The 144179-nt window shown below is 37.6% G+C and overlaps 2 protein-coding genes across 6 annotated transcripts; both read left to right on the top strand.

Moving 5' to 3' along the window:
* The first annotated feature begins 30792 nt into the window (after nucleotides 1-30792).
* NR1H4 (nuclear receptor subfamily 1 group H member 4) lies at nucleotides 30793-101848 on the top strand. Of its 4 annotated transcripts, none has more exons than XM_046646539.1 (11): nucleotides 30793-30916; nucleotides 46530-46673; nucleotides 47327-47461; nucleotides 61681-62046; nucleotides 76407-76547; nucleotides 78477-78610; nucleotides 80007-80105; nucleotides 80443-80542; nucleotides 83686-83832; nucleotides 97827-97940; nucleotides 100721-101848. In XM_046646539.1, exons 3-11 carry the CDS (start codon nucleotides 47383-47385, stop codon nucleotides 100957-100959), a joined length of 1419 nt encoding a protein of 472 aa, XP_046502495.1. In that variant the 5' UTR covers nucleotides 30793-30916; nucleotides 46530-46673; nucleotides 47327-47382; the 3' UTR covers nucleotides 100960-101848. The 4 variants fall into 4 exon arrangements, with proteins under 4 accessions (XP_046502495.1, XP_046502494.1, XP_046502493.1 ...); XM_046646538.1 differs by having other exon boundaries at nucleotides 76407-76559; XM_046646537.1 differs by lacking the exons at nucleotides 30793-30916; nucleotides 46530-46673; nucleotides 47327-47461 and adding an exon at nucleotides 54675-54783.
* A 4641-nt stretch (nucleotides 101849-106489) lies between these two features.
* Nucleotides 106490-142014, top strand: GAS2L3 (growth arrest specific 2 like 3). Of its 2 annotated transcripts, none has more exons than XM_046646364.1 (9): nucleotides 106490-106585; nucleotides 117688-117735; nucleotides 123460-123628; nucleotides 124774-124889; nucleotides 126642-126783; nucleotides 131766-131829; nucleotides 132499-132637; nucleotides 136443-136550; nucleotides 138730-142014. In XM_046646364.1, the coding sequence occupies exons 2-9, from the start codon at nucleotides 117712-117714 to the stop codon at nucleotides 140062-140064; spliced, it is 2097 nt and encodes a 698-aa protein (XP_046502320.1). In that variant the 5' UTR covers nucleotides 106490-106585; nucleotides 117688-117711; the 3' UTR covers nucleotides 140065-142014. The 2 variants fall into 2 exon arrangements, with proteins under 2 accessions (XP_046502320.1, XP_046502321.1); XM_046646365.1 differs by lacking the exon at nucleotides 106490-106585 and adding an exon at nucleotides 116714-116762.
* The last annotated feature ends 2165 nt before the right edge of the window (nucleotides 142015-144179 follow it).

Below are 144179 nucleotides of genomic sequence, written 5' to 3'. Positions count from 1 at the left end.
GGTCTTCTGTTCAAAGGTTCCTGTTGCAACTCATTTTGGCAGCACTTGTATAAAACTGAGGCAGCAGTAAGTGACAAAGGTTTTATTTATCTCCTGTTGTTATCTGTTGACTTTTAAAGGGCTCAGTAACGAACAGCAGCAGATTAGCTAACCATACATCAGACAAGCTGAAGCAACGTCTTGTGGGGCCCCTGGTTCCCACCAGCCCTCTTGGAACTCTCCAAGCTGGTGGGGGTCATAGGCCCCTACTGAGAGAGAACATCTCAAGGAACGCTTTCATTATGTGGCAGTGTGAACTGAGGCTCCAAAAGAGGAAGTAACATGTTCAAAGTCACGCTGTTAAATAAGAATCTGGCCAAAGTAAAATGAAAAGCCTAATCTGAGAAAGTTAACATTAATTATACTGATTGCACCAGACACTGTCTATTCGTTGCATCACTTCATCAGTCCTGCCACCTCGTGAGATAAGTATTATTTTTCCCATTTTTACGTTCAAGAGACTTGAGACTCACAAAGGCTGAGTAACTTGCCCAAGGTCCCAAGTAAATGGCAAAACTAGGATTCAAACCTAGTTATCTTTGACTATGAAAATCTTCGATCTCTTTCTCTGAAGTCTGATGTCTCCAAGTGGGAAAATTTCCTTCCCTAAAGGCTCATAATTCCTACCTCTTGACATTCACAAATAATAATGATGAGGAGCCTTCGAGTATATACCAGGCATTATTCTAGTTTCTGGGAATACATAAGTAAATAAAAGGAAGAGAAATTTCTTCCCTAATAGAAGAAGAAAGACAATGAGTATATTATAGAAACAATTCATATAGTTTTTAAAGAGGTGATAAGTGTGATGAATAAAATAAGAGGGTATTTGCAGGGTAGGTGGATTGGAAGTATCTAAGAGTTTGGCAAGTTCAAATAGAGTGGTCAGGACAGCCTTCACTAAGATGGTAATACTTGAGCAAAGACTTGAAGGACATGAAGATGCAGATATCGGGGATGAAACATTTGAGGCAGAGAGATGAGCCAGTGCAAAAACCCATGCCATGTAGATTTGAAGAACAGTAAGAAGGTCAAGGTGACGAGAATGGTGAGAGTGAATGAAGAAAGAAGACAGTGGAGGAGATGCAGTCAGGTGAAATTGAAGCCAGACTGGCCTTTACTCTCAGTGAAATGGGGGAGTCTTTGTAAGGTTTTGGGCAGAAGAATGACAAGATCTGACTTACATACTAAAAAAGATCCCTCTGGCTGTTGTGTTGAGGAAAGCGAAGGGTGAGATCAGACGGAAGTCTACTTCAGTAATCTAAACAGAGATGATGACAGCCTAGACCAGAGTAGTAGCAACGGAGGTAAAGGGAAGCGGTTGGGCTCTGGATAAGATTTGCTGAGGGATTTGAGAGAAAGAGAGGAATCAAGGATGCCAGCAGCTTTCTTACTAGAGTCCCCACCAAATCCTCTGCCACAGGGGAATGGAGGGTTCAAGAACCTTCACAATGTGTGTCTGACACATGGCAAAATATTTTACAGTCTGACGAGAAACCAAGATACTGTAAACACATTCATCAAAATAATCACTCTATACAAGTTACAGTGTTTTGAATTCTCAGTAGCGAGAATTTAGAATGTACAGCCATTATCTCTCTGTTTTATCATGATCAGAGTCACTTAAGCTCTCTGAGCCTCAACTTCTTTTCCTATAAAATGGGGATTACTATTCTGCTGTCTCAATTGTGAGGCAATATGAACCCCTTGGAGTAGTGACTTTGTTTGGATTACTGCTGTACCCAGGCCTTTAGAATGGTGCCTGGCACATAGTAGGTGCTCAATAAATACTTTTTGGATAACTAAATGAAAGAGAATGTACTCAAAGACCTCTGGGAAAAATATATAAATCTACATTAGCTTTATAATTAGTGAACTAAGACAACTGCCAAGACAAGCAGCTTTTGGGGAGGCCTGAATTAACAAAATAATTACTTTGCTTTGACTCAGCCTGTCATTTCTAGTTGTTCGTATAATGGAATAATGAGGACATCCCCTCAGAGTTTCTAGCTTCTGGTGTTCATACACATTTTCATAAGCCAATAGCACCTGGACAACTTATGTAAGAACAGCTTTAATGAGCATCCTCTTTTTAATTAAGGACATCTGCTCTTATTTATCAGTCTCATTAGAGTGTTTCTTTGCACCATGAATCTGATCACTGGTGAAGCTCATAATGAAAATAGAAAGCCAGAGGGAATTAAATTCTAATCTCAAGTCACTGAGTTAATACGTGAAAGCACTTAGAACAGTACCTGGTATAGTAAATGCTGCAGAAGCACTAGCCATTTTTATTGTTATCTGTAAATTCATCCATTTATTCCTTTGTCCTGCTTTCTCCCTCTCTTCCTTCCTTCCCATCCTCCTTTCTTCTTCCTTCTGTACTCTCTTCCTCCCTCCCTCCTTCCTTCCTCAGTCACTAATCTATTCATTCTATGACTGTTTCCTGACACCTGTTTTGTGGCAGATGCTGTGGTAGGTGTCGGGCATACGAAGAGGAATGAGACATTGCTTATGCTCATGAGATAGTCACATGAAGTCAGTTAGAAAGCAATATGGAAATAGCATTTGTCCAACCCATCTTTTCCTGACATTATGTCAATGTAAGATAAGCGCCTGAGTGGATGTCCTTAAGTTCTCCGGACTTTTGAGGTTACCTTTTCTCTTCATGTGGGAATAAAACGGCTCAAGCCTCTGTCACATGTACTGTGGGAAATTCAGGGCCCTATCCTAAGCTTTCTGAGCATTCACGTTGGACACTTCTTACTCCAGTTTCTTCCCAGCTCCTCATTTGTCATCTTGTCTACTACTTTCTCTGTGCTGGATCTGAATGAATTTACCACAAGCAACCCAAAGCACTATTAACTCAAGGTTACTATTTATAAGAGATTTTTACTGGATGTTGTGTGTGGATAATGGGACATGAGGTGTGTAATTTAAGCACAGAGTAGGAACATATCTTTATGTACAACGTCAGACTTTAGTATTCCTTGAAATGTATCAGCCATTTCCTGCAATTCTCCCATTAGAAATGCTTCTCTTTAGACTTCGGCTTGTTGCTCTCTAAATGGGACTGTTTTACTCCCCATAATTTTCTGTTATAACCCCTCCTTCTGGACCTTCTAGACACTGGGGTTGCGCTAGTGGGTAAGTATGGAAACAGGAAGACCAGGAAGAAGGCTGTGGCAGAAATCCAGGCACCGATGACGGTGATTTGGACCATCACGAGGGGAAGTGGTGAGAACTGGGCAAATAGATTCAGTACTTTTTTGAAGGTAGGGTTGACAGGTTTGCTGATGGATTAGATACAGGGTTTTAGAGAAAGAAAGAAGATGAAGGTGGCTTCAAGATTTTTGGCTTGTGCAAGGAAGAATAGAATTAGTAAAAGTAACTCATGCTAAATGCAGAACAACTGGAAAATAAGAATGAAAAATATAATTACCCATAGTTCCTATTACCTAAAGATAATTATTGTTAATATTTTGGTGTGTTTTCATGTAGTCATTTTTTTTCTTGTTTGTTGATTGTTCTAGGCTTTTTCTGTGTGTGTGTATATATACTTAGGTATAAAAATATATATAAATACATATATGGAGTAATATATGCATATGCAAATGCAAATATATATACATATATGTTGCTTTAACTGTAAAGAATGCATTTATCCTTTAAAAAACGTAACGTAATGAAAATACTTCTGAGCTATTGATATCCAACATTTTTCTGTTCACAGCCAGCTTAATGCAGGCAAACTTCTCTGTAGCATTATTTTTTAATATTTTGAGTATTTCCTCATGTCATTAAATGGTTTTGGAAAACACTTTTAATAGATGCATAATATACCACAGTATAGCCGTAATATAATGTCTTTAGCCATTTCTCTATTGTGGACATTTAGCTACTCTCTATTTTTGTGCTATGAAAAATAATGCTGCAATCTTTGTACATAAATATTTGTATGTCTCTGTTGATTTCCTCCTGAGAAGCTGCTAAACATGAAATCAGCAGGTCAATATTTTTAAAGGCAAAAAAATGACTTCTTGATTATTGATCATTTCTCAGCATCATACCTAACACATCATGATGATAAGCTGAGAGTTTCAGGTCCCCAACAGCGAGTCATTTAAGCACTCACTTATTCAGTTTCTCACCAGGCTTTTAAAACCAGTGCCTACTTCTCTTCCAACTTTGATTAAACTGAAAAGGCTAACTATAATTAGTCTGTGTTAATGAGCATGAAAAGCACTTGAAAGTCATGTAGAAACTGGTGATTATGAAATCTTCTCATCCAACATGGCATGCTTTATTTCATAAGAGAAGAATTTCCTTTTCCACCAACCTTACGCCAGTCTGTTTCATTCGCTGCCTCCTGTTGGACAGAGCCTTGTCCTGGGCCCAATAGCATGTATTTCAAAAACGAAGAACCAAATCTAAAAATAATGAATGTTTTCCTAAACTTATGGCTTCTCCAACTGCCAACTAAGGATGTCACTTAGGATGATGGCAAATCACTGAATCCCAGTAAAACATTTGGAGGGCTCCAGGTGCACAGGCATGGAAAAGCATGAGAGCAGAGTTAGATGTCTGGCTATAAGGCAATCTTAGGCTTGCACAGTGACTCCTTGCTGTATGGCTTAGACTCTGATTTGGCTTTGCAGGGGTGCAGGAAGTGTGGCTCTGTTATTCACCTGTAATACAGTTAGGTTCATCTGTTACTGTTTGTATTCTATTTTGGGTCCCCCCTCTTTCCTGTCCCATGTAGACACTCATCTTAGTTGACATTAACTGATTATTTATTTTTTGGCATATGAGACATTACCATGATTCCAAGAGTCAAGGCTATCCAAAATGTCTATTCAGAGAACCGTCACTACCCACCTCATCCCTACTACCTCATCCTCCTTCCCCTGTTCTTTCCATTTCATTCCCACTCGTTCCTTGCAGGTAACAATCTCATTAGTCTCTGGCTTATCCTTCTTGTATTTCTTTTGCACAAATGAGCAGAAAAACATATATTCTTTTATATACCCTTCTTTCTTACAGCAATGATAGCATACTATATACACTCTTTTGCACTTTTTTTTTTCAGTTGGCAATATATCCTGGAGATTACTCCCTATCAGCTCACAGAAATCTTCCTCATTCTTTTTTATAGCAGCATAATACTCTGTAGTGTAGGTATATCATAATCTAACCACCTGATCTCCTACATATGGGCATTTAGGTTGTTCAATATTTTGCCGTTTTAAACACTGATGCAATGAATGGATATGTATAGATAGCTGCTGAAGGTATATCTTCAAGGTAGATTTCAGAAGTGAGATTGCTGGTTCAAAAGGTAACTGCGTATGTGGTTTTTGTAACGTATTGCCAAATTTACTTCCAGAAGAGTTCTACCAGTTTACATTCCCACAAGCATGTGTGAGGGTGCTTGTTTCCCCACAGTCTTGTCAACAGAAAATGTGGTCATAATTTTTAATTTTTATTAATCTGAAATTTGAGCAATGGTACCTCACCAAACTCTGACAACTATCTCCTCAGCTCAGCAAGATTGCAAAGTGAGTCCTCTTTAGCTGCATCCTCCTCGCACTATGGCTTGGAAACTGCCTCCTGACAGTAATCTGGGCCAATCATAAATCTCACCTCATTTGTTTCATTTTTCTCAAGGATGATAGTCCTAAATTCTGTTATACAATGTCTAGCAACCATCATTTCATATATTGCCCTATTTCCTAATTTAAGGCAAGAACATAAATTCAGTTCCTATTCCTATTACTCCATCATGGGTGGAAATGGAAGCTGGTCCAACATTCATCTGATTAGATTTCCAGACAAAAGGAATAATCAAAGGTTATCAAAGCAATAGAAAAAAATTTCTAGAACCGAATAGACACATGTTCTTACATTGAAAGGTCCTGGAGAGTTACAAATAGAGTGAATGCAACAAAATCCACCTGGTGAAAATTCTTAACTGTAAAAAAATAAATTAAAAAACTAGAAAAATTCTACAAAAGGAGGAAAAAGAAAAGGGAAGGGAAGCTTTCTCTACAAAGAAAGAGAAGCTGAGTATAACAGACTTCCAGCCTCGGCAGAATGCTACAAGACAGTGGACCAAATTTTCAGATGCCTGAAAGAATTTTATTTTTGAATCTAAAATTCTGTAACCAAGCAAATTAGATTATGAGTGATAATAAAATTTTAAGAGAATACTGCAAACAGCTTAATAGGAACAAATTTAAAAACAAAGTTGAAATGGATGATTTTTTTGGAAAATATAAATTACCAAAATTGCCTCAAGAAGATAGAGAAAAATTGAAGAGACCAATATTCATAGAAGAAATTGAAAATTAACTTCAATATGTACCTATTAAAAGGCATCAGGCCCAGAAGTGTCTATAGGAGAGTTTTGTTGCATTTCAAAGAACAGATGAAAAAATATGGAAAGCTTTCTAACTCATTCAAAGAGGCTACTAGACCTTGTTACCAAAGCCAGACAAGGACAGTGGACCAGTGAAGGTCCAGTCAGGAGAGAGCAATCTTGCCAGTGATTGAAAAATGATAAAGCAATGGAAAGAACTGATAACTAGATGTAAATTTGTTACCCAGGAAACTGAAAGTATAGAAAGAGAATTCTAAGGTGTCACAAGTGTAGCAGCTGCAGAAAGCAGCTTCCACCCTAGGGCATGAAGGAATAGAGGTAAGAAATGAGATTTATTAAAATAAAGAAGTTTGGAGGAGGGTCTCCATGAACTGAAACTCAGATCTCTGAAGAGAGGCTGCTGCCCTCCCTGTGCTGGTGTCTCTGAGTGGAGGATGTGGAGCATCCTGAGGCTGGTTCTGCAAGTGTTGTAAAAATGACAAACTCGGTTCAGCTGTTGCTATGGGAAGGCACTGCTGCTGCCTGGGTGAAGAAGTGTTGCCAGGATACTGCACACAGGAAGAGGAAGCAGACAGGACGATCATAGCAAGCTATCAGGAAGGAGCAAATCTCTTCTTCCTCTTCTAGCCCTGCTGTCTCCTTGGTTAGTCAGAGACTAATGAGAAGCCAACTGGCAAAGCAGAAATGTGGTTTGCAGGGTTCCAGCCCCAGCATCACAAATCAAAGTATAGAAAAATGGGCTTGGAGCTTAGAGACAATAACCTAACAACTGGCACAGAGACCTCACTCAAAAGAAAATTGATGCCCACTCCAATTATAAATGGATGAAAAAAATCTAAATAAAGCATCAATATATTAAATCTAGCAATGTAGAACAAATACATCACAGCAAAGTAGGGTTTATTCCAGGAATACAAGGACGCATCAACATTCAGAAAGTTATTTATTAACAGATGGATGTAGATAGATACTGAAAAAGCATTTGATGAAATCCAATGCCTGTTTCTGATAAAAATCTCTTCGCAAAACTAGAGTTATAAAAAGAGTCATTATACTTAATGGTGAAAGATCAGAAAACTTTCCAGTAATGTCAGAAAACAAGACAAGCAGGCCTGTTATTACTGCTACTATGTGATATCATACTGGAGAGCTTAAAAATACAATTTAATGAGAAAAAGAAGGAAGTATAAATATTTGAGTGGAAGAGATAAAATTATCATTTTTAATAAAAATCTGATGTCCTATTTTTAAAAATCTAAGGAAAACAATGGAAAAACTAGTAAGACTAATATGAAAATTTGGAAGATCATGACAGGATCATACAAGAAGTTAGAAACTAGAGCGTTTCTATATATCAATGGTGACCAATTAGAAAATATAAAATAAAACTTCTTCTTCATGTTGTCCTTGTCTGGTTTTGGTATCAGGGTAATGTTGGCCTCATAGAATGTGTTAGGAAGTGTTCCATCTTCTTCAGTTTTTCAGAATAGTTTGAGAAGGATAGGAACTAACTCTTCTTTGAACGTTCAGTAGAATTCACCAGAGCAGCCATCTGGTCCTGGACTTTTGTTTCTTGGGAGGTTTTTGATTACTGTTTCAGTCTCTGTACTTGTGATAGGCCTATTCAGATTCTCTATTTCTTCTTCATTCAGTTTTGGGAGGTTGTATGAGTCTAGAAAGTCACCCATTTCTTCTAGGTTATCAAATTTGTGGGCATATGGGTTTTCATAGTATTCTCTTATAATCCTTTTAATTTCTGCAGTATCTGTTGTAATTTCTCCTCTTTCATTTCTAAGTTTATTTATTTGAGCCTTCTCTCTTTTTTTTCTTAGTGAGTCTAGCTAAGGGTTTGTCAATTTGGTTTATCTTCTCAAAGAACCACCTCTTTCTTAGTTTCATTAATCCTCTCTACTGCTTTTTTAGTCTCTATTTCATTTATTTCTGCTCTGATTTTTATCATTTCCCTCCTTCTGCTGACTTTGGACTTTGTCTGTTCTTCTTTTTCTAGCTCTGTTAGGTGCATTTTAAGATTACTTATTTGAGATTTTTCTTGTTTGTTGAGGTGGTCCCGTATTGCTATGAATTTCCCTCTTATGATTGCTTTTGCTGCATTCCATAAAATCCCAATGACATTCTTCACAGAAATAGAACGAAAAGCCCAAAAATTCATATGGAACAACAAAAGACCCTGAATAGCCAAAGAAATCCTGAGAGGAAAAAAAAAAAAAAAAACAAAGTTGGAGGTATCACAATCCCTGACTTTAAAACATATGACAAAGCTATAGTAATCAAAACAGCATGGGACTGGCACAAAAACAGACAAACAGTTGAATGGATCAGAATTGAAAGCCCAGAAATACAACCACACATCAATGGACAGTTAATCTTTGACAAAGAAGCCAAGAACATACAATGGAGAAAGGAAAGTATCTTCAATAAATGGTGTTGGGAAAATTGGGCAGCCACATGCAAAAGAATGAAAGTAGACCATTATCTTGCACCATACACAAAAATTAACTCTAAATAGATTAATTTGAATGTAAGAACCAAAACTATAAAAACCCTAGAAGAAAATTTAGGCAGTACACTCTTTGACATTGGTCTTAGCCACATCTTTTCGAATACCATGTCTACTAGGGTAAGGGAAACAAAAGAAAAAGTTAACAAATGGGACTACATCAGACTAAAACCTTCTGCAAAGCAAAGGAAACTACAAACAAAATGGAAAGACAACCCACTAACTGGGAAAAAATATTTGCAAATCATTTAACAGACAAGAGGTTGATCTCCAAAGTATACAAAGAACTCACACAACTTAACAATACAAGAACAAAAAAAACCCAATCAAAAAATGGGCAGAGGATATGAACAGACATTTTTCCAAGGAAGATATATGGATGGCCAATAGACACATGAAAAGGTGCTCAATATCACTAATTATTAGGGAAATGCAAATCAAAACTACAATAAGATATTGTCTTACACCAGTCAGAATGGCTATAAATATCAAGACAAAAAGCAACAAATGTTGGAGAGGATATGGCAAAAAGGGAACACTTGTACACTGCTGGTGGGCATGCAAACTGGTACAGCCACTGTGGAAAACACTATGGAGATTCCTCAACAAACTAAAAATGGAAATACCATATGACCCAGCTATCCCACTATTGTGTATCTACCCAAACAACTTGACATTAACAATCCAAAGTAACATACGTACCCTCTATGTTCACTGCAGCACTATTCACAATAGCCAAGACATGGAAACAATCCAAGTGCCCATTGTCCGACAATTGGATAAAGAAGATGTGGTATATAAATACAATGGAATACTACTCAGCCGTAAAAAAAGACAAAATCATCCCATTTGCAACAACATGGATGGATCTGGAGGATATTATGCTAAGCGAAGTAAGTCAGACCGAGAAAGACAAACACCATACGGTTTCACTCATATGTGGAATATAAACAAACACATGGACAAAGAAAACAGTTCAGTGATTACCAGGGAGATGGTTGTGGGGGGTGGGTACAGAGGGTGAAGGGGAGCACTTGTGTGGTGACAGACAAGAAATACAACTGAAATTTCACAATGATTTAAACTATTATGAACAATAAAAAACCCTTCTATTTATTTTAGCAATAAAACTAAAATGTGTATCAAAAAATCTAACAAGAATCATATAGAGCAATAAAAACCATAAAATCTGTAAGAATAAACCTAGAAATATCCAGGAAGAAATGTATGGAAAGTCCTTTTAAAGAACACAAAAGAAGTTTTGAACAAGTAGATCTGAATGGGAAGACTGACTTCCACAAAAATATCAATTCAATCCAATCTCCATAATGATGCAGCTAGATTTTTTTGAAAGGCAACCTAATAAATTGATTCTAAAGTTCATCTGATTGAAAAAATTGGGATAGAATTAAAAAAACATTTTAAGAAAGAAGAATATTGAGAGTCTTGCCTTAACAGATATCAGAACATTTTATAAGGCCATATTAATTAAAATAATGTGATACTCATGGAAATAGGTAAATTGATCAATGAAACAGAGGATAAGGTTTAGAAACAGAGGCATGCTTTTATGGAATTTAGTTTAGGGTAAAGTTGTCATTCCAATAGAATGTTGGAAAAGAGAGATTATTGGATATTAGTTTGAAAAAAATAAAGTTAGGTCATAATCTAATTCTGTCTCAGATTAATTGCATATATTTAACTAAGAAGGTATTAGGAAAAAATACAAGACAGCATATCTAAATCTTGAAAATGAGAATGACTTTCCTGAGTGTGACATAAACACAGAAGCCACAAAGAGAAAAAACAGACCTGACCGCATAAAAATGGAAATTCTTTGCCCAAAGAAAGACACCAGATATGAAGTTAAGAAATGTATGACTGTTTTGGAGACTGTTTTTGCAACATAGTTAACAGATATTTAGCCTCAATAACCTTTTCCAATATTAAAAGGAATCTATAAATATATTTATTTAGAACTTTTGGTTATTTGTCAAAAATATGCTATAAACCAGGCACCACGTTGGCTCATTGCAGACACGATTAAGTCCTCACGACAAGAGGACTAATTGGAGTTGATATTATTATCCCCATCTGGCAGAAAAGAAACTGAGATTCGGAAAGTATGAGCAACTTGCTTAGTTTCTCAGTTTCTAAGTGGTGGGGCCAAAATTCAATACGAACTCTGTCTAACTTCAAAACTCTTTCCCATGGCCTTTCCTCTTCCTAGTGCTAAATTAGTTTACCTTGAACATTTGTAAAATTGCACTATCATCTCACACGAGTATTCCCTGACCTCATCTCTTATGCTATGGTCCAACAGAGCATTAGTCCCTTAAATCACCAACAGCACAATAAAAGAATAAATGCATTACATGGACAGTGAAATGTCAGTGAGTCTACAAATATTTATTCTAAGTAAAGGCAGAGGGATAACCTTATCATGTCCATTCACAATTAAGAACTTGGCAAAAACAGTAGCTAGTAGAGAAATTTGACGTTGGCCAGTTCACTAATTTGGTGTGTGATGTTGTCAAAATTATTCATCAGCCTAGCTTCATGCTGACAAGCAATTATTTCTCCAGGGCCAAGTGAATTTCATGACCCAAATCCATAGGAAACTCTTAAGCATGGGCTTTGAAGATATTCCCCTTTACCTATCAATGAATGGCTCTGAACTAATTCTTTATCAGGATAATGGGACAAAAAAGGGAATGAAGTTCCTAGAATCTTAAAAAATCTTTCTTTAGACAGAAACCTGTGATTCCTCCTCTCCATCTTATCTTTGGCCAAATATTTAACAGATTTGCAATTAAACAGCTAAATCGACAGTTTTCAGTTACATTGCTTTTAATGTATTTCGTGGTGGTGCTGCTAGATTATGACTACTGTTGCCTTTGTTATATGGGATTATTAACATCTCTTGGGCCAGTCCTTCTCACACCCTTTGGCAGATTCCTCCCTCCTCTGTCCTTTTAACACTGACATTTTCAGAGCTCTACTCAAGGCCTTCTCTGCTGGTCTCATCTACTCTTATGGCTCCAATATCTGGGGTTCTGCAGATGATATCTGTATTATTTAGCAAGACTTTGTCTGCAACTAGCCACTAATGGCCTAACAATTATGAAACTTAGCTATCTCACAAAACAGGAAGTCTGCAGATAATCTGTTCCACGGTTGGCTCAGGGGCTCAGAGATGTCCAGGCACCTAGGCTCTTTCTACCTTTCAGCTCTTGCCTCTGCAGAGCCATCTCACCAGTTTCAGGATGGCAGCTGAAACTCCAAACCTCAGGTTCTCACGTAACACATTTAAAGTGGGAAGGAAGGGGGTTTTGAAGGCAGAAGAGAGCTTCTTGTGCTGCCCTGTTTTACCAGGGAGGCAAATCTTTCCTAGAAGTTCCCCCGTAGACTTCCCTTGCCTCAGAAGTGAGTCATATATGCAACTTCAACCAGTGACAAACAGAAATGTGGCTTCCACAGCTGACTTAACCAGTTTTCATTTGTCTCTTAAACTGGATACATCACTGCCTGGACAAAACGGGAGTTCTGTTAGCAAGGAAAATGAGACGAATGGTTGTTGGATGGTCAACCAGCAGTGTTAATCATAGCACTCAAAAATCAACATCTCCAACCCAGGTCTACTTTATGAAGTATTTGTGCAAACACCTACCAAATTTCTCAGACTCCTCAGATTCCATGCACTTATCATCTTCCCTGAGAGAACTCTGCCTAAACCGCTGGACTCTGCCCCACCACACACACAGACCTCCTCCTTCAGCTTTAATGAAGTGAATGGCATTGCTGTTCATTCAGCTGCCGAAATAGAAACCTATGTGTAGTCCTTAACATCAGGCAACCCTTAACCCTTGCATTTAGTCAATAATAAATCCCTATCCAATGTATCTTCTAAATATGTCTCAAATCTTTGTACTTCTCTTTATCTCCCCTTCCACAGAAGCAAGCCAAATCACCAAGTGATTGATGTGCCAATGAATCAACTCATTATACAATATTTACAAAACTTACTGATTATAGTTTTAACATTTTTCATAGAATTGTTTACAAGTTTTAATAAAAATTTTGAATTTTAGTCACTGATTGATGACATGTTTTTTGATTTTAAATGAACTCTCTTAGCCTAGGATTCCTAGAAAAGAGAGTATAAAGCAACATTTACATGCCAGTGATTATTGGAGAAGAGGATGCAATCCTGAAGATGCAAGAAAGAAGGAAAAATGGAGCTAAGGAAGAGAAGGAGAGAAAGCAATATAAGTTGGTGTGTTGCCATGCTCAGGCACATGTCAAAAAAACATTGCTAGCTAACAAGGGACATCTCTTGAGTGGTCATGTGTTTTCACTGCTTCTCAGGACAACCCACTGTGGAAGAAGAATAAGGGTATGCGGTTTATCTGCAAACATGTTTCCATCTTCTGGCTCCTTGGTAAAAGCCTACCCTACAGGGCATTGAGTCTCCCTCACTTGGCAGTTGTATCACTCAGCCCTTTTGACCAAACACTGGCTGGGAAAACCAGAGGTTCCATGGGGTTCAGTCAGATTGGATCTGTGCACTGGATCTACTGCAGCTCCCACGTAGCTGGCACAGAAGAGAACGTGCCTAAGCCCAGTCCTCACGCCAGGGGAGGCAGAGAAAATTGGGCATGTTAGGATATGAGGCGATGATGGCAGCAGCTGGGATGTGAGCCATCTCTGGGATTGCTCTAGCCTGGGAAGAAAGGAAAGTGGCCAAGGCTGGAGAGTATATGAGGATGAGCTGATCTGGAGTGGTACATAAACTAAGGCTCTTATGCTACATGAGAAATGGTTGAAAGAATGCTAGAAGTACTTAAAAAGTGATAAAAAAGAAAAAAGTACATAAGACAGAATTTTTTCAGCTACCGCTGATATTTTTTGGATACTTTTGGATGTCATTTCTACTTTTTCAAAATGTGATCACATTTTTTTCTTTCACAAACCTCTCAAATGTCATAAAAGCCATAATTTGGTATTCCCAGAATTAAAAAGTTTAAATTTAAATTTACCTCTCCATGTATTAAAGACTTATATTTGAAAAGCAAAACTTTAAATTATTGGAATAAAATATTGAAGAATATTTTTATGATTTCAAGTAGGAAAGAATTTCTTTCTTTTTTTTTTAAAGGCCCCCAGTACATAGTTGTATATTCCAATTGTGAATGTCTCTGGTTGTGCTGTGTGGGATGCCGCCACAGCATGGCTTGATGAGCGGTGCCATGTCCACATCTGGGATCCGAACCTGCAAAACCCTGGGTCACTGAAGCAGAGCACGCGAACTTAACCGCTTGGCCATGGGGCCGGCCCCAGAATTTCTTAATCAGAAGAGAAAAACACAATTCATAGAGAATAAGAATTGACATTAAAATGTTCAAATTCTGTACATTAAAATTAAGACAGCCCATAGACTGGGAGAAGGTATTTCTAATACATATAACCAGAAAGATTTAAGATCTTAAATATATAAAGAACAGCTACAAATCAACAAAAAATCCAGACAACTCAGTAGTAAAATGGGCAAAGAATATAAAGAGGCAAGTCATAGAATAGGAAAACTAAATGGCAAATAAACCTAGCCAGTAAGCCTAGAAATGCAAATTAAAATGAATTACCATTGCATACCCATCATATTGCCAAAAAAGTAAAAAACATGTTAATACATATGCTAGTGAAGCCCTAGAGAAATGAGAGTATAAATTGGCAGGGAAAGTTTGGAGAGCAATTCAGCAAAGTCTATTGACGTTGAAAGTGTGCATACACTACCGTTTCATTTCTAGGCACATATCCCGGAAAACATTTGAACTGTGCCTCTGGAGTTAGATGTGAGAATGCTCACTACAGCATTGATTGAAATAGTGAAAAATTGAAAACCACCTTAATGTTCATTAATGGGAGAATGGATACACTGCTGAATAATTGCAAAATAGAATTAAAACAAATGAACCAGAGCCTAATGTTGAATGAAAAACGGTTGCTTAATAATATGCATAAATTTTAAGTGAACAAATACAACAAAATCTTAAGATTTCTTGAATATGATTGGTTAATGATTTCTTGGGGTTTAAAAAAAGATATTCTGTTTTTCTGTGTGGTTGAAAACTTCATATTAAAAACATTTATAAAAGAAAAAGAATCTGAAGGAAATCAAAATTGTAGGCTTAATGAAATTTAAATAGAAAATTTAAATTTAGCTTAGATGTAAACTAAAGTTAAATTCAGAGGCATGCAGTATTAATTGGAAATGGTTGAAAAAATCCCATTGCATATAAAATGCTAAAATTTTTATTCATAACCCAAAACAGTACAGATCTGTCGACTTGATAAGTCTGCAGAAGGATTCTACATGAAAAAGGAAAACAAAAAAGCAATGAAAAGGAAATGAGCAGGGCTTACTCTAATGGGTAATCTGATTAGAATGCCTGTCACAGTATTTATTGATCCTGCTGATGTTTGCCAATATCTGTGTAAAGAGGTATATTAGGCAGGATACGATTTTAATGGCTGTCACAAAGAACCATAATAAAAGTAGCTTAAACAAGTAAAAAGTCTATTTCTCTCTCACATTGTAGTCTGAGTGTAAGGACTGAAATAGCAACTCCACAGCAGCAGGGACCCGGACTTCCATCATGTTGCTCTGTCATTCTCAACATACACCCCTCCGTTATGGTCCAAGATGGCTGTTCCAGCTTTCACCATCATGTCCATATTTCATGCAATTGGAAGGAGGAACAAAGAAAGTAGAGGGCATGCTCTTCCTTGTAAGGACATGACTAGAAGTTGCTTACATCAATTCTGCTCATATTCCATGGCCATGCCTGGCAGCAAGGAGGCTGAGAAAGATAATCTTTATTCTGAGCGTCCATGTACCCAGCTAATACTCAGGAGTTCTAATTCTAAGCACATAAAGGGAGAATGGATATTAGGAAACAATTAGGAATTTCAGCTCAAGTGGCAAAATTCATTCTTTAATAACTGGTACGAAATTCTTCTTAAGGAGGGAAGTGCCTTCTTTAGGGAAGTATCTTTATGAGTCATTTGAGTGTGAAAATATAAGCTAGGCAAAGACTAAAAAGAAAAGGTAAAATAAGCAGAGTTTGGATGTCTGTCTGCATAGGTAAATGAAGGGATTTTGGTTTTTTTTCCTACAAAGAAGAGAGAGGAAGGGGTACCAAGTTACTTGACAGAAGTCTGGACTCCTCAAACTTTTATCAAGTTTCCCACTCAAAGAAAGGCTCTGTGAGGCTGGGTTTTATGTGTGGGTGTGTGTAGAAATCCAGGAAGGGGCTGAGTTTCGTGTGTGACAGGGAGACCGCTTAAAAAAGCGAACAGTTCACGAATAGAATACGAGAATCACCCCTCAGCTTCCGCTGGCTTGTTGCCCTTGAACCCAATTTTGGAAGAGTCATTTCCCAAGAGTCTCCTGGGTCTTCATAGCAAATGAATCCCTGGCAGGCCTCTCTCGTGTCTTCCAGAATTCTAGGAACAACACAACCCAAGTGCTAGCTGCAGGCCTTGCTAAACTCAGTCTGATCTTGGGGGAGTCCACTCACCCCTCTCTGCTCAAGTCTCCCCCATCATTAAGAGAGAAAGTGCAATACCAAGACCCCACACTAGAATACTGTGGGAACTTAATAAGATTTGTTTGAGAATTTTGTGAGAATTTCACAAAGAAGTCCAAACTCTTAAATGCTGGGCATGGCATTGAAAGTTCTCTAAAAATTGACTGCAGGATTCTAAAAAGTTATTATTTTGTGGCTTAAGCTAGAAAATTATGTTTAAATTATTACTAAAAAAATTCTTTGAATCTAAAATGGACTCAGCTAAATGATATTCATTCATTCCCTCATTCATTATGATAGGGGCTATGGAAGAATGCATAAAGCATTAGACATGGTTCTTGCCCTCATGTAGCTTTTCATTAATTGATTGGTTCATTCATTGATTCAACATATATTTATTGAGAGCTACTATCTGTCTGCCACTGGGGTAGGAACAGGGTATGAATGGGGAATGAGATATAGTGCTAGCCATCAAGGAGTTTACTATGGGTGAGGCAGAAGTGGAAATGAACAAGTACAAGACAGTGTGATGCCTGCTGTCGAAGAGGAAAGCTTAAGGTGCTGTGCCTATTGATAGCAAATACACTACCTTTAAAGCCAGAGTCATCTGTGGGGTCTTTAAGATTAAAAAAATTGCAGACTGGGAGAGCCCTCCCAGTGTTCAAAGCATCTGTGATTTCTCTGGTATTGTTTACAGAACAGAGCCTGAGAAAATCTTTCCTGCTAACAAGCCAGAATTTAGTTTATAATTAGACAAGAGGGCTCAACAACCAAGGGTGATGGAACACTGCCGAGAATCTGGGAGAGGACCAAGGGAAACAGTTTAAAATTAATTTAAATTTTGAGGTTTAAAAATGTCCATTTATTTTCCACGGAAACCAACCTCAACTGACATCAGTTACTGGGTAGTTATAGGTAGAATTATTTCTTGTATATTTGCCTGCTTTAACCCTAAGTAATGACTATTAAACACTTACTATGTGCCAGGTAGTGCTAGATACTTTGTATACATTATCTTATTTCATCTTTATAAACATCTTGTGTGGGAATTCTTAATCCCGTTTTACAGATGGGGAAACTGAGGCTCAGAAAGCATAATTTGCCTCAGTTTATACTTCAAGTGAGGCAGAACTGACATTTAAACCCAGAGTGTGACATTCCAAGCCCTGTGCTCTTACTCCCTATGACACAATATATCCCAGATTCTACCATTTTTACAATAATACCATTTTAGTGTCTATTTATCACCTACACTTTATACTGTCTTGACTACTTCCAGAAAACACATTTAATAAAATACATTATAATAAACATATAATAGAAAAGCAGTTACAATAAAGATGAAAAGGAAATCAAAAGCTCTATGAGGCAAGGACAAGATAATCCCACTAAACTCATCATTTTCCATAAGTGTTGTTGAATGAACAAATGAATGAATTAAACTAAAATCAGAGATTTTAAGGTTGGAAGTTTCCAGAAGGTAGAGCAAAAAGAGAAGCATGATGAATTCTATGTCTAACACAAGAAAACATAGAAACTTAGTGAAACAAGTTGTGTGGACTTGCATAATGGGTAACATGGGTAACATGAATGATGGTATCATCTACTGCAGTATTTCAGAAGAAACAGAAGTGATCTTTATACAAAAGGCAGTCTTCTAATGGCCTTTAAAAAAAGATGATAAATCCTTGTGACACATTTCTAGGAGGAGCTAAGCAAATATGCTCTAGGAAGGTCTCTTTCCATTTGCTAATAAGATGATTCTGGTTCTTAGTTGGGGAAAGCCCTCTGCCCAGAGAAGGGGTTCCTGTACAGGGAAGGAATGTGGTGTCAGAAGGCTGATGGGTCTGATTCAAATCCCACTACTTGAACTTTCTAGCCCTTGGCCTTAGGCAGTCCCTTAGCTTCCTCAACTGTAAAGAAGGGAACAGGATCTACTTTGGAAAGTTTTTGTAAGTATTAGAGTAATTATATGCAAAACTGCAGGTCAGGACATAAGAAACGTGATGATCATTATCCAGTTTTCTTTGGTTCATCTATTTGCAGCCATGGAGGTCTAAATTAAGATTTACTTCAATTCTCTTCAGTTGTTTTTTGCTTTTATATGTATTTTTTCATTTTATTCTGTTCGTGTGAAGTAGGTTTGGAGTTTACTAGATAACATGCTTCGTGAAGACAGGAAATGCATCAGTCTTGTGCACTGTTGTACACCCAGAGACTGGCCCAGAGCAGAGGTTCAATTAATATGTATTAAATGAATGATTGAATGAATGCATGAGTGAATGAATGAATTAGGTGAAGTAGGGAGGGCTTGTGCATTCTTGTACCTTCTTCCTCATCACAGCATGCATCAAGGTTTCTGATTTGGAAATGTTAGAAGGGTGACTTATACCTGAGGATACAATGTAATATTACATTGTAATATATTCTTCTAACATCACATTGTACCTGAGGATGAGGTCTTCTGTTTTTGAAGAAGCCCAGGGGTCTGAACCCTCCCCACACGCTCACTCGTCTGATTGATATTCATAGGCTCTTTTTTCTGCTAATGCTGAAGATGTGTTTGATTTTCATTAATTCCCTCCTCCATCTTACTTCCTTTTACATTTCAGGAGGGAGAAGATGAACTCGGGGCATGATTATAACTTTAGACTTCAGGTGTGGCCGCTCTAGACACATTTCGCTCATTTTACCTTGTAGATAGTAGCTTTGCTTTTTCAATATACTGCACTAAGCAGTTAACCCCAGGGAAGTCCACATTTGCAGGTAGATGGTTTAGTATTATGCTAAAGAGGAATACTTTAACAAACCACCCATTAATAAAAAAGCCCACAATTAGTTGTATTTGGTCATTGGTGATGGATTCACAAAGAAGATATTACCAAAGTAATCTATAGAGACTGGTGTTTACAACTGAATTTTTAAAATCGATTAAAAAATGTTAATAAACCAAGCATTTAGTACTCATAGATAGGGAATAATAAAATCAGAAAGGATGGGAGAAATTTCCAAGAATTTTCTTCAGAGGAAGAAAATGAAAGGAGGTGGCACAGACAAAATTAAAGCCAGTAATTAAAACCCAGTGAGTAATGATCTTGCTTTCTTTATAAAATAATGCTGGGCCTTGCTCTGATGATAATCTGATTCTCTTTGATAAATACAGTAGCAGGGAGGGGCCACGTTTTGAAAATGGACTTTGTTAAAATAACAAAGCATTCATTCTTTTCAGCTCCATCCATGATATCTGATCCCTAGATCTGATACGGACATACTCCCTTCCTTTGCTTAGAGACAGGAAAGAGGGGGCTGGGCTGGCAATATCTTATGTCTGAAATAATTCATCATTCTACAGTGAGCCATGTCTCCCCAAAGTGTCACCTTGTCTTGTATCGTCCCCAAATAATGGATGATGATGAATCTTTGTAGTAGGAGCATGAATTTATTTCTGAAACGTACGTTGGTATGGCTGTTCAGCCCACCTTTTGCCTATTGCCCCAGTCCTGCTTGTAAGACACTAAGCTGAAGGCTTGTACCCAAGGGGTAAAGTCTCATTGGCTGAGCTTGATGAGGGGAGAAAATTGCCTGATGTGGTAGAAGCAATGCTCTCAAAGGCCATCGGCGGCATGGTCCAGGGAGGAAGATTTCAGCCACAACTGCAAAGGTGCCGCCGAGGCGTCGGGTGCAGGAGTGAGCAGGTTTAAATCTCAGGCCAGAAACTCAAGTGTATAAAAAATAATCCTATTTTCCACTCTGCCAAGCTGGCAAGAAAGTAAATCTTGGTCATTACTGAGACTCTGCTCCAGTGTTGTGTCAAGCTCTTACACATAGGCAAAGCTTCGCCAACCGTGGGACACCGCTACAGTGCTCACCATCAGGCTGCCCATTGCCCCAGCCTGCAGGGGCCTTCCCTGCCGCTCAGTGGTTTCTGTACCTAAATCTTTGGCAAAGTTTGGAACCCCTAGGCCTAGAGCCCAAACTTTCAAGAAACCCCTTGGAGCCATTCCCTCAGAAATCCTCCCCACTACCCAAGGCAGAGTGGGGCGTGCCTGTGGTGGAGGTTCTCACCAGCCTTCTTCCACTTTCCACTCTTGGGAATATCTTCCCTCTCAAGCACTAAATGCTACATGAACCCAAAGGCAAAATAAATAGTCAACTAGGACGCTAGCAATGCAGAGGCTCAGGCACACACACACACACACACACAGACTTTTAAAAGAACTTTTATTACAAAATAATTTTATTGATGAAAAGGAGAAATCTAAATTTAATTGGATTTCTTTTTACTGATGCTTTGGATTAGATTTCTGTTTTGATCTGTGTTCGGAGGACAGTGTGTTGGCACAAAATTTCTCTCGGTCAGGGTCTTTAAAATTCTTAATCTCACCCAGAAGGCACTTCTGTTCTCCTACTTGCAGGTTGCCAGTAAAATTTCTTTGAAGAGGGCTATCTTCCAGTAGCTTCTGCTTTCTTCTCAGTGGGATGTGTGTGAGTGTGCGGTGTTGGGGGGGGAGGGCGGGGAAGAAGGGGGAGGGGTCAAAGAAAAGGAAATACACAGGATCTATCTACCCGCATAGAGTGGTGGCTTTTTCAGAGGGAGACTGGAGGGCAGAGGGACAGCACACACAAATGATCATTCCATTAATATCCGGCTTCACTGGTTATGGCAAGAAGTTATAAACATGATAAACAGAAGCAAAAATTTGAAAACCGTTTGTATTTAGTCCTTTCTGGACCAAGGCAAGGAATTATAACTGCCAAGTTAAAGAGGGGTCTGTGGGATGCATGTTTATGGATGAAATGTCCATCTGTTTTTCTGCCAATTAATTTCAAACAACAGTGATATTTATTTCATTTATCTTAGTTGGAGAAAGAGCTCTTTCACATTAATTTTTAAACACACATCTTGGGTGTGTAACAAAATATTTAGTTATATTTTGTATTTTTCCTACTTAGAACAGAATGTTTTTCCTAAAATATGTCATTCTACTCTGCCTTTTTTTTTTCTGGTGACGAAGATTGGCCCTGAGCTAACATCTGTTGCTGATCTTCCTCTTTTTGCTTGAAGAAGATTGTCCCTGAGCTAACATCTGTGCTGATCCTGCTCTATTTTTTGTATGTGGGACACCACTTCAGCATGGCTTGATGAGCGGTGTAGGTCCATGCCAGGATTGGAACCACAAACCCTGGGAGCCAAAGTGGATCACTGGAACTTAACCACTATGCCAAGGGCTGGCCCCTACCCTGCCTTTTAAATGGAGGATCAGGACATAATTTACCTCTTTCAGCAGCTCTTGAACACTCCTTCTCATCCGGGCTTTAATATTAAGTATGATGTTGGGGGAAGTGCTTTGGTCTGTTGCGTTGCTACCACCCCTCACACTGCTCTTAAGGTTCTTTTCTGGTTTGCTGATGAGTGGGGAAACCAAGCACGACAACTACAGAGGATACCTATGAAATAACAGCAAATAAAGCTCTGGACTGGGACCTACGCCCAGCTTTAGTGCAGGGCTTTGTGGCAGCCATTTTAGTCACATGATCAACTTTTATTGAGGAGGGGCCACTAAATAAATATTAGGTACAGTGTACTTGGCATCCTAAATTAAACTTTGCAAGACACTAAGATATAGATAATTTAATCCGCTTTTTACAGATGAGCAAGTAGACCCCAGAGCAGTTAAGGAACTTGCCCAATGCTGCCCAGTGTAGTCAGAAGTTTGAAGTTACGTAAGTTTTTCAAACTATGGGTCGCAATCTATTGGTGGGTCATGAAATCAATCCAGTGGACCAAGACCAGTGTTTTAAAAAAAATTAGAGTAAAATAAAATAGAAAATACCAGAATAGATGACACATAGAAAGCCTAAGCATTTTTTGGCAAACTTTTATTTCAGTTACACATATATGAATATGTAATATAGTTACACATACATGAATACCTGTACTGTGTTGGGGTGATATGAAATTCACTTATCACTGTGGATCACAGTCCAAAATATTTGAAAACCTGTGCTCTGCACAGCACTACTCCAGAGGGTGAGGTTGTTAGAAATGTGACTTCTGGGAATATGGCTGATACCAGAACTCCTTACAACCAAAACAGATGAGTTGAATGGTCTAATATTTATTCCAGAAATGTTAGAATTGATTATAAAATGGTGGACATAAAACTGCTGATGAAGTACTTTGGAAATTTGCTTGAATCAAAGAGACCTTCAGGGATCATCCCAAGTAACCATCTGAATCACTTAAGACCTTTGTGGTTAATGAACACTGTCTATTTTACCCTAAAGGAGAATAGCTGCTATTTATTCAGAATTTTCTGTATGTTAGGTTCTGTTTTAAATGCTTTACACACAGGATCTCTTTTAATTTTTATAACACTTTATAGGGTTGGTATTATTATCCACAGCTTAAGATGAAGACACTGGGATACAGAAAAGATGACTGATTCGACCCCAGGTTGATTTCTGCATCCTCAGATCTGATTTAGAGAGAGGGATAGTGATACACTATCTTCTTCCCTCAGAATCTGTTCCCTCAGTGTTTAACAACTTCATTTTTTTCTGATGGAAAGATTTTCTCTGAATCTAATTTAAATTGTTCATGCTGCAGTTGAAGCCCTTTCCCTCTTTGTCTCCTTTGTGGCAGCAGAGAACAGCTGGTCACCATCCCACTGACAATGATGCGTTGTCAAGTCGGGGACAGTAATTGTCCTCCTTCAGAAGCAACAATCTCAGCTCCTGAACCATTTTTCCTTGGCCTTATTTTCCCCCAACCCTTCAATTACTTCTTTGTTTCTTGTCTGGTCCTTTGAGGATGGCTCCACAGCTTAACTCCTTATCAGCCCAGGATGTGGGACAGGATGAGGATCAGCCACTTCTGGTTTCTGTTCCTCTGAATTTCCCTAAGATGGGCACCAATGGGCAGATTCTAATCTGCATTTGGTCTCAGGGGGTCCTTACAGCCTCGCCTGGATTCCTCCTCCAGATCATAGCTTCCTGTGCGTCTACTCAAAACTGTAGAGGGCACACGGACCTCCAGTGACCTTCACCTCATTTTGTGTTAAAATTTGTCATGATCTCCTTACCTCTGCCCCGCCCCTTGGAATGCCCTTCCCCCACTCTCCAAATATCCTCACAACCTCCCCATCTTTAAAGACTCTGCTCAAAGGCTCAGCTATTCCTGATGACCAGGAGGATGGAATCTCACTCACCTCTGACCAGCTGCATACCTTTCTGTTTCTCTCTAAGCTCTTTTGACTTTCTGCCTCAGAGTCTTTGTGCACATATCATATCATTCTTTTTAAAAAATTAATTTGCAGTTTAATTTTTAAAATAGGCAGTACATGCACATTGTATACAATCCAAAAGTCACACAAGGCACATACAGCAAACGTTTTTCCTAACACCTTGTCCCCCAGGGCAGGTAACCAGTGTTACCAGTTTCTTATATATCGTTCCAGACTTATCCTACATATCCAATTTGTGATTTTATGTATATGTATATATACATATATACATGTGTGTGTGCATATCCACAAATTGGATAACTACTATGCACATTTTCTGTACTTTCTTTTAGGTTAGTAGTTCAGCTTGGACACTATTCCATTACGAGTTCATAAAGAGCTTCCTCATCTTCTTTAAGGCTGTATAATATTACATTCCATGGATATACTCTAATTGATTTCACCAATCCCTACTGTTTTAAGAGTTTAGTTTTAAGAGCACAGGCTTTGGAACCAGGCTAACTTCATAGAATTCTGGCCCATCAGTTATTAGCTATATGACCTTGGGCAACTTGCTTAACTTTTCTTTGTCTCAGTTTTCTCATCTGTAAAATGAGAATTGCAATAGTATCTCCTTCCTAGGGATGTCGTGAGGATTAAATATGTTAATCAATGGAAAGTACTTAGAACAGTGCATGGCACAGAGTGAGCTCTCAATAAATGTTAGTTTTTGATTATGTTGTTTCCCAAGTTTTGCTATTGAATTCTATGTTGCACTGAATAACCTTGAACATAGGAGTGATATCCAAATATTTAACAATCCTTAACAACACAAGCACTGGCCAATTGGAATGAGGCTGGCCATAGCGTTGAGGCGTGGTTCTGGAGTGCTGGAGGCCCCTGCAGGACCAGGCATTACCTCTTGAGTTGCCAGGTTGCAACAAAGTCTGGGGATTTGGGGAAGGGGGTTGGATGACAGAGTAGCCATAGGGTACTGGTTGAGCTCAGAGCAGCAGTATTTACCAATCAATAACCAAGAATTTCAATACTTTAACAATCAGTATAGCAGTTCTGGAGCACACCAGATGAATTTAGCTCTGTGTCAAACATTTCACACATCTGTGCATATATCCTTTAGCATAAATTCCTGGAAGTGGAGTTGCTGGGTAAAAGGTTATGTACACTTGCAATATGTCCTCTTTAGAGGTTTTACCAAATTACATCCCCACCAGCAATACATGAAAGTGCTTGTTTCTTCACCCTTACTGGCATAATATATTAGTGAACTTCTTTTTATCTTTGCCTATCTGATAAGGTGAAAAATGATACCTCACCGTGGTTTTAATTTGTATTTCTCTTATAATGATTGAGTTTGAATATCTTTTTTTATGTGTTTAACAGCCATTTTTACTTTTTCTGTCTTTTACTATGGTTCTTTTTATAATTGAGCTTGAACAGCGTCTTTTTGTCTGTTTAATGGTCATTTGTACTTACTTTTCTGTGTGCTAGCTTTTCATATGCTTTACCCATTTTTCTTTGTGTTTTTGATCCTTTTCTTATCGATTTGTAGGAGATCCTTATATATCATATGCCACTCAATCTTTTACTTACCTGTGGAGATTTATTGAGTACTTAGAGCAGGCATGGTGCTGTGCTTGGACTAGGGATGCAGAGGTTAAAACACCAACACCACACTACTTGTCTTCAAGGAGCTCACACACTAGTGAAGGAGACAGAGAAGGAAATAAGCATTGCAACAAAGAATAAAAAAATGCTTTGAGAGGTGTGAGCATGGGGTGCTTTGAGGGCCCAGAGGAGAGATAACATGCATGTGGATCATGTCTGATCAGGGAATTCTGTAAAGGGTGTACAAAACATTTGAGTAGTGGCTTAAAGTATGCTTGTTTTATGTGTAAAGACTGATGTTTCAAGTATCTGATTGACTCCTCTAATTCAGACTCATTTCTAAGGAGACCAGCATCATGATTTTTATCATATCTGATTCTGCTCCGTGGTCACGACCTATATGCAGCCCCTGAAACAAACAAAAGGGATAGTGTAGATACATCATCACCACCGCTGGAAAGCTCTTAAAATATACTTTGTTGATGATAAGTAGCTTTGTCTTCATTGAAGAGGGATGGCTCACCATTGAGCTATCAGTTAAATTTCCCAAACAGATCGGGGTCTTTCCAAATATGAAATGGTCCCTAAATGTGGTCCTTTGTTCCACCTATTAATAATCTTTTTAGCAACCTTTGGGTTTTAAATGCAGGTTGGACATAATATAGCACTCACACCCAGCACAGACCTTCATCTTTCTATTGTATCTTTTATTGAGAACCTGCTGTGAATGTTTCACATCCAATTAACCCATATAGCAGCACATGGTATTAAATGGGTCGTCGTATTTTCAGACTATTTTTCACCAGAGTTGAATGCAGTTTGGACAATCCATTCCAGCTGGGGCTGGAACAATTGAACACAAGCCTTGGGCAGAACAAAAGTTCTAAACAGCTTTCCTTACGTGTTGTTCTAGTGCACAGCAGACTCTTGAAATGCTGTATGTCATAAACCCTCTAAGCAGCTCGTATTTTATCCACCAAGGTTGAGAGCCACTGCTTCAGCTCTCAGCAATGCCAAAGAAAAGAATTCCACTTTCCTGTCCGGAAGACTTTATGGTGTCTGAATTAATGACTGGACCAGCTACATAATTTATGGGGTTCAATGGAAAATGAAAATATAAGGATCTTTGTTGAAAAATTGAGAATTTCAAAAAAATGATATCAGAGCATTAAATCCAACATAGGGCCTTCTAAGTGAGGGACCCTGTGTGATTGAACAGATTAATGCTCATGAAGCAGCCCTGTTACTGGATTGCTAGAAACTACAATGGATCTGCACAACATGGCTGATCTCTGCATCAGACTCTTGGGACCACAGCGTGGAAGGAACCGTGGCTATCATCTGATTGAAATTCTCAGTTTACAGGTGGGGAAACTGAGGCTCACAGAGAATAAGTGAGGTGATTAAGTTCCAAAACATGGCTGGAGAGAGGCAGAGCTGGATCTATAACCACAGACATAATGTGACTAAAATATGTGAAGAGAGGTACAGATTCCCTGCCACATCCTGAAATTTATAGTTCCCCCTATTATGAAACTATGGCTTATGTTACACTTTTTTTAGTAGCTAATTTTTCCCCCTGAGAATTCTATCACATTTCCATCAACATTTTTCCAGGTAAACAGGATGTATATTCTTTCTCTTTTTCCTTGGCTTCCTTCTTCACCAAGTTATGCCCAGAATCCAAGTCTCATGGTCCCCAATTCAATGATCTTCTGACTGGCCAGTGGTTTTCAAATTTTCTAAACTGTGACCTTATAAGTTGTTATGTTGAAATCTACATCTCATTAACACACAAATATATAAGTGAAACAAAATCTCCATTAATGGGTACTTATCTTTCTACTTGCAATGCAAATATTTGATATGCCATTTTTTCGAAATACTATTTCATTGAAAACAAACAAATGCTGGCCATGACCCACTCAGTTGATTTTATGAGCCACTAATTAGTCATATCACACAGGTCAAAAAACACTGCTTGAATGCCCATGTTACTTCTCTACTGGGAGGGGTAGGTGAGGACTGCAAATATTCCACAGGAATGTTCCTCTGGAAAAAAGAAGAACCATCAAGGCCCCCATGTGCTGGCAAAATGGCAAGAAATAGACAGATTTGGATCCTATGGGGGAACATAAGTTGGTACAGTATTTCTGAAAGCAGTTTGCTCAGATTACTGTAGAGTCTTAAAAATGTGTTCACTCTGACCCGGTGATTCAACCTCTAGAAAATCAGCCAAGGAATTATCATAGTTATAGGCAAAGATTTAGCTACAAAGGATGTGCAGCCACGTCGTGCTTAATGACGGGGACATGTTCTGAGAAATGCATTGTCAGGTGGTTTTCTCATTGTGCAAACATCATAGAGTGCACTTACACAAACCTAGATGGTATAGCGACTATATACCTACGCTATAAGGAGATAATCCTACAGGACCACTATCTTATATGTAGTCCATCATTGACTGAAATGTTATATGGCGCACGACTATTTGATTCAGCAAAGAAACCATTCATGTCACTGATGAATAAGTGGATTTCCAAAGTATGTAGTGTTGGAACACATATTCCATTTAAGGAATATGACTTGTATGAGAGTATAACAGTATATCATATCAAAATCTCCATTAATGGGTACTTATCTTTCTACTTGCAATGCAAATATTTGCTATGCCATTTTTTCGAAATACTATTTCATTCATTCATTCATATGTGTGATTTCTTGACAATAAACATATTGAGAAAAGAATTAGTGGACTGGGATGTAGTTCCATTTGTCAAATCATGATTGAACTGCAACCATACATTGGCTACCAATACAAGAGTTCAGCAAAATTCAATGAAAGTATTTTGTGAGGATCAATTGGTTACATGGAATTTACAATACACAAAAATTATATGGTTTATCATTATTTATAAAACGTGTATTACACATACGTTATATCAGAAAAATTTTAAATAAGCATGTGAGTGTACGTGTGTGTGTGTGTGTGTGTATGTACCCCCTTATCCAAGAGCTGGTTGTTGACCATTTCCCAGCATACCATTGCCCCAGATATCCTATCCCTATTTCTTTGTGCCTCCTCCATACTCTTAGTTGAAAAACGCTGGGCTTCTCTTTATTTCACAGGATTCTCCAAGCTACCTCCTGTCTCAGAGCCTTTGCTGCTGCCTTTCCTTATCCTGAAATGCTCCCTTTTTTCCTCCTCAATACCTTTAACTCTCGACACACCTGAGATCCTTCAGATCTAGTCTATTTGGGGAAATATGAAGTTAGTGTGAAATGCCCAGAGAAAACAATAACAGCTAATTCTTATATAGCATTTCTGTGTATCAGACACTCTATATGTATCAGCCCTTTGCATATATTAATTCATTTAATCCTTACAATACCCCATGAAATAGGTAGTGATTATATTTCCATTTCACAGATGAGGAAACTGAGACATAGAGATGTTAAGTGAAAGACTAAGGTCTAAGGTCACACAGCTCATAGGTAGTAGAGCTGAGATTCGAACCCAGATGATAGGCTCCAGAGTCCATGTCTTCAACCATCTCCTTCCACTGCTGCTGGAAAGAATGAAATCACAACATAGACTCTTGCCACCCAAGAAGAATTGGTCTGGAGGTCATGCAGGAGTCCCTTGGCCAGCCCAGAGCTGCAGATCATGGTGAGTTTCATCACCAAAACTCTTCAAATGGGCAAGGGAGAATTTACAAGTCTGGGCTCCCCCTCTTCCTAGTGATAAAGTGTGTGGGTGTGCCTTAGTATATTGGGAACCTACAGGGGTAGGGAGTGTGAGCCTGTAGGACCTACAGATGCTGTTTAATAAGAGAAGTATAATGTTGCATTCCTAACAGATTTGAGTGTTGGCCTTCCACTAACTACAATGGGAAACATTGGCCTGTGTGCATAAGTGCACATAAGTGCAAACACACACACGCTTGTGTGTACCCAGGCATGCTACTTTCTCAGCTTACTCATTGATTCAGTTAACAAATAGTTATGCAATATCTTTTCTTTGAGAGGCACTAAGCCAAGACCAGTGATGGATACAAGGCAAGGCTGCTACCGTGCTTGTCCTCCAGAAATTTTGTTCCTGTAGAAGAGATAACTAGGTAACTATAATATACAAGGTGAGAGAAATTAAGGGACAATGAGAGAAATAAGGGATGAGATAACTTTGATGGGCAGAGTGGAGACAGATGAGGAATAGAATTGGCTTCAGGGATAACTCAGCATTTGTGATGGGCCTTGAAACCAGGTGGCTTAAAGGAAGGTGATTCAGGTAAAAGGAATAGCTTGTGCAAAGGCATGGAGGCTGGAGAGCTTGTCACAGGCGGGCAAAAAGTTGGGGCCTCTGAAGATTCAGAATGTGAGAAAATTCTAGAAAGATAGATTAGGGCTAGATTGTCGGGGGATCAAAGAGATTCTAAATGTCAGGCCATAGCATTTTGTTTATTTTTTAGGCACTAGGGACCCACCGGGGATTTTCGATTAAGAGAGCATCTAGCAAGGTGCTGGGTATGTATTGTGGAGACAATCAATCAATATTTGCTCAATTGATAAAGGAAAGAAATAATAATGGCTAAAATTTATTGGGTGCTTGCTATATGCCAGACACTTTTCTAACCCCTTACACATTTTTAACTACTCATGTGATTCTCATCACAGCACATAAGATAGTTACTCTATCTCCATCTTACAGATGAGGAGACTAACTCAGAGAGGGTAAGTGTCTCGCCAAGGTTGTGACAAATGAGTAGGTGTCTGAAAAGAGCCCACGCTTCACAGTGCTATGCAATTTGGAAAATAGAAAAAGAAAAGGGGAGAAGAGAAAAGAGTTATGAGGTCAGTGTTGTTCTTCAAAAAGGAAGGTGTGGTAGGCCCAAATTAGCAGAGGAACAGGGTGAGTTGGAAATAAGAGACATTCCGAGGATAGAATCCATACGAATCTGTTATTATTGATATAGGAGGCTTGGGGGACAGTAGGGTCGAGAAGGCTCAGAGGTTCTAACTTCAGTCCCTGGAAGGTGGTGGAACTATTAAAGGAGATTGGAGAAAGGGAGGGAAGATGACAGTTCAGTTTTAGACCATGTGAACAGAAATCTGGATACTCAGAACCCTAAAAAGCAGCCTGAGGAGAAGTGTTTTAAAAGGCGAGATTCAGGGGTCCTTGGCTTGTCACATTCCCTTCTCTGGGGCTCTGTGAGTTGTCCTGGGAATTTCGAGGCTCTCCCAAGGTTCCTTTCTATGTTTATATCATTTAGCAGGGAAAGGATTGTTAATGACTAATCTGTGTCCATGAGGCACGGAGCCAAGGAGGAGATGCTGCTGCTGGGCCAGAAGGCCGCCAGTGATCACCCACGGCTTTTGCTAGAACTCCCTCCTCCTCCTGGCCTCACTGTCTCCTGGACTCACCCCAATGCAAAATTGGATTCTGAGCATTTGTAGCAAATCGCTGTGATTTGGAGAGGAAGACTGGGCTCAGAATCCTCCCAGGGCCTTCAAAGTTCATCTCTGCCCTAAGACAATCCAGGTGAGTACGTAATTCCCCTGGGAGTGGGGTATCTCTAGGTAATAGAGGGGAGATTGTCGTTTGAAGTTTCTCTTTAGTATCAGAAAGTTTGGTGGATGAATGAATTCTAAGTTAGTAGAGTTTGATGTAAAATCCTGAAAACTAAAAAGAAAAGAAAGAAACTTAAAAACAAACAGAAGCAGAAGTTAACGGGTCTAACCTTGCCTTACTGAAAACCAAGTTGCTTACCTTATTGAAAAATTATTTAGGACTATCTTTTTAACATCGTGGTTACCCAGGAGAATCACAGGAGACAGTGAGTTTCAGAAATGTCTCTGTTCTGATTCCACAGAAATTTTGACTTGTATAATGTGCTATATTTTGGTGATTTTTCATATCTTGATGTGAGTTTGGGAATATTGCTAACGTCAGATGTCTTGGGATCTAGCAATAGGACAATTCTACACTTACTTGAAATGTAAGTGTTTCCTAGGAAAAGAGCAGGTTTAAAATTTTAGCTTTCTCTTCTGACTTTGGCTGTAAACTCTTCTATTGGTTTCCATTTCTCATATGAATATCAGATAGAAACATCTTAAAAAGATGGAAAATCTTGGGAAAAACTTTATTATCACAATTGTCCAAGGTCCAAATCTACAGATAAGGCATCTCCTTGTCTGCTTACTGCCATAGTGAATTAGGCATCTATGAGGGGAGCCGGATCATTTTTCTTAATTGAGTTTTTATTTAGAAGGGAGGTGGGGTGCAAGTAACTCACGTAGGTTCTTTGAGAAACTCACCTGAGCTTTAAAGAAATCTGATGTTGCCGCTGGTGCTGGCTTAGACTACCTCAGCAGTATCGACAAGAGGGATAGAGAAAGATGTTGGAGGAGGCATCACTGGTTTCTAGCTACGATTTTATAAAACGATAGACACCTTCATCTTGGAGTCCCCCCACCGCCACCCAAATTAGGGACCTGTGCCATCTGCACCATGGACTTTTCTGTTTTGCTGAGCATGTTGCAATACGGCTGATGCAACTCAGAGTTAGTTGATAAAGTCCTGGCCGAGGATGACGCTCTCTTGTCCTGAGACACTTCCTCAGGATTTGCAGCATTGTCTTCCCTCACTCACCTTTGCTCTCTCCCCACAGTTAGACAGAGAAAGTCATGTAATCCTTGTCCTTCCTCTTATTTCCATCCCTCCAGAATCTGGCTAAATTATAATGGAACACCCAATAGTTGTGAGGTCCCGAGTACTTCGTAAGGAAAAGAAGTGTGTGTGCGCTTGAGTGTGTGATGGAGCTAACTTTGATTGAATGTCTCCTAACATGTCACAGCTGTTACCTAAATTGCCTGCTTCCTTCTCACAATAACCCTGCTTAGAAGTTTTTCTTGTACTCATTTTACAGAGAAGGAAACTGAGGCTCAAAGAGAACAAGAAACCTGTCCACAGTTATATGGTTAGGAAGTACAGGACCTGAATATAAGGGCAGATATCTTTCTGACTCCAAAGTCCTTTCCTGCTACCCTGATATTGTTGGATGCTGGGAAAACTTGAAGTCTAGAATGATAGGAGGGCAGGCAGACCAGCCGGCAAACATTTCGGCTTGATGGGGTGATTTGTTAAACCCCAGCACAATTGTGAATATTCCTAAAACCTCGTAGGGCATTTTCTAATGATTGCACCTTGAGCAGGGGAAGTGCAAAATTTTCAGCGCCATTTGCTTTAATGCAGAGGTCAGCCTAGAAGAGTTGATTGGAGACTTCGGTTATCAGCATCTTAGTTAAAGGCACCATGAAACCATCATAGTGCTATGATGAAGGATATCCCAGAGAAGCTCAGAACTGCTGTGGTTCACAGAGGCTGTAGGTTATGAATGCCATGAGAACGCATATCGCCATGTGGTGTATTTTCAAATGCTCACATTGTCATGTTGTCATTGTACATTTGTCATCAGGTGGGGGACTAAAGGAAAGAATGAAGGTGTGTGTTCTTTTCTTGATAGGGAGTGTTCTCCCTTCATTGTGCTCACGGTCTCATTTTCCTCAAATCTTAGCAACATAGATCATGAAAGGGCTAAAAGAAATAGGAACAATTTTCTTCTTTCCAGGTGTTTCTTTTTGCTCCTATATTTTCTACCGGTGGAGATGTAACTACAAGGTATCACTCTATGAGTGTCTTGATCATCCAGCTACACGGGGAGGAAAAAGTTGTCATTATACAAACGTATCCACCCTCCTCTCTTCTCTCTCACCTTCCTCTAGACTCTGAATCTCAGGCCATGTTTGGCTTCAAGAGGCTGGGAATCTTTTGAGACTGTATTAAAAAATATGTGCATTTTACAAAGGATTTTTAGAGCAGTGAAACTAATCTGTATGATATTACAATGGCGGATACATGTCATTATACATTTGAGAAAACCCATAGAATGCAAAACACCAACAGTGAACCCTGATGTAAACTATAGATTTTGAGTGATGATGTGTCAATGTGGGTTCATCAATTGTCACCGATGTACCACTCTAATGGATGTGGATACTGGGGGAGGAAGTGCATTTATAAGGACAGGGGTAAACTGTCTGTACTTTCCATTCAATTTGGCTGTGAACCTAAAACTGTTCTAAAAAGATAAAGTTTATGAACTAAAAAAAAAAACTGTGCATTTTATGTGTTTTTTCTAGAGAGAGGTTGTAATTTGTCATCGAAACTAAAAAACGCTGCACAATTCTAAAAATGTTAAAACAACAACCCTATCTCCCAGAGAATCTAAATGTACCTGTTTACAGCATCCAACTCTGTAATTGGCAAAATGGAGGATGGGGAACGTTATCCTAGGGAATTGACATACCTCAATGCTTTCATCTCAAGAAAAGTTACAACATTATTACTAAGTCTCTTTATAACTAAAATGTCTTTTGACTTCCCCCAAACCTATTCTCCTCTACTTCCCTCTTTCCATATTAATACTTATAAAACCATCTCAATCTTTTCAACCACTGCCTAATATTTGATACTATAGATTGAGCATAGTGTATTTAGCCATTCCACTCTTGGTGGTCATTTAGATGGTTTCTACCTTTTCACCATTGGAAGTAATGCTACAATGAACATCCTTGTGCACATCTACAATGATCTTCCAGGGAAGATACCTAAGAATTAGAATTGCATTTTATTTTAACATACACTGCTGAAGAGACCTCCAAAATGGCTAAAAGCTATGCCCTCACTCGCAGTGTATGAGAATACACACTTCCATACACTTATTCCAACTTTTAATATTATCAAACAAAAATTTTTGCACTCTGATAGGTGGAAATGGTATCTTGTTATATTAATTTGCATTTTTCTACTTATTAATTTGTTTCAGATGTTTTGTGTGTTTATTGGCCGCTTGTATTTCCCTCTTGGTGTATTTCCTCTTTATATCCTTTGCCAATTTCTCCCTTGGATTGTTTATCCTTTCTGTTTTTATTTATAGGAATTATTTATATATTGTTTGTACTAATTTTTTGGCTGCTATAAACAGTTTCTCCAAGTTTGTTTCATATATTTAGCTTTGTTTATGGTGTCTTGATTTCTGTCTTCTTGATTTAAATGTAGTCAAATTTATTCTTTTCCTATTTATTTCATGTTTAATAAGTCTTTCTCAATCCCTAAATTCATAAAGATCATAAATGTATTTTCCTATATTTTCTCTTCATAATTTCATAATTTTTAGTCTTTAATCCACCTGAGACTTATTTTCAAGAATGATGCAAGATAGGAATCTTTGTTTTTTTCCTCCCAAAGGATTACCCAATTTTCCTGACTCTATTTCTTGAATAGGCCATCCTTCTTCCACTGATTTGAGCTAAATCCACTAGCTATAGCATAGAGAACTATTTACATCTGCTCAGAACACAACGTGCTATTTTCCCTTCCTATAGCCATCCCCACTGCATGCCACTTGTCTAGTCTAATGCCTGTTCCTTCAAGATCAAATTCAAGAATCAGCCCTCCACCTTAAGGAGGATTCCCCTCATTCTCCTCCTCACTTCTCTGCTTAAAACCACCAATGACTTCCATTTAGAATAAAATCCAAACTCTTACCATAGTCAACAGGCCATCTGAGAGCTGCCTACTCTCAGACCTCCCCTACAATCCTCCTTTCCTTACTCATCTCCAGCCTCACTGGCCTTTTGCTGTTCTTCCAGCACTCCAAACCCAGGCCCTTAGTGCTTGTTGGCCACTCTGCCTGGACTTATTTCCCCTTTGCATGTCTTACTCCTTATCTTTCACATCTCAGCTTAAATGCCCACTCTTCAGAGAGCTCACCCTCTTCAGAATAGTGTCCAACCACATCACTCTATCCCTTCTTTATTTATTTATTTATTTATTTATTTATTTGAGGAAGATTAGCCCTGAGCTAACTGCTGCCAATCCTCCTCCTTTTTTTTGCTGAGGAAAGCTGGTCCTGAGCTAACATCCGTGCCCATCTTCCTCTACTTTATATGTGGGATGCCTGCCACCACATGGCTTGCCAAGCGGTGCCATGTCCGCACCTGGTCTCCAAACCCACGAACCCCGGGCTGCTGAAGCGGAACGTGCGCACTTAACTGCTGCGCCACCGGGCCAGCCCCTCCTTTATTTTCTTATTATCACCATTGGAAATTTCATTATTTGTTTATTTGCATATTATCCATCTTTCCCACTAGACTGTAAGCTCCATTGAGACAGGGATTTTTTCCCCCTTGTCTCACCCATCGCTCTATTTCCAAGACCTAGATCAAAGCCTGATACATAGTGGAGAACTAATGAATGCTGAGTGAATGAATGTCCTTGCTTGTGCTTACTGCTGTCATAGCAATCCCCACACTATTTTAATTGGGTTTTCTTTGCCGAACTTTTCCACTAAACTTCTTGAAGGAGCATGATTTTTTTTTTCTTTATATGTCCAGTGCCTGACACAAAGTCAATAAACATACATTGACCAAATAAATGAGTGAATGAATTCGTTTGGCGTTGACATTGGAAGTTGAAATTAAGGCGTCATTTTTAAAGAGTAAATATAATACTTTAAGAAAATGTTCACTTTCTTTAGACACCAGTAAGATGATAGCCAACATGCCATATTGATTATTTGGGGGATTGTATCAGTTATCTAACACTATGTAACAAGCCACCCCAAAACTTAATGGCTTAAAAAGATAATGATTTATTATTTCTTATAATCTATGGGTTGGCTAGTGGGTTCTTCTGCTGGTTTTACGTGGGCTCAGTTATGCAATTGATTTGAACTGGATCATCAACTAGGTCTCATTTCTCTGCCTGAGGCCTTGATGCTGGCTGTTGGCTGGGATATTTGGAATGCCCAAATCTCTTTCTCCAATGCTATTTCAGTCCTGCCTCTTCATGGCATGGTGGTCTCAAGACAGCATTCTAACAGAGAAAAGACAAATACTGCATGAATTCACTCATATGTGGAAAATAACAAATACATGGATAAAGAGAACAGATTAGTGGTAACAAGAGGGGAAGCTGGTTGGAGTGTGGGCGAAAGGGGTAAAGGGACACAAATGTATAGTAATGGGCACAAATTAGACTACTGATGGTGACCACGATGAAGTCTTTATTCAGAAATTGATAAATAATAATATAAACTCCAAATTACACAATGTTGTAAACCATTATGATCTCACTAAAATTACTGGGAGGGGAGGAGAGAGCATTCTAAATGGTGAAAGCAGAAGTCATAAGATCACTTGAGACCTAACCTCAGAAGGAGAACAATTCTATTGGTCAAAGCAAATCATAATAACAGCTCATTCAAGGGATGAAGAAATAGACTTCACTTATCAATGGGATTGAAATGGCAAAGTCAGTTTTTGATTCAAAAACTCTCACTAAAGCAATTGCTTAAACACATCGTGGATTTCTAATAAGTATTTTTGGGACTCACTCCATGCCTGAAAACCTACATCCATGATTTTTTGCGACAGACATTTCTACTTTGGACATGTCAAGCTACCGTGGAATAATGCTGTGGGAAAAGGCCCTTGACATTCTTAGATGCTCTTTTACCTAGATGCTTGTGTCTACTAGGTGCCTCCTTAAGTTTCTTGAGCCCTTAGCAAAGGATCTTACAGCCACATTCATGATTTGATATTTACTCTGGGGCCATTTCTTCCTTTGAGAGTCTTCTGCCAGATGGAGGGGCCCAAAATGCAAAACAGTCTTGTTTTTCAACCCAATGCATTCTGGATCCTTCATATTTACTCTAAATTCTGACTGCAAAATGAACAGCTCCTTCCTTAACTCATCTCTCTCTTCATGTACCTTTTTATGCACAGCTAAAACTAAAAACACCAACTGACACATTCACCATAGTACCTGGAAATCTCCTTAATTAGATCCATAAGTTTGTTAGGAAACTTTTTATCTTACTAGTTACCACAGGTGACAGTTTTGCCAATTCAAAACATGACCCATTCCTTTTCCAGCTTCCTATAGTAATTTCCTCACTGCTCTTCCAATTTCCACTAACAGTCTCCTCACGGCCCTTCCAGCCCCTCCCCACTTCCCAGTCCCAAAGCTAAGGCCGTATGTTTTAGCCTTTTTTTTGTTTTTTAACAGCATCCTCCTTTTAGGTACCAGTTTCTATATCAGTTATTTATTTCTTTGTAGCCAACTACCCTGAAGCTTACTGACTTAAAAGAGTAATGATACATTAATTTTTATATTTCTATGAGTCAGCTGAGTAGTTCCTCTGCTGGTTTTTCCTGGGCTCACTCACGTGGCTCATTCAGATGGAAGACCAATTGGAATGAAAGGTCCAAGATGACCTTATTCGTATGTCTGGAGTCTCGGTGTGGCTGGAAGATGGGACAATTGGGACACCTGGACTTCTCTCTCCATGAGGTTTTATATCTGGGGCATCTAAAAATAGTGTGGCATTTCAGGGCAGCATTCCTAGAGGGGGAAAAACAGAAGCTGCAAGGTCTCTTAAGGCCTGGCTCAGAAACCCCGCAACATAACTTCTATCACATTCTATTGGTCAAGGAAGTCACCAGACCAGCTCAAAAAAAAAAAAAAAAAAAAAAAAATTCAAGGGCTGGGGAAATAGACTTCGTCTATTGATGGGTAGTGGCAAACTCACATTGCAAAAGGTAGAATGGAAGATGTTATGGTGGTCATTTTCGCTAATAACAAATAATTTACATAAATAATAGTCATAAAATTTCAGAGGATCCAATGAACTATTTGAAAAAAAGATGACAGATCAGTCATGAAGAAAGCATAAAAAAACAAATTCTTGATCATTTTGACTAAAGCATATAGTGGATAAAAAGATAAAACTTTCCTGACTATGAATAACGAACACTGAGAAGACTAAAAACTATTTCTAGTGGTTCTAAAGTAAGAGAAATTAGCAAAGAGAGATCTGGGAGGATTCTTGAAATTATTTCCTGAGGTGATCAATTCATGTATGAAATGGTTCCCATGAGGAGACATGCTTAAGAGATTTCCAGCAAGAAAGGATACAGTTTACTAATTAGGACTACATTGTGGGGAAGCAGCCTTAGCTGTCAGGTTTTGTATGTGATTAAAAAAAAAATATTCTTCTTCAGCTCTTATGTGTATTGTTCTTGTGCATCTCTATTTATTAATGATCCTATGGCCCAAAAAGACAGATCCTAAAGGTGGTTATCTAATAAGATATATTATTCATTCCTTCACTTATGTATTTAGTTAGTTTATTCATCCCCCCATTTATTCATTCAATCAACAGGTATTTATTGTATATGTAATATGTGCCCAGCAGTGTGCTAGGCCCTGTAGATCCAGTATAAGCTCTCCTGGAGCTGATGGGCCAATGGGGAACACAGACAACCAAATCATCACAAAAACAAAGGTAGAATTACAACTGTGATAAGCGCTACAAAGAAGAGGTACCCAGTACTATGAAAGTCCACTGGAGATTAGTGCTAGTCAAGGAGGTTGAGAAGCAGGGTTGGGACTACACTGAGACAAGTGAGACACTTAGGGTGCAAAATTTAGGGAGTACTCACTCTGAGTTCACAGCCCTAGAAGACTCGACTCCAAGTGTTTCTTTTATATCTACTTGGAAATAAAGGTCAACTCCTGTTTGGGACCCATTGTGCAGCCTCCAGAGCACAGAAGCACAAAAAGCTGTAGAGCTCTGGTTAGCTAAAGTGTTTTTGGTGCACCACACCTGAAGGAAGTACCTTTAAATGGAGACTTTAGAAACAGCAAAAGAAGTCTGAGAAGAAACAAAATGATGCAACGGCAAACCCCGTACAGGCTTATTTCATTAATTTGTGCATATGAAATGGCTAATGTTGAATTCAAGCCTTAGGCAGAAGTGACCTTGCAGAACTTCCAACTCACCCTCAGTCTCAGCGGGAGAGCTGCATGAGAGAGAGTGCATGTAGAGTTAGATGTTTTTACATCCCCACTCTGCTTCTTACTAGTGGCGTGAGCTTGGAAATGTGGCTTAATCTCTTTGAGCCTCAGTTTTCTCATCTATACAGTGTGTATATTAATACCTACTTGGCCTATCATAGATTAAGTGATGTAACACTGCCACATATAGGCATTCATAAAATAATAGTTATTATTTTAATCTCCCAAGAAAAGTAATAGTTACTATGATAATAACAAAGATGGTTCGGTTCTTATAGGGCACCGCTGTCAGAATAATGTGGTCATAATGGCCATATTGGTTTGAGGCCATGTTGCCTGGCCTGTGGTCAGTACTGGCCATGCATGGCCCTTCAAATCTCTCTAGACTTTGGGAAGGATCTATTTAAGTTAAATATGTATTTTTGCCTTGGAAATAATCACTTCAGTTTGAGTGCTTCTCAGAAGATCAAATGTGTGGAAAGACAAAACGTTGTTTCCTCTGGAGTTCCTTTCTCTTTTCCTTAAGAATATTCTTCCAGCTTTTGGCTGAATTCAGGGCTTCCATTGGGCATGAAAGGATTATGGCTAGAACAAGTTCACTTTTTTCCTGCCCTTTAAGAATGGATTACGCAGATATCCAACAAAATGGATGCTTTACCATCAACAGCTGGGTTCATCTGAGAAAAACATCACCAAGGATGGTGTTTTTGGGTGTGAAGAGTTCATAAGGAACCAGCACATGTAACCATTTCTGCCTTCATCTTCTGAGAGCTGAGATTCTTCTAAATCAGAGTCAAAGCTATTTAATTGGATCAGGGTCTTTCCAAGGTCTCCATTTGCAAATGGTTTACGTTAAATCAGAGAAGCTCCATACACCATGAACTTCCTGTGACACAGTATCTAAACAAGTAAAAAGTGATAACCAGAAAGTGGCAGTCCAAATGACCAGTCACTGTGTGTCTTATCACATTAAAAACAAACAGCGCATACCATTTCTGGAATTATTTCTGGGTCCTTAAATTAGGACTTAGGTTACAATATCATACAAATAAACATAAAGTAAAATAAACATTTTGTCTCTGCTTCCACCAATACCCAAGGTTTAAACTTGCTATCATCAGGCTTCTTCCTCTCCTTCTTTCTCCTTTATGTATGCTGTTCTCAAGCCCCTTCCTTTCCGTCTCTACACATACAGTTACAGATATACATATCTGAACAGCTCACTTCAGCAACAAATTTCCGGAATTTTTCTCCTTTTACTGCTTACCCTCCCCGTCCCACCTTCTCATTAAAGTAATCTTCTTGAGCACAGATTTCATTGTGCCACTCAACATTTCTAATAGCATCTCATTGACAGTTACAATTCCCAGACATTTTATGGGAAGGAATTACTTTTTCTTCAAAGCCTTAAAAATGTTTATATGTGTGAGTTTAAGAGTGTGTAAGAAGGAAAGCATGCCTATATGAACTGGCTTATCTTTAAAGATGAGGAAGCTTTTCACATACGTATATAATTTCATTCAATCTTTTTCATTATGAAATATTTCCAACATGCAAAAAATTAAGTAATATAATCAACTCCCTTGTATTTACCTCCAGCTTAAGAAGGAGAGCATTACAGATGCTGTGAAAATTACCTATGTACCCACTCAGTCACTCTGCACCACTATTCTGAACGTGGCTTCCACACTTCCATTCATGTCCCTATAGGTCAGAGCAGGAGTCACAAGCTTTTATTTCTATAAAGGCCAAATAGTGAACATTTTAGGCTTTGCTGACCGTGTGGGCTGTGTCCCAACTACTTAACTCTGCCATTGTTGAGTGAAAATAGCCATAGACAATATGTAAAAAAAAGGGCAAATACAGCCCTTGGCAGGCTGAATTTGGCCCCTGAGTCATAGTTTCCTGGAGGAGGAAAGAGAGGAAGATAAGGAGGAAGATAAATGACAGAAGAAGCCTCCATGGAGAGGTTGAGACCCACATGGGAAAAAATCTATAAAACTGAGACATAAGAGCACATTTGAATAAATGGAGACATACCTTGTCCCTGAAAGGCAAAATTGAATGTTACAAAGATGTAGATCTTCCGACTTAAAAATATAGGTTTGTGGCCATCTCAACTCCCAAAGAAACTTTTTTTAAAGAATATGATACAAGATGTGATAGTTTATCATAGAGAACAAGTAAGTGAGAATATTTTAAGAAATTTTGAAAAAGAATGAACAATAATAGGAAGGGATGATATTGGTACAAATTGTAACTGTATTATCAATGGAAAGCTAAAGTGAGTCTGAAGCATAGAAACTTCATAGATCAACGTGGAAAGGAAAAAGTGTTCAATGAGCAATTCTGAGAAAAATTCACCCTGCACCATAAACTGAAAATAAAAGGCAATATGAGGAAGCTTTAAAAGATCAAATATATTCAACTACATACAGTGCAAAATTTTCTGGGTAAAGATAATTAAGAGGCAAATGAAAATGTTTGCAGCAAATATAACAGAATGCTAATACATTCAAGATACAAAGAACTAAGTCAATGAAAAAGATGAACACTTCCATAGAAAAAAAGGTAAAGGCCATAAACAGAAAATGGAAAGAAACTATCACAGATAGGCAATAAAAATGTGAAAAAATTTTTTCAATTTCACTAGTAATCAGAGAAATGCAATTTAATACAGCGAGATAGGATTTGTCACCTGGCAAATTAGAAAAGATTGTTTAAAGTAAGAGTAGGTAGTGCGAAAGAAGGTGGGGTGAACAAGGCACTCTTATCCACTGCTGGTGGTGGTGTAAATTGAAAAAACAAAGGTAGGAAACACAACTTGACATTTTTTAAATGCTTTTCTGTATTGTCTGAGTTTTCTGCAATGACCCTTTTATTTTAAAAGTACTTTTATTTAAAAAATGAATTCTGACAACTTTTCAGGGAAACAGTGCATGAAAGCAGGGAAATTTGTATGCAAATTCAGCTATTTTTCTTTATCTGCTCCGATTCCAAATGAATCCTTTGTGTACTCACACATACGTGAATTCATCTGAATAGAAATGAGGGCTTCCTCTTATCTGCGCTTTCATTACTAACTTCAGAGAATTCTTAGAATTCTGTCTGCAGTTTCTCAAAGTTCATTATTTAAACAGAGCCTTTAACTGTGTTTCTAAGGAGGTACTCTTCCTCTAGTGCATGTGGCAGTTGCTGCCAATGCTGGCTGCCAATCTGGCTGTGTCTGTTCCCCGACGATGCTTTCCTGCTTTCTCATCTGAAGGTTCTCTTGCACAATAGACCATTTTCTCTACTTGTGCTCTTTGGCACAGAGGAGAACGATCCACCCTATTTGTAGAGAAAGTCTCACTGGCAAGGTGTAGTTTTGATCAAATGGACACTAATAATAACTAATAAACTCAATCCAGGAAATTTTTTATTTAAACATTTAAAATCTTAAAGTCACTAGAAATTTTTTTAAAAATTCAAATTCTTATGCATATTTTAGTTGCAGAAAAGTATGATAGGATGATCAATAATAGACATTCAAGCATAAAAATATCTCATTAGGATAAAACTTTGCACTGAAGTGGAATGAAATACAAACTCAAAGAAGAACAGCAATGATAAAAAATATTTCCAAATGTTAAAGAACGTCTTCTTGTATTTCTTAGAAGGATGAAGGAGGATGTTAAGTTGCTGTGATATTTAAATTTAATTGAGTGTATTTAAAAGCAATGTAACAATATATAAAGATGTCAATTTTTACAATATGTCAGAAATTGCATTTTTTGAGACTATTTCATTTTTTAGTGAAAATATTTAGATGTCAACCCAAAAATCTGTTGAGGGAACATATTGTTTTTTGAACTTCTTGTAGAGAGTAAATGAGCAAAACTGTTCAAAGGTCACTAGTGTAGAGAATACCCATTGCTTATTCTCAACCTATAAATTGACTCTTTATAAAGAAGGGAGGATTTGAAGGGGAAAAAAAAGTCTCCAGAGCTAACATCTGGGGTCTTCTGGGAGTTAGGCTTCCCATTGCAATCCTTTCCCCAACAAGGGAGTAAAGAGTATTAGAGAAAGGAATACACAGAAGTATCCTTAATTAAAAAAATAATGTATGTGGAAACACTAGCCAAATGCTTGGGATATAGTAGATGCTTATTAAATGACAAGTCAAGTAAGACTGACGTTGTCAATCCCAGGCAGGAGCTGTTAAGAGGTAAAGAGGATCCTGCTGTTACGAGATGTTTATAATTAAGTGGATTTACACCCCCAAGGTAATCATTACATTGATTCATACTTTACCTATAATTTGCCTTGATTTTTTTGTGTCTTCTGTTATCTGTTTGCAGAGGGCTAGATAGTAAATGTTTTTGGCTTTGTGGCCCATGTAGTGTGTGTTGCAACTATTCAGCTCTGCCAGTATAGGGAAAAAGAAGCCATAGCTGTTCCATAAGCAAGTGGGTACGGCTGTGTGCCGACAAAACTTTATATATGACCATTTAAATTTGAATTTCATATACTTTTCACATGTTATGAACTGCCCTTCTTTTGATTTTTTCCACTCATTTGAAAATGTAAAACCGTTCTTAGCTTCAAGCCTGTACAAAAACAGGCAGTGGGCCAGCTTTGTCTGGCAGACGATAGTTTTCCAAACCCCAGTTTAAGGTATAGTGTTTAAGGGCTCTCTTTGCTAAGAATAGGCATAGTATCTGGAAGGATACACAAGGAACCAGCCATTGTAATTACATTTTGGTGAGAGAAATTGGTGACAGAGCCAGAAGGAAGACTTATTTTTCAGTGTATTGTTTGAATTGCTTACCATGAGCTTATGTTACGATTTTAAAAATTAAAGAGTTTTTTTTTCTTTAAGCCCCTTCAGGAATCATAAACCCAACAAACCTGATTTGAGCAGATTCTGCTACCTGTCTGGATTCTGGAGGGCTCTGTTGTTAGCTAATCAGGGACACCCACATAGTGGGTCTCCGGCTAAGGGTAACCCAAATAATATAGAATTAGGGGAATTGGATTTTCATTTGGGTGAGAGAGCGATAAATTATCCTTTGTGCCAACGGGAGAATGAAATCCTTATCCTGTGCCATTTCTCCAAAAAGAGCATGTCAAAATGTCAGGGAATTTGGCCAAACTAAGCAGGAAAAACAATTAATAGAGATCATTTAACCGAGCCAACATTTCTCGAGGGCCTATTGTGTGCCAGGCACTTGAATTGAAGATGCCAAATTTATATGAACATATAGAGGAAAATACACTATCAGAATCCAAAATGAAGATGAATGTACCTGGAAAATATTAGAGAGCCATAATGTGCTACAGAAGTATGAGGGAGCTTGATGACAGTGATTGAGGGTTAAAAAAGACAAGTATAAGAAAAAGTTAACACAGAGGGAAGCCTGAAGTAGGGGCCACAGAGCTGAAATCTGTTTTTTTAAGACCAGAGCAAATGGGTCTTAAATTACAGAGTATAAGTTTGGATTGAATATTAGGAAAAACTCCTGACTCTGCACATTGTGGGTTCCTGAAAATTATTATTATGGGAAACTGTGGAATTTCCTATTCCAAAGATAGGAGAAACTCTATCTAGAACCATAGGTGCCTGAATTTTGGAGGCCTTTTCAACTCATTTATGATATGATATACAGAAACAAATACAGAATTATTACACATAATTCATATACATTAATATGTACACATTGAATATTTACATATGCAATTCATATATACATATTGAAAGTTGAATTTCCCCTAGTCCTCAATTAACTTGTGAATATGAATGAGGTCACATTAATAGCGACAACTCAACTTTTACTGGCTTATTCCTCAGGACCTCCAGCTTCCCTTCACAGCCTGTCCCCCACCCTAGTGTTTCAGGAGTGCCTTGGGGCTCTTCATATTTGTTCATAATAAAGTCTGTTCCTGCCACTTCTTTCACTACTTTTTGTGTCCATGGGGGAGAGCAGTGCCCAACCAGTGGTCACAGTTCCTCTGCTGGGCACTTCTCCAGGGTTATGGTGATACCTGGGGTGCTGCTGCTGTTTCACAATTGCCCCAGAAAGGCCCTGAGTCCTCTTAGGATCAAAGTTCCACTGTGATATGCGCAGAGTTGTTTGAAGGTGAGGGTGGAGTTGAAATAAGCTTTCTCCTACTCGTTGTCTTCTGTTGGAAGGGTCTACCTTATACTTCAATGTTTCCAGACATCATTTTTATTTCTAACCCTTTCCCTTCTCACTTCAGGGTATCAGAAAGGCCTCTTGGATCTGGTACAGGTTGGTCAAACATTGTGCCACATTGAGAATGACACATTCCTCTAATGACTGAGGCTTTGCTTTGGGGTGAAGGTCATGGTTCTTCGCTCTCTCTGTCTTTAGAGTGGGTTTTCTCCCAGCAAGCCCCTTGGCTTACTGGACAGTAGTCTTTGGTAGGGTCATGCTGTTGTTTTCCCACACAGACCCAGATATGTCTGCATTCCCACAGGGCACACAGTTTATATCCTTTCACAGGAGACTCTCTTTCTTGCTTCTTTGACCACTCCCTCTCTGATGTCTTCTCATCAATTCAGATGAGGCCTGGTAATATGTCCATCTTTAAATATTGCCCTTGAAATTACATCCTCTTTCAACTACTTTCCTATCTCTTGACAACTTTTCAAACCCAAACCATTTACTAGAGTATCCTGATCTTTGCCTTTATCAACAGCTTTCATGACAATATGTAATCATCTGTATATTTGTGTGATTATATTTTAGCATCTCTATTCCTAATTAAGCTTGATATCATGGATCATGGATGCTTTTTTTTCTTTCATCATTTTATCTCCAGACCAGGTACAGAGCTTAGTGCAGAAGAAGTTCTCACTAAATGTTTGTTGAAAGCATGAACACATGAATGAATGCAGCAGACGTAGTCTAGCGGACTACTTTACCAGCAGGCAAATGTATGTGAAACTCACTTCTTCCTGAGCTAGAGCATTTTGCTAAGTGAAAAAGGAAGAAATATAGATGGAAATAGTAGAGAAGTTCTAATGAAATGAATATTTGTTCAGCAAAAACTCTATATTCTCCTCCTGAGTAGTAAATATAAGTAGTTATTTATTTGTAAACAAAATGATTTCTTGGTGGAAACAGGATAAAAAAGGTTTGAAAATCATCTTTAGAAAACAGCCTTGGAGAAGAGGTTCTGATAGCACATCTTTTGATTATTTGACCTTTCAAATTACTTCTTCAAGGAGGTAGAAGACATCCTAGAAGACAGGAAAGAGAGGAGGAAGGAAGAGAAGAAGACCTAGAGATATAGCTAACGTGAACATTGCTTCTCCGGATTCTTGGATTCATTCTGGACATCTCCTCAGGATGAAACTTCAGGCATTTTGGTGAGATTTACTAACATTTTTCTTTTTTTACCAGAGCTTCTTTTTATCCCAGATAAATACATGACCATGGTAGACCATGAGAGTGAAAATGCAAGCCTCTGAAATTTTTCCCTAAAAGATAAAAATAAAGATCTTGGGAGAAAACTTCCTGAATTTTTGATCTACTGACATCATGCCTATTCAACTCAAGAAAATTCCAGCAGGAAGTGGTCTTAAATCACTTTTGTGTCTTTGCAAAGACCTGTTCAACTTTAAATTAAAGTTTAAGATAATAAATCATGGATTCATCCTATTTTGAATCGAGGCCTTTATATTTGTTTATGTTTTTTCTATATGAAAAAGGAATGAAGACATAACCAAAATGTCACCATGTCTTGCTCAAATCTCCTAAGTGCTGAAATTTAAATGAAAACAAGTGGTGTTTTCTCAGATAAATTAGAGAGTATCTCTTCTGAAAGCATGTATCTTGGACATTTGTAGTACAAAGGAGGGTAAAACTGATAAATATTGAAAACAGATACATACAGAAAGGCTATGGCAAAATGTCTACAAAGGGAGTCATTTACACTTACGTAAATTAGCTTTCTCTCTCCCACCCTCTCTCTCTCAACCATCCCCCCCCCCAACTCTCTATTTATTTATTTCTCTTTCAGGGTTTTTTTTTGAAGACCACTATCACGAAGGCACGTTCTCAAATAGAAAAGTTTGGATGGGATCAAAAATGAATCTCATTGAACACTCCCACTTACCTGCTACGGATGAATTTCCTCTTTCTGACAACTTATTTGGTAAGTTGTCAAGTTCATTTGAATATAGGTAAAAAGAAACTGTAATTTGGAAATACGTGAGAAAAAAAATCCTAGATGATGAGTCTAGGAGAGAGTCCAGAAAATGTTCTTGTTCCTTCTAAGTACTCAGTAAACGTTAGCCACTATGCAAGGTTAGAGGTAGGTCGGACCTTGGATTCATTGAACCTAATGGTCTTCTTTTTTATAGATGAGGACTGCAAGACTCAGAGAGCTTTGTGACTTGTCCAAGGCCATGAGGCTAGATAATTAACAGAGCTGAGAGTAGAAATGGGTTCCTGCTGTAGGGCTAATTCTAATATTATTATAGCATGCACTAAAGTATGAAATGATGATTCTTGTGGTTTAATATTATACCTATTAAAGGCTGAAGTTACTTAGGTTACAGCTGTGCAGTAGGTCTCGTTTTTACCATCCTTCCAGTGCTGGGGGACATATGGCACTGCGTCAGGATTAGTCACTTAAGCTTGATTGAGGACAAATTGTACTACATTGTTTTCAGTAGATCTGTAACTAGATGATACCATAAAATGATATATTGCTCCACTTTATGCATTTATAAAAAAAACCTCACTATAATTTAGAGCATCAGCAAAGAGTCAGCGGGGGCAATATTTTGGGTGGGGTAGGGAGGCTTTCTGCCACTCTTAAAATAATTCCCTTCTCCCTAATGGCCCTGCTGGGAGGCTTGGGTGCTCCCAGTTTTTCGCTGTACATTAACATACAGCCCACGGTAGACTACGATAGTAAAAATACAAACATTGAAATTCCACAAAATTCAATGTGTTAAGACATGATCCCCTATTTGGTTTCAGACATCCCTGGAGATATTAATTAGTAGCTTAGGCTATTCTCAACCAGTCCTTAGCACCTTAGTGAGTATGGTTTATCAGGTCATTTTTTGTATTATATGCCTATTTGCATGTCTACCTGACCTCATACAGTATAAGAGCATTTAAGGAAAGGAAACATTTTATTAATGCTAGTATGCACTTGATAAGTAAGAATCAAGTAACAAATAATAGATGGGAAAGAGAAAATAGGTTTAGAGGAAAAAAGAGATGTTTATCAGTAACTCTCAGAGAGACCAAAGGCAGCAGTAATTATTTACGAAATGCCAGTTCTTGGACATACTTGCTGCATCTTTTCTTCCAGTTGGCTTTTCTTCATCCTGTGGATGCAGTCAAGGGCAGTAGGATGTCTACCTCCATGTCCAGACACTTGACCATTTACTTCTGGCCTACACTGCTATGGGTCCTTAATATAATCTGTGTATAGATATTTTTCTAATTTTTTCTCTATGAATCAGCACTCACAGGATAATTAGGACTGTAGGTACATATCATAGACTAAGGAAAATTCCACTTAAGATTATTTTTTCACATAAAAACTCCATTTTCTGCTCTGAAATTTTACGATTGTGTGTTAAGATCTCCAAGCAAGCACATCAGGTTGAAGGTTGATCTCAGCAGCCATGAGGTGAAAAAGATGTGAGTAATAGAGAAAAAGTTGTGAAGGTACTGTTAAGTTAGAGACATCTGAAAATGATTGCTAAGGATGCCCTGTAAATCCTGTTTTCAGTGTTGCTTTTCCCTCATCTCTCCTTTGCTGGATCACATTCTTATCCAATGTCTTAACACTTCATTTAAGGTTTCTTGAGTGAGGCATCTTAGTTTCTTCTAGAGAGGGCTGTGGACCCCTCACTCTTAAAAGCTTTGCTTAAGGTGAAGGGGAAGCATGTCCACCCATATAAATGGTTGCCTTGAAAGGCAGAGTGTGAAGCAAGGACTTGTGTGCAGGCAGTTTATGCTAGAAGTGATCTCAGGGAACAGAAGTGAAGGGTTGGGGTGGTAAGAGAGGGAAGGAGGGAAAATCAACATGAGATGAGTTACGAAGAGCTCTGCTATGGGCAAAGGGAGCTTGATCCCAGTGGCAGTAGCATAGAGAATTGTCCATTGAGGCACCAGGGACTAGGGCAGTTATCAACTGGCCTCTGACTCCCATTAGTTGAGGGTCGCCTCTGGGGGCACTAAGTCCCCTGCACTTCTGGGCTGTGCTTTTGCTACTCCCAGTGGAATCAGGCCAAGTGGCCTCCTGTGGTACTGCAGAAGTTCTGGGCAGAAAGCAAAAAGATGTGAGGCATGCTCTTGAAATGACAGGCTGTCAACATGAGGTGAGTCGGAGCTTGCATATGATCATTTGCAACAGCTACAGCTGAAATGAGAGGTGGGCCCAAGGATGTGACTGTCACCAGAGGGATCTGCCACATGCTATAAATGTGATTTCTCCCCAACATCAATCAGAATATTCAAAGGAAGGCTAAGATTTGTTGGGGGGATGGTGCAGATTTATTCTATAGCTGTTTTCCTAAGCTGATCCTTGCAGAAAAGAAGGAAAGAAGCTTGGACAGAATGGAATTATAGAGACAGGGCTGGCGTCACCTCTATGAGGTCCTTTAATTTATTCTGGTGCCACACACGTCTAACAAATCCAGATGAGAATCTAGCTCATCGGCAACTCAGTCCACAAGCAGCACACAGAACGGAAGGACACGGTGACCTAACAGAGATAAATCTCCTTTCCTTTGGGAGATCCTGCAAGCCAGGAGACTTGGTCAAAGATTAATTTAGTGGCTTAAGAAAGGCTTTTCTGATGAATGAAGAAGGCAGGGTCTTTGTGCAATTAGTGCATAATAAAAGGTAATAATGACAAAGTCCACAGCTTCCCACTGTTTGACGTAGTGAATAGGGTAGGAGGTGGCATGTTAATGAAAATCTATGTATTCTTGTAGCAAACTGTGGTTTAAGAACTCAAAAAAAAAAATCACAGAATTTAAAAAACTAAGTAAATAGAAGAACATTCTTATAATAGCACAGAATAAGCATCAAAAGGTACAGTCTTATGCTCCCGTATTGAATATTCCCACTGGGTCCTGGTTCACTTAGCTCCACGATACTGGGAAAAGGCACTGAATGTGAGTGGAAATAAGCAATGAAATTGAAAGAAAGGGAGTCTCTGGGGCAATTGAGACTCTCTGAACTTCAGTTTTCTTCCCTATAAAATGGGGATAATAATGACACTCACTCCACAACTTGTAGGGAGGATTGAATGACTGTGTGGGAAAGTGTTCTGTAAACTTCAAGGCTTCATAAAACAGTATAATTAATCCAGGGTTTGAAATGTAGTTGTTATTATTTAAATTGTTAGCATGATAAACATCACTCTACTCATTAGAGGGAGGAAGTTCTTTTTATCTTAACATTGTTGAGTGCAAAGAATTTTCAAGAAGCCAACAAAAACCCAACAGTATGGAAATAAATTTCTGGGTACCCTAAGGAAGGAAACACATATTCTATCTTATCTTGGCATTACAGCATTGCTAACAACAGCTATGGAATCCACATTTTTATATTACTTTTATTATTGTATCTAACAGGCTTTCCAAAGCCCCATTCTGAATGAGGCCCAGCAAGTGGCAGGAGGCATATCCCATATAATCTTACTCACTTTTATTCCATTTCCTTTAGCTATTTCTCATTACTTTATGCTTCTCTCAGCTATTTATGCCTGTTTTCTCTGGGTAGCTTTATTTTTATGAGAAGATACTCACTTTGGAGTCTGGTTCTTACTTAGGTCTTTTTCTTAAATTAAAAGAGCTTTTCGTACATTACAGAATCAGCCAGATGTTTAAAAATACAATTAAAGGTTTGAGATGCAGTTTTGTGGACTATTTCTGACATTGGATTTCAGGTATTTTTCCATCTCGCTGAGTTTAACTCAAGTGAATGTAGTCCTGACTTGATGGGTGACTCAAAGCTGAAAGTTTCCAGTAGATAGAAAGATACCGTTGGCTCAGACAAAATGAAGCTTTGTTTTAGCATAATTTAAATATTTTCTCACTACTGTTTCTTACTCATATCTCTTCTGCAGATTTAAGCAGTCTCCAAGATTTTATTCATTCATTATGACTTTGGTTTTTGCTCTCCCAGGAATCTCAGATCTGGTACTCTTGTTAATGGAGTTAAGAAATGGGAGATGGAAAAGAAATATTAAAAGATATTTAACTTTTAATTTAACAACAATTTAACTTTTAACAACCAACAAATTGGCCAGCTGGTGTGTGAATCCATTGCCGACCAGGCCTGGCTCTCAACTTTGCAGGCTAAGAAACAGCTGTCAGGGGCACTCAGAATAACCAAGCTGAGAAAGGTTGACTATAACAATCAGATTGCAAATTTATATATTTACAACAATAAAAAGAATTGTGATAATAATACCAGCTACCATTTCTTGAGCGTTTTCTATATGTCAGTCATCATACTAAGTATATTTTGGATTTGTTAGCAGACTTCCTGTTTTCAGTCCCATCTCTGCCATTTACTGATATGTGGTCTTAGGCAAATTCCTTAACTTTTTGCAAGTTACTTGCCTTATTTAATAAAGTTTTCAGAAGAATGCCTGGCACATCATAAATACTCTGTAACTATTTGCCACTAATATTAATTCTCATAACATCCCTATACGGTAGATGCCATTACTATTCCCCTTTTACTGGTGAGAAAATGGAGATTTAAAGATGTTAAATAGTCTGCTTAAAGTCCCATAGATAGTAGTAAGGAGGCAACCAAAATATAATTGGGACAAGGAAACAGAATTGGCTGATTAAGGATCCAGGCTAAGAGAACATTCCTGTTCATCTTCTCAGTGGAGAAAGTCTTTCCAATGAGGTTGTATCACTGAGTCTGTTGGTCAAGTTTCGTCTCAAGGATAATTATCAGAAAAACACTGTGAGTATTTGCTCTGGGACTTCCCTCTCTTCATGGCTTCATAGCTGATGCCCCCACTTGCCATGATTGGAGTACCATTCACATTACTCCCAAGTACCATCTACAACAGTGCTGTTCAATAGGATTTTCCGTGATGATGAAAATGTTCTACATCTACTTTGCCCAACACAGTAGCCACTATCCACACGTGACTATTGAACACTTAAATTGTAACTAGTGGAACTGAGGAACTAATTCTAATTTTATTTAATTTAAATTAATTTAAGCTTAAATAGCCATATATGGCTGGTTGCTACTGTTTCAGATAGTACAGGCCTGCAAAGAAAAAATGTATTTTTAGAAAAACAATAACATGAGGTAGTTGGTCATCACTGAGAGAGAAGCAAAGGGATTCAGTTAATCTTATTATGAGAATATTCTGTGTGAGTTTCACTTAGCAACAAAGGTTTCTTGGATCAGCTAAATTATCGTGCTCATTTCCTTTTTAGTATAGAAGTTTCAGAGGACAACAGAGAGGCCCATTTATTTGACCAGTGAAAAACTCAGTGGAGAATTCTTGAAATATAAAATTCAGAGATAGTTTGTCCTGGTTCACATACTTTGGGTAGCTCTTCCCCCTAAGATCCTCTTAAGGCAAGGATAGCTCTTGGGTTGTGAGGAGAGGAAAATGAGGTCAGAAGTAAACTGAGGATTGAAAACAGCTTTGCAAATGGTAACCCTTGATTGAGCAATCCAAACTGAAATACACTCATGGGCCGTCAACCTTTACCTCTTCCTGGCAATTAGGGCAAGTGTACTTAGTTTTTCAACCAGAGTTTTGAGTCAGAAGACCTTGGGTAGAGTCCTAGCTTTATCCCTTAATAACTGACCGACTTTAGACAAATCACTTAACTTCACTGAGTTGCACTTCTGACTGTAAAACAGGGTAGAAGGTAGTGGGAATCATAAATAATGCCTTCCTCAAAGGGTGCAAGTAAGGATCAAATGAGATGATGCATGTGGAAACACTAATAAAATTGTAAAGGCTGTAGCAATGTCTTAGCAAGGATTATTATGTTTATATAGATCACTTTTGCCTTTTAAAACTGCTTTCATATTTATCGTGTCATTTTATCTCCACCACAGGTCTATGAGGGAAGTAGGGCAGGAATTATGATCTATGTTTTACCATCTGTTGATGTAGACAAATGAGGCCCAGGGAAGCTGAGAGATGGCCTAAGGTTGTATAGTGCACCTGGATGCATTATGCCTGAGCTCAACTCTGGACACACTGATTCCTATTCTAAAGCCCTCTATTCCAAAAAATAACCACCAGTCACAAGCTTGGTATCCAAATTATGCTGTAGAAATTATTCATACTCAATAAGCAAGCTGCCCTACAATGTGAATCCAAAGCTGAATAATCATAACATCAACATAATGATGGTGGGTAGCCACCCACTTTGCTAAGCATTATTATAAATTTTATTCTGTTTAACCCTCATAATAACTCTGTGAGGCTGTGTGTTTATCAGCCCCATTTTACAGGTGAGGGAACTGAGGCAGAAAATGGTTCAGGAATTTGTCCGTGACCCACAGAGCTAGTGAGTGCCAAGGGAGCCTGGATGTATTCGTTTGCTAAGGTTGCTGTAATGAAGCACCACAGTCTGTGTGGCTTAAACAACAGAAGTGTATTGCCTCACCATTCTGGAGGCTAGAAGTCCAAAATCAAAGTGTTAGCGGGGTTGGTTTCTTCTGAAGGCTGTGAGGGAAGGATCTCTTCCTGGCCTCTCTCCTTGGCATATAGATGACTGTCTTTTCCCTGTGTCTTTTCATATCTTCTTCTCTCTATGCATATCTGCCTCTGTATCCAAATTTCCCATTTGTATAAGGACACCAGTCAGATGGGATTAGGAACCAACCTAATGACCTCAGTTTAACTTGATTACCTCTGTGAAGACCTTGTCTCCAAATAATGTCACATGCTGGGGTACTTGGGGTTATAAATTCAACATACTAATTTTGGGGGGACACGATTCCATGCATATCATTGGATATAAACCCAGATCAATTGGCCTCACACTGTTAAGCATTATGCTTTAATGCTTCCTGACATTAGCAAATTATACCATTCTGAAGCCTTTTGATAGGAAGAAATGTCAAGACTTACAGTGTGGCCCTTGACCCCCAAATCCACTTTTAGAGACACTGAACAGAAATCTACCCTCTAAAATTGGAAAGTGCTCCCCAAAAATGTTTATCTAAGAGACTGGTTTCCAGCTTACTAGGCAATTTGGCATCAGGGACATTTCTCATAAACATTTACAAATATTCTTCTCCGTAATGAAGTTAATCAGTAAACCACACAACCTCTGGCCTCTGTCACTCCTTACCTAGTCTCCTTTTCAGTCACTGTGAATAAGCTAAGAATGGTAACGCAGTTTCAGGAGTTCGAAAATCCAGTTCAAATTAGTCCTCGCCACAGCTGCACATCGTCAGGATTTGTCATGGAAATGGTGAGCAGGAAGCCCGCTAAAGGTAGGACACTGTCACAGGTGCTCTCTGTCAAGCTTCTGCAACTGGACTGAGGAAATGTGGGGGACTTTTGTTCGAAATTAGAGCAATAGATCTCGGTCAAAGATGGCTCAGTCAGAGCCAGAAGACTTGGGTGGGGTGATTTTTATAGGGTTCTAGGCAGGAGAGTATCTCATTGAGATGAAATCTAACTATATTTTCCCTACAATTCTTCATTGACTATTATGTAAAATTAGCGTCATTCTTTCAAAGTAAACACTAGGTAGTTCTAACTTCGATGCCTGTGGGCACTTGAAAAAACATTGTAAAGTACATTATTTAATACAGTGTTTTAAAAATGACAAATCTCAGATCCAAGAGGGTCATGAAATCTATTTTGTAGCTTGTAATTAGCATTAAAAACTAGAATAGAATAGAAATGTCAGAGCGCACCTCAAGAAGAAAGGATAAGTGTTATTTCATCAAATTCTGTTTTATTACTTATACATTTGTATAAGTGTATACAGGGATCATGATATAAGACGTATTTCAAACTATGGGTTGTGGTGAGAAAAATAAAAAGACACTGAGAAACATTAATTTACTAGTTTCACAGCAGATTTTTCCCTATGGTCTATAGAAAATCGGATGAGTAAAGAGCTCAGCTTTAGGCCTAGGCTATTTGTTTTCTCTGAAAAAGCAAAACATAGATTATAATTAAAACATAGACAATATAATATTGTCTCTTTTAATATTTTTCTCAAAACAGAATCTTACTTCTTAAATTTCCAGCTAAAAGAGAAACCAATAATTTGTATGACAATCACAATTCTGAACATATTTTTGATCGTTGACTTGACTGCATACTATTTTGTTTAAACGGGATGTTTAGAAGTGACTAGTGCGTTTAGAAATGGAAATTAGTTGGAAGGCTGGTGAAGCAAAGTTTCCATCATTTCAATATAACAAACATTTATTAAACATTTATACTGTATCAGGCATTGTGCAAGGTCCTGGGAATGAACAAAAAGGAAATATAATATATTCCCCAGAGAGTTCACAGACTAACCACAACAATAACAAAAATGTCTTCAATGTTTATGCTGTGTCAAGCACTAGGCACTTTTTCTTAATTTATCTTTACTACAACCTCTCACTAGATACTATATTATTCCAGCTTTATAGAGAAAGGAACAGAGGTGTAAAGAAGTTCAATGTCTTTCCCAAGTTCACACACCCAGCGTGTTGCAGATGAACTAAATCCAGATTTGTCCAAGCAGTAGGGCCCTTGTAATCAGCAAGTCATGCCACTTCAACTTCAGCATGGAAGATAAGCCTGTAAACAAACAGAAACGATTGTATGTGCTTCTAAGTGCTGCAGTAGAAGTGTGTACAGAGGGTAGGAGAGATTAATTCTACCTAAGGGCTCTGGAACAGACCTCCCAGAGGAGGAGATCAGCTGACAAGCCAGGGAGAGGCACCAACATCACAAAGGGCTGGCACCAGGAACAGCAAACAACTTCCCAAATGAAGCCATATCATCTAGTTAAGAGACAATGGACTAGGAAATAAGCAAAGGCACAGAGGCAATTTTTCCACTCGTGAAACATTTCAACAAACATTCATGAAACATTTGTTATGGTCAGCATTGTGCCAGGGTGAAAAACTGGATATAACCTGGACCCTTTATCAGGCTCATTAGAAACTGTCTGTGAGATCATGGGAAAGTGCCGTCCTTATGTCATGAACGTGAGTCTCCCATTTGGGGGCACAGTGGTTCTGATCACAAACTCCCTAGAGCTGGACTGTCTAATACCGTAGTCATTAGGCACATGTAGCTATCTAATTTTAAATTTTAATTATTTAAAGTGAAAAATTCATTTCCTCGTTATCACTAGCCATGTTTCAAATGCTCACTATCCCATGTGGTTAGTGCCTGTCGTATTGGTAGGTATAGAACACTTCCATCATCTCAGAAAGTTCCCTTAGATGGTACTCCTTGGAGAAACTATTAAATACTGGAGACTTTCTACCCAGATGTCTTTTGCCCTCCTTTGCAAGGGGTCTCAGACCCCTCTGGAATCCATTCAACTGTTCCCATTTAAGAACTCTTCTCTAAACTCTAATGGAGAACTTCCTGTCATAAAGGAATCCAAATTCTCCCACTTTTTGACAGATTGATTCCAGAAAACCACTCATAAATTAGAATTTTAATATATATACTTTCCCTTTAAATTGTATTGAAGTGGAAATAGATTTACCTTTTCAGAAAGCACATTCTAAAGTTGACCAACTTCTGCCCCCTCTACATCTTATGCTCTATCAGAAATTCCATATTTGTTTACGTGGTTTTATCCCACCCCTTGACATCCCTTCCCTGCCACTCCACCACTGCATGCCTACACAAACAGGAGAAAGGCTGGGGCTTTTCTATCTGTCTTGTTCACTGATGCATCCTCAGAGCCCAGCACGATGTCTGGCAAGCAGTAAGTGTTAAACATATATTTATAAGTGAAAGAACTATCCTATAACTTATGTCATCAAAACAGATTTATAGGTATTAATAATTATTAATTAACTATCATTAGAATCAGGATTTTGCTAGATTCATTAGGAAACAAACATGTCTTCTTATGGCACTCAACTTATCAAAACTTTCTCAACAACTATATTTTATATTCAGAACTACTTTATGAGATAGCAAGGCTGGGTGTTAATCGCCCCGTTTTACAGAAGAAGTTGAAACAAAAAATGGTAAGCAGTTGTTCAAGGTCTCACAGTAAATTCACTGTGGAAGTTGTTCTAATTCCACCATTTTGAAATATGTTGGCCTTGCTGGTTTTTTTTTTTTTACTGTAAATTGCATGTATATTTATTGTCTCTGCTCTGTGGACATTTGGTAGAGACACTGAAATACTAGAAGTGGATGTGCTTTGGGAATAGAGGCAATATTCAATAGTATTGTGTACTGATCCCATATTCTTACCATATTTTGTTGTTTTCATGTAATAGAATCCATGTCTTTGTGAAGTCTTTTCATTTTAATTGAGATGATTCCAGAGATTGATATAATATTGATACCATAATTTGACTTGAGTTGGGACTCCATTGTGTCTCTTGATTATTAAAAGATTTGTTTTGTTGACATAGTGCTCAGAGATGTTGAATTGTCAAGTGAAGAGAAAAAAAATACACATTTTCTTGGAGTCTACAGAATCCAGATTCCGTAATTAATTGATTATCTTTCTTCAGGCAAGTTGCTTAACTTTACTGGAGCTGTAGGCAGAGAGGAACTGGGGCTGGGCATGGAGATGGAGCGATAAGTGAAGATAAGATGGGTTAGAGAATAAAATCTAGGTTTAAGCGTACTTAAGCATTGAACTAATGCTTTTAATGCTTTTTAGTTCTTTTTAATCCTATTCACTCTAGAAATTTTAGTCATATTTAGTTGTTAAATACATTAGAATTTTGCTTATATTTTATCTTTTCTTTTTTCTGTAATAATTCCACATTTTTATGTTCTTCCATTTTGTGGTCATAAGACAAAATACCATTGCCAAAAGTTTTTGTCTGTCAGATATTCTGACTCACTGCTGATTTTATATGGATAAGTCAGGCATGAAAGAGAGGAAATTGGTATTTACACAGATATTGTACACTTTGTGTCCTGTCAATCATTTCCTGGGTCAATGCCGAAGCATTCTTTTCAACAAAAGTTTAATATGCATGTACTCCACTTTGCCGTTGTAGAAAGACCTTTAGTTCTAATGCCCAAAGACTATTAGCCTTATAGAGGTTTTAGATATGAAGAACCATAAGATCATCCAGCATGGACTCTTCCCTTTACAGATGAGTGAATCGAAGCCCAGGCAGGGTAGGAAAGTACCATGTAACTAGATTCAGGGTCAGGATGCCCAGGACCTAGAGTCAGGGATGACTTCCCAAGAGAAGCTACACTTAAAGGAAATTTAGAGTTAAGTGGAGAAGAGTGAGACGAAGATTTCAGAGGGGACAGCTTCGTTGAGGAAGTTTCCAGGTTCAGGAAGGAGCACGTGGGAAAGGCCTTGAGTCTGGAAGCAGCATGCCACATTCAAAGAATAGAGAAGTCAGAATGTGGAACATTCTAGAAAAGAAAGGGTAGGATCATGCAGAGCCTTGCAGGGCTTGTTATCAGCTACTTGCAAGCAGAGGCTTTGAAGGGACTAACGTACTGAAGTACAAAGGGAGGAAGAGAAAGGTTTTACTTTGATGCTTTAAAGCATCATACATCTGAAATTATGCCAGAGAGAAGAGATTCAGCACATGGGCTTTGAAGTCAGACCCCCGAGTTCAAATCTCAACTAATTAGGTGCATCAGAATAAAGTGGCCTAACTTCTGTACACCTCACACTACTCATTTGTAAGCAGGGATAGTGATGTTACCTACCTCATAGGATTTTGTGAGAAAGAAGTGAGAACATACAAGTGTCTGACACGAGGAAGGACTCTATAATAAAGTTTTCTAACAATAATAGTAATAGTAATAGCATCAACCATCCTTTGAGTGCTGCAAAAGGCCTTCTACACGTATAGATGCATAGATCCACAAACCCCAACAACTCCAAATTCCAAAAACTCTGAAAACTAAACAGTTTTCTCTAAAGCTTGGCACAAACTTCTCTGCTGGCAAAACCTGACCTGAATGGATGTGAGGATGTCTATGGCCTTTATTTATTCTTCCTAGTGTGAATACTCATACATTCTGCCGTAGAAAATATTGCTGTTTGATTCTGAGTTCTGTCCCCAACCATACTGGGAGAAACAGCACAGTATTCTGTTCTAAAATCCAAACAGTTCTGAATTCCAAAATACATGTGACCCCGAGAGTTCCAGATGAGGAAGTGGGGATCTGTATTGTGTCATTCAGTCTTCGGCATAACGCTTGATACAGACACTTTCATCTCAAACTTGCTGCTGTAAAAGCAGGTCCATCAGTAGTTTGCTCCGCATTTCGCTGTTCGTGAGAGGTGGAATTGGAATTTTGGTCTAGGGTTGCCTGACTATGCTTTGAAGAATCAAACACATTTGTATATTCTTCTGTGTCTTATTTATGCCTACGAGATTTTTTAGCCTTTTGGATAATTTAACAATACCTGTTTTCTGAAGAGTCGTAGTTTATGTTTCCAGGAAATAGAAGCATTTTCACAACCTGATAGTTATTATCTAGAGGTTTTATAGATAAGGGGCTCATTTCATAATAATGGTACAGGAATAATAATTGTTATTACTATTTTGATGGCAGCAATAATTTATCGAGCACTTCTTGTGTGCCAAATATTTAGCAAAGTGCTTGCATTTTGCATCCATTGTCTTGTTTAATCCTTACATCAACCTAATGAGGTAGGTGTTATACCCCCTTCTACGAGAGAAAACAGACTTAAAGATGTTAAGTAAATAGCCAGCATGCACACAGATAATAAGTAATTGAGCCGGGATTTTAACCCAGGTAGACTAATTCCATGCACTGCATTCTTTTTTTTTTCCTCATTTGTTTTATAATGGTTAAAATAACACATATTCATGGCAAAAATTGCAAAACAGTAAAAAGATTGTGCAATCTCCCACCCCAGAAAATAATGCAATAATTTCACTTCCCACAGTCACTAACATCCAGTTTCTTTTGTATTCTGCAGAAATTTGCCTCACACATATATACACACACACACGTATGTTTTTTTAACACACATAAATATACACATTATTCTATAACTTAATTTTTTCAAATAGCACCATATTGTAGAAACTTTTCCATGTGAGCACATGTAGATCTAAATCATTCTTTTTCATCTACATAGTGTTTCAGTGTATGGCTGAAATATAATTTATTTAATTAGATTCTTATTTATGAATATTTAAATTGTTTCCAACTTATGATTCTTACAAATTTTGCTGCAAATGAACGTCGTTACACAAAACATTTTTTGTTCTTTGCTTTTTGTTTTTTTTGAGGAAGATTAGCCCTGAGTTAACATCTGCTGCCAATTCTCCTCATTTTTGCCAAGGAAGACTGGCCCTGAGCTAACGTATGTGCCCATCTTCCTCTACTTTATATGTGGGATGCCTGCCACAGCGTGACTTGACCAGTGGTGTGTAGGTCTGCACCCGGCTTCCGGACCAGTGAACCCCAGGCCACCAAAGTGGAACATGCGAACTTAACCGCTGCGCCACTGGGCTGGTCCCTGCACAAAACATTTTTTACACAGATACAAGTGTTTCTTTAAAATAAATTTTCTAGCAGTGGAATTGCTGGGTTAGAAGAGTATCTGAGTTTAAAATGTTGAAAGAGATTGACAAATTCCCCTCTGAGAAGGTTTGCTTTCCCAAGAGTGTGTATTGTCAAACTTTTAAAGCTTTATACATTTGAGGATGAAAACTGTGATATTTTCTATTGCACTTCCAATTTAAATTTAATTATTGGCAAGGGTGAGCACATTTTTATGTGTTTTTAAACACTTGTATTTGTATTTCTAAAAACTGTCCATTCATGTCCTTTATCCTTTCTTCCATGGAATGTTGAATGTTTTCCATGTTGAATAGTTTTTTAACATTCTTTTTTGTTTTCCTTTTTTTTTTTTTTAGCATTCCTGTTTGTTTTCCTTTTTTACATGTTGAATTTTTTTATTGGTTTGCAAGAGCTATTCGCATATTACCGATATGAGTATTTGGTCTGTCTTCTTTGTTACAGATATTTTTCTGAGCTTTTAATTTAGTCATCTAATCCTGTACATGGGTTTTTTTTTGCTGTAAAAAAGTTGTTAATTTTTATACAGTTAACTATTTCAGTCTTTTCTTAAAGCCCACACTCCTAATCATGTGCTGCACTGCCTCTCTAATTTATAGAATAATGATGTTAATCCCAGTTTTGTTGTCACTTTTATTCAGGTGTCCTAACAGAACCAGCGGAAGGTCCTCTGGGACAGAATCTAGAAGTGGAACCATACTCACAATACAACAATGTTCAGTTTCCCCAAGTTCAACCACAGATTTCCTCGTCATCCTATTATTCCAACCTGGGCTTCTACCCCCAGCAGCCTGAAGAGTGGTACTCTCCTGGAATTTATGAACTCAGGCGAGTGCCAGCTGAAACGCTCTACCAGGAAGAGACTGAGGTAGCAGAGATTCCTGTAACAAAGAAGGCTCGACTGGGTGCGTCAGCAGGGAGAATAAAAGGGGATGAGCTATGTGTTGTTTGTGGAGACAGAGCATCTGGATACCATTATAATGCACTGACTTGTGAGGGGTGCAAAGGTAAGCATCTCTTGGTTGGCAATTTTCTCCTTGTCACGGTTTTGCCATATTGATTGTTGAAATTCTTCATACTGAATCTCCCATTTTCCCAGATAACTTCCATTTTCATCTCCTCTGCTTCTACCTCTTTATAACTCCTCACCTTCATTGAGAGATGTCATAGATCTCTAGAAGAAGCCTGTTAGAGTATTGGGCTTGGATATCAGTAATCTTTTTCCTATTCCCAACTTCACACATAGTTAAAAGAAATGTATGATTGTGGGTTTTATTTGTTTTCTTTGGAAGAGAAACTGTTAAACTCATCTCTTTTAAAATGAAGATCAAAGAGAATAAGACTTTATTCAATAAATATTTTAAAACACATTTTCATGTATTTTGGTTAATTGAGAAAGAGACAGAGCAGGAAAAACAGAAAGAAAAAAGTCAGTAATACTATTCAACAAATATTTCACTTCACAGGAATGCAGATCTGTGAGAAATGCTGTGGGGGAATCAATGAAATTGCAATCCATGTAGAATGGATATAATATAATACATGAAACATGAAAATGTCAGTATAAAATCCCATGTGATTATTCTCCCCTTGAGGGCACAAACAATAAGTTTGTAAAATTCAGAAGCAAGGAACAGAGTGGACTAGTTGATGTATCTATTTATTTTTGTGTTTGTTCATTCAACAAATATTTATGGGATGCCTAGCATGTGTTAGGCACTCTGTTAGCTTCTAGGAAATTGAAAGCTGATTAAGAACTGTCCCTTGAACAGAATTTGTTGGATGTTGTGCCAAATTGGGGCTCCCACATGCCAATGATTGCCATAAAAATAAACAGAGGACCCAGTCACATAAGAATGGCTCAAGGACATTCCAAAGTTTTGAAAGTTCAAATGATCAGATTGTGTAAAACTATACTAGTCACCATTTGAAAATCGGGTGTGATTTCACTAGATTTTTTAAAAGTAAAATAATATTTATGCCCCAAATTTAAAAATTGAAACAGATCTATAAATAAAATTTAAAAGATCTCATTTACAGCCTTCAAAATATCCTTATCCTTTCTGTGGAGGGTCAAGATTGTATAGGTAAAAAGAACTTACCAATTCTTTGAAGGCATAGATTATGTCTTCTTTAGCTATATTACATATTACTCCCCATGTCACCTAACACAGCACCTGGTATGTACTAAGTATGGAATAAATGTCTTGTGAATGACATAATGAAAATTCATGTTCATTGCTGGTACTTAGTATATATAACTCTACTTTATAAAAAATGTGTTCAAAATTTTTTACAATACTTAATTCTTCCCCACCTCCAAATGTTGAAAGTAAATACTACACGTCAACCTCCGTATTTGGTGGCATTTTTTTTTTTTTTTGAGCAGGCAGAGTTATGGAAATGGAAATGTGCTTATGTGACAGTAATAAGTGAGTTTGAAATAAAGCAGGAAAGGACTGCTAATTGGTTAGAAAAATAAAGTAGTTTCAAAATGACCAGCCTGAAAGTTGGATTAAAATAAAAATAAAAGTTCTACACGTAGGTTTGAGAAACCAACTGCTGACCTACCTACATAGGAAAAGGAGAGCTTTGTAGTAGCTCTAGTCAAAAAGTGGGTGGGTCTGTTACTCTGGAGGGCAAAATGGGGACCAAAAGATGAAGCTGACAGGATGGCATATTTGGGGCTTAATTCAAGAAGTAATTTTCTAACACTAGCAAGAAGTCTTCCAACAATGAGATTGACTTCCTGCCTCAGGTGATAATGAACTTCTCATTATTATAGGAATTCAAAAAGAGGTTACATGAACAGGCTTGAGTCCTCATACAGGAAATTTCTGCATTATATGGGAAATTGTATTAGTTGGATTCTGAGGTACTTCTTTAAATCTTCTGAATCTATAGTACCACAGTTTATAATGTTCTAATTGTTTCATGTCTGTGTGTCTTGTCTTCCTACGTAGTTTGTAAATTTCATAATTAAAAAATATCTATAGTTCATCTCACTCTTCATATTGTTATGAATTGATGAAAGAGACTGTTAGACCAGGGTTTCTGAACCACAACACTGTTGACATTTTGGGCCAGATAACTCTACTGTGGGGGCATGTGTCATATACATTGTGGGGTGTTTAGCAGCATCCCTGGTTTCTACCCACTAGATGCCAGTAGTAACCCTCAGTTGTGACAATCAAAAATGTCTGAAGACATTGCTAAATGTCCTCTGGGCGGCAAAATCACCCCATTGAGAACCATTCTCAATGGATAGACTATTCAGTTAAAAGTACTGTTATAATATAGAGTTTCTTACACTTGAGTTGTATGTGGAGATTTCTTGAAGGCAGCCATTTTTTGGCTATGTCTAATGTTGATTCAAATTGCTTTTATCAGCTTCCTTATGCTCTTTTTTTTTAAAACAAAACTACAAAACCAATAAAAATAATGTGCTGTTTAGATTGTGTGGTTTTGTTGCTCAAAAAGTTATGAAAGCACAAGTTCTTTTGAGTTTGGTATGCCTATACCACATATCACATGAGGCCGCAGGTCCCCTCTGCTTTTCTCTGTTCAAACATTGGTCCACCCAGACCTTGGTTCATCTAGAGCTCCTTTTGGGCATCCCTAAACTGAGTATACCCCATGCATATTGAATTTACCTTTGTCATCTTCTCACAGCTCTTGACAAACAAATCACACATTTGCTGATAACGTCATCATGGGCACACAGAAAAATGAGGGCAGTTAGTTTTAATGGCAGTATAAGATGATCGTGGAGATGATCCAGAGAATGCTATTATTAATTTTTAAGGACATCCATAAAATAAAAATGTAAAAATAAGTTTAATATGAGTAAAGGACTTAGAAAAAAGTCTGGTACGTAGTCAAAACTCAGTAAATGCCTATCATTATTATTGTTACAGTCTTAGAATCTATAAACATTGAGTATAGTAGCGATGTAATTATTTTCTGCTTATCTTGATAAATGTTGATGCCCAACCCATTATCAGTTGTTTGGCAAGACTTATTCTATTTGATGTTGTCTCAAGTTACCAACAGCCTCTCCAGCTTGTCTGTGTAGACCAGTGCTACTCAAAAGCATGTGCCTGGACCAGCAGTATCAGCATCACTTGGGAAGTTGTACGAAATGCAGATTTGAGGGCCCTGCCTCAGACCTACTGAATCAGAACTTCTGGAAACGGGGCCCAAGAACTTATGATTTAACAATCCCTCCTTGCCAAAGTTTGAGAATTACTGGTGTAAATCATACATAAATGCAGCTGGGGGGACCTACCTGGCCAAGCAGCTTGGTTGTGCATTGTGATTGTGAAATTCTCAAGGGTGGGGATGCTGCTCTCCATTAGGTCATCAAAAGGAAAATTCAATACATAAAATTTAGACTAGAAAGACACAATGTCTAATCTAAGTCATGTTTCCTGCTTGGAGAGAAATAGATAAGAAAACGTGTAGTTTATTCTGAAAATCTGGTTCAAAAGAAAAATCTCATTATGAATATTTTTGAACTGACAAATTTCAATGCCAATGACATGCCAATTCTTATGCAGGCATGCTACAAACATTTTCTTGGGTCCTTATAGCAGCTGTGGAAATTTGGTATTATTGTGCCTATGTTATAGGTGAGGAGTAAGCATATCATTTCAAAAAGAAACTGAGATGTAGAGGCCAGTGCTAGTAGCTTATGTGATGTATTTTCCACACTTCAGTAGTAAACATTAATTTTCATACTTTATCCCCATTTTATAAACAAAGAAAGTGAAGCACAAGAAGTTGATCAACTTGCTCAAGGCTTCCCCGCTAATAAGGGGTGGAGTTTCAAATCTACAGCTTATAAATCTAACTCTAGAGCCCTTATTATTAACCGTTAGACTACGACGTCTTTTACGGCTGCCCACTAAATGATCATTCTATTCTTTGAGCTATTTGTTCAAGGCTAATATTAACTAATTCAGTGACAAAAGGAAGAAAATCAAGTGCTCCATTTAGGTATTAAGGTATTGGTATTGTCCAAGCTGAGGAAATAAACTTCTAAAGTCAATAACTTGGGCTGGCTCACCTCCATACAGGTGAACGCAGTAGTGAAAATGTGTCCTCCTGAGAAGAATTTCCGGGTGTGGCAGGGTGAGTAGAGTGAGACCAGTGTGCTGAGGGAGGACAACCCTATGAGACACTGACTCTAAAGGCAGGCAGGGGAAGAGAAGCCCATAAAGGACACAGAATACAAGTCAGAGATGGGGGCTATGAGAAAGTGTGGGACAGGAGACAAGAGGACAGAAAAGTGGTCAAAAGAGAACTGATCCTTGGGAGGGTTCAGGAAGGAAAAGCTGGGAGGAAGCTACATCTTCAAGAGCAGAGAAAGGCAGAGCTTTTCCACTGATTTTGATTTGAGACTTTGGGGACTTTACTCCCATGGTGCCAGCAAAAGGACAAGAACGCAAGGGAGGAGATGAGATGGAGTCAGGCAGATTCCATGTTCTACACCAGGGGATGGCAATGTTTTTCTAAACATTGTATTGTAAAGAAACAATAAATATTTTAGATTTTGCACCAGGGTGGTCTCTGTTGCAATTACACAGCTCTGCAAATGCAGCCACGTAAAGAAGGGGCATAGTTGTGGCTTTACTTAGCCTACCAAAATAGGCAGGAAAATTAAAAAACAGGCAGTGAGCCGAATTTGGCCCATGAGTCTAGCTGTAGTTTGCTGACTCCTGTTCTAGACCAATGACTCTTGAAGGTCAGGATCGTAATTAACTGGAAGCTGTGCAGTGAGAGTGCACAATACTCAGGGTATGTGTGCAAGAGATGTAACCTTATTTTGTATAATTGGATTTAATTCCATTTCAAGCCCTGGTGGAAACTTTATTTCATTCAATTCAGGATTATTCTACTCACTGCACTCCTTCCCCCCCAATTTTTTTTCTGGGGTTTTGTTTAAATTCCAGGATTATGTAGCATCATGGAGAAATAGGGCACTAGGGGAGGAGGTCTGGTTCTCAGTGCAGTTAACATAGTCCGGCATCTGTTGGGAGTTGTACTCTCTGATCTTCAGTAACTAGTGGGAAGGGTCTCTGAGGCTCCATCCTGGTGTCCTGAGCACATGCCTCTTTCTTGTCCAACCCCACCTGCTTCTCTGCAGCTCAGGTGGGTGGGTTCCTGATGCTGCTCCAGTGTCTGCACTGGAACTCCTGGATTCCCAGAGAAACACACAGCCATTTCATCTGCTCCTAGGTCATGCTGGGTGCAGGGAACCCCAAGGGCTTCTCTAGGCTTTCCCCAGGAAAGGGTGCAAGAATCTCTCTGTTCTAGGATTCCCGAGTGACATGGACTTTCTTTAATCTTTCAATGCACCCATCCTGGGACTCAGTCTGGGGATGGAGTGTGGGAAGGAAGAGCTCAGGACCTTCTTGGGTACTTAACGTGTCTTAGGAATTATTATTTCATCTTTGATTGTCTGCCTTTCCAAACTTCGGGAAATTTTATTAGTGTTTTCCATCTTGGAGCTTAGGCTTTAGTGTCTGAAAAGCCAGTAATTAGCATTTTGTGCTTTTTGTATGTTCTCTTGAGAAAATAAATGAAAGTCATCCCAGCTTAATGAATGGGGAGGAGATGCACAGAATGGGGTAGAGTACAAACAAAAAAACCAGTGCTCTGTGCCAGGCAGGCCTAACAACTTGGCCAACTTGGTGCCCCCATCCCACACCCCTTGGATATCTGCACTTACCGCGTGCAAAATGAATTTCACTCCATAGCTTTCCATCAAAGGAAGTGTGGACTTTGGGGTTTGACAGGCAGGCACCGAATCTAGGCTCTGCACTTCCTGCCTGAGCAAGCAAGTTACTTAACATATCAGTCGGAGGTAAGTGAAATAAAATGGAAACCAAAATTTCAAGCAGAAAGGAATTAATGCAGGAGAAGGTGGAAGGGCAGAGGAACAGGTTCTATGCTAAGTCTTCAAGAGGATGCTTGGAGTCACACTGCAGAACTGGCCTGCCAGGGCAGTTGTTACTCAAGAAGATGAGGAGTCAGAAAGATAACACAAGAACTGTTAGCTCCCTGAAGATGCCACCACAGCTGCCGTCTAGGGATCAGGAAGCTGCCTTTACTACAATTACTGACTCCAGAGCCATGGCTTGCCTGCTAAATATGCACCTACAAATGATGAACACCCTGTGTCTTGCCTTTCAATACCCTTAAAGCTAGAAACTAGAAACCAAGATGCTGCAATAGCAAAACTTGCCAGCAGAAACCACAGAAGCAATAAAAGCATAGCTCTTGTCTCACTTCTACTTTCCAAATATCTTACAAGGGCATCTGTTTGTCAGAGCATAAATCATATCCACAATGTTAGCTGCAAGGGAGTCTGGGAAAGGTTGTGTTCAAAGGTTATGTTTCCTGCCTTTACAGTAGAGGATGTACACAGAGAGTAGGAGGAAGTGCAGTGGATATCCAGCTAGCCGATCCTTAGTTGATGGAATAGTTAACTTCTCTGGTCTCCAATCTGCAAAATAGGGACAATATCTATTTCACAGGGCCTTTATGAGAATTAAGTTAGATTTTTATATGAAAATATCCTGGCAGCTCTCCTGACTTAGGACTTCACTGCAGATCTTTCATGAATGTGATACTTTAAACATACCCATACATACGCACATACACACACACACACGAGGAAATTTTTAGAAAGTTAAAAACAAAGATCATGGTGAAACTTCACGATTTCATTGGTCTCTATATCTGTTTCCATTAAAAATATTTTAATTTTTCTGAATGTTTTATTATTGTAGGCATTTATGGCATCAATGAGAGAAATTTTGATGTATTTTTTTAAAGTCAAAACTGTAGAACACAAGCATAATGCGGAGTGACAATGACTGCCATTCGCTTGGTGCAAGATTAAATCAAGAGCTTTTTTTCCTCCTCTGTTATCAGTGAGCATATGGAAATATGCTAAGGTCTGAATGAATTTTATTCAAACTTCAAATCTCAACTAACAAAACTGCTCTGCATCTGACTGGATATTTCAAACTGCCACATTTCCAAATAGGTCAGCGTCAGTCACATCCATCTTCATGCCAGGAGAGTCTATGCCTATCAGTGAGAAAATGGTAGAATTCTTAAAAGGCATTTTATGAGCAAGTGAGTGACTATTGTCCTTTTGAACATATTTTTACATAAAATAGTGAACCAGCATTAGACTTAGATCTGAAGTTTTAGAAAAAATTCCAGAATTATTGAAACTATTCTAGTGTATTAAATAGATGTGGAGTGTTTCCAGCGGGCCCTTTGTTTATGGGTCAGGGCTGAGGTGCCCTGACTCACACACAAACCTACTGAAATCCTATTTGATTTTGAGATCTGATTTTATAAAATTAAGTAATGGTCCTAACGAACTCTATCCATCAAATTATCTTAGAGAGTGATGCAAGTGGTGGAGGTTAAAGTATTTCACTGCCTTGGTAGCCTTTAGTAATAAGTGTTATAAAAATCGTGGGAGGGGTAGGACTCTGAAGGCAGACAACCAAGATTCCAGCCCCACCTGATTCTCTTCCTAGCTGTTTCAAGTTACTTAACACCTCTGGATTTCAGACTCCTCAACTATAAAATGAGGATGATAATAAAGATGAGGAGGAGGAGAGTGAGGTGATGATCATGGCAATGATAATGGTGATGACAGATAGATAACATACATCAAGTGATTATTATGTGCAGGCTCTATCTGGGGGTTTTGTGTGTACTAACATTTAATCTTCAGGACAACCCTTTGAGGTAGATATCTAGGGGGTCTTGGGAGGAATAAATAAGGTGATGTTTGTAAAGTAACTAACAGAGTACTTGTCCCACTTCAGTTATGTGGTTGAGCTGATGAATAAATTAAGCATTTTTATTTTTATAGGAAAGATTTTTTAAATACACGTTTTTATTTTGTACTTATTTTTATTCTGGTTTTATTGAGATATAACTGACATACAGCACTGTATAAGTTTAAGATGTGCAGCATGATGACTTGACAGATGTATATGTTGAGAAATAATTACTATGATAAGTTTAGTTAATATCCATCACTTCGTAGAGTTACAAAAATTTTTTTTCTTGTGATGAGAACTTTTAGGATCTGCTCTCTTAGCAACTTTCAAATTTACTGTACAGAATTGTTAACTTTGGTCATCATGTTGTATATTACATCCCCAGTACTGATTTATCTTGTAACTGGAAGTTTGTACCTTTTGTATAAAAAGGATTTTAAAAACTATTAATCTGTAGCTTGTGCCAGTTAACTTATCAATACGATACCTTGCAATGTCTTACCTCTTGATCCTGCACCTTCTATTAATAAGTTAAGGCAAAAGAAAAAAAAGACTCAGAGTTGCCTTTTAGGCAAATTCCCACAAAGGCGATTCCCAAACGACTCTAGATGCGAGAGTGGTCTCATTAAGCAGGCTATGTCTCTGAGGATGCTGTTTGTGTTTGTGCAGCCTGCTTTTAGCAGTCAGGAGGGAGGACAAGATGTGTGTCAGATAGAATGTTCTGGTCCTTGTCTTCTGGGCATTTCCTTCCTGGGCATTGCCCCCTCCCTCTGGCTTATATTCATTGCTTGAGACTGTGTGCAAATACTACTGCTATCTATGGTTTAGCACAGGAGTTGGCAAACTTTTTGTGTAAAGGCCAGATAGTCAACATTTTAAGCTTTGTGAGTATTAAGATCACTGTCTGCCATTGTAGTTCAAAAGAAGACATGCATGTAAGTGAATGAGCTTGGCTGTGTTCCAATGAAATGTTATTTATGGACACTGAAATTTGAATGTCAGATAATTTTTACATATCACAAAATATTATTCTTCATTGGATTTTTTTTCAACCATTAAAAAGTGTAAATACCATTCTTATGTTGCAGGCCAGACAAAAATGGGGAGGGGGCCAAATTTGCCCTGTAGGCCATACTTAGCCAACTCCTGGCTTAGCACAATGCTCCCTATCAATGCTCCCGGGCTGTTGGCATCTCCTTGTATCTGAATTTGGAGATTCTTTTCCATCTGTCTTGGGCAATGTTTATTCAAAAATTTACTTTGTTTTCTAGCTGTCTGAGGTTCACTAACACTTTTGATACACTGATGGAGTTGTATTCTAACTCTTATAGACTATGCTATTCTAATTAATTTTTTTCTATTTCGTGGTATTTTTGACAGAAGGGAGTATAGAAGTTTGATGAATGCCCTTTGACTACTAAGTTGTCTGTAGATTTGTCTACCCTGGAATGATGTTAGGCAACTTCAAAAAATAATTCAGTCAGTCTTTCTTAAATTTATTTAAGAAAAAAATCAATAGAGATTGTAGTTGGTAAAAGTGTTGGAAAAGTCAGGTAGACAATTTTTGTGTATGTGACTCTCCAAGAGATCAGGGGGAAAACGCCTTAAAATCAACTAGTAGCAGGTACTAAATAGTCAACAATCATTTTCATCAACTTCATCTCAAAAGTTTGATGGTTTGCTTTTTCAACAATAGTCTGAAACAGCTCCTACCAGATGATCAGGAGTCTATTGTCAAATTCTGAAATTTCAGCAAGAAGCTCAAGGAAGATGTCTGAGATCCTAAAGAATAAGAATTGTGTGGTGGAGACCAAAGATTGCTTTTTAGCATTGTCAGACTTTCTCTCTAGTTTGTGCAAGTTTTCAGCTTCCTTGGAGCAAGACAGAGGTAGAAAAGACAGCTGGGGTAAGGAAGGGAGAGTAGGATGCTTTTGAAGAAGTTTTGGAGATAGGGAAGAAACTGGAGCACTTAACATGTGTACGGCATTTGGGGAGATTACTGTCTAAAGATAATTTTTAAGAACGTAAGCTCCTTACTGGAAGGGCAACATGATGTAGTGGTTAAGAGCATAGAGTTTGGAACTGAACCTATCAGGGCTCAAATCTGAGCTCTACCATTTACTATCTGTAGGACCTTGAGCAATTTGCTTAATCTCTATGTAACTCAGTCTCCCTGTCTGTAAGAGCGAGGTAATCATAGAATCTATCTCATAGGACTGTTATGAATATTAAATGAATTGCCATATGCAAAGTATTTAGAACAGTGCCTGATACAAAATAAGTCCTATAGAAGTGGGTGGGGAGTCCTTTGTATTGTACAATGTGCTGAGACAGACCTAAAGGCTGATTCTATTTAGGTCGTATTGGATGTAAACATTACTATTTGCTCAGCACTGTGTGTTTGTTGCTGTTTAAAAGGCATGAAGACCTTTAATTTTTAAACAATGAATATTTTGTTGATTTCAAAGTAATGGATAGCCTACTGTCAGTCACTGGAGCCTGGTGTGTGCTTGTGCATGTGCATTTGTATGTGTGCATGTGTATGCACGTGCACATGTATATGTGTATGAGTTAGGAATAGGGTGCATATGTGGGTTCCATCTGTATAAAGAAGCAAGATGTGAGGCCAGCCCAGTGGTGTAGTGGTTAAGTTCAGCATGCCCTGCTAAGGTGGCTTGGGTTCTTGGCTTTGGCTCTTGGGTGTGGACCTACATCACTCATCAGCCATGCTGTGGTGGTGACCCAATATAAAGGTGGAGGAGGATGGCACAGATGTTAGCTCAAGGCCTGCCTTCCCCAAAGAAAAAAAAAAGAAGAATGGCAAAAAGAAGAACAAGAAAAAAAGAAGTAGGATATGTGATATTCTGCATATTTGAGGGATCCATTTTACCCTCCTATAGCTTTTTTCTGCCACCCCAGACACCCACCTAGTGCTACACATTCCTCAGATGGCAATACCAGCCCAGTCTACTCATCTTTTATTAACAGGGAGCTTCTATTCTTCAGTGAATTTCCTTTCCATTCATTTTCAAATGACTTTTCTGATATGGGCATTGTTGAATATGAACAAGACAGAGGCAGAGGTATGTGTATGGATATATTTGCATAAGTATAAATACAGTATATGTACCCATATTTAAGTGATAAAATGATAATATTGTGTTACCATCTCAGAATGAAAGCTAATTAATTCAGCTATTGAGATGATAATGATTTCTTTCTCAGTTAATACCAGAGTAAAATATCCTTCAGAACTGTCCTAGCACTGTTCCTTTGACTCATCTTAGAACAAGAAGTTTTATTTTTGTTAACTATTGAGCTATCAGTGTCTACAGTGGTTTTAAGGGAATCATTCCTGGGAGGGGCTGAAGATAAGTGGGGAGATTGACTGAGGTAGGCTAAAGTGGTCATTGAGCTCAATGATTTGGTACCAGGAAAAAAATTCTTTTTCCCCTATAGTCTCTTTTTAAATGCATGCTTTGGTATTTGTACTCCCAATATCAACATTGATCTGAAGCACAAAGTCTTTTTTTAGACTTCACGTGGTTGGATTTGACATTTAGGAAAATGGTAAGATCTCTCCTACTGAAAGTTACACCAGCTGACAAATTTACGAGCAAGTCTCTGACTATTTTAACCTTGAAGTCTCTAACTTTTCCTACAGCTTCCACTTTCATATTTAGTTAGTTACAAAGTCTTGAACGTTCCTCCGTTTCCTCCTCCCTGTTCTCACCACCTTGCATCTAATTCACGCACTGATTACCTCTTAGCTGGTAACAGTCTCCTGCCCCTAGTCTCTATCGTCCCTGTTTCACCTTTCTTCACCTTGAACCAAGGATTCTTCCTGACATGCAAGTTAGGTCATACCCTCCCCTGCCAAAACCCTTTGATGGCTTCTCTCTTTCTACACAGTAAAGACTCAGCTCCTTTGCTTGGTGTTTAAAGGCATTTAACCGTATTCTGTCCCACTGCATGCCCTCACCATCTCCCACTAATTCTCTCCACGCTCTAACCTCCCATCAAGATGAATTATCCACTCGTCCTTGGAATTTCCATAACTCCCAGCCTTTGCTCAGTTCCCAGAATGTCCTTCCTCCTTCACAGTCTATGTTTCAAAATACTACCTGTTCTTCAAGGTCCAGCTTAAATGCTACTTCCTTCATGAATTCTTCTCTGATTTCCCTTACTCAGAATTAATCATGGCCATTCCCGGACTTTTTAATACCTTTCCTTCAACACACTTGCCTTCTAGCTGTTTGGAAATTGTCATATTTTACTAGGACAATTTTTTATTGCCTTCTGCTAGAAGAATTGTCATAACCAATGTGTAAATCTCCATGTCTATGACGGAAGTGCTGCCCCCTCTTAAATTTGGCACAACCTTCACAAGCATATAGTGTGGCCCTGAAATGATCACTTTTTCATCCACATTCCAAAAATTTATTACTTAATTAGCTGTCCTATCACTCTCTCTTGTGTTATGCTGGGAATTTACTTCTTTGTCTTCTGACTAAGCTGGAAGCTCTGAGGACTAGAAATGTCTTATTCATCTTGGTATTTCCCAGGTCAGAGAATGCAGCTTTCAGATAGTAGGCACCTAATAATAAGTTATTCTACTCTCTTGTGACCCAAGGGAGGCAATTATAGTTATAATATAGTGGTTAAGAGAATGGGCTGTGATGCATGACCGCCTGTCTTTGAATCCTCCTAGTACACTTATTAACCATATGATCATGGCCGAGTTGCTTAGCCACTCAGTGTCTTTTTTTCTTCATCTATAATATGAGGACATAGAATATTATCTTCATCGTAAAATCTATATGAAGATTGAATAATTAAATGCAGGTAAAGCGGTTAGAACAATAGCTAGTGAGCGCTTAGTAAATGTTAGATATTATTCCAACAGGTTGTTCAAATGGAAAAACACTTGCTGTCTCAATTTCGGCAGAAGCATGAAGACATTACATTCCAAAGTGAGCACATCTTGCAGTGGGCAGTGAAGAACTAATTAAATATTTCACTTGCTTTGTGGGTATGAAGTGGGCAGGAGTTGGAAGTTATAGAGCAGTCTTTAAAGATTTTGGAGCATGTGACTAGTGTGTTATGAATCTCACATCCTCATTGCAAAGGGGTAATTGTGGGGTGTGGGTGTCTGCTGCTGGGGGCCACCACTGAAAAGAATAGTACTGTTGTAAGAATTAGGAAAAGGTGTCCCTCTTTCCCAAGGTAAAATCTATATGCTAAGGTGGCTCTGTTGCTTGAGGCCCAATGAAGGGGCCTTAACAGCATTACTTGAGGAGACTGGTATGTACCCCATGAAGCATAGGGAGATGAGAGACTTGCATCTGACTTTTACCTGAGAAGTTGAAAGGGCAAGAGGAAGGGTGGCTGACTGCTTATGGATAAGTGGGAGAGGGTTCTTTGCCGCAAAGAATTTGCTGGACCAGAGAAAGCTGGCATGGGGTTATCTTAAGTCCATGCCAAAAGGGCCACATGGAGGGACCTTGGAGTCAAGAGGATGGAAGTGAATTTCCAAATTTCTAGATTTCTGAAGAAGATGTTAGAAGCCATGGGCTAGAACAGAGATGTATTTGCCCTTATCAAGGAATTTCAGAGGAAAGTATCCCAAAGATAGGAGGAGTTCTCTAAAGAACCAACCCAAAGGAGAGTCAATTTCAGAAACTTGCTGGGTTTCTAGCCAGCTTCTAACAATACAGGCAAGTAAGTGCTTTTCTGTCACTTTTTCCCACCATCCTCTCCTTATTTCCCACTCCACAGTGACTCTGGAAGTGTCAGGAACTGTGGTTAGCCAGATGGAGGGGAAAGAGTAGAGGTGGAAAGTGGAGAAACGGAGAAGCAGAAAGGAACCCAGTCCCATCCCTCCCCGACTCTAGATAGCTTAACTGTAGCAGGCACAGGGGAGATGTTTGCTTTTAAATCACAGTTGACATTTTTGTTATTACACCGAGCTGGGCCCATTAAGTACTGAATTGAAACCTTGATGTGACCTCTCCCTGTCTGCCTGGTAAACAACTCATTTTCCAAGATTTAGCTCAACTCCCACTTCTGTGTCTGACCTCTTTATCCAGAACTGACCATTCTCCCTTACTCTTCAGCCCCAGCACAGCCTAGGAACACTTGATTTCACTTGTTTGGTTGTTTGGATGGCTTTGCCTTCAACCAGCCTGTAAACTCTAAGAGAGAAGAGATGACTTATTTGCCTTTGTGTCACCAACACATAGAGCTCACTGGCACATAATTGCCTCCCAATAAAGATATAAGGAAAGTAATCTATCTAAGCAACAAACTAAGATTTTTCCTAAGAGAGGCTATAATTCAAACATCTTTATTTTTGAGAGATAAATTAAAAACAGCAGCTTTTCTGGAAGATGTAGTGCAACTGACATACTTTGTCACCAGTATGCTCAAGGATTGCCTGGTGCTCTCCAGGGGTTCACGAGAAAATGCTCTGGCATCTCTCAATCTTTATGTGTTTTTCTGAGTAAAAGTTGTTAGGAGGCTTCTTACTCCTTTCTGTATTTCTTCCACAGGTTTCTTCAGGAGAAGCATTACCAAAAACGCCGTGTACAAGTGTAAAAACGGGGGCAACTGTGTGATGGACATGTACATGCGAAGGAAGTGCCAAGAGTGTCGACTAAGGAAATGCAAAGAGATGGGAATGTTGGCTGAATGTATGTATACAGGTATTCACATCAAGAAATTAAATTCCACTAAAAATCTCTTAAGGAGGCAGATGTCAGGTAACTCATATGATTAGAATGGTATTTCACATTTTAAAGAAGGGATTTACTAAGCCATCTAAGTTCTTGAAAAGGGTAATGAGACACTGAAATTGTCCAAACTATCAGCTAAAGAGCATTTTATTCACCTGAAAGAAATGGCTGTGTTTTGTTGTTCATTGTTGCAATGAATAATATGTAGAGTGAAGTGGCATTAACATACAGTTAGACAATATGTTTTAATAATCTACAAAGAATGACAGTCTAAAAGTTTCCTCCAAATTTGATTTAATAGCCTTCTTATTTATTGTTTAATTAACATAAAAATTCACAGTTGTGGGAAAAATTAAGAATGCTTTATAAGGTATAACTGCCTCTGAATTATCTAAATAGAGTTTTAAACCAAGTTATTTTATTAAGAATCTTTCTCTTAGTGCAACTTTGAACCAATTTGTGTAGGTTTACACCGGAAATTAACTACTCCAAGTTTTAATATAATTTGGTCCTTTGATCTGATAAAGAGACACTGTATTAACTGCTGGCTTTGTGAGGAATGGCAATCTCCATCAAACTTTGGAATGCATGCTAGTATATAACACAATTAATTTTTCATTCTACAGACCACTCAGATTATGAGATATGAGCTGTTCCTCCTCAAAACACAAATAGACAAACAAATGTCACCAAGGAGATGATACATTTAGGGAGGGAATGCCACATGAAATAAAAGCCTTTGGAAAGCGACTCCAGTTCTATTGTTCCCAAACTGCAGAAGCAACTGGGATGGACCCAAAGAAATAATGCGTGCAGGAGAGGGAAAAATAGGTCAGTGTAAATAATCCAGTTCTGGGTGGATGAAAGTTTATAGTGGCTGATCACAATCTCCTCTCAGCATATGTGAAACAAGAGACTACAGTAGAGGCGGCTGCTGGAATCCAATCTTGCAATGGAAACATTTACTTTGATCCTGGGTGGTTCATGTTGCGCATTACTTAAATATGAACTTGTTCCAACTGAGGACGTTTGTCATGACTCCATCTACAAGAGTCTATAATATTATTTATGAACACAGACTCATCCAGTAACAGATGCAGAGCTTTCATAGGATCTTATAAAATAAATTTCCTGGACAAAGAAATTGCTGGAACTTAGTTTCATTAACATTGAGAGAATAAGGAAGTTAAATGGAAATATGGAAGATTGTTCTACATTATTTGTATAGCTCTGTGTAAGTGTAAATTAGTGATGATATTGTAAGATGATTCAAAAGAAAATTTCAAAGTCCCCTTGAATTATTTTCATCTTTAACTATGTTCTCAATAATTTATACACTTCTGAAAATTAACAGGATTTTAGAATTTTCCCTAAACGATGTTGACATTTGTTTTACTCGACACATTTACTTATGTGTTTAACGTGAAATTGAATATACTTCTTATGGTACAGTTATGTAAACATGGATGAAAAATAATAATAATATTATGTTTTGAAACATTAGCTTTCACAGTCCCCTAGACCAGGAATAGAGACAGTGTCACTTACCTTTTTATTGACTGAATACCTTGCATTTGCACAATGGTTTGGTATTACAAATCCCTTGAATAAAGCTCATTTTAAAAAATGGCCTGATTATATTTAATCTACACAAAACTCTGTAAGATTGATATTCCCGTTTTACAAATGAAGAAATTGAGACTCATGGAGGATAAATTTCTTGTTCAAGACCAAGTCTTGAAATGTCTGGAGTGCTAGAATTATCTCTGTGCCTAGGAGCTAACTGCATAGGAGATATTCTGACCTGACTACACAGCATCTGCCTTGTGACCACATACCCAACAGTACTTTCTGTGGTGGGTGAAGTCTCTGTGTTTATTTTTTCAGGCTTGTTAACTGAAATTCAGTGTAAATCTAAACGACTGAGAAAAAACGTGAAGCAGCATGCAGATCAGACCATTAATGAAGACAGCGAAGCACGTGATTTGCGACAAGTGACTTCGACAACTAAGTCATGCAGGGTAATAACATGCAGCAGTGTCTGCCAAAGTCAGCACCAGCTGAGCTTCGGGGCTTTTAGTGATCTGGCTGGGGGGCTTTCAAATTAGAGCCATCGCCATAAGCATAATTGTGCATTAAATGCTTCGGTGTAAAAATTCACATAATAGCAGTATACAAAGTAAAAAGTGAAAGATCTCCTCCCTGGCTCCATTCCACTCCTACAACCCAGAGGTTGCTATAGAAATACTTCAATGTATAAAACAGATTTTTCAAACTGAGTTTTGAGGGCCATTTTTTCCCTATCATTGAGAAGGGAGGCTCAAACTGGGAAGGATGTGGATTCAATTAAAGCTTGTGGATTAGTCCTTATCAATGGGTTAACAGGGTGAATACACATCTGTGGATCAACAGAGAAAGGCCCTTCCCACTGAGGTCACAAATTACTCAAGAGTTCCTTTGAGCAACACAGGACAATATAGAGAAACAGTATCTTGTATGCTTAGCTAAACACATTGTGATAATGCACAAGACATGTGGAGGAATTTTAATTTGCCATTAGTTGAAAAACCAATAATCCATGATTGTTCAAGTCACAGCCTTATCAATATTATGCTACTGACAAAGAAAACTTCATCCACGTTTAGTTTTTCAAATAATTTTATGTGAGTATTAATTTGTCATATGGCTTCCTCAATAACAACTTGGTATAAGAAAGCAAAGAGTTGACACAACTATTCACACTCTTTAAAAGATGTTAGTAAGGGGAAAAGAGATGTTTGAGGTCTGAATTTTCCAGATTGGTGACTCTCTACTTCAGGGGTCAGCAAATTCTTTTCCGTGAAGGGAAAAGAATTTCTTTATTTTAGGCTTTGGCCACATGGTCTCCATCACAATTACTCAACTCTGCCATTTTAGTGTGATAATACATAAACCAACAAGTATAATTGTGTTTCAATAGATTTACAAAACCAGGTGGATTTTGTCCATGGGCTACAGTTTTTCAAACACTGCTCTACATGAATATCCTTCAATGGATTCTCCACTTCATATGTGGGAACCTTTCCTTAGTTATAATTAAGCCTTGAACTTTTACTGAACTTCTCTATGAATGTGCTCAATAGGACTCATATCCAGACTATTATTAATTCCCAAGAAATACATGAAAGGAATATTTTGTTATCCCTATTTTATAGATAAGAAAATGAGCACCTTGGGTCAAATTTAGTGAAATGTGATATGGCTTGCCCAAAGACCCAGGGAAAGCAATTACACATTACAATAGAGCACATAGTTCCTTCCGTATTTAGGGCTTTTTTCAACAGTTTCTGCTAGTGGTTTACTCCACATGAATGTACATATAGGAAAAATGCTTTATAACCACCCTCCTTCACACCTTTTATTTTTTTGCCAGTGTAGGAGAAAACTGAACTCACCCCAGATCAACAGAATCTTCTACATTATATTATGGACTCATATAGCAAACAGAGAATGCCTCAGGAAATAACAAATAAAATCGTACGTACAACATCTGAAAATACATGGGTTTAAAGTTAATATTTTCTGGAGCTTTTACTACTTTGGAGGTGGGATTTATCTATGAATATGTTAGTTTGAAATGATTAGAGCTGAAATTTAAGCTATACATTTAAATTTTTAGGAGCATTATTAAACAATTAAGAAGTGACAAGTCTCACATCTATCTTAGTAATGGTAATTTCTCTCCAGGGATCTGAGAAATATGAGCTACGTTTTAAATTTTATTATCTAAATCTGGTTCTTTAGTCTAATGATTTTGTATTGAATTATCCTTTTATCTACTTATTAATCATTTGCTTTTTTTCTTAAAATTTAGTTAAAAGAAGAATTCAGTGCAGAAGAAAATTTTCTCATTTTAACTGAAATGGCTACCAATCATGTACAGATTCTTGTAGAATTCACAAAAAAATTGCCAGGTATTTTTCCATGTAGTTACTTCTCTGCTACACTATGCAACATTCTTGTGACATTGAGAGAGGCAGGTTTGTTCATTGTAAAATGGGAATCATCTCACATCTGATTTAAATTAATATGTCTAACTATTATAAACATGAAATGTTAGATATTCAAGTTATTTATAATAATTCTTCCGAATTGATATACTAAGAAATTGAGGCTTTGCAAAGTTGTTATTCATCCATTTATTAATTTAATAAGCATTTGTTGATACTTACTCTACACTAACTACTTAGCTATTACGTTCAAGGAGAGTGATTAAAGGATACAATGAAAAAATATATATACAAAGTGTTGTTTGAACAGAGAGGAAGTAGTTGCTAATTGTATCTGAGAAAGATAGGGAGGTTTCAAAGAGAATCACATTTGAGTTGAGTCTAGAAGAAAAGTGAGTTTTCCAGGTGGTATGGAAGAGAAGGGGCATTGCAAGTTGAGAGATCTGCTTGTGAAAATATAATGAAGCATGAACAAGAATAGGATTATTAGAGAAGAGAGAGAAAATTCAGTGTTGCTGTAGCAAAATGTCTGTGGCTTTTTAGTTAGACATATGCTAATTTGGTACCAGATTGATTAGGGCCTAACTAAGGAATTCAATCTTTGTCCCCTGGATAGTAAAGAGTTTTTGGTGGCTTCTTCTTGTTTTGAGAAGGAAGTGATGAAATTTGTGTTATAGATATGCCTTTATCAGGTTTTTATAAAATGGATTTGAACAGGCAGGGACTAGAGGCAAGGATGATCAGTTACTTTGATACTGCACCGGTCCAGGCAAGAGGGTTTGAATTAAAGCAAGAGCAGTGGGAGAGGGAAGAAGAAACAAAATAAAGAGAGATTCAAAAATTCATGGGACTCGATGAACAAGCATTCATCAAATGTGGGATGAGGAAAGGGATTTATCTACAGTGATTCAGATGGTGCCAGTACAGAAACTGGAATGCAAGATTCTTAGCTTCCAGCCCCCAGTTCTTTCAGACACATTATCAATGTGATCTAAGCCAATAGGTTTAAGTTGTTTCAGTTCTTTAAAAATATACTAGTATATTAGAATTCCATGGTCTAGAAGAGTTTAATAAATACCTTGTATAGCAGCATAATACTGTAATATTAAATTACAGAAGGTAACTTCTGACATAGGATTTTAATTAGACATGTTAATTTGCCTTCTTTTGTCAGCATTATACTATTATTTTATTAAATGTGTCATGAATAGACATAAGCCTACATAAAACTCATAAAATGTGGGGAGAAATTTCTTATTATCATTGAAACATTAGTATTCTCTCATTTCTCTATTAACAATGAAAGAGGAACTTAATTTGTTATATGCTAATTAAGCTGAAGGCAATCTTGATCAGAAACAAGATTACAAAAGAGTAAAAGCTGTGGGGGGAAGAATTGGGAAAGAGAGAATATGATGTTCTTGGTTGTTTGTATGAAAAGGTTTTTCAGTTCAAACGGTCAGTTGGTATTGAACCAAGAAATAATTGAAGACAAAAAAGAATAATAAGGTAGCTATCTGAAAGCAAAGGCAATATTGCACACATTTCCCCATTCCCAGTGCCTAACCCAGTTCCCAAGAGAAAGAGTACAGTTAATGTCTGTTTAATGAGTAAAGCAGAAGGAAAAAATTAAAAATACAGAAGGAAATAAAAGGCAAAAAACCCTTGAGAAAGAAAAAAATTATTTTAGCAATAATTATAGAAATGATAACATTATTACAGATTGTAATAATAATGATATAATACCAATAATAAAAGGGTGTTTTGTGAAAGACGAGTTTAGTAATTCCATCCTGCAGTTCATGGAATAAAACCTGTGCCAGGCACTGTCCAGGGTGCTGGAGACCCCGCATGACTCCTGCCCTCAAAGGAGAGCTTAGATTTTCTAAGACAGTGTTTCTTAACCCTTAGCATTACTCTCTTCTCTAAACTCCCATTGCTGTGTAATACTTTTCTAAGCCATTTAGACCCTGAAGGCATTAGTTTATCTCTAGTTGTGTTGTGTGTGAGTGTACACATGTGCAGGCGAGCTTGTGTTTGTTTCCCATTCATTCCTTCAGCCATTCAATCATTCGACAAATAGTTCTTGGATACCAATTCTCTGCCAGGCACTGGGGATACAAAAGTGAACAAAACTGGCAAAGTCTCTGCCCCCAAGAAGTTTCCACTCTAGTAGAATTTTCAGACAATTAACAAATAAGCAAATAAATTTATAATATTATATCAGGTAGTGGTAAGTTCTATGAATAAAAATAAAGCAGGTAGGAACTAGTGAGTGCTGGGGAGTACTATTTTAGGTAGAGTCACCTTGAAGCAGACACCTGCATACAGTGAGGAAGTGAGGCATGGGGATATCTGGGGAAGATAATTCATCCCTGAGGCAAAAGTAGGATTTTGTGTTCACAGCAGAGCCAGGGGTCAGTGTGGCTGGAGCACAATGAGTGAGGGGAAGGAGGAGGAAATGAGATCAAAGAGGCTTCTGGAGACTGTAGCATATACACTTGTATAAGGACTTTGGATTTTCCAGATAGTGTTTTATTCTTTCCCATATTTCTCTGATTTTCCCCACCTTGCATGGTGCAGTGCTGAGTTCAGAGCAGATACTTCAACATGACTTTGATTGGTTTTCTCGGGAAATGCTACCCGTTCTCCAGATTGACTAAAGATTCATGAGATGGTCAAATATTCCGTTAATCTTCTGGATACATGTAAAGATTTTTCTGGATGTGGATGTTTCCATGATGCAGAATTGACCATGTGACATGAGATGTGACTAAATTAGTGGCTCAAAGAGAATCTGCTTGCCTTTAATTTCTGAAAGTTGCTTCATCTGAATCAGCCTGTCTCTTCCATAATACACGTATTTGGTTTGGACTTGACATCCTCTTTTGTCCAACTTTTTCAACAAATCCTACTCAGTGAAGATAAAAGTCAGCTTTTATCTGGAGGAGTACGAGAGATACTTATTGACTCGACTACCAAATCTTAAAACAATTACAAATCACTTTATGGAAATTTTTTATCAATGGGGATGATATTAATGATGAAATACTGTTATACAGCATTCACTACCCTTTGATACTGATTTGATTATCATCTTCATCCAGGATTTCAGACATTGGACCATGAAGATCAGATTGCTTTGCTGAAAGGGTCTGCAGTTGAAGCTATGTTCCTCCGTTCTGCTGAGATTTTCAATAAGAAACTTCCAGCTGGACATGCTGATGTATTAGAAGAAAGAATTCGAAAGAGTGGTAAGTGATTTGGTTAGTGGCGAAAAGAATTTGTTTCCGCAAGTAAGAATTTGTATACCTCATAAAGGCAGGCCTCTTGTCTATCTTTTTCAAAGTTATATACCCATTGTGACTAGCATGGAGAATGCCTCTAAAGAGATATGTGTTAAATAGATGGAACTTTTAGAGGCTTAGTTCAAAAATCCTTGTTGTAATAGCAAAATACCGAAAATGCTCTTTTCACTGCACTAAGATGAAGGCCACAGGAAGAATTTTTAAAAGACTGGAAAATTAGTCTGATTAAAAAAACAAAGTGTAAAGGAGCTGGGATTGTTCGGCCCAGAGGAAGATTCATTTATTCAAAACTCCCAGGTACAAATGACTATGTATCAAACTATTATCTATCTCAATTGAAAGTAAAATAAAAAAAAATAATAGTAGAAACATTTATACATCATTTACTTGGTTACAGATACTGTTCAGAATACATATATGATTTCATCAAATCCTTGCAAAAATCCTAGGAAATAAATACTACTATTGTTCCCAATTTAAAGATTAGGAAACTGAGATAGAGAGGAGTTAAATAACTTTCCCAGAGACAGACAGAAAGTCTGACTTCAGAAGCCATGTCTCTTAACCACTATGCTACACTGCCTCTCAAGAGACAAAATGAAATAACAGTATGAGTGACTCAGTTTAACTTATTACCGAGTAATACTGTGTCAGGGAGAGTCAAAAGACGTCAGAATGGATTACCAGGAACTCTGTGCAATTTATCTTAGCAGATACTTAAAATAGGATAAGTTCTCATTGTCCTGAGATTTTATATATGGGTTGGGAAGTGGCTATGACTGAGATAAGATGACTTTTGAAGATTTTTTTTTCTTCCTAAAATGTTTTGGGAAGAAAAATATCCTTCTATGATTGGTTGGAACAAGTTTAAATAATCATAACACTGGTATTTTAGAATAGAGATTGGAAGGAGTGTTTTCAGGCAGTTCTGCATCTGTCATATAAGTGAAATCATTTAAAAATTTAAAATTATTTTTTAAAAGCAACCTTCCAATAGTCATTATGTTTTCTCCTTTTAGTTAAAAACTGAAAGCATAATTAACATTGGTAGATTTAAAAAATATACTTTTTAAAAAGATGCGTTATTATCATTAGTTTAACAACTATTGAAGTTTCTTCCCCTGGGAAACTTATAGTTGAATGGGAAGAGATGACCTGTGCAGAGATAGTTATAATAAAATGTGGAAGAGAAGAACTGGGAGAGAGCTGACTTCCAGTTGGGAGGGCTCTGGAAAGGCTTCCTTGGCATTTGAACTGTGCCTCGAGTGATATTTGATGTGATACTCAGGATAGGGTGCAGGAGAGAAGGACCAGCAGGAGCAAAGGACTGCGGCAAGAAAGCTCGAGCTATGCACACAAAGAAGAGTGAATATTTGAGTTTGATTGGATTAATCGTTACATCAAAGAGAAATTTTTGAAAAGGCAGAACCAAATGGCTGAGCGCCTTGAATGTTGGGCTAAAGATTTTATTCTTTATTTCTTATGTAGTGGGGAGACCAAAGATTTTTGAACAGGGAAAGGAAAATATCAAATTGTGCTTTACAAATCTTCCAGAAATGTTAGGATAAGCCGGGATGGGAGACACCTGTTAGGATGGAAAAGTTTTCAAGGATGTGACCCCTGCTGCTAGAAGAAATGGAGAGGAAGGAAACGATCTGGGAAATATACCATTGCAGCTCTTCACCCTTTGAAAGACGTGGTGTTGAGAAATACGGATTCTGGTCTTGGACAGATTTGGTCACTTACCTGTTCTGGGCCTTAATTTATATCGTGTGTATATGTGTCCAGGAGGCTGGGGGGTAAGGGAGAAGGGTTGAATCGGGTAACCTCCAAGGCACTATTCAGGTCTACAAGTCTTACTGTTTTTCTTCTCTTAACTAATTCAATTTTTCTAATTGGTGGTTTAGCCAGTCACTCAGCCAGTTACTTAAGTATCTCAATTTTAATTATTTTATTTTATTTTATGTTGTTGTTGTAAGAACATTTAACATGAGATCTATCCTCTTAAAATTTTTTAAGTATACCATATGGTATTGTTGACTACAGGTACAATATTGTACAGCACATCTCTAAAACTTATTCATCTTGCTTAACTGAAACTTCATGCCATTGATCAGAAGGGGGAAAGAAGGAGTTACTAATCAATGGGCAAGTATCTTGATTTTAAAGTTGCAATTAGTAATTGACAGTTCAACTTAGGAAAGAGTTAAAGGATGCAAGCTGCTGAATTTTCACAGGTGTGAATTTGTTAGTTCAGGATAGTGAATGTAAATTAGTGGTTCTCTCTCTATGCAGAAAATTGTTGTGGCTTCAGCCTGTAATGGGTGAAGTCTCTCCAGCTTAACTTGGTCAGTTATTTGGTTCTGGTTTCCATAGATTTTGACAGTACTGTGTTTAAGAAAAGCCATGAGTCAGATCTAATTTTTTTAAAACTAATAAAAAGGGATGATGACTCATATGACAAAATACTTTCAATTAAACGGATAGGTCTCTTTAACTATCAAAGGATCCTACTCTAGTTGATGCTTGTTGGGTTTAAACATTAAGTGACAGTGGTATTTAAGAATCCTGCTTGAATGTAGGCTCCATGACTTATTAGGTACATGTCCCATTTTTTAAAAAAGCTACCGAAATAGAATGCATAACTAATCTCTTTGTAATCATGTCAAACTTTAATATTTGTCCTACAGTCTTGTCTGGATTTTGATATTAAAAACTCCATAGGCAGGGACTGCATCTTTTTGACTCAGGATTTTATTCCAGGGACCCAGCACATGCCTGGCTTGAAGTGGGTGTTCAACAAACATCTGTGAAGCGAATGAATGGATGGATGGATGGATGGATGTTTGTCTGAAGCTATAAGTCTGGTCTATTTATTTAATTTTCAGATGGTTCTCCCCTTGAATATCACAGTGACTGATATCCCAGACTGACAACTAACTAACAAAAAGTTCTCTCCAGACCTTGCCTATAGTAATTAATTTGGAGGACAGACATCCCTTTGCATTTGAGTGTAAGAAAAGGAAGAAAGACAGTTTGAGTAGGGAAGCTCTGTTGTGTTCTCTCTCCTCCTCCTCCTCAAAGATGAGTCATTTAAAATAGATTCAGGTGCCAGACAAAGAAAAAAAGGAGTTCAATTTCTGCCATATGAATTGAAATGTTTCGATAAGAGGACATCTGAAGGGAAATTATCCAGCAGCTGTTCTATCTCTCCCTCTCGCTCAGTTTTCTCTTTGCCTGGCTCCATCAATCTTCTGGGTTCTGAGCCAAGTCAGGTGCTGCCACTTCCATGATGACTACTGGGGCAGTCCCAGGTCTCTCCCCCAGCCTGGCTGAGGTGGAAGAAATCCCTTTTCACTCTGGTTAAGCTGAGAGAAAAAACGGATTTTCAAAAAAAAAAGAAAAAAAAGTTTGTTAGAAAACTAAGAGGAAAATTGTAAATGTTTAAATGGGTAATGTCTGGATCTCTTAATTATAGTGCCAAAAGCTAACAATTATTCAACATCTACTCTGTGTTAGGCTCTATCCTAGGTTTTTGTGTGAACATGAGTTCTACAGGAAGCAAGACACCAAGATGGTGTTTGCAGGAGATTGAGGGAAATTCCTCTGAAGAATAAATGAGGAGGAAGCAGGTGTCAGGAAAGAGAGCCTTTACACCACTATGCTGATCTGACACCTGTGAAAGAGGGAAGGAAGGATTTGTAGGAAGAGCCTCAGACCACAGCACAGTTCTGAGAAAGTCTTATCTAGGCCAATAGGGAGGGACTAAGTCAAAGATGCCCATTGGAGGACTCTTCCATTGGGCAGGATTGGGCCAGCACTAATACGCCTGCCATGCTTAGTCACTGGTTGGGAGAAGGCCAGTGCAAGCATGCTACACCATTCACAGGAACCCGCAGCAGGAGGCTATCAGTCAACTGTGCTTCCTATCTCTCATAAAGGGAGATGTGAGAGGGGCTCCTCCATGGCCAACATCATGCTTCACAAAATGTCTCATTCGTTCTTCATAATGCTTTGAGGTAAATATTATGAAGCCTTCACCAGATGAAGACCCTGTTAATACCAATAACTTCCCCCTCCAAAATCTCAGTCCCAAGTATCCCTTCCCTCTGACATCTCCCTTTGATTTTCTGTCTAACACCCCTCTAGTGCCCTGGCTGCAATGATTCTTTGTTGCAAAACAATCTCCATTCATTGATCTTTCATTCACTAACCCTCCATCCATTGACTCTATTACCTTTCCTTCAGTGCTTGGCTTAAGGTTCATGGTTGGTCCATCAATATGATCACTTCCTTGGTTCGTTCACTGGATATCCTCAACTCCTTTGTCTTTCTGTCCCACCATCACACTCACCTAAGAAAACCCCTTCTCTGATTGAGTAAACTCTCCGTCTACTCTGTGCTTTAACCTGAGAACTGAAACAATATGATTGGCCTGCTTTAAATTAATAACCACACACTTCAAATGAACCTGAGTATTGCCCACTTGTCCCACTTCCCTACTCAATTCACTCTTTTTTTTTTTGAGGAAGATTAGCCCTGAACTAACATCTTCTGCCAACCCCCCTCTTTTTGCTGAGGAAGACCGGCCCTGAGTTAACATCTGTGCCCATCTTCCTCTACTTTATATGTGGGACGCCTGCCACAGCATGGCTTGATAAGCAGTGGGTAGGTCTGCACCCAGGCTTGAACCGGGGAACCCCAGGCCACGGAAGCAGAGTGTGTGAACTTAACTGCAGCACCACCAGGCAGGCCCCACTTTCTTACTCTTATGAGAAACCATTTCATATGTTCTTCTCTCTCTTCAAGCTTCCAACATCCTTCCCCTTCATTCTCAACTGATGATTTTGTTGAGAAAAAAAACAGATTTCAAGAACATACCATAGGAGCTGGGGTTCAAGGAAGTGTAAACAAGCTTAAAGGAAGGTGGACTCCCCAACTTTAGACAATATGTCAATACAGAGATTATCACAAGAAACAAAGCTGGAGCCAAGTTCCTAGAATTAGATGTAACATAGAGCTCCCCAGAGTTTTCTGAGTCTGCGGCAGGTCTGAGCCTGTTGGGGTGAGTGGAGTGGTTCTAGCCATGAAGACACAAAAGCTTCAAGGTTAAAAGTCAGGCAGGTGTTTATCCCCAGCCTCCCTTGAGTTCAAGCTGCACCATATTTCTGGAGCCTCTCTGAAACAAATAAACTACCTCCAGCAGGCAGAAGCAGATGCCCTATTTCTCCTTTTATCAAATTAAGCACTTTACAAACACTTGTTTTTTGCCTAAAGCTCACTTCTATGATCAGTTAGAGAGATGACTAATATCCCCTAAACTCTAAGAATAGTTAAGCCTTTCTGACTCAAGCAATCATCTCAGAACATCTCCCCATATTTTTTAGATTGGTGGCTCACTGTCTCTCCTCCTCTTATTTCATGAGCCCCGAGTCTGTTTAGAATCCCGTTGTTTCCATTTGACTCTTCCAATATGGTTACCGTTTAGTAACAATAGGAGACCATTTCCATGAGGACCTCTATTTGTTCATCTGTTCACTCATTATTTTTCAACAAACTTTTATTGAGTACTGCTATGAACAAGGTACACTGGGGATACAAAGATGAATAAGATAAAGTCACAACCCTGAAAGACTTCATCTTTTAGGTGAAATAGATATGAAAAGAAATAATCACAATAGTGTCATATATAAATTAAGTTAAAGGTTTGGCTGGTGTAACAGACATCAAAATTAAAGGAGGCTTAAACAAGATAGAAGTTTATTTCTATCATTTAATGGTCTGAGCATAAGGAAATGATGATAAGGCAGCTTTATAGTGTTCCTCTGTTTCGTTGCTCATCCATCCAGAGTGTTGACTTCATCCATATGGGCTAAAATGGCTTCCTGTCATACCCACATTCCAGCCACTGGGGAGGGCAAAGAAAGAAACTAACAGCACACCCTCCCTATAAGGGAATGACCTAGAACTGATACATATGACTTCTACTCACCTTCCATTGGCAAGAACTTAACTTCCTCATTCAAGGCAGAATGAGGCAGTCCTAGATTTAAGGCAGCCATGTGCCCAGCTAAAAATGCTACTTTTACACTATAGAACAGTGGTCTAGACTGAGGAATTCCCCCCCCCCCCCCCCAAGAGGATTTGGCAGTAACTGGAGACATGTTTGATTGTCACAAGTAGGGGAAGGGGCACTACTGGCATCTAGTGGGTAAAGCTCAGGGATGCTGCTAAACATTCTACAATGCACAGGACAGCCCCTCTACAACAAAGGATTATCTGGCCCAAAATGTCCATAGTACCAAGGTTGAGAAATTCCGCTCTAGAGAAAGGAGAGAATGGATGTTGCAGAAGAAATAACAGTGTCCTACATGTGATAATCCTACAGTAAATGTTTGTGAAAATGTACAGTAAAGTGGGCTTTATAGGACATCTTTCTATTCTATAAATATACATTGAATACTTGCTTTATGCCAGGAACTGTGTAGTTTTTGAGGTATAGCAATGAGAATAAACGATCTTTGTCCCCAAAGTACTCACAGACTAGTGGGCAAAATGTACAAGCAAATGATTCCAAATCAATGTGCAGTGTAGTAAGGACTATAAGGAAGGTATATGCAAAATGAAATTAGAGGATAAAGCAGTGGCTGCCTTCCTGTGTGATTCTATTTAGTGAGTCACAAAGACTTGAAAAGTTGACAGTTGAATCAAGGAGGATGATTAGGAAGCGTCAAGCCAAAAAAGTCTGAGAAAGGCATTCCAAGAGATATAACCATTATAATATAATAATATAGAAATTTCAAGTGTGAAGATATGGAGAAATGAGAGAGAATTCACGTATAGGACTCAAAAATACCTTGATATTGCTGGAAAATAATATTTATGAAGCTGAAAATATAGTAATTGCTAGATTATTAAGGACATTGAATGCCACAAAAGTAGTTTAATTTAGTTCATATATAATGGGGAATCTTTGTGATATTGAGCAGATGTGACATGACCATGGCAGTACTGTAGAAAGATCTTTTTAGCTACAATGTGAAGGAAGGGTTGGAGGGATTGTAAATAAATATGCATACCTGTAGTTCATCATAAGATAGTTTACCCAAATATCAACCACATATTGTGACAATAAAAACCATCCAAACTCACATGCTGCATTGTATTTTATTATCCATGTTACTTCCATTTATTAATATTTATGAATTTGCTTCTCCCAGTGGATTTTCAGAACATTGCCTCTTCCACACACCACATAAAAACTTGATCTTGCAAAATGACCTTTCAGAATAACTTTTTATTCTTATGCAAATATAACATATTCTTATTTCTGTTGCACATTTAATTCCAGAGTAACACGTCTCAAAGTTACCCTGTTTAAACATATGGAACTCTTTAAAGAATATAATGTAAAATTTCTTTTCTTGTTCTCCAAATTCATGCTCTTTTGTTTGCTATTATTAAATTCCGATTATAGACACAAAGATGTTGTCTCCTGAGATACATTTACTTAATGAGGGTTCACTGTTTATGTTAATTGAGGCTTCAGAACACATATCTGACACAACCTGTGGTTGAGTTGTTTCTACATAATTCTAGTGCACCAATTTTTTTATTCCTAATGTAGTATTATGCAAACTAGGTTTTAAGGTGGAATTTGTAAATAAAAATAGGAATAATCATATGATACCATAAAATATGATAGAACTGAAATAGACTTGCTAACACTGAATGAGTTGACATTTTAACATTGTGGAAATTAGCAATAACTTCTCAGAGACCAAAGCAACTTGTTCAGTGAAGTTCATTTCAAATGCAAATAACCTTTGAAGTTTACTTTTTTTTTTTTTGCCTTTTTTGATTCCCCATAACAGACACAAATGAACTATTCAATTCAGTAAGTGTTTGTCAGGATGACAATATGTTTTGTGATTTTGCAATGGTTTGCTTTTACATACATCATCTTGTTATACATGCAAGATCTTGTTAGTATTCCCAATGGACCCTAAAGGTAGATGCTATGCTCCTATTTTATATTTGGGAAAACAGGTTTAAGAGGTCATACAGTGAATCTGTAGATTACCAGGAGATGAACACAGATATTCTACTCAAAGCCCAGCACTCTTTCTATATGTTGCATCTGTCACTTGCTAAGATCTAGTATTTGTCCAACTATCAGCTGGTAGGGAATATAAAGACCCGGTAAGACATAGTTCCTGCCCTTTGGTTGAGAGATAAAGTATAAGAAGCAGCTAGCCATTTGAAATTGATTTTAAGTAAATGATAAAATGAATAGAGACAATGAGGTCAGAGAAAGGACAGATTCTTACTTGAGTGATGAAGCTGTAGCTAGTTTATGGTAGTCTAGTAAAGTATACTATACATGGTATATACTGTATATGTGACTTCACCGTTTCAGCCTTGGCAACTTGTGCAAAATGAAAATGCTTATGATAACTAAATTGTCTAAAGAAGCAAATATAAGCTGATTATCAGTTCAGATACTGTCTTTGAAAGAAAGGTTGAAAACGTAAAGAAACAAATGACAAAATATATACAAGAAAAGTTAATGCTTAAGTGAAAGTTTAGAATTCTTACCACCTCTCATTTTGCTTTTCAAAATGGTCACGTGATAATTTTGGCATGGAAAAATTTGGGGGTCAAATTATAAGAAGAAAGCTTTTTGAAAATAAGAAGAAATATTAAAGTAATACAAGTCAAAATTTCCATTGCCTCTAAGCTATATTCCTCAAGTGTTTTTATATTGTCCAGTTTTGAACATTATGTACTTATTTATGTATCTTCCTCTTCTATTAATCTGTTAACCACTTGGGGATTACTCCCAGGACTATTATAGTGCCTGGCACAGACTAGGTGTATAAAAATTTGGTGGATTTTCTTGAGACGAATCTAGGACTTGACAGTCCAAACCCTGGCAACTCCTAAGTGCCACTGAGATCTAATTTGGCCAAATAGCTTTCAGCCACTAGAACTAATGGAAAGTCTGTTATTTATTAATTATTTTAAATTAAATATTTTATATTGAAAGTGGTTATTTTTTGAATTTCTAATTCAATGGCAGCTTTGTACTCAAGGCCAGCAGTATGGCACAACTGACTCACCGAGTAGAGTTTAGCAGTTGAAATAGAGGCCAAGGTCCGATCTCTTAGCACTACAAGAATGTTTCCATTGTGTTAATGTTGTCTCTTGGCCCCATTGCATCTCACAACTACGTCACAAGGAACTAGCAAAATATAATATTGGCTAATTTAACAAACATTTATTAATCTCCTACGTGTCTCCAGCAGGATGCTATTTCCTAAAAATGCAGAGATAAATGAGAAATATCTATAGAGCGCCCTTTTTTGGCCAGGCAGCATTCCAAACACTGGAAATACTGCAGCTGGTCCTGCTCTCATATAATTTGTATAGTATTTCAGACTTTAATGAGATGGAGAGATATGAATTGTGATAGGTGCAATAGAAGAGAATATAGAGAAGGGAGGAACTCATTCTACCTCATTTTGACAGGGAAAGCTCCACAGAGAAAGCAAAATTTGAACTTGGCTCTAAAACATGGGTGAGGTGTCCTAGCCTAACAAGGATCCTGCCTTATATTTCAGGCAAAAAAGCATGAAGACGTAAAAACGTATCTTAACTTGTTAGATGAGCTGTCAGTTAGGATGCTCTTGGCTGATGGTAACAAAATCCAGCTCAATATGGCCTAAAAAAGTAAGGAAATGTGTTAGCTCAAATGAGAAACAGAGGAAAGGTGGCAGCAGAATTGGTTAAGTCAGGCTCAACATACCATCAGAAACACAGGTTTTTTTCCTCTTTCTGCTCTGCTATCCTTGGTATCCTGGCTTTATCCTCAGGCTGGTTCTCCTCCTGGTCTTCTAATGGCCACAGCAGTTCCAGGCATCATATCCAGGTGCAACAACGGCCAAAAGACAAAGAGATGTTCTCTTCCTGAGTATAGAAATCTTTCTCAGGAGTTTCCCAGTAGACTCCCCTTCTTTTCATGGGCCAGAATTTACCACTGTCTCTGACTATGCCAATCTCTGACAAGGGAAATGAAACCAATAGTAGCTGGACCTTGGGCTGGAGTGGGATCTGCCTCCGCCATAGTACATGGCCATGGGGCAGGTGTGGGGGAGGTAGATATGTTGCGTAGACAATGACTTGAAACAGCTTCAGGAACTAAGAAGAGTTGGAGACATTAGTTCATAGGGAAACTTGGTATGGAGAGTGCTTAGTTTGAAAGGAAAGCAGAGGCAGAAATAGCTGTTCATGCCATGTCAGGGGCTTATACCTTAACTCTATGCTATGGAGTGGTGTCACTTCTAGAAAAATGTCTAATTATATAGTTTTGAGCAAATAGCATCATTTTAAACAAGATTATTGGTCAATCTTGAGATTGTCAATTATAATAAATCATATAGAGTTATCTAAAACACCAAGAAATGTGTCCTGTATAATATTCACACTTGATTATAATCCACATATGGACACACACATACCCACAAGTAAACCTCTGCTTTATTTTTGTTCCCAATTAAAACTAGATAGTTAATTAGCAAATAAAAGACTTTTACATTTAAAGCAACTTAAAACACCATAATAGCGTTAGTTCTTTCAAATGGTTATTCTCTCAAAGAATATTTCTGATCATTGAACAATTAATGAATCACAGACCTCTTTTTTTTTTTTTTTTAAAGGAAAACAAATAATAAGCAGAGGAGCAGAAACATAAATGGTTCTTTACAACTTTGAACGTTTCCACGGTAGTCTTCATGGTTAAGTTAGAAAATAGCTCCCCCTTGTGACCAAAAATTAGCTAATTGGGTATAAGAGCAAAAATGAAGCAAGTCTCTAGAAAGGAAGAAGCAGGAAAAGAGGAAGACTGCCTCCTCAGGATGACGTTATTGTTACGTTTCTTAAGCTAGAAATTATTGGTTCATAAACACTTAAAATATCTCTTTGTTTATGCTGGAGTGGTTAATTCTGATTATTGATTCTAATTCCACAGATAGTTTTATATTTGATCTATCTTGTAGGAAAATTATTTTTTTTTTAAAAAAACTCATCTATTATTTGTATTCTACATTTTCTCTATATTCACTGTTGGCCTTTATGACATGCACAAGATGAACAATCGTAATAAACATTTTTAGCTGCTTTCCCCCCCAAATTATCAACTACAATTGGACAGTTAATGGAAGTAACATTTTTGAGGAGTGAGTCGGGCTTTAGAAAGACAAATAAAATAGGAAGTTAGGGAGTCAAAGATCATTTCTAAAACTTGAATATTTTCAAATCAGCTGCTTTTAATATTATCCCCCAAATCCTCATATACTATTAAAAATAATGACACAGTCATGAGCTATTAGTTTAGGTAACCACAACTGATGGATATAGTCCCCGTATGCTGAAGAAAGCCTAAGGACAGCCATTTTTTGAAGGTGAAAGAACAACTTTACCAAGAAAATACAGATGTTAGTTTAGCTTTAATACACAGAAAAATACTGAGGCAAATCACTGATCAGCCAATTTGTATTCATCCCTAGGAAACTCAGATTGTAACACAAAATAAAAACAAAAGCATACCTTTGCAAACATAAAAGGACATGAAGTTAATCTAACTACGATAAAGATGAACGGAGACTAGGATGAACTGATGTGTTGATCCAGTTCTCCTGAATAACAGTCATAATAGTTATGATTATTTGTTCTAACAGTATTGCAGGCTTACTATGGAGCCAGGCGTTGTGCTAAGCACTCTTATATTATCTCATAGAATACTATTGTTACAATTCACATTTCACGAATGAGGAAACTGAGGCTTCAAATGTTTCAGTAATGTGCCCAAGATCAAGTCATAGGTCAGACTGCAAACTCAGAGCATGACCTCTTAACCGTGATGTTTGCTGGAATCCAGGTCTGGTATTCCCAGGCTCACAGATTCTGACCCTCTGCAGTTTAACTTGTGTCTAGTTTGGTCCTGGGTATTCAGTTTAATCTGTAACAACTGGATAGTGGGCAATCTTCCACATGATGTAATAATCCCCAAGTTGCTTAACAAAGACACTGTTGTTAAGAAAGCCCACTGGGGCGGATTGAAGAATCAAAAGTCAAGGGGGTGAAAAGTGTGGTATTTTGAGAAAGAGAGAAAGGCCAAAGATTCAGTTTGGGAAGATTCTTTAGATTCCTCTAAAGGTGAATATTCAGACTTTCTGATTCTGTGAAGAGCAATATTAGGTGATAATTGTACTTTTTAGCATCTGGGATCCAATTTTATTCTGGTGTGGTTTGACCAAAACTCTGTGGCTCTAGGTCTGATATAGGCCCAACAGAGCAGTCTATTCGAGCGTGGACCAATCCTGGGAAACTCATCCTCATCTTAATTCATCCCTTAAGTCACATCACAGTCTTATTTTTTTTTTCTGTCCACACTTTCCCAGTTAAAGCTCTTCTGGAGTGGGGCCATGCACAGAACAGGCACCAAAGTAATATTTGTTGAATGAGTGGAGGAAGCAACACAAAGGAATCAAATTATGAAGAGGAGTAAGCTATATAAAGGAGAAGGAGGATATTCCACGTAGAGAGAACAATGTGTACAAAATCCAGGCAATCTGAATTGTTTAGGGAACTGCAAGAGGCTAAACAAGGCCGGACTAAAGGCCATGTGATAGAAAGGTGGTGCAGTTTAGTCATAGCTAAGAGGCAGACTCTGAGCCTGCCAGTTTTGGTTTGGATTCTGGTTCCACCTCTCACCAGCTGTGTGTCTTTGTGCAAGTTATATAACCCTCTATACCAACCTCACGGGCATTAGAAAGGTTAAATGAGTTATATATAAGAAGTACTTGGAACAGTGCCTAATGCATAATGAGTATTCTATAAACGTGAACTCCTACTAGTATTATCATGTGGGCGAGTATATATAATCCAAGTGGGTGGTGGGATAGGCAGGTAACAGGTCTCGGAGTTTCCTACGTACAAAGGAAGAATATTTACACCGAAAGTCACGGAGAGTTTTTGAAGGTTTGTAAGAAGTGGGGAGACAGGGTGTGATTTGAATTTTAGAAAGGTGATTACAGGGTGGATTGAGGGGGACCAAACTGAAGACAGGAAGACTAGAGAGGAGATAATTGCAGTAGTCCAGATGAGAAGAAATAAGGACTTAAACTAAGTCAATGCTAGGTGCAGTAGAGTGGAGAGGGAGTCCTAAGAGAGAGTTGGCAGGTCAAGTGACAGGACTTACACATGACTGAGTTAGAGGGAGGCTGATCCTCAGTTGTCAGGAGGGGGGATACTAATCACTGAGAACGGGAACTCCAGGCAAGGGGTGGATTTGGAGGAAAACAGGAAGTTTAGTTCTGTACACGGTGTCTTTGATTTTGGACATATTGAGTTTGAAGAGAACAGCCAATTACCAATGCCTGATAGGCAATGGATAAACAGGTTTGGTTCTTTGGAGAGATCAGAACTCTGATGAGAACCCTAGCCAATGTGTTAAGTGGAGCCATTTATACTTCTGGACTGAAGAATAATTTGTTGGTCATTTAAGGTGCTATCTATGCTTTGATTATAGATAATATTAAAAGGATTAACTACACCTCATCCAGAAACGGATGAAGTTCAGAGATTCTTTTGGCAATTCAAGAACATTATCATTTATTGTCACACAGTAGTAACAGAAACAAAGGCAGTGCTGAAATCAGACATTCAAATCATTGATTCGGTTTTGTTTTGAGGATTTTGTTAACTGAATTTCTTTGCAATGCCCTGCCTTCAGTTGGGACATATACTATACCGTCATTATTTGAATGTGTGCATGTGGGTATAAATATTAACATGTGTGTGTATATATAATGTGTTTGTATTTCAGTCATTTCAAAAATTTTACTATGCCTCTGTAATTTTTCAACTTCCCCCCATAGGTATCTCTGATGAATATATAACACCTATGTTTAGTTTTTATAAAAGTGTGGCAGAATTGAAAATGACTCAAGAAGAGTATGCTCTGCTTACAGCAATTGTTATCCTCTCTCCAGGTAATTTCAAAGTTACATTTTTGTTTTTAAGACATTTGTTCATTTTTTCCCAAGTACAGTGGTAATAATATTTATTAAAAAAAATCTGGAAAACACAGAAACACAAAGAAAAAGTAAAATGGCCTATAATCCCACCACTCAAATTGAACCCTTGTTAACATTCCAGTGTCGTTCTTCTCAGCTTTTTTCTAAACATCACACTCCTTCATTCAATAACTGCATTTTGAACACCTGCTATGCACAAAATACGGCCCTAGACATTGGCGGATATGGCAGTAAAGAAACAGGCAGGACACAGCTACATGGAGCCTACATTCTAGTAAGATGAGAAAGACAATAAATGAGGAAACAAACACAAATAATTTTCAGGAGGTGGTAATGCTACAAAAAATATAAAGATGAGGATACAAGGAAAGGAAGTGGCAGCAGAATGCTATTTTTCTTTTTAAAGATTTTATTTTTTCCTTCTTCTCTCCAAAGCCCCCCGGTACATAGTTGTATATTCTTTGTTGTGGGCCCTCTAGTTGTGGCATGTGGGACGCTGCCTCAGCGTGGTCTGATGAGCAGTGCCATGTCCACACCCAGGATTCGAACCAACGAAACACGGGGCCAGCCCCCAGAACGCTACTTTAATTAGTGGTCAGGGAAGGCTTTTCGGAAGGGTTGATATTTGAGCATGGACCTAAATGAAATTACATACTTTTGAACATAATAGAGAACATATTCTTTTTTTTTTTAAGTTTACCTTTCTTCAGAAGTCTTTTCCCATGTCATTAAAACATTATATTGGTAAAAGTTTGTTGTAATGCAGCCACCATATTCTGTTGTATTGATGTACAATAATTTACTTAATTTTTATCCTGTGTTTGGATAGTCGGGGCGTTTCCAAATTTTTTGTCGTTGTTTTAAACAACGTTGAAATGAATACCTCTGCTAGGGGTTCCTGGACCCAATTTTAATGAGTGTGTGGAGGCTTCCCCACAACAACAAGCGGTTCTTGGTTGCCAGCGGGCTGTCTGAGAATTCAGCTCAATTCTAACACTGTCTACCTGGGGATAGAAGCAGATTCCTCAGGTAAAGGGCTCTGTCTCACAAGACTGCCCTCCACTTCAGACACCCACTGCAAGCCCAGATTGTTACCTGTGCTTTGGACAGACTGGCTACAAACTGGAGGTTCCCACTACTCCCTCCTTGGGTTTGATTAATTTCCTGGAATGGCTCACAGAGCTCAAGAAAACCCATTTACTCACTAGATTACCCACTTATTACAAAGGATATTAAAGGATACAAATCTACAGCTAGATGAAGAGATACACTATAGGGCGATGTCCTGAACAGAGGAACTTCTGTCCTCCTGGAGCTTGGGGCCCAGCACAGTGGAACGTGGAAGCGTTCTGGTCCCCCAACATGGAATCTCTGAAAAAGAAAGGGCAATGAACTGTCCTTTTGGGGTTTTATGGAGGCGTCATTACGTAGTCATGATTGACTAAGTCATTTGCCATTGGCAACTGATTCAACTTCAAACTCCCCTCCCTCCCCCATCCCCTGAAATCACGGGGTGGGACTGAAAGTTCCAAACCTCTGATCACAAGGTTGGCTTTCCTGGCAATCAGTCCCCACCCTTGGATGTGGTCCAAAAGTCACCTTCATTAACATAAACAGGACACCTTTAACACTCTCAACACAGGAAATTGCAAAGGTTTTGAAAGCTAGAGCCAGGGACTGTGGAGGAAGACCATATATACATGAGAAATATATTTTGGTCATCTGAATGAAGCCAGCCCTAGTGGTCTAGTGGTTAAGATTCAGTGTTCTCACTGAGGTGGCCCAGGGTTTGTTTCCTGGTCAGGGAACCACATCACTTGTCTGTTGGTTGTCACATGATGGTGTCTGCATATTGCGGTGATGCTGAAAGCTCTGCCACCAGTATCTCAACTACGAGCAAGATCACTCATGGTAGACATGTTTCAGCAGGGCTTCCAGACTAAGACAGACTAGGAAGAGGGACCTGGTCACCTACTTCTGAAAAAACTGGCCATGAACACCCTGTGAATAGCAGTGGAGCATTGTCTGATATAGCATTGGAAAGTGACAGGATGGTGCAAAAAGGCAGGGCGGGGTTCAGCTCTGATGCACACAGGGTCACTAAGAGTTGGAATTGTCTCGATGGCCCTCACTACATCTGAATGACCAAGTATATATTTCCTATAAATCATAATATTACAACTTCTATACATAAAATTTGTCTATATTTTTGGATTACTTTAATTATTTGGGAATAAGTGATGCCACGTTCATGATTTATAAAGCATAATTACAATGTTAGCATTAAACCACTTTTCATACATGATATTGTGGCAGAAGCTGGCTGTTACTTTGTCTTATCATAAAAAACTATAATTAAGAAAAAGAAAAACTTTTTGGCAGTACTTACTAAAATTACGCATGTATATATCCTATGACCCAGCAATTCTGCTCCTTGGAATATACCTACCAGAAATGATGCTTATATCTACCCTGTGGGTTACCTTTGGGGGCAGTGATTGGAAGGAGAATTTAGGGAGGCTTCTGGGAGGCGCAAATGTTCTATATCTTGATCTAGTGATTACATGAGTATATATGTATGTGTGTAAAAATTCATCAAGTTGAACACTTAAATTGTACATTTTAAGTGTACATTTGTAAGTTATATTTCAAAAAAGTTAACATTGCTATAATTACGCCAAACTAAAACTTTCCATTTTTTAAATTTTGTCATTTTATTTAAAACTTCAAAACAGACAGACAATATATAAAGGATAGAGAAGCAGTAGAGAAGCTTCAGGAGCCACTGCTTGATGTGTTACAAAAGTTGTGCAAGATCCATCAGCCTGAAAACCCTCAACATTTCGCCTGTCTCCTGGGTCGCCTGACTGAACTGCGGACATTCAACCATCACCATGCAGAGATGCTGATGTCATGGAGAGTGAATGACCACAAATTCACCCCACTCCTCTGTGAAATCTGGGATGTGCAGTGATGAGCATCATAGGGGAAGGGTCTAACCTGTTATTTTCCTCACAATACAAATCTGATGTATAACTTTCCTTTACTTCATTTGCACTTTGTTTCACACAAGAATTTTGATGAATATTTATGTAGTAATTATATAACATCCACGATTGTAAATATGGGGCTAGATAAAATTACTTTCTCTACATTGTATTTTGCAAGGCTTCAGGGAATCATTCATTCTAATTGGCATGCCCTGTTTGCCTAATTAAATTTATCATTATTTCAAGTCTATCTGTTGAAATAGGGAAAATCTCATTTTGCTCTTCATTTTACTTTATTGCATATATTTTATTAAAGAGTTGTGTTCAACTTTGGCAATAAACCGAACATAATGGCAACAGGGTTTTCTTTGGGAAGAAAATTTGAAAAATATACAAACTCTTATTTCTTTAAATGATGAATGACATCCTATTGAGCCCCAGGGGGTAATTTACAAAAAGATAAACTCTCACAACATGAATGGTGCTTTTCTCATCTTTGTAGAAGCCCTGGTGAATAGCCGTTTATTTGTAATAGCCCTCTGATCATTTCATTTTCTTTGAAGTTCAAAGAGAATAGTGTACAGAAAAGTTAATGATTCTCACATAAAATATCCCCTCAAACAATCCCTTTTCATAATTAGGGTCTTGAGGCAGCATTTACAAATTCACAGCATGTAGATAACTCCAGTGATAGGACATTCCCTTTGCTCTCTTAGAAGGGCTCACTATTGGCTTCAGTGCATATAATTAATCATTTTTTTGTTTGTTTTGTTTTGCTTTTGGAAAACACTCCTACAGCTGTGTGCACAGCTGTTATATACTTCCCCCAAAGCAGGAATTAGTTCATTTCCTTCCTTCATTGTTATACTGTTGCATTCTTCTCCCCATTATCCTTTGCCGAATACAATAAAATACCTTCTATAAGTAATGGACTTCTATCTCCCTTTCTCCTGAAGTCAGCAAAAATGGAGCTTGCTTAGCAGACAAACGGTTTTTTGTATTAAAATTCTAGGGCAACCTTGAAGTCCTAAAAATAGCTAGTCAGTGGAAAAGGGAGTGAGTTGGGGCTAGCATGAGTTGGGTCCCATTTGCTACAACAACAAACACGAGTCCCCACCAAGTACAAGATTCTTTTGCTAAACTCCATGAAAGATACAAAGATGATTAAGACACTAACTGCCTGGAAGGTCTTACAAAGAAGAGGAGAGGAAAGTTCTATCGGCTCACCTGGGAAAGTCTCAGGGAGGAGGTGGCATTTCCCTTGGGCTGGAAGGATCGCCAGGACTTCCGTGGGCCACAGTAAGAGGGACAGGGATTCAAGGTGAAAGAGGTGACAGGAGCAAAAGGAGGAATGGTGGGGGGAGTTGTGCAGATGTTAAAAGACCACAGATAATCTCAGGCAGAGACATAGGGTGCACAGTCCCTTTCTAAGCCTTAGTTTCACAGTTGTAAAATGAAGATATCAGCTCCTACATGGAAAAGGATTTAGCTGATGAATGAAGAGGAAGTTGCAGGCCCACCAGGGGAGAGGGCTGGTGAGGAAAGGACATGTAAGACAGAGGAGTAAAGTTCTGAATGTCTGAAGGAGGAGATTCAGTTTGGGGAACTGAGCGTGGTTTGGTGTCTCCAGATCACAAGGCATCTGTGGAGAAAGTGGGGGAAAATGAGCTGGAACTGATGGGGCCCTGTAGAAAGCACTAGGAGTTAATCTCGTAGGTCTGGATTTATTCAACTGGTTAAGACCCTGTAACAGCAAATAATAATGTTTCTCATGTGGAAAATTCATTGTGATAAAATGAGAAATATATATTCAGTCTTTATCCCCATTCCTGACACAGAGCTTCTAAAATGAAATTTCCTGAGTGAGAGCAACATCTTTTGCTATTCATAATAAGCCCCTTTCAACCATACCTGAGTTTATGCTAATAAGGTAGGCCCCTAAATGCTTCAGGATGGGAGATGGTTGCCAAAGGAACCAACCATATGATTAAAGGGTTGGAACTTTCAGCCCTATCCCCAGACCTCTGAGAAAAGGAGAGAACCTCAGAGATTGAAGTCTACCACCAATGGCTAATTATGATTTAATCAATCATGCCTATGTAATGGAACTTCCATAAAAAGCCCTAAAGGACAGGTTTGGAGAACCTCTGGGTTGGTTAACACATTGAGGTGCTGGGAGGATGGTGTGCCGGAAAGAGCACGGAAGCTCCATGCCGTCCTCCACCACCCCACTACCCCATACCTTACCCTATGCCTCTTCCATTTGATTGTTCCTTAGTTGTATCCTTTATGATAAACTGGTAACAGTAAATTGTTTTCCTGAATTCTGTGAACCATACTAGCAAATTATTGAACCTGAGGAGGGGGTCATCTGCAAAGGTTTTATTTCCAAATAAGGGCATATTCTGATTCCAGGTGGACATGAATTTTGAGGGGGTCACTATTCAGCCCACTACGTAGATACAACAGTTTAGTATTAGTCACAACTGTTGTAATAAAATTTTGTATCACCGACTTACTTATACATAATGTTTGTTGGTGTAAATTGGTAATATCCCTTTAAGATATATATTACTATTGTTTTTAATGTAGTTGGCTCTCCCTAGATTATGTGCGGAATGAGTAGTTTAATTAATTGTGAAAGAATCAAGATCTCTATTGTTCCAAAATTTCATCCAGTACTTCACAAAAGGCACAATCCATAGACTGACACTCACTAATGTCAAAGCATTAAAAACAACAGCAGCAACCACAAAATGCAGAGCAAAACAAATAATAAACCAATAAAAAGCAAAAATAAAATCTCCAACAACTACGGCATGTTTTAAGCATAGAGCATCCTCATAAGGCTGTGAAAAAGTCAAATCATACTTCATTATCCAAAGGTTATATGATTATAAGAGAACCTTCTGTACTCTGTATAGATGTTTAGTCAGATGAATGATTATTCCTAATGTAATAACTTTTAAAATTTAGATTTACAAGCATGGTGCTTTCTTAAAGTGAGGCACATCTTCACAATTCTGGAAAAGTCAGAACTAATAGGATTTGTTATCTGGTAGAAGCAGACTATTGAGGCTTGCTCTGCGTGTTACAAGCATGCCAATTTCAAGTCGAGCAAGAGCCTCTAATATATGGTTATTAACCTAACCACCAATTAGAAAATCTACACATGAAAGTAGATTGCAGCTCATTAGATGGAACCCTCAATTACTAATTGCAGTGTTAAAATCAAGGTAAGACGGTAGGTGCACTTAGGGAGTGGGGTGCTAACTGGGAATCAACATAAAAGTGAGGCTGAGAAAGCAACAAGGACAACTTTTTTCTTTTTTATACAGAAGGGAAAAGCAACAAGAATCAAAGAATCTAGAAGAGAACGCTTACCCAATCCCACATTTAACCATTGAAGAATATGGGCTTAGAAGAGAAGTGATCTGCACAGATTTCCTGACTTGAGGCTCACTTGCCACCACATTGTATTATATCTTTATAAGGTAGAGGAGTTACCAAGACAAACCAAATAGACAATGAGAATAAAAAGAAAGCAACCGTAAAGTACCCTGCAGCTAAAGTATCAGTAAATGGCTTAGAAATATTAAGTGGGGTGTATGTGCGTGTATGAGAGACAGAGAAAATGTTTGTGTACATACCTCAGATAGCATAGCTTCAATTTTTAGTAAGTGGTATTCGAATGTTTAGGCACACAGTATACAAGTTAGAAAAAATAAAAGAACTGTTAACTAATGACCATCAAACAAGATCTGTATAACCAATTTACTTATTCTGAAGGCTCTGTAGAAAAGTGTACATACATATTTTGATAGCTTCAGATTTAACTTTCCAACTATCTTCTGAAGACCTCTACCTGCACATTCCTCTCACACTTTGAACTGAACACACCCCAAACCAAAATGCATTCTTCTTCCCCCACAGTTGTTTTCCCTGTATTCCTTAGATCGGCATCACTGTCACATGATAACCAAGTCCAGATAAGTCAGCCTTTTAGGTATTTCGGGACACCTCTTCCTCACCGTCCCTGCTGAGCTCGTTTAGGTAATTGTCATCTTTTAATTTTTAGAATTGCTGCCAGTCTTATTCCTTCCTTCAAAAATGCTTGAAAACACAAATCTATTCATACCACTCCCTTTTTATAATCAACCCCAATTGCCTGCAAGAAAGAATCAAAATTTCTTAGCACCTACCAGGCCTTTCATCTGGGCCTGCTCCTCCAGGGTGGTCCATGTCCTGATCCCCAACCTTTAGTTATAAGAACTACTACTCCTAGAACATTCCAGGCACTCTCACATCTCTGGAACATTGTTGCTCTCTCTGCCTGGAAAGCACTCCTTAGTCCCGATTATCCTGTCTCTTGGCAGATTCCTACTCATCCTTCAAAATTCAGCTCCTTTCAGACCTCTGACCATCGCCCTTGGAGACTGTTAGGTGTTCCCTCTCTCACAGGCCCCCCCCAGACTTCCCTTGAGCCTTTACCATGTTGCCTAGCACTTTGAAGGCAGGGACTGTCTCATTCATTTTAGTCTCTTCAGCAAACAAAGTATCTCCTCATTGTTTTTGATGAGTGAATGAATGAATAAACGCTAGAGAGAGACCATTTTTCTAGCTCAATCCCCGCACAGGTAGGGAACTGAGGCTCAGGGAGGCGACACTAACAGAACTAACAGGAGGGGAGGAGCCTGGGCCTCTTGGCTTAGAGCCACTGAGTCGTGTCCCCGCCCCCCCGCCCCGGCTATTAACAAGCCACATTTACAGTGATCATAGACCCATCTACGTATTGTTACATCTAAGACCAGTCTGTTTTCCCTCAACTCTTAGAGCTAGTAAGCATCCCTCATTGTGTTGAGGTTAATTCCCCACCACCCCCTCCCCTTCCTGTGTTTCCTGAAGGAAGAGCCAAATCCTCTTTTCGCTTTTAGCTGTGGCCTGGCGCTACAGGATTCCTCTCCCTCCCTCACTCCAGCCCCTCGCGGGAGGAGGGGGCTCTCTCTGAAAGGTTTCAGCTTCAGACTCCCATTGTGGCTGGGTGACAGTTTGTCTCCGGCAACAGTGGCGCTCCCAGTCCAGTCAGATCTCCAGTGGATCTAGGGTTGGAAGGGGTTCTTCACAGATCAGGATAAAACTCAGGGCAGGCCCTTGAACTCTACCCCGCAACATTCCAGACGCTTACAGGCGAGGTCGATTCGCCTCTCCTGCCTATCGGGACAAATAGGAAGGGCTATTGCTGTCGCTGACGGGCCCGATGGGAGGATTTGCTCTGTGAGCAAGCCTCTTCACCTTTCAGGGAAATATGCGGCTTGGCCGCCAGAGTTGTGAGAGGCCGGGCGCTGGAAGGCGCGCGCCCCGGGGTGACAAGAGGCGCGCTCAGGCCGCGTGCTCCCCGGGCGGCTCGGGGGCGGGGCCTCCAGCCACGCCCTCTCTCCGCCTTCTGATTGGTCCCTTCGAAACAGGCGGCGGCGAACCGCGGCAGACGGTGAGGCCGAGGCGGCGGCGGCGGCGGCGGCGGCGGCAGTTGGTCAGGGGCGTGTCGGCACGGCAGAGATTGAGCCGAGATGTCGCCCCGTAGGAAGAAGTGACCCTCACGCGCCAGGGCGGGTGAGTACTTCCCTGTTTGCCTTCTCTTTTCCTCGCGAACTTTTACTCGCCTTCTCGGGGCTGCCGGGCCTCAGCCTGGGGGCTGCTCGCGCGGAGTCGAAGAGGTGGTTTAGTTGGGCCCCGAGCTGTGGATTCCAAGACGCTCGGCCATTGGCCCGCTGCGGGAGTCGCGTGCTCTGATTGGTCCCTGGGGCCGTCAAGGTGAAGTTATGCCTGCCTTTCACCTGCCCACCGCGGTGCCTTGTGAGGGGCAACAGGTGTGCCGGGGCGGGGGGCGGCGGGTGCAGGCCCGTTAGGCTGGGGAAGAGATCTGGAGCTGCTGCCACTCTGCTTTAGAATCCGAAGAGGGATCAGAGCCTGAAGCTAGTGGAGAGTTTCCAGGGACACCTTATCCCCAAGCGCCTAGCACGTATGGGGTCACTTGATTGCTCCACATCATCCTCGGGGAGAATTGATGAACTTAGTGACCTTGGAAAGAGAACGTTATTTTGTCCTCTGGCAGAGTTTCAGTCTCTTTCCTATTCTTTCCTCAGTTTTGGAGGGGCTGCGTTGGGGGAGGCTTGCAAAAAAAAAAAAAAAAAAAAAAAAAAGGAAGGCTTGTAGGTCGCGCTGGAAATCAGAAGAAAGCTTTGGAGGGCGTGCTTCCCCATTCAGTCACCCCTGGTTCCTAACTGAATTTTCAAAGCCAGGGATTGAATTTTATGGGTTTAGTATTCTTTGTGGTCCGCGTGGTGGAGTAGCTGGTCGAGTCGTTAGGTGAAGAGATGGTTTTTTGTAGACCCAGTCTAGGTCAGAGTATGGGTTTGCTTCGCTTGTGTGAAGAGCCCTAATAACCACTCTCTCAGAAGGTAAGCTGTCTGTGAACTGCTATCTGATCATCTTCCTTGGCATTTAAGTGATTAGGAGTTGGCATTTTCATCACCTCAGATTCCCTTTGGGAAGAAATTGGAATGGATTTGAATGAAAAAGTGGAAACTCTAGGGATAATCTTCCTGTATAGATCCTGATTCACGTCTGTCTGACTCATCTGTTTCAAAACCTCATTAAAAACCAACAGACTTTGAATAGTAGATGTCTCTCCTATTTTGACATTATTGAAATGAAAGTAGTATTCTTTTTAGTGTAGCGTTGTTGCTGAGCGTGTGGGCTCTGAAATCAGACTTTACTGTGTGTGTGACCTTAGGCAAGTTATTTAATCTTTCTAACTCTAAATTTCCGAATCCATAAAATAAGATTAATAATAGTTCCTACCTTTTTGATGCGGGAGTTTTTGTGAAGATTAAATGAAATAATCCATATAAGTAGTTTAGTACAGTGCCTGACACATAGCTATTGTTATTTCTCTGCTGTTTAATTTGGATTAAAAGTTTCAAGCTATCCCCAAAGGGCAAAGAGGAGCAGAAGGTGAAGGCAGTGCCATAGGTAGTGGTAGTTTTCATTCATTGATTAAGTTAATACATGTAAAGCACTTAAAATAGTATCTGACACATACTAAGCACTTGTTACTGTTTATCAAACACATTATTATCTAGAATGTGCCAGGCACCATGTTCTAGCTGCTTTACTTATATTATTGTTGTTAAGTCTCTTAGTAATCCTGCGATGTAGTTGGTGTCGTCTCCATGTTATGGATGAAGAAACTGAAGCTCAGAGAAAGGAAATAATCTATCGAGATCCTCCTGGAATTCGGTCCAGAGTGTCTCATTCCAACATCCAGCCTCTTTTTTGTATCACACCACCCTTGCATTTATATTCCCAGCATTAAGCAACTTCTCTGTTCAGAGTTGTTTGGATAGCCCTGGTTAATTTCTGCCATGGGCATGGGTTTATTTTGAATACTTCATTAATTAAAAAATAATGAAAAATAACTTGTGATGGTATGTCAAAGTGTGTGATAAGAGAATAGTGTCAACAATATACGTGGTGTTACTAAAAAACTAAATGAGTACAGTGATGTTTGGAGAATTGGTCAGTTCAGAATCAATGTTCCTAATTTATTAACCTATTAGGTTTTTGCTTATTCACTGTATTTTTACTAAGCAGCACTCTTCTATTTTTTCCCCCCTGTAAATCTTAATTTAAGTTTTGAGATAAGAGAAGAAAGTTCAGGTATTTCAGTAATTTTTTTTCAAGCGAAGTGTTGATGAAGAAAGTAAGGGATTAAGTTTACTATGTATTGTTACATTTTACTCTTTTACAGTAACATGCCTGTGGATGAATGTCTGTATGTATTTCACTTTCTTCTTGTTACTTGTTGCTTTCTATCCTTTGACATCAAATATACCTTTACATACCTAATGAACTATCTGCTGTACATAGAATTTGAGAGAATAGGAAACTTGAGTCTGTCAGGTAGTTGTCCCACTTTGATTTCCCTATTTTTAATTGAAATGTAACTGCTATAGAAAAATGCCTAAGAAGTAACATTTACAAGATACAGGCAATAATTATAATTGTATTTCTTTAGTGTTTCTCCTAAAAACTCAAAAAGTTTTCTCAAGTTATTACATTGTTACAGAGTATGTTGTTTTAACAGAAAGTTACCATGTATTTTATAAATGAATTACTAATTTCCAAAGAGCATGTGTAATAAAATATAGCAGATACATTAAGTGTAGTTTCTTAGTTGCTGCTGAAAGTGTCATGAATTTACAGTATTATGACCATTAGTCACATGCTGGATATTGCTGACATGCTGACTGATAGAGATTTCTGCCTACTATCATACAACATAACATAAACTTGTCTGTAAGAAAGTATAATGTTAGCTGTGGTGAAGGGCTCACTTTATATAGAGTTTTAAACATAATGACTTTTGTTTTCCCTTGATGGATGACTTGTTAATATTTTTGATTCCAAAAATAAAATTGTTGAAAAACTTGTGTAACTTTGTTCAGAAGTTTTTTTTTTAACACACAATTTAAAAGACATTGTGATCCCAGTGACGTAATCTATATTCTGTCCTGCAGATTTCTTTTGGTTGCATAACATATAATAGACATTTTTTCATATCAGTAGATATGACTCTATCTTGTTCTTTCAAGTGGCTGAATGAATCCACTGTATGAATGTCCCATGAGTTATTTGAGCAGTTTCCTGTTAATGGACACTTAATGTGTTTACAGTTCTTTATATTAGTACTTGTGTGTGTGTGTATGTTTTCCACAAAGTCTTTTAGTCTATCATATATAAAGGCAAACTTATTTTAAGTTCTTTAAAAAAAATTTTGTATCCCACAAAATTTTATGACAATTCTATCTAATATAAAATTAAGTTATTCAGGTTGAACCTCTGGCAAACATTGCAAAAAGAAAATTTCCGATAAAAAAGCAGAGACTCCCAACAAATGAACAGTCTCTATATTTTGCAAATAACATGTGATGTTTTATTAAACTGTTAAAATCTTATTTCTTTCTCTTAAAAGTCTTCATCTGCTTCAGAAGCTGCCTTTTCCTTAAATGAATATACCACAGATTTGTTTCTTTATTGTTTCATATTCCTTTAGTAAAAAATGCAACGTTTATTGTATTTAGGAGTAATTCCACTACCAATTTTAGCACTCATTTCTACATAGAATTAGAAGAAATGGAGAATGTTATCCCCTTACGGATCTTATTTTAAAAAGTATAAAATAGAAGCATATATTGCTGTATAACCTAACTTGGGGAGGGGGTTCAGAGAGGCTTTTTAGAGGAACTGAATCTGAGGGATAGGTAGGAGTGAGCCTGGAAGAGAGGAGGAAGAAGAGTGTTTCACATAGATGGATCTGCCTGTGCAAAGAGCCGGAGATGAGAGAGCATGGTGCTTGAAGGGTCTAAAAGAAGTTCAGTACGGCTGCAGAGTACAGGTCAAGAGGTGAGCTAGAAGGGACCCATAAGGCTTTGTTAAGGAGTTTGGGCTTTATCCTGAAGGCAGTCGAGAGCGATTAAGGGTATTAAGCAGAGTAGTAACATGTCCTCAGATGGAGTTTGTGAAGGATAGCTCTGGCTGCAGTACATGGAGAACAGGTTGGAGGCTTGCAAGGCTGGAGAAGGGGTGACTGGTTGGAGGCTGTTTGAGTAAACCTGGACAAGGATGATGGTGGCTTGACCTAGAAGGGTGGCCATAGTTATTGAAAAGAAAATTCAGAGGTAGAAGCAACAAGATATGGTCATTGATTCTTTTGGCTGTGGTAAAGTAGGGACCTGGGAGGAGGTGGAGGTGTAAGGGGGGGAATCGAGGATGACCTGGTGACTTGGTGAATATTGGTGCCATTCCCTGTGCTAGTAAACACAGGAAGCCTTTGTAAATATTTAAATGAGTGAGTGAATGAATGAAGGATCTGAGACATACAAAGGCAGAGCCATTTGATGACAATGATGATAGCAAACACACAGTGCTCAATGGGTTTTGCCTATAAATTTTGCTGCTTTTTTTTTAGCATGCTATATACAACTGGTGCCCTTTTCTCATTACTTCAACATGTTGGGCTTGCTACATCTTCTGATCGTGTTTTGGATATGTATTGCTTTCTCTAGGTCAAATGCCTTGACCTTCTGGGCAAATCTTCCTTTCTTCACTTAAGATGTGTATTAGTTTCTTATTACTGCTAGAACAAATAACTACAAACATAGTGGCTTAAAACAACAAAAATTTATTATTGTACAGTTCAGGAGGTCAAAAATCTAAAATGAGCTAAAAAAAAAAAAAAGATATCAGTTGGGCTGTGTTCCTTCTAGAGGCTCCAGAGGAGAGTCCATTTCTTTCCCTTTTCCACCTTCTACAAGGGCACCTGCATTTCTTGGCTCCTTCCTGCATCTTCAAAGTCAGCAGCATAACCCCTCACATCCCTCTCCCTGTGCCTCTTCCGTCATGACATCTCTTTCTCTCTCTCTCTGCTTCTGTTCTCACATCACCTTCTCTGACTCTGACCTTTCTGCATCTCTCTTGTAAGGACTCTTGTCCTTACATTGGGCCCACCAGGATAATCTCCCATTTCAAGGTCCTTGATTTATTCAATCTGTAAGGTCCATTTTGCCCACGAAGGTAGTATATTCACAGGTTCTGGGAATTAGGACATAGACATCTTTGGGGACCATTATTTTATCTACCACAAATGGAGTTTATTTAAGATGTAATAAAAATGCACTTGTCTACTGGGACAGTCATATGAATTCCTGGGTAGCACATTGCCCCCAGAATCCTTGCCCCTTGGCACAGCTACTCTGTCCTGTTCCTTTGGATCCTCTGCCTACACATCAGTCTTGGTTACTTATTTCTTAGTGATTCCGCTGGTATATCAGGCAGCTCTCTTGACCTGCTGGTGCCTTGACTAGTAACCACTCTACATATTTCACCTTGGACATGTTGAGTGAGAAGCAAAATCATTTATCAATTCAGGTCACCTAATAAATAAAACAAATAATAACTAATAAATAATACCAAAAAGGTCTTCTGTAAGACACTTGTCTACTATGTGGCTGCTTCCAAGCTTTGCTGTCACATTTCTTCTACAGCAGAAACCCTGTGGAGAAGGGAGACAACCCAGTTTTTCCTAGAGATTTTCACATTTCTCTCACCAAAAGTATTTCCTGAACTTTAGGCTTGAGACTTCTATCAACACTGTTTCCAACAGCAGTCCAGGAACTTTTGCTATACTTAGCCAAGCAGTGTACTACAGAATTAACTCAAAATGGTTAAAGCACTGTAAAGGCAAGTGATTGAGAGAAATGTTATGTGAATTCAGGAGCTAAAGATATAATCAGAATTAATTCAGGCCAATTAGAAGGGGCTACTGGGAGGAGGTAATCAAGTTATAAACCTGGATTAGTTGAGATGATGAGGAATCTCTTCAACTGTTCCTTCTATATCTCCGTTGCTGACTCCTCTTATGTCTAAATGTTGGATTTTCACAGAACATCTTCTTAGGCCCTTATCAGTGCTTTCTCCACTTCTTTCTCAGATGATCTCATTCTTTCCAGTGGCTTTACCTCCCAAGCATTTGTTGACAATTTCTTTCTCCTTCTGAGCTTTGTTCTTAGCTCTAGATTGGTATTTCCAACTGCCAGCCTGATATTTCCACTTGAATATCTTTAAAGGTTTCTTAAATTAAACATGAGCAAAATGCAGCACTTTTGACCTATCTATGCTGTGTTCCCAGCTTCAATCTGTTCAGACTCCATCATCCTCACCTCAGTAAATGCTCTGTTTGCTTGGTTGCTCAAGCCAGAAACCTAGGAGTCGTTCTTGACACTTCATTCTGCCCTTACATCCCTCTCCTTCACCCCTCCATCTCTAGCCATTATCAAGTCTTGATTCTAACTGCAAGATAGATATCAAATCCATCCACTTCTCTCCACTGGAAACGTTGTCAGCATTCTAGCGCAATCACTGTCGTTTGTCACTGAACTACTGCTGTGGATTCCGAACTCTCCCCTTCCAGGCTACCTTCCATCTCATTTCCTATGTGCTCTGTTTCTTTCCTCTCACTGTTTCTACCCCTCTGTTTCTCCTCCTCTCATTGTTTCCTGTGGTTCTTTTCCCCACTTCTCTATTCATCCCTCTTTCTTTTTCCTCCCCCCTTTCTCTGTTAAACCCATCATTATTTCATTCCCATCTTTCCCACTCAGAGAGCTCTTTTAAAACTGTGAATTAGAGTATGTCTCTCCCTTCGTTAAAACTTTTCCCACTGTACTTAGAATAAAAAATCCAATTTCGGGGCCGGCCTAGTGGCGCCGCAGTTAAGTGCGCATGTTCGGCTTCAGCGGCCCAGGGTTCGCCGGTTCGGATCCCAGGTGCGGACATGGCACTGCTTGGCAAGCCATGGTGTGGTAGGCGTCCCACATATAAAGTAGAGGGAGATGGGCACGGATGTTAGCTCAGGTCCAGTCTTCCTCAGCAAAAAGAGGAGGATTGACAGCAGTTAGCTCAAGGCTAATCTTCCTAAAAAAAAAAAAAAAAAAAAATCCAGTTTCCTCACTGTGGCCTTGTTTGATGGGTCTACTGCCTACCTTTTTAACCCTGTCCTAAGCCACACATTCTCCATGCTTCAGCCATACTGGCTTCTTTCAGTTCTTGGAATGCACCAAACTCTTTCTCTGTTCATAGTCTTTGCAAAAATTATTCTCTATGCAAAGAACTTTTCCTCCTCCTCTCTCCCTGGCTAATTCCTACCATTCTTCAAAATTGTATTTTTCCTTCAACAAAACCATTTCTAATCCCCTAATCTAAGCCTAAAGTAGACCTGTGCTCTTTCTCTCTCTGTTCTTTCCTTCAAAGCAATTATCGTGATTTAACATTGTGTGTTCATTCATGTATTCGCTACGTACAAAGTGAATGTATTCGCTCCATAAGGGCAGTCACAGGTCTGTTATGTTCATCGCCGTGTCTTTTGCCTCTGCTGCCTAGTTCAATAAAGGGTGTGAGCAAATACTTGTTGAATAATTGAATGAGTGTACAGCACATGAAAAAGCATATAGCCTGAACAGCTGTATAGCAACAGAATAGAGTGAAACCGATAGGGGGGACAATGAGGAGACAGGCTCAATGGGAGCAAAGGGCCTATGTTAGCTAAACTCCTAAAGACTTTTCTTCTAGCAAGAGAGTTGTAAGTCACAAATTTATACTTGAGTATCTTCCCAGTTATGACGTGGATATTTTAAAACTTTATTTTCACTTATAACCATGTTTATTTTTATGTTAGTAAATGCTTTCCAAATTATGTTTAATGATTTCTGAGTATTATTATCCTTGTTTTCTTACCTTTTTAATTTGATAAATTATATTAAATGAACTATAATTATGTCTCATCCTAGTATTAATCATAACAACTCATTTGTTAAGTGCTAGCTATGTGTCAGGCACTTTATTTGCATCGTCTCATTTAATCTTTACAATAACCATACGAGGCAAGTAGTGGTCTTCCATTTTATAGGTGAGAACACTGAAGCTCAGAGAAGTTAATGATCCCAAGGTCATATAGCCAGTGTATGCTAGAGCTGGAATTCAAACCAGATGTGTCTGCTACTTTCTACTAACACAGTGGTGTCTTTACGGTGAGTTATTTTAGTACACATAAAAAAATATGAAATGTGTTTGGTATGGATGTAACATTTCTATTTTCTCTATTCAGTAATTAGGAAATACTTAGCTCAAAATTTTAAAACTGAGAAAGTTTTTTTGAACAAATCAGAGAGGATATCTTCTTCAACTATTTTTCTAAATAAAGCATTAAAAAATGATGAAATGCTTTTTGACATACAGAAGGGCATGCAGACTAGCGTATTAACGTCTGTGTTCTTACCACCTATCTTGAACTAAAGTCTTCCTGGTACAGTTGAAAGTCCCCTGTGCATCCCTCCCGATTTCATCTTCCTCCCTCTCCTTAGCAGTAACCACTGCCCTGACTTGGGCATTTATCATAGCCCTGCAGCTTGTGTATCTTGGCAGTCATCTAGTGGCTGAGTGCTGAATGTGTGTGTGGTACAGTGGTGGTTCATGTTATTATTTTTCTGAAGAAACTTACCCTATTTTTTAACTTTTTTTTCCAATTCTTTTCCAAATTGGCCCCTGTTTGTACCAGGACTGAGTCATGCCACCTTGTGCCCTCCCCACCATATCTTATGTGTGGGTGAGGAATAAAAATGTACCCAGCCTCAGAGCCTACAGCTATGGGACAAAGGATCAGTTCAGCAGTTGACTTTTTTTTCCATTATCATCTGAAGTCAAATTGCCCTGAAGAGCCTTACCATAAATCACCTTGAGGATCTCATGACGGAAACTGCATTAGGCCCAAAATCTGTTCAAGTTTCGGGTGGATGAGCACATTTTATGTTTCTAACTTTTTCCCAGGTTTAGTGTAGAATTCTTCACCATGATCTCTGTGTAAGCTCCTTGTCTTGTGAAAGATTTTCATCAGGGTTAGAGTATAGTTTGGACTTGGTTACATGAGAGGTCCTTCTTTGCCCAAATCTAAGGGAAAAAAGACATCCTCAAGTTGGCAAATAATTGAAGTAATCTCCAAAAAGAGAGAAAGACAAAAACAAAAACAAGATAAAGTCAATAAATTGCTAATTAAGATGCAGCTCCAAGCATGAAGAGTTGTTGAATCAGTATAATTGGTTATGTGAAAAAAATAGAGACTGAGACTTTTAGGAAAGATAGAAAAGAGGAAAATAGATAATAAAATGAGTGAGATGCAAGAATTGTGATTGTGATGCAGATTGGGAATGGGGCTAACTATGGAAAAGAAGCTAGTCTTGGGATTAAATGCCTGAGACACAAAAATGGTTTAGAAAGAGAATGGTGAATGACTAGAAAATATCAATAACTGGCTCTTAGTATCTGGGACATAATGAGTACCCATGAATTAATTGATGAGTCACTGATACAATATCATCAGTTTATGAAAGTTTTCCAATAAAAGCATATATTTGTGTGCATGATAGTTTTTCATATATGAGGATACATTTTAACTTGAGTGCCATTTATTAAGTAATTTCTTTTTAAAGGGAATACAGATGGATATATTTTTGTCATCTTAAAAGTAGTGCTTTCCATTCCACAAGAAGAGTGATGTGGAAAAAATATATATATAAAAGTCTTTTCTGCTCATGTTCAATGACCGAAGGTTGTGCACAAATCCTTCTTTTCTTTTATAGAATGAATTTTGTTGAATTTTCCATAAAAAGTGCAACTACTAAACATTCTTGTGATAGCTTCTTTGTGAAAGTGTCACTGTTCTTGCTTTGCACACGCCTTATAATTTAGGCCTTCTTTTGTTTTGGGTTGGCAGTTCCAACTGTTCAAGCTCTTGTCTGATTATGTGGGACTCCTTATTTTAATGAGAGCAGCTTCTTTGCTGCATTTTTAAAAAATGGTCTCGGAAGCTTCTTACTGTGGATCTTTGTTAGGGACAAAGGATTATTTATGCTCAAGGAAAATGTATTCCCCACTGAATTAGCTTGTGGGAAGCACAACAAGCTCGTTAGTAATGCGCAATTGTACTTTGGCCTTTTGCTATGGTAGAGAGAAGGAAAAATGATATCAAAAAGGACATTCTGCTATCCTTTGCCTTCCTGCAAAGAAAATATGGTGCGATATTAGACTTTTCAGTTAGGTTTAGCTCAAGTTCACCTTTGGTCCCAGAAGAAATGTTCCTGTAAGGAAGGTGGTATGTGTAGCGGGCACCGTGCATGAGGTATGTTTGGTGTAACTTAGAGGAGAAAATAACTTTTCCTTGGAAATGGATAGCATTATAGCCTTATAAACCATTTTATATTTTCTCTTGTAATGTTTTAATGGTGGTTTACAATAAAAATTAGACTCATATATTATGCTGCAATAAGCAATCAAAAATCCTAGGTTTTATAGTCTATGTTATTCTGAGTGCTTTTAAACTCTTCACTTCTTTTTCCTCTGAAAATACATTAAAGAATTCTATTAACCTAGCTTAATTAAAGTTGTATTTTTTTTCTTGCAGATTTCAAGAATAGTACTTTGGAGTTAAAATTGCTATTTGTTTTTTTGTCTTTAGCATCTCACAGAGAAAACTTAAGAAAAATTATTATAGAAAGGCATTGAATATTGTTTCATAGTTAAAATTGATGTTTATCTTTATTACTTTGTTGTCTGGCAGAAGAAGCTTATGGTTAAGCTTATGAATTTACATAGAATTTAGATGAATTTATATGATTTCTTTGTAAAGATTAGATGAGAGATACTTGACTTTCAATATCAGTTGTGATATTTCTGTTTGCATTATGTTTACATTATGTTTACGGGGAAAATTCTGGGAGACTTTCACATGAGCTAAGTTTCATTGTTAATTTTATTTTACTAGCCAGATGCTTCAAGAATTACTTTGATATTAATGCCAGAAATGACATATTAAAATGTGTTTCATGTTTTCCTCTTTCAAATGAGCACTTTATAAAGTAAGAAGCTTACTTTATAAAGTAAGAAGCTTGGAGTGATTATTGAATTCTCCTATAGTCAAGCTATTCCAACTAGAAGAAAAAGTTTTGGGTTTTCAGTCAAATAGGAGAGTAAGCAGATTCCTTTGAGAGTTTGGGGTATAGGAAAGCTACCATTGTCTACATATTAATGTTTTGTTCTATTTTCAGAAAAGCGATTTCATTTCAATATAGATGACCATGCAGCCTGCAATTCAAGTAAGTGTTTTTCTTGGAAGAATGTATAATTAGGCTATGAGATTAATATGCTAAAATTATAATGTAATTAGTTAAAGACTAAAATTATCACAAAATGTTTTTATTGCATTAATTTTTTTAGGCATCAAATTTTAATAACAGGAATACTGTATTTGGACTTTCTAGTTCTGAAAAGATTTTAATTTTAAACTTTCATTTATACTGAATATTTGTAAGAATCAAAAATACCTTAGGGTTGGTGGGTCTATCTTACTTATATTACCCTGGGAAAAGAATTGGAATATTTCATAGTTTTTCTCTCATTACAACTTAGTATGCATTTGTAGTTTAAAGAGCTTTCAATTAAAACAAATATAATTTTTTATTTTAGATAATTTTTCATGTGCCCTGTAATGCCTGTAATAACAAGGCATTAAAACTTAAAATTTAGGGGCCGGCCCTGTGGCCAAGTGGTTAAGTTTGTGTGCTCTGGTTTGGATCCCGGGCATGGACATGGCACCACTTGTCAGGCCATGGTGAGGCGGCGTCCCACATAGCACAACCAGAGGCACTCACAACTAGAATATACAACTATATAGTAGGAGGCTTTGGGAAGAAGAGAAGAAAAAAAAAGAGAAGATTGGCAACACTTGTTGGCTCAGGAGCCAATCTTTAAAAATAAAAAAGGGAAAAAAAACCCTTAAAATTTAAAGAGTGGGTTTTTTTGTTTATTTTTTGATAAGGGGAGGCAAGATGGAGATAATGAGACAAACCAGAAAACCAGAATAATTTTACTTTTGAATGATTTCCAGAGTTGGTATTTGTTATATTATTTTTATATCTTTTTAAGTTCTCTTTCTTTTGATAAAAATAGAACATGATTGAATTTTTCTTTCTTTTTTTGCTGAAGAAGATTCTCCCTGAGCTAACATCTGTTGCCAGTCTTCCTCTTTTTGCTTGAGGAAGATTTGCCCTGAGCTAACATTTGTGCCAGTCTTCTTCTATTTTGTATGTAGGTCACCACCACAGCATGGCCACCAAGTGGTATAGGTCTGCACCTGGGAACTGAACCCGGGCAGCCGAAGCAGAGCATGCTGAACTTAACCACTAGGCCATGGAGCCAGCCAAGAACATGACTGAATTTTAATTTAAAGATAAAAATCACATTGAACGTCTCCCTAGAAAGGTGGAAGCAGCTGATAATAAGATTTGCCTTGGAAAGTGAGAACTTTAGAGAAAACCAAATTTCATTTCTGATTCTAGTTCTGCCACTCTGATTGTGAGATTTTTGGCAAGTTATTTTCCCTCTCTGAGTCTCTGCTTCCTTACCTCTAGGGTGAGGATGGTAACACTTATTTTTCATGGTAGTTGTGGGGAATCAGAGATAACATGAGCAAAGTGCCTACTGGAAAGTATGTTGCATAGCAGGCACTTCAGAAATTTGGTTGTAAAGCTGGAGATTATACCTGTGCCGTGAAAGTCTTTTTTTCTTTCTTCTTTTTTTTAATTAAGAAGGAAGGCTTATTAAGATAGCAGTGGTGGTCGCCTAGAGAAGAGAATTTATCAAATGGTTAAGAACAACTCTGAATGTGATTCTGCTTGTACTCCCTCTTATGCTGTGCAGCTGTATCCTTCCACTCTGCTAATAAAGAGTTCCATTGTACTGTTTTCCTTCTGGGACTTGAGAGTCCATGGCAGTCTCCCAAAAGATCTTATTATTCCCCTTTAGGTCCTCTCAAGTCCACACTGAGTATGCTCAGAACTCCTTTATTATTGAAAACCATTTTTTATCTGATTACTTCTATTTGTCCTCTTTTTATCCGAGTCAGAAATGTCATCAGTTTCATGGTGATTATATTTTCTTGATTCCTTATGGAGTGCTTTTTATTATTGCCGCAACGACCATGCTTTTCTCATCTCTACCCTAATGGCCATTAATATTTTCTTAACTTGGTGACTTTTTTCATAGTTTTGTCTTATAGTTCCATGAAACCTTCCCTGATCTAGATTCCACAGATCCGTCTTTATTGATTCTTCTCCAAGAGCATCCTTGACATCTCTCATGGAAGTTTTTGCTTCTCTCCCTGGTGAATGTGAGAACTTTCTAGGATTTTCAGCCCTTTCTCTGCTGAGTATATTAGACAGTTACTTAGTTATTTGTAAGTGCCTTGCAGAGAGGAGACATCCAGTAGATAGCTCTTATCAGTTGTTTTTTATTAATTTAGTACATTAAGATCTTCTTTGCCCTTTTTTTTTTAAATGTCCTTTATTCTTATTAGTAAATAAACATACAGTCTAAAAATCACTGAGTAATAGTTCCTGATCTCTTTCAGGTCATAGTCCCCTTTGAGAATCTGACAAAAGCTATGAACTCTCTCTCTGAGAAAAGGCCCATTTGTACGTGGGCATAAAATTTTACCCAAATCTGAGTTAAGTTTATATACCTACTCAAGTTCCTCTATAGACTGCCTATGGATTAAGAATCTCTGCAGTATCAACTCTGCAGAAATCAAACAGCTTTCAGCATGTTTGAGAACAGCCTTTGAACGTGCAGTTTTTGTCATTAACATCTAACTTTTAGCAACATTAATGTGCCACTGACTAGCCCAGGTTATTATAGGCTTCTGCTTGCAATAACAGGAAAATCCAAGTACTCTTCTAACACGGCAAGAAATTAGAATGACTTTTGTTAATATTAGCTTCTTCATTTTCACACATGAGTTTTTCAAAATCACCCTCCTAACTAATGCACATCTTTCCTTGACAAACATTTACATCTGCTCTGCCCTTTTCCATCTCAGCCAAATGGTTAAAGGACAAATAACATTTTATTGACTGTGAAATACCATTGATGGTAAGATGCATCTGGATTTTTTTTTTTTAAGATTTTATTTTATTTTTTCCTTTTTCTGCCCAAAGCCCCCCGGTACATAGTTGTATATTCTTCATTGGGGGTCCTTCTAGTTGTGGCATGTGGGATGCTGCCTCAGCGTGGTTTGATGAGCAGCACCTTGTCCGCACCCAGGATTCGAACCAACGAAACACTGGGCCTCCTGCAGCGGAGCGCGCGAACTTAACCACTCGGCCACGGGGCCAGCCCCAAGATGCATCTGGATTTTGATGCTACAAAGAGTTGTTTGCTAATATCTATTCCTCAGTTATTCGACAGATATTTTGGACTGAATACCATGTGCTAGGTCTTATACTGAGTCCTGGGATTACAAAGAGAAATAAGAAATGCTTATGAAAGGAAGATTTAGATAGTAAATCTTATAGTAAATCTTTGCTATACTCCCTTTGAAATAATTTGAAGAGAATTCAGGGAAATAACATGTTGTCTTTTTCCTAAAATTTTATAGGATCCTCATATATTTAGGAGTTGATTGCCCAATCTCTACCCTCAGTTCCTCAAATAATGTCCCTCAAATAACTTATTTTTCTCTGTCTTTGAGTATTTTTGTTGAGTTTTGCTACTCCTGCTTGCCTCTTGTGGTATATATTCATTTTATTTCTTTGCTTTTGGGATTTTTTTTTAAATGTTTGTTTCTCATTGTAGGTGATTGGAAGCAACTATGTCCTTTTTTTTTTTTCCTCCAAAGTTTATCTGGATTAACAATGGTGTTGTTATGGCTTTTGATTTGGTGTGGTAAGACTTTCCTCAAGTAAACCTCTGTGAGTTTAACATAGTGTAGGGGGAAGATTATCTGTATTTAAAAACCAAGAAAGGACTAGATTCACTTGATATTACCTATACTTATATCTCTTTTTTTCTCTGCTTTTTAAAGTTTTATTTTAAAGCAATCACAAACCTGCAAAGTAGCTGTTAAGTGTAGAACCGAGATACTTGTTTGCTGAACCATTTGAGAGTAGTTGCCAATCTAATGCCCCATTACCTCCAAATACTGTAATATGTGTGTGTTGCAAACAAGGACATCCTCCTATACAACCACAATGAAATAATCAGAATCTGGATATTAACATTGGTGCAGTCCAGAATCACGTGTTCTATGTAGTTGTCGTGTCCTCTAGTGTTTATCAGTCTACAACAGTGTCTCAGTCTTTGCCTTCTTTAGTGACCTTGATACTTTTGAGTATTACAGATAAATTTCTTTGTAGATGTCCTCAATTTGGATTTACCTGACGTTTTCTCATGATTAGATTCAGGTTACGTGTCTTTGGCAGGAAAATCACACAGGGATGTCGTGTTTTCTCATTGTGTCCTAGCAGGTGGTGTGTGATTTTGATTTGCCCTATTATTGATGGTGTTCACCTTTGTCACTTGGTTAAGTTGCTGTCTGTCAAGTTTCTTTACTGTAAAATTACTCTTTTCTCTTTGTAATAAGTATTTTGTGGGGAAGTACTTTGAAATTGTATAAACATCTCATTCCTCATCAATAATCTATTTTATTCACTTATTTATATCTATAAGGACTGACTCATAGTTGTCCCTTTTATTCAGTGTGTTATAATCTATTTATATCATTATTTTGAAGCTCAAATTGCCCTTGATTTAGCCAGTAGAAGTCCCTTTAGGCGGACTTCTCTGTCCTTTGGCATATCCCCATCATTCTTTGAGCACGTCTTTGCTTTTTTGGTAAAAGTTGTTCTAGTCCTACACCATAGAATTCATTCTAGTTTTCTCTCATTTCATAGTTGTACCTCTCTTGTTTGTCAATGAGAAACCTGGCTCGCATTTTATAAATCCCCATGTATGTAAGCAGTCTCCCATTGTTGCTGCCACCCCCTCCCTGAGTTGATGCCCTGCTCAGCTCACTTGGGCTCTGACACCCTGCACTGAGTTGTTCCCCCGTTGTCCCCAGTGGGCACCCTCCTTATCGTATTCATGGTCTGACATTTTCACAGGGCTGTCCCCATGTGTGGATGCCCTCTCACCTCAGTCAAGCTCTGACCCTCCATTTCAAGCAACCCTCCTGGGAGAACCCCCTTGTCACTTCACTTAGGCTCTAATACCCCTTCCTGAATTGAGAATTGCTACAGTCTTTTCTGTAAATAAACTTATATTAAATCATATCTAATCATATTTCAAAATCTTGCAATTGTTACTTTGATAGTATGTTTATGCCATTTTTGTTTTAAACCAAGGATTGGCAGTAAATATTTTTGGCTTGGGAGTCAACAGGCAAAATCAAGGCTGTTATGTAGGTACTTATGTAACAACCATTTTAAAATGTAAAAACCATTCTTAGCTTGTGGGCCATGCAAAATCAGGTGACAGATCAGATTACTTAGAATTTTTTTTTAGGTAACACTGTTATTGTGATTTGAAGTTTACAGAATGCCATTTATACATTCATTCATTTATCCATTATTCAACAAATGTTGCTAGGCTCTGTGCGAGATGCTACAAAGATGTGTCTTGTAAGGCAGGTGTCATTAGCCATTTTACAGCCAAGATGCTGAGACTCTGGTCAAGTAACTTGTTAAACTTACTCAGTTAACAAGTGAAAGAAAAATATTATTTGTTGACTTTTATCTTCTTGGTTTGTTAGTAGAATCTGTCCATTAATTAGAGATTCACTTACATTTACCACAGTATTGAATACTGAAAATGTCTCAATTATCTAGATAATAGTTTGCCTCTAGTTTATTAACTTTCTGTGAGCTGCTGCATTTTTGTTTATGTGTGTATTATATATGTCTATAATTCATCATCTAAATATAGATGTGGATTATGCTGACTTTTAATAAGGTTGCATCCATTCAGTTGGTTGGTGTTTTCTCTAGGTGTGGTTTGGAGAAGACTTACCTCTAAGTCCACGGAATCCTCTGACCCCCAGGCATGGGCCAGGTTTGGCTGATGTTTGTCAGTATGATGAGTGGATAGCTGTGAGGCATGAAGCTACCCTGTTGCCCATGCAAGAAGATCTGTCAATCTGGTTATCAGGTTTATTAGGTAAGGCTTGAAAAGATACTCAAAATTGTATTCTCTTATTCAGTAAATATTTACTGAGAATTTTACTCTTTGCCAAGGAGTGATTGTTCTAGAGGCCGGGGATGCTCTATTGAATAAAATATTCCATGTCCTTCTTCTCACCAAGCTTACATTCTAGTTGGGGAGATATTCCAATTCACCCCAACCTTTAGGGCTTGAATAGTAAGGAAGTTTGATGCTTAATGGAAGAGGTCAGTAGTAAACTTTGAATAATGAACATGTTCATGTTAATGTAAAAATATTTTTTTAAAATGTATATAGCTCTAATTTGGGGTCCATATTTTACTGATTTTTTCTCCCTTAATCTTGTATAAGGCATGAGATTCTGAGTAGAATATACACTGTAGTTAAAATGATAACTATTTTTGAGGCATTGAGAGGCAGAGGCTTATGAAACCCAGGAGGAAATGTCAGTTTGGCAAATGTTTGGCATCATATTTGTTTACTCAGAGAATATGAGTGCTTTGAACTTTCTCCCAAGAAAAAATTCTCTTTTGAATACAGAATTACATGTCACATTCCAAGGTTTTCGTGAAAAGGAATGTATAAAGCTCATCTATGGCCTTCCCATGATAATCAAAAACACACTAAGCACTTGCTCTAATTATCTCATATCAATTTGATGATTTGGATAATTTTTTAAAAATTTATTATGTAATAATGCTTCTAAACAAGGAATTTTAGAGGTGAAAAGTTGTTATTACCTGTGTGTTTGTTATTATCTTTAATTTTTAAATTGCAGCAAAGTCCTTCTTATTTATAGAGAATCTTTCTCTTGTGCGAGCAGTATTAATGTGCAGTGAATCAAAACTTAATAGTGAATATTGAAATGTAAAAGAGTTTGATCTTTTTTAAATGAGATAAAATAGATCTCATTTTATTTTTTCTGCACTTCCACATCACAGATATTTTTATTTTAGTTGTCTTATATTTAGTTTGACATTATCTCCTATTTTAACTGTACCTTCTAAGAGTGAATACTTGGAGTTTGACATGATATTTGTCTAGTGTTTCGACTATAATCTGATTACATTTAATTAAATTTTTACCATATTCTTTGAATTTACTGTTTCTAGAAGAACTTTAACATTGAAATATATTTTTAGGTATTGAAGTTAAGGCAGAAAGATTATTGGAAGAACTTGATAATGGAGTACTATTATGCCAGCTGATTAATGTTCTTCAAAACATGGTGAAAACATGCAACTCTGAAGAACCAGTGGTAAGAAAATGTTTGGCAGTTGTGATTTTATACCTTGGTACATATTAATTTGTTTGAGTACATTTCTTATCATCTGTACAAGGTTGTAAACTTCTGCTCCAACTATCTATAAGACCTTGGATAATTTACTTAATCTTTTTGAGCATCTGGAAAAATATTCTCACTTGTAAAATGGAGATATTAACACTTACCTTGTAGGATTTATTTGTGAGGATTCAGCAAAATTAAATGAGATACTATATAGATGCTGTTTAGCTTAGTGCCTCGTGCATAGTCAATATCCAGTGGCTAGCTCTTCTTGAGAATCGTGTTAGTACATTCCATATATGATTCTTGTGAGAGTTAAATGACAGAAGAGCTTTTGGTGGTTCCTGGCATACAGTTAGGAGCCATCATCATCATCATCATCATCTTTATATTCTCCATATACTGTCTAGGTGGTAAATTCTGTAAATATTGATTGAATGAATAGTATTCCTTTTTAGACAGTTTTCCTCCATTGACCCTCAAGTCATGATTTGAAGTAGGTAAGATTTCCTCTCTTTTCATCCACGTCGGTGTTTTCACTCTTGGGATCTGGGGTCTGTGAGTGTAGGGTCTGGACACTCACATAGTGTTGGTGGAAATATAAGGTGGTATCATCTTTCTAGGGGACAGTGGGTGATTAACTGTGTGGTACCTAAAGAGAGCGGAATATCATCCATTCGTTAGAAATGACTACCTTAATCTGTTATTTTTTACCCTAAAAGATGCCTACCACCTATCATTAAATGTGCTTGCACACATACATGCACAAATCAGATTGTAGAATAGCATGTTTATGTAACATTCTATAGGTACAGATTTGTATATACTTGTGCACGAAGATGTGTTACTAAAACGTGGATGTGAAGATTTCAATTGATACTGTCTTTGTATTTGGCTTTTTTTTTTCAGTGATCATATATTCTGTATACAATTAGAAAAACTTACAAGGCTATTTTAATTCTGGAAAATAATAGCAAGGGGAAGGTTATATAAGGAACTGATAATAGTGGTTGTCTCTAGGGAGAGAGGAACTGAGTGGGAGAGGTGGGAGAAAGACTCATACCCTACTGTGCCTATTGCATTTTAAAAAATCATATACATGTATTGCTTATTCAAGTTAAAATTTAAAACAAACCTAAAAATGCCTCAGCCTCAGCAAGATTATCTAAATACTCTTGGTCCAGATAGTCAAAAAATTAGGATTCTGTAAAACTTAGACCATCAATTTTCAAAGAATTTGAATTAAGACTGGGCCACTACTTCCTTATTTGATAGTCGCTTCAAGAAACTCAGGACCATATTTATGAAGCTGCAAGTAAGGAAGTAAGCAAAAATGAGTGTGTCTGTTAAACTTTGACATAGCAATAATTTTGTGTTTGTATTGAACTGTATGTGGAGAGACATACTATAGAGATATGCTTTGGAATTATTAGACTGTCATTGTTTATGTTAATTAAGATTCTTATGTCATTTTAAAAATAAAGAGGTTATAGATGCATGGTCCTACTGCTAATTTTGACCAGATTGTTTTTCTAGGAATTATTTTCTGAAATATACTTAAAGGAAAGTAAAATAAGGTAATTTTTGAAGATACCTTTTCTCCCTACTGCTGCATACTTTTAAGTTACATTCAATGCACTGAGCACTTATTTAGTCCATAATATTAAAATGTATTTCTCATGGAAATATCCTTGATGCATTTTGGAAATTATTCATCTTTTCCAGAATTTTCCAATGAGAAAAGTGCCCTGTAAGAAAGATGCTGCCTCAGGTTCATTCTTTGCTAGAGATAATACTGCAAACTTCCTTCACTGGTGTAGACACATTGGGGTCGATGAAACTTACCTCTTTGAATCTGAAGGTTTAGGTAAGTATATTTGTTATCGCTGTTCTGTTTAATGTTTATTTGGGTATTTTTCTATGCCTTACTTCTTTGTCTTTCCAAATAAGGACTCAAATGCTATATCCCATTTTCCTAGGAAAATTTATACTTTAAATATTTGTGAAACAATTGGAGAATCAGATTCCAAATCAAATATATTAAGCTTTTCTTTTATAGTTGAAGATCTTATACATCTTGAATATCCTAGAAATATTTTACTTCCTAAATGAGTTGGCTGTAGGAAGGTTCTGGACTAACGCTTTACTGATTAATGTTTTCATCAAGAATTACTCTACCAAGTCTAAATTACTAGTAATTTCTCTTTGACTAGATAATTATAGAAATAACAGAAGGCCAAAGAATATAAGCTCATGGTATTTAAATTTACCTTGTGAACATCAGCTGCCAACTTGATTATCTACATGGATTAATGTTTTGACAATTCATTTTAAGAAGATGGGCTCTACTGAAGAATTATTGACATATTTTCTCATTTCGTTTAAGTCAACAGAAGCATCTGTGCAGTGACTAATATGGAAGTTATCTAAGTTTTAGACTATATATATATTTCCTCAAAGCATTTATATATGTGTATACATATATATAGAGAGAGACACACACAGAATTTATAATGTTTTGATAGGAGTAGTAGCATACCAAGGGCAGAGGTTGTGGGAGTAGTGGTGTGCCTTGGTAGAGAGAAGTATTTTATCACTGACATTGTTTATCATTGCTGCTTCAGGGTGATAATAAAAAAGCACACCAACTTTTAGGTGGTTTTATTATTGTTTTAAAATTCTCTACTGACTATGCACACCCTTGTTGCCTACACATGGCGTAGGCTGTTCCCACTGCTACCCGTTTGGTATGCCTCTGGATATTCCTATCTCGTAAATTGTAATCGATTACTCTTTTACGACACCCCCCACCAAGTTGAACTCTACTTTAATCTAGATGTGTGATCATTGGTGACAGTGTGGTTGATTTAATGACATATTTAGCTTCTCCTGATCAAAGAAAAGAGGAAATGCTTTGAATTCTCTAGTTTCCAGTTTACTGTTTCTGAAAGCATATAAGGTTGTTGTACATTTCTCATTCCCGGTAGAAGACATCTTTTGACTGTCCCGAAGGTCAGTATAGGACTAATAAAGCACTGCCAATAACATTAATTCATTCTAGGCATTGAACTATAAGCTAGTGTTTTCACTTTCTAAAAGTCTCAGAGATGAGCCTCTTAATTTTTTACATTTTGCTAGGAACTCAAAACAACTTAAATAAACAAATACACTATTTTAAGGCATTTCTCAGTGTTTAGAGAAACAAATTTAATAAATATTTCAGGATTAATTGCTTTTGGAATGACTTTTAAAGACAAATATAGGCCTTTTTATTGCTTTGGCAGAGTAAACTTTATGCTTGAGGTATATAATAGATGCTATCCATAAATCAAAGAACAGCTGTTATTTCCATTGTAGAGGAGTCAGTGTACTCATAATTCCTCATGCATGCCATTATTATATTAGAGTTCAGAAGTTTCCTAGAGTGTTTAACTCTTAAAGATAGGAGCAGAAAGGTAGATGATCCACAACTACCACATTGGTGCATTTAGCAAGAATTCTGATGATCTGGGGTTTTTTGTTTTGCTTTGTTTTTTTAATTTTTAAGGATCTCTGAACTATTAGGCTTAGTAGCATTTGGTTTCCTTAAAAATTTTTTTAAAAAGCTTTAAAAATTGTGGTAAAATATATAGAACAAAATTACCATCCTAACCATTTTTAAGCATATTAGATTTCATTAATAGCACTTAAAAAACAGCTATACTTCATGTGATGTAAACTTCATCATTTCAAAATGTACACTTTAGAGACTTTTAGTATATTCACTGTGTTGTGCAACTATCACCACTAATTTCAGAACATTTCCATCACTTTCAAAAGAAAGCCTATGCCTTTTAGCAGTTGGTCCTGATTACTCCCTACCTCTATCCTCTGGCAACCACTAATCTACTTTCTTTCTCTATGGATTTTCATATTCCGGACATTTCGTGTAAATAGAACCATACAGTATGTGGCTGTTGCATCTGGCTTCTTTCAATTTGCATAATAGTTCATTTATGTTGTAGCATGTAACATTACTATGTTACTTTTTATGGCTGAATGATAGTCCATTGTATGGCTATACCACATTTTTAAAATCCATTATAAGCTCATGGACATTTTGATTGTTTTTACTTTTTGGTTATTATGAATAATGCAGCTATGAACATTTGTGTACAAGTTTTTGAGTGAACATATGTTTTTAGTTCTCTCAGGGATATATCTAGGAGTGGAGTCATTGGGTCGTATGGTAATTCTTTGTTTATCTTTTTGAGGAACTACCAAACTGTTTTCATAGTGGCCATACCATTTACATTTCCACCAGCAATGCACAAGGGTTCCAGTTTTTTCACGTCTTTGCCAATGCTTGTTATTGTTCTTTTTTAAAATTTAAATTATAACCATCCTAGTGGGTATGAATTGTTATCTCATTGTGGTTTTTGATTTGCATTTCCCTAATGGCTAATGCTGTTGAGGATCTTTTCATGGGCTTATTGAAGAGTTGTATATTTTCTTTGGAGAAATATCTATTCAAATCTTTTGCTTGTTTTTTGGGTGTAATTTGTCCTTTTTTGTTGACTTGTAAGAGTTCTTTATTTATTCTGGAGACTAGGCTTTGTCGGATATATGATTTGCAGATATTTTCTCCTAGTCTTTCGGTTGGCTTTTTACTTTCTCAATAGTGTCCTTTGATACTAAAAGTTTTTAATTTTGATGAAGTTCAATTTGTCTTTTCTTTGATCAAGTGTGCTTTTGGTGGCATATCTAAAAAACCATTGCCTAATCCAGGGTCACACAGTTTCACCTGTGTTTCCTTCTAAGAGTTTTATAGTTTTAGCTCTTACATTTAGGTCTTTGATCCATTTTGAGTTATTTTTTGTATATGATGTGAAGTAGGGGTCCAAATTCATTCTTTTGCATGTAGATATCCAGTTGTCCTAGCACTACTTATTGAAAAGACTTTTCTTTCCACTATTGAGTGGTCTTGGCACCCTTGTTGAAAATTGATTGAACATAAACATATGGGTTTATTTCTGGATGTTCAGTTCCATTCCAGTGGTCTGTATGCCTATCCTTATGCCAGTAACACACTGTCTTGATTACTGTAGCTTTGAAATAAGTTTTGAAATTGCAAAGTCTGAGTCTTCCAACTTTGTTCTTCTTTTTCAAGATTGTTTTGGCTGTTCTATTTCTCTTGCGATTCCATATGAATTTTATCATTAGCTTGTCCATTTCTGGAAAAAAAGGCTATTGGAATTTTGACAGACGTTGCACTGAATCTGTAGATCAGTTTGTAAAGTATTGCCATCTTAAGACTATTATGTCTTCCAGTCCATTAACACAAGATGTCTTTGCATTTATTTATATCTTTAATTTTTTCAACAGTGTTTTATAGTTTTCAATGTACAAGTGTTACACTTCTTTGGCTAAATTTATTCTTAAGTACTTTATTTTTCTTGAAGCTATTGTAAATGAAATTGTTTTCTTAATTACAGTTTCAGATTGTTTATTGCTAGTGTATAAAGTATAATGATTTCTGTATATTGCTCTTGTATCCTGGAACTTTGCTGAACTTGCTTATTAATTCTAATAGTTTTTTGTAGATTTTTTAGAGTTTTCTATACAGAGGACCATGTCATCTGTGAATAGACATAGTTTACCTTCTTCCTTTCCAATCTGGATGCCTTTTATTAATTTTTCTTGCCTAAATGCCCTGTCTAGAACCTCCCGTACAATGTTGATAGAAGTGGTGAGAGTGGCCATCCTTGTCTTTTCTCTGGTCTTAGGAGGAAGACTTTCAGTCTTTCACCATTAAGAATGATGTTGGCTGTGGGTTTTTCATAGATTTCCATTTTCAGATTTATAAACTTCCCTTCTGTTTCCAGTTTGTTGAGTCTTTTTTTTTTTTGAGGACTATTAGCCCTGAGCTAACATCTGCCACCAATCCTCCTCTTTTTGCTGAGGAAGACTGGCTCTGAGCTAACATCCGTGTCCATCTTCCTCTACTTTGTATGTGGGATGCCTGCGGAAGCATGGCTTGATAAGCCATGTGTAGGTCAGCACCTGGGATCCGAACTGGCAAACCCTGGGCCACCAAAGCGGAATGTGTGAACTTAATTGCTATGCTACCAGGCTGCCCCATGTTGAGTCTTGTTTTTTTTTTTTGGTGAAAATGTTTTTGATTTTGTCAAATGCTTTTTCTGTGTCTACTGAGATAATTGTGTTTCTTTTCCTTTATTCTGTTAATATGGTGTATTATATTGATTGATTTTTGTGTGTTGAACCAACCTTGCATTCTTGGGGTAAATCCCACTTGCTACTGGATTCAGTTCACCAGTATTTCATTGAGGATTTTTACATCTATTCATAAAGGATAGTGGTCTTTAGTTTTCTTATGATGTCTTTATGTAGCTTTGGTATCAGGATAACACTGGCCTCATTGAATGAGTTAGGAAGTGCTCTGTCCTCATATTTTTGAAAGACTTTGAGAAGGCCGTTAACATATAGTCCTATGCTAAAGATAGTTTAGAATAAAATTGATGTGCTACATCTCTTCAAATTGTGTCTCCTATTGAGAGATCTGAAAAATAAATAATTTAATGTTACTAAGCCCTTAGCTTTTTCGACTTAAAATGCTATATGAATAAGGGTCCATGGTAAGTTTTCTTCCTCTTCTTCTTAGCCAGTTTTTTTTTTTTTTTTAATTTATGGAAGATGAGAATATGTAGAGAAAATCAAAGTGTCTTTTCTAAGTCTCCAAACAAGTAAACTTATTTTCTTCATCATTCTTTTCTTTTACTTCTTCCATACCAGAATATATTTCCCTATTTAATTTTGCTCCTTACAATATTTGATCTTATTTTTTCACAGTTTTACATAAAGATCCAAGACAGGTGTATCTTTGTCTTCTTGAAATTGGTCGAATTGTGTCAAGGTGTGTATTTCATGATATTTCAGAATTTCGATGTCATAAACGTTTTTTAAGCTACTTTATTTAGCTAGAACACTATTTTCTTTAAGTAAAAGAAAATAATTTTTTATTGAAATAAAGTAACTTAATTTCCTATTTTTTCTTTCTTTTTGTTTCTTTGTTAACTTTGTTCTCTTTGTGTGACCTATGTCATGTGTCAACATCTGCTTGCTCATATAGCTTGCCTTTTTTGTATATTAAACTGTAAAAGTGGTTACTTAAGTTTTTTAGATTAAGAATAGAGTAAGAGCATGTAGTCTTTTAGCAGTTCAAAGTTAGGCAAGTCCTCCAGACTCAAAGAGGATCTGATGAGAAGGCTGAGCCTTGTTGTCCTCCATACCTAGCTGAGCCCTATCTGAGCTGATTTTGAAGGTGCCTTTCAGGATCTCTGAAATATTAAATATTGGGAGCATCCAGTAACCCAAATAGATGCTATGATGTGAAGATTATAATCTGAATTTTTGGCAATCTGTGGGAAATTTAAAAGGATTTCCAGATGTCTCAGTGAAACAATTGGTAGAAGAGAGTCATACAAGACTTCTTTTAAGGATAGAATATAATCTATTGTGACATGCAGGGAAGTGCTTGGGTCAGACTTAGCTTGATTGATGAGATCTCCTAATTGGTTTTCAGGTATGGGGTTGAACCACCAGTATTAGTGAAACTTGAGAAAGAAATTGAGCTAGAAGAGACCTTACTCAATACTTCTGGGCCTGAAGAGTCCATCAGCATTCCAAAATCATGCTGTCAGCATGAAGAGCTGCATGAAGCTGTAAGTAATTGCCACACTTTCTTTCTGACTATGATGCATCAAAGTCTCATAGTTTGCCACAGGTGATACTATGTTTAAAAGAAAATGTTTCTTATTCAGAATATACACTAGTACTAATTTCCACTCCCTTGTGAGTTCAGGGCACTATATGTTAAAAGTGATTTTTTGTTGCTTGTGTATGATGAGGAATGGATGTGTAGTTGAGGAGCAGTTGGGCAAATAGGCTGGAACCCATCATGAACAGTACTATTGGCCACAAGAATTCATTGTTTTTATTTTTTTCCTTTGACATGGTAGTGTTATAACCTGGTTTGCAAATTATAGGAATCACTCTCATGGTCATGTAGAGATTATATTGGTTTCATTGTAGAAATCCAGGCATAAGATGATCAGAACCTGAACTCGAGCAGTAGTAGTGAGGATGAAGCAAAGGGAACAAATATAAGACATATTTAGGACTTAGAATTGACAGGAATACTATTTTTTTTTTTTTTTAAAGATTTTACTTTTCCTTTTCTCCCCAAAGTCCCCTGGTACATAGTTGTGTATTTTTAGTTGTGGGTCCCTCTAGTTGTGGCATGTGGGGTGCCACCTCAGTGTGGCCTGATGAGCAGTGCCATGTCTGCGCCCAGGATTTGAACCAGCGAAACCCTGGGCCGCTGAAGCGGAGTGAGAGAACTTAACCACTCGGCCACGGGGCCGGCCCTGAGGAATACTATTTCTGGTAGGGAGGGAAGAAATCTAGAATGATTCCTAAGGTTTCTAAGTAAGTAGTATGCTGATTCTTGGAGACTACAGGACGAGGAAAAGTTGTGAGGGCAAATTGATGGAGTTTTTCTGAATATTGTCCCTGATGGATATATGCGGACTTGTTAGATGATGGGTCTCAACTGGAAAGTCTTCTTAACTTTACCTGTTCATCCTTATGTAGAAGTTAATAGAATTTGTAGTTGCTTAGGCTGTATGTCTTCTGCAATGACTACAACAGTATATTAAGTGATGGAGGTGAACTTTTCTGCTTAGACTGTTCTTAGAATTCCTGGTCTTTTTTGGGTAGTAGTATTTTATGAAAGTGCTTAATGTACAAAATTATTTAAGAAATAATCAAGTCATTACTAATAAACATTAGAAAGTGTTGCTTTGTTTGTTTTGTTTAATGTTAATAAAAGTCTATAGTAAAACATTTGGATAGCCCTGTAAGACAGATTAAGAAAATGTCAGCCTGAACAACTCTTTATCAGGCCAAAATGTATTTACCTACATTATATTATTGACATCCATGATGACTGAATATCAATATGTGATGCAGCAATAATGTAGTAGGTAAAAAGTAAAACTTATTTTAAATCTCATATAACCTAAAACGATGATTAAATAAAAAGAAAAACGTTGCGAAAATATTTTTTATTAAATAAGAAATACAATGTGTTAATTTCCCTATTATATAAAGACCATATGCAGTTAGATAAGAAAGACATTTCCAGTAGTTAAATAAGAAGGACTGTTATTCACACAGGAAGAACATATGATGTTGAAACTTGCTCATAATTAAGGAAATCAGATATACAATTCACCCCATTAGCAAAATTTTTTAAAAATATGGAACCTAGTGCTGGAAAGTTGTGGTAAAACTATACTTAGGGATTACTATTGGCAATGGAAAATGATGTAAGCTGTTGAAAAACAAATTGACAAATAGATCTCAAGAGCCGTAAAAATGTTCCTCTTTCATTTTTATTGTAATTGAAGAGGAAAAAAAAGTGTGAATGAAAGTGTTTATTGTACAGTAATTTATAATGTGAAAATGTGGAATATATAAATCTCAAATAGGGCAGTGGCAGGTAAATTAGGATTCATTATCTGAACAGAATAATCATTTTATGTGATCGTTATGAAGACTGGAGCAATGAGAAAAATGTTTATTTTGTGAAAAACACGTGTATATAGACAAAATGTATAGGAAGAAGGAGAAAGAAAATAATCGATAGTAGGGTAGTGCCTTTGCAGATGATTTTAATTTCTTTGGCTGTTTCCTGTAGTGTTATAATGTTAATTATGCAATAGATAAAACGGGAAGAAAACAGTTCTTACTCACAGCTCTTAGATCTTTTAGGCTCACACCCTTATTTATATTGTGGGTTAGTGCTGATTTGTACTGCTGAAAATAAGTGAAATTTGGATATTTAAATAAAGAAAATAAGTGACTTCTCATGTCTGCATTCTTCTATGAAAACTAAAAAGGCACACATTTTTCTCAATATATATGTGCTATGTGAATACATTCAAGGTCCACCTATACCTATGTGATCTACAGAGATCTTGGGGTCATGTTTAAAATAAGGGACAATTATTATCTGATTCGTTATTTAAAGTGCTGTTAAGAAGTATACAACTGCAGTTCCGTGTACTTACGAAACGTTTATGCATAGAATGCAGTGATTGAAATAAATACCTCCTTTCAAATTACTTTGGTTAACTAATGTGTAAATGTTTCTAATAACTGTAAACTCTTTGCCCAAGTTCAGTTTATTTTTAGCCATTTTATGCATGTGGTGTATGTATGTATATGTGTGCATATGAATATGTGTGCATGTGTTCATATATATTCAGGCTATGAACAAGACAAACTTGATTGTTTAGCTTATGAAAAGCAGTTCTATTTATGATCATGTTATTTTGTAAAATGAATGATGTAGGGAGATAAATTCTGGATCTTTCAGGCCCTGGTAAATCTGTGTGTCCATTCATTTTGAGTAGATAATGAAGACAGTCGTAATTTCTGTTAGTGATCAGCTAAATTGGGCATATCTAAAGAGACTTTCTTTAACATCATGCCCAAGTTCAATGAAATGAATTTGTTTAGATATATTGTGTGTGACAAGTAACTGAGAAAAATATTCATGGCCTTGCTTTTTCAAAAAGGTAATTTTAGGAAAATAAAATTTTTCCACAATTGTTGATATGTGATTCTCTTTTTCAATCAAACATATCTAAACAAATATCTTCATTTAATCAATGTATTTTAATTTCCTTGTCTTCAATGTAGGATTCCTGAATTTCTCTTTACATGTACTCCAGTTTTTGCCACTTTTTGGATATTCACTGCAATTAGAAATTTTGTAAACTCCTTGAGGGATAGAAGTAAGGATTTCTCCCTGACTCTCGTCTCCTTAGCAGGCTGTTGAAACAAAGCGAGCACTTTAGAAAAAGGCCTCTTGAATTGAATTTTTTACAATTTTACCTAATCTTGGGTGAATAGATATAAATATGTCTCTGCTTGTTTTAACAGTATCTTTAGAACAAATCTAGATACTCCCCTACAGTATTAGTTTAGCACAGTGTTAAGAGACAAGTAAGAATTCCTATTTAAGCTTTACCTGACGGGCCTATCTTTGATTTGACACAGACAGATTATTCCAGACCTTAAAACAAATCAAACATGATAATGAACTCGTATGTTTCCTGTGACTTAGTGAATGCATTTTGAATTGACTTCACTGTGGTACTCACTAACAAATCTTCTCCGGTGGTCAGGGAGTACTCTCCGAGCCTGACCGAGCTGGGCCAGAGAGAGAGAGAGAGACTGACTCAAGACTTCATCGCTGCTAGTTTTTATTAGATTAGCTAATGTCTAATCTCAATATGTCACCAAATAAAGGAGAAGAGATAATAAGTAGCTGAACAATCTTTAAATTTTTATCTTTACGTTTAACTTTCCCAGCTGTGAAATAACCTTGCATTTTAACATTAAACAAAATACTTTTTGTCACAAGCACTAAATTTTGGTATTTGTTTTTAATCTTAGGTTAAACATATTGCTGAAGACCCTCCTTGTAGTTGTTCTCATCGATTTTCTATTGAGTACTTATCTGAAGGACGGTACCGACTAGGAGATAAAATACTCTTTATAAGAGTAAGTCCACCATTTACGTCCTATTTACATACAGATCTTGTTTTGAAATTGGATTTATTGCTTTACCAACCTCGTTTTGCTCCCCTTTTACTTTTTAAAAAAATTGGAATAGAGGGTGTTATTTATGGAAGAATTGCATTGTACAGGAAAGGTATGGCATACTTGCTTTCATGAGTATATAATGGGTTTAGATAAACACCTTTAACACAGCAAACAAGTAACTACAGGATAGTTAAGACTGTTTAGACATTGAATATAATTGGAGGAAAAAAGTCTTTGTGTACCTCAGGTAACATACCATTTTTCAAATTTTCTAAAAAGGAATAATTCTCCGTCATAAGAAGGAGAAAAAAACCAAAACAATATATCTAATAAGATTAAATATCAGTAATAAGAAAAAGAAATAGAAACATTGCCATTTATAGTAATATATACTTCGAGTCTTAAGAGTAAAACCTTTTGTCACTGACACAGCATCAGTATATATACTACATGCTGATATACATGTTCATTTCCTTTCTTTGTCCCATCTGCAGTCTGCAATTGTTTGTCCCCTTTGCTGATAGGAGGATTGGAGTTTCACCTGCTCAATATTTTGTCCACTTCTGATACAAGAGCTGTTTTATTCTCAATTTAGGAATATAATATGGAAGTATTTAAAAATATAATTTCACCATCCATATTTTCTTTTATTTCTTATATTATTATTACCTCCCCTCACCCTACCCAACTCACACAGAAACACCAGTGTGCACTTTCTATCTTTTAATTAGCTTGTTTTTTAAGGCAATATGATAATAGGGATCGTGCACAGAGCATGGGCTTTAGAGTTAAAATTCGCAGGGCAATCTCATATAATTGTGCAGATCTGCCTGCTGAATGGAGGGGGGCCTGAAATCCAGCTTGAGCTGTGCTGGTGCCCTGGATGTACCTTATCTGCATAAAAGCAATGTTTGAGGTGGGGCGGCCTGGTGTGTGAGGCCAGGCCAAGCGATGTGACTGGGGACAATTTCCTTAATCTTTCAGAGGCACAATTTTCTCATTTGCATAGAAGAACTAAGAGTAAATTATATCAAAGTTTTTGAAAGAAAAAATTGATATAATACATATGAAAGTAATTTATTAAGTTGTAAAGTATGTTTTGGCTTTTATCTTTCTTCTATAATTACTTTTTTTCTTCATGATGAGACGTTTTCTGTAAGTCCCTATTTCTCCTTCTCCCCCTCCTTCCCTCTCTCTGCTCTTTTCTTCCTTTGATACTCAATTAAAAAAAATTTTTTTAATGTGTAAAATTTGACAAGTTTAAAAAACTTTTTTAGAGTTTTATGGAGGTATGATTGAGCAAGTAAAAATTGTATATATTTAAGGTTACAACATGGTGTTTTGATATATGTACCCATTTTGAAATGATTAGTATAATCAAACTTACATATCCATCACCTCACATAAGTACCGTTTTTTCTTGTTTGTGTGTGTATGCTGAGAACTCTTGAGATCTCCTCTCTTAGGAAACTTGAAGTATACAATACGTTATTGTTAACTATAGTCACCATGCTGTACATTAGATCCTCAGAACTTATAGAACTTACTCATCTTATAACTGAAAGTTTGTATACTTTGATCAATATCTCCCCTTTTCACCCACCCTGCAGCCTCTGGTAACCACCATTCTACTTTCTGTTATAATGAATTGGACTTCTTTTTAGATTCCGCATTAAATGAGATCATGCTCATTTTTTTTATTGAAGTGTAATTGACATACAATATCCTATTATTTTCAGGTGTACATTATAGTGATTTGATATTTATATACATTATGAAATTATCACCACAATAAGTCTAGTCACCATTCAAAGTTATTACAATATCAAATTCTTTACTGAACAATATTGCCATTGCAATTTTGTCTCTTAGCAATTTGGATTTTTAAGATGCAAGATATGTTTAACCATCTTCCTTACAAATGGGAGGACTTTGTATTATTAGTTGCATGATTCAATATGAATTATTAATTAATAATAAAAGAAAGAGACTGTCAATTTATAATGAAGCTGTTGGCAAATTAAAAATGTGTTGAATTTAATAGATCACAGACATCACAAATTGTGAGTGCTAATGAACTGTAACTGTGAACCTTACAGTTTTACAGCTTTATTTTTTACTTTCTTTTGGGGAAAAGATGCTTCATGGAAAACATGTCATGGTCCGTGTTGGTGGAGGCTGGGATACCCTTCAAGGATTTTTGCTTAAATATGATCCCTGTCGAATATTACAGTTTGCTACACTAGAACAAAAAATTCTAGCATTTCAAAAAGGAATTTCTAATGAAAGTGTACCTGATTCGTCTGCCAGAACACCTCAGCATCCTGAAATGAATCCTTTGTCAGCAGTTAGCATGATTCAGAAACAAAAATCAAAACCTGGCACACCAATTGGTGTTCCAAGGAGCAAAGAAAAGCAGGTACGTCCACCAGGTGGGTTACTGCCAGCATCTTCCCTGAAAGGAAGTAATCTGGGCTCTGTGTCAGTCCGTTCTAAATTGCCAAATTCCCCAGCAGCGTCTTCTCATCTCAAACTCAAGTCTTCAAAAGGCATAACAAAGAAACCAGAGGCTCCTTCAAACAGTGTATCATCTTCACTTGCTTCTTTAAATCCAGTAGATAAAAGCGCTGCTCCACCAGCTTTATCAAGAACTGCACCTTGTGTTTCTGAGTCATCGAGAAAATGTATCTCATCATTGAATACTCCTAAGGTCAAGTTTATTCCAGCCCAGGAGTCAAGAGATGTGCCTAAGTCTACACTTTTGCCAAATAAGTCTTCTGGAAAAACAGAACCAAAGCATTTGAAGCACAATCATGCATCTTCCAGGGATAATGCAGTATCTCACTCAGCTGCACATTTAAATTTATCATCAAAGTGTCCGAAGCTGCCTAAAGCAAATATACACATAAGGCCTAAACCTTCTCCTTCTTCCCAGTCCCCTGCAAAAATGACAAAATCCAGTTCTAAAACCATAACCACAGGTCTAGGAACGCGGTCTCAGCCATCTGATGGAACCTCACAAGCAGGGGCAACACCAGCACAGAAACTTAAGTCAGCCTTGAATTTAAACCAGCCACTTTCTGTATCCTCAGTTGCTCTTGCAAAAGCTGCACATGAATCAAAAGATAAAAATATGGTTTCAGTTGCTAAAAAGCAGCCTCAGAATAAAAGTACATCCCAGAAGACAGGACCCAGCTCCTCAAAGTCCCCTGGCCGTACCCCACTGTCCATCGTGAGTCTTCCCCAGTCTTCTGCCAAAACACAAACTGTACCAAAGTCAGCACAGACTGCCACTAAGAGCCAGTGTTCAGCTACAGGGCCTCCAAAAAGTGGCAAAGCCCCAGCTTCAACCAGGAAACCACCCTCATCTAGTAAGGAAGCAGTTAGTGAAGATAAAAAACCTACTGCAAAGAAAAAGGAAGACGATGACCATTATTTTGTTATGACTGGAAGTAAGAAACCTAGAAAATAAACACAAATGGGTCATTTTAAGAAAACAGAGGAGAAAAGAAGAGAGTAAAGCTGTTAGCTTCACATCTTAAAAGTTTCTCCTATTTGCGTTTGTCCAAATAGGTTCAGACATTAAGTATAATAGGATGTGGGTAGAGGTTGGGGTGAGGAAAGGCTTCATCAGAATTCATATGTCTGAATTCACCAGAAGGTACCCTTTTGAGGCAGACAGTTGTAAAATCACCACAAGTTCTTATTAATAATAGACATTTATATGATTTTCAATCCATAGTATCTTTGTTATTGTCTGCCCTTTAAGGGAAATGTAGGGTCAAATAACACTGCTAGAGTTATAACTGGTTGCTGTATTTTTGAATATGTATTAAATGTGCAGGTTATATACCTGCTAATAGCAACAGTGGTGCTCTTAATATTAGTTATTGCATTGTAGTAAAAAAGCAACGGTTTGGCACTTCTCTTACAAAAGGCACTTAATTTAATTTCCTGATCGGGATTGCCTGATTAAACAATACTGTAAACACTAATGACTGGCGCGGATTAGCTTGGCATTACTGCAGGTTTCGTAGGATGCGTGCTAAATTTTTTTAAGCTTTCTAAATAGGAAGAAACTGATTTTTTAACTGGCTTATATTAACATTGGTAATATTTTGTTACCGATATTTTTGGTAAAACAAATTAAGGTATTGAAATATAAACTGAAATTTCGGAAAAATACAAGGCTTTTTATGTTATTTATAAGAACTTATACCTTATATTTTAAATGGATGTTGTGCAATGTGAAAGGGGAAACTGATTTAGTAGTGTTTAGCATATTCAAAATATATTTCAATATTGTAATTTCCAAGTGCAGATATGAATTTTTACATTAAAATATGTTTTAACATCAGAACTGTGTTTTAACAATCTTAAGATTATATTAAAGAATCTTAGAGTGGTGCTATATAAAAGTTCTATCATGTGATTGTTATTTTTCTTTAGATAGCACAACAATACCGGTTTTAATTAGACTCTTCCAATTATGTTAATTTTCTTTCACAAATTCATGCTGCGTTCAGTTTTCCAATGGCAAGTGGACAGTTTATATGCAGAGTTTTCTGCTCTGTAGACGATTCGCCAAGGACCGTATCCAGATCATGTAATGACTGCATAGATGCCATTGACCTAAGATGATATTTGTAAATAATGTGTTTTTTAAGAGATTGTGACTATTTAAAAAAACATTAATGTACTTTTAGAAGTTTTAGGGTGTGTTTAATAACTTTACAGCATTATCAATTATCACAGGTTATTATATTCAATATTGAGGTTTGTGTTTTTCTATTTTAAACTAAAATGTGTTTTCTAAAGAAAAATACATAATGGTTTACACAAACATGCACTCATAGAATAAGCATCTTAAGCTGACTACTAATGTTCTATAGGTTCTAAAACAAGAAAACTGTATAAAACAGTGACATTTTGTCTGAGGAATACAATTAAAATCAAAGATATATACAGGCTAGTTTTGGGAATAATTGATGCTTCTTAAAAGAGACAGTCACCATATATTTGGTTTAGTTCTACTATTGATCTGGGCATTGAGAGAGAATATTTTCATCTCTGGAAGGTGAAGTCAATGTTCAAGAAGTTCTAGAAGCTTTATGTTTTTAGTGATCAGAAATATTTAATTTTTAATGGATCTTTCAAAGAGGCAGAATTTTACCTTCAAGAAAGAATTTATTCCCTTGTAAGACCAAACAATACTTCTGTATCAGTAACTTCTAGAGCATAAAAAAAAATTAAATGATATTATAGTCAACCTATGAATCCAAGTAGATTTTATAATATGTAAATAGTAACTTTTGTGTTGAGAATAATCAGGAATAAAAGTATCCCACAGGCATGTGGCATCAGTTCCAAGAATTATTTTTTTGAAAAATTGGAAGTTAATTTATAAATAGCCATATTCTTCATTTTTTTTGTCTTTTTTTTTTTTTTTTTTTTTAGGGAAGTTTACCCTGAGCTAGCATCTGCTGCCAATCCTCCTCTTTTTGCTGAGGAAGACTGGCCCTGAGCTAACATCTGTGCCCATCTTCCTCTACTTTATATGTGGGACGCCTACCACAGCATGGCATGCCAAGTGGTGCCGTGTCCACACCCGGGATTTGAACCGGCAAACCCGGGGCCGCCAAGAAGCGGAATGTGTGAACTTAACCACTGCGCCACCGGGCAGGCCTCGCCTATTCTTCATTAATGGGGAGTTTCTCCAATTATATTCATGTTGAGGATTTTTATTTACATATAGCTTACCCTTCGAAAATAAAGGTTTTTTAAAATAAACAAGGGCTCAGAGACACTTTCTTCAAACAAACATATTTTGAAATACTCTTTAAGGGCTAGTGTTTCTAATTGTGTTCACAATTTTTAAAATACATTGTTGAAATTGGAAAGAAGTTTTCCATTTTTTCTTAATAGAGCAAGATTTTTTTTGTATTTAATATTTAATAAAATGATTATTAAGCTCAAGTTACTGAAGTACCTTTCAATGTGTACTTTCAAAAAAGAATGGAATAAGTTTTTATTTTTTTTTTGCTATAATTTGTTAGTGTGACTAATATATCAAATTAATCTTCAGAGGAAAATGAAATGCTGAGTATTTTAAATTGCTGGAACTAAGTAGATGTTTAAGGTTTATATCTTCAAAATGTCTTGATAAATTAGATGACCTAACTTTCTTCTCCACACTGAGTTTACAGTTCTTAATAGATAAGGGAAATTTTTTGAGAGAAAAATACTGTTTCTTCTGTAATCTATCTGATTTAAAAATCTATTCCTTCTTTAAAAGGCTTCGGTAACAGGTTATTATGATGCATTCTTACATCCAGGTTCATATATTGACTCGATTTGAATCCAAATTTGTGTATATTCTTTTCTTGTGCCATCAGTATTTGTATCAGATTGTAACTTTTATTTTCTCAAGTATTAAAATTTAAACATATATACCAAGTTCTCAATTTGCTTTTTTGTGTGTTCTAAATACATTCTGATCGCTTGGTTCATGTGATACGTTGCATATATGAAGCATTCATAAATTGAGAGTAGTTTTAATTTTATTGTTATTAAAAATGCTCTTTTTACATTTGTAGAATTTATGTCATTGCTTGTAGGAGTTAAGGTTTTGCCATTAAGTAGCAGTATTTCCCCAAGTTGCTGTATCTGCTAGGAGTTTGTCTCAGTAAGGCTAGACTCATATTTAATAATTTCTGAGATAAGAGAAATAATTTGTCAGTTAGTAAAGCAGAATTCTATAGATCACATAAATATTGTGTTCACAGAAGGCTGCTGATAGTAGGAATTTCCAATTCCTGTAATTCTGTTTTAATTTCACACTTTGATAGAGTGAGTATATTCTTGAAATACCCATTTTTTCCTATATTCATGATCAGAGAAATTATAAAAAGCAGTTAATTTAATATGTATTTCCTGTGATGTTTCCAAAATGAAAAAAGGGAAACACCACTTGACAAAATTCTTATATTTTCCTAACCATTTGTGAATGTAAAATGTTTACACTTAAATTCATTTTATGAAATTTTGGGTAATGTTAGGAAAATATTAATGAAATCTTTGCCAGTAAATCTGAAAATATAAAGATGTATTATTAAATTTAAATGGTTTTCCTATGAATATATTGCTTCGATCTTGTAAAAAAATACAATAAGATTTGATCTTGAAGAAATATATATGCAAAGATTGGGCTATAAGATATTAATCAAATCATCATTAATATTGGTATAACCATAAAATAGAATACCATACAGCCATTAAAAATGCTGTAGACGTTGATTTATCTTAAAAGAAGTATGTGCGGTGATGAAGTGGTTTGTTTTGAGAGACTGCAGTCATAAGACATTATATGTAATATTTCTTAATTTCCTGCATTCAGCCAAGAACAGCACAATGCTTATTACATGTTATGTGGGCACATGGTATGTGTTACCTATTATAATTAACCTCCTGTGGCTAGTCTTTTAGGGTTTCATATAATACCTTTTATTTAATATGACCAACTTTCTTAAATTACTATTGGTAGTTATTTCACAAATTGTCATAGTGGAGTGAACAAATATAATAAAT

The sequence above is a fragment of the Equus quagga genome, chromosome 19 (assembly GCF_021613505.1).
Source record: "Equus quagga isolate Etosha38 chromosome 19, UCLA_HA_Equagga_1.0, whole genome shotgun sequence".
In the NCBI taxonomy this organism is placed as follows: Eukaryota; Metazoa; Chordata; class Mammalia; order Perissodactyla; family Equidae; genus Equus; species Equus quagga.
This window is presented reverse-complemented; position numbering and strand designations above follow the sequence as displayed.

Coding starts and splice junctions, on each gene's coding strand:
- GAS2L3 (XM_046646364.1), top strand. CDS start 117,712: ATGACCATGCAGCCTGCAATTCAA. Junction 117,736..123,459: donor CCATGCAGCCTGCAATTCAA/GTAAGTGTTTTT, acceptor TGTTTTCTCTAG/GTGTGGTTTGGAGAAGACTT. Junction 131,830..132,498: donor ATTGGTCGAATTGTGTCAAG/GTGTGTATTTCA, acceptor ATTGGTTTTCAG/GTATGGGGTTGAACCACCAG.
- NR1H4 (XM_046646536.1), top strand. CDS start 54,675: ATGGTAACGCAGTTTCAGGAGTTCGAAAATCCAGTTCAAATTAGTCCT. Junction 62,047..76,406: donor GACTTGTGAGGGGTGCAAAG/GTAAGCATCTCT, acceptor TTTCTTCCACAG/GTTTCTTCAGGAGAAGCATT. Junction 80,543..83,685: donor ATTCACAAAAAAATTGCCAG/GTATTTTTCCAT, acceptor ATCTTCATCCAG/GATTTCAGACATTGGACCAT.